Source organism: Pleurodeles waltl, chromosome 2_1 (assembly GCF_031143425.1).
Source record: "Pleurodeles waltl isolate 20211129_DDA chromosome 2_1, aPleWal1.hap1.20221129, whole genome shotgun sequence".
Classification (NCBI taxonomy): domain Eukaryota; kingdom Metazoa; phylum Chordata; class Amphibia; order Caudata; family Salamandridae; genus Pleurodeles; species Pleurodeles waltl.
In genome coordinates, this window is record NC_090438.1 from 323,588,221 (window position 1) to 323,732,399 (window position 144,179).

Sequence of the window (144,179 nt, forward strand, 5' to 3'; positions counted from 1 at the left end):
AGTACTGTTGAATGAGTGATCTTCTGTTGTCCACATCTTCTTCCTCTGCCTCCTCTTCCTCACTGTCCACAGGCTCCACCGCTGCCACAAGACCATCTCCAGGCTCATCTTCCTGCAGAAAAAGCACCTGGCTTCTCAAGGCCAGGTTGTGCACCATGCAACGATGATCTGGCACACCTTCTCGGGTGAGGAGCAAAGGGATCCACCTGTCAGATGGAGGCACCGGAACCTGGCCTTCAGGAGGCCAAAGGTTCTTTCAATGATCCTCCTTGTTCGCCCATGTGCCTAATTGTAATGTTCACCTGCCCTTGTCCTGGCATTCCTCACTGGGGTCAGTAGCCATGAGAGGTTGGGGTAACCAGAGTCACCTGCAAATATTTGAGGGATACCTGTTAAACATACACTCACCCATAGGGACAACCTCACACCCATATACCTACATCAACTGGGTGGGGACCTTGGGCTCACTTATTGTCCACACCCTGTGCCTCTGGAGTTGAGACATCACATATGGAATGCTGCTATCCCTCAAGATGAAGGCATCAGGCACAGAGAAAGTATACTTGGCATTCACATGGGAGATGTACTGGTCCACCAAACACACCATCTGCACATATCGAGAGTGATAGCTTTTTCTATTCCTGAACACTTGTTCATTTCTCCAGGGGGGACAAGTGCTACATGTGTACCATCAATTGCACCAAAGATGTTGGGGATATGTCCCAGGGCATAGAAGTCAGCTTTCACTGTGGCCAAAGCCTCCAGCTGGAGGAATACGATGTAGCTGCGCAAGTGTTTCAGCAGGGCAGACAGCATTCTAGTTAACACGTTGGAGAACATAGGCTGTGACATCCCTCATGCCATGGCCACTGTCACTTGGAAGGAACCACTTGCCAGGAAATGGAGCACTGACAGGACCTGCACTAGAGGGGGATACCTGTAGGCTGGCGGATAGCTGAAATCAGGTCTGGCTCCATTTGGGCACACAGTTCTTGGATTGTGGCCCTATCAAGCCTGTAGGTTAGGATAATGTGTCTGTCCTCCATTGTCGCCAGGTCCACCAGAGGTCTGTTCACGGGAGGATGTCTCCATCTCATATTCATCCTCAGTAGTTGAAGTCTAGGGAGAAAAACGCTGAGCAGAGGGTCATATTCACACATCTATTGAAATAATGATGCATCTCTTCCTTTACAGAAACAGTATGTGAATTAGAGAGTGAGTTGATGTGCCAATGTCTGCTGTGATGCAGTTAGGTGCCATGACCTGTTCCCCCCTGAAATGGTGGCTGCCTGACCTCTCAGAAGAGACAAGTGGAAATGAGGTAATTCTGCTGGCGCGGTGCGCCATAGCCGTTGGCGGTCGATGACCGCCGTGCAACTTTGCATTGGTTAACATTAGGCCCTATGGGTTCCAGGAGCCAATGGCGATGTACGCTGGTGGTGATGGTACGCACTGTTGTGGACGTGACCCCCATTTTCTACCTGTTCAATTACTTGCTACCTGACCTTCAACAGGAGAGAACCTACACTGCAAGTGCTGCTGTGACCTGTGTCTGGAAGTGACAATGGCTCATGTGTCTGGAGAAAGGGCCCCTGCCTTCACTTCGGGGAAGTTGGAGAGACTAGTGGATGGGGTCTTACCCCAGTACACTTTATTCTATGGTCCTCCAGACAAACAGGTGAGTACACTGTAAGCATGATGCATGGGCCATGAATGTATGGAGTGCTGTGTGTGTAAGCCACATGTAGGGGGGGTGCTGAGGGGTCCTGGGCAGAGTGCTGCATGTATGGTGGTCAATGTATGTGTGTAAGGACATGGGACGGATATGGTGGGACATGAGTATGACTCTCCGGACAGTATAACTAATCTCTTTTCTGCCGTCTTTTTCTTGCAGGTCAGTGCCCATCAGAAAAAAGGTATTTGGTGTGCCATCGCCAAGAAGGTGCGGACCCTGGGGATCTTTGACAGGCGGAGCACCCACTTCTGCAAACGGTGGGAGGACCTGCACCGCTGGGCAAGGAAGATGGCGGAGGCCCAGCTGGGACTGGCCTCCCAATGAGAAAGGGGTGCCCCTCGTACCCTGACCCCTCTGATGTTCCGCATCCTGGAGGTGGCCTATCTGGAGTTGGATGGGTGTTTGAGGGCATCACAGCAGCCACAAGGGGGTGCGTACAGATTCAGAATCATGACTTTGCGAGCGTTAAAGGTTTTACCTGGGTGGGGGATGTGGACTGTGGGTGCCCCTAGGCCAGGATGAACATGGTAGGGTAGGTCCCTTGTTGGTCAGGCTCTGAAGCACTCCAACTCCAATTGTGTTAGTAGGCATCAACTACTGGGCAGGGCCCTGTTTGTTTCAGGTGTGCAGCTGATGGTGTTATGCTATGTACCCCATGGGCTGGTGACTATCTTTGTAACTAGTAGTGCATAGGGCTGCTCCCTGTGTGTTGTGTATGCCAAAGGTAGTGTTGTTGCTGGCATTGACCAAGTGTATCTGCTGTCTCTTCCCCCCTTTTTGTTTTGTCACCCTGTCCTTTTGTGCATTAGCATCATCTGGCGGAGGAGTAGAGCCACCGGTGATGGAGGGAGATGCATCCCACATGGGTGTGGAGGCCGAATCCACAGATGGCGAGGGCACCAGTGGGACGAAGGGCGAGGGGAACACCATGACGGAGACAGGAGGGGACACTACAGACAGCGATTCCTCCTCCGATGGAAGCTCCCTGGTGGTGGCGGACACCTCTGTGCCCACCCCAACAACAGGTACAGCCGCCACCCCCCTACCAGCACCACCTTCTCAGCAGCCCCTCAGCGTGTTTCCCATGCCCGCTCACCCAGGAGGATGGGCATCTCCTTCGCCCCAGGCACCTCAGGCTCTGCCCCAGTCAGCCCTGCTGCCCTCAGTAAGGAGGTTATTGACCTCCTGAGATCCCTCACTGTTGGGCAGTCAACCATACTGAATGCCATCCAGGGTGTCGAGAGGCATTTGTAACAAACAAATGCATACCTGGAGGGCATTCACTCTGGCGTGGTGGCCCAACAGAGAGCATTTCAGGCTCCACCCTCCACACTGATGGCAGCCATTGTCCCTGTCTCCAGCTTCCCCCTCGAACTTCCTTTACCCAGTCCCAATCCTCTCAACCCCTGCCTATCCCAAACACACCTCCAGACCAGCGTTCACCCAACACACAGAAGTGGCTCAGGCAATCACAAGCATCGCACTTCATCTCACAGTCACTCACACAAGCACCATCCCCATTCAGACACGCCAACATCCACTGCCTCCACTGTGTCCCCCTCCTCCTCATCGTCCACCTCCCTCCCAGTAGCATCTCCACTCACACCTGCATGCACTGCATCCTCATCCACTACCTCCATCACAAGCACACCCATCACTACACACCCCTCACTGGCAGTCATCACCCCCACATCCATTCAAAGGTCCCCTGTGCCCTCTCCCACTGTATCTGTGACTCCTCCTCCCAAAGTACACAGACGCAAGCACACACCCACCAAACAGCCATCCACCTCAAAACAGCATCTGGCTCATGTACCTGCACCCAAACACAGCAGACTGACACAACCTACAACCACTACCTCTTCCTCCACTCCCAAACCTTCACCTCTTCCCGCCCCAATGTCCCTAAGAAGTTTTCCTAGCCAACATTGACCTCTTCCCTACCGCCCCCCGTCCTTCACCTCGGGCCAGGGTGTCCAGAACCCAGCCCAGCACCTCAACCACCAAGTCCACGTTTGCTGTGGTTTCTGAAGCTGTCAGAGGCTCGAAGGGGGCACCCGTCAGCCCAGCCAGTGTGCCACCAACCGCCGCCAAGGCCAAGAAGATTCCACCACCTGGCAAGGTCAAGAAGGGGACATCATCCAGCAAGGATAAGGATAAGGAGACACAACCACCCAGCAAGGCCACTTCAAAGACTCCAGCTGCCAGACCCAAGGTGACACCACCATCTGTCAAGGGCAGGAAGGGGCACAGAACATCAGCCAAGGCACTTCAGCCGTCTGAGCCTCCAGATGAAGGCCTGGTGGCTACCAGCACTACCGCCAGCACCGCCACCTGCACCGCGGCCAGCACCGCCGCAAGCACAGCCGCAAGCAACGCCACCTGCACCGCCACCTGCACCGCCGCAAGAACCACCACTGTCAGCAGCAGAAGCCCCAGTGGGCAGCCGTCCAAGGCTACAGGGGAAAGCAGGAGCCTCCCCCCACCACTGGCAGCACCAGCACCTGCACCGTGGGCAGCATTGCCACCTGCACCACCGCAAGCACCACCACCTGCACTGCTGAAAGTAGCACCACTGCCAGCAGCAGCAGCCCCAGTGGGCAGACGTCCGAGGCTGCAGGGGAAGAGCTGGAGCCTCCCCCCACCACTGGCAGCACATGTACCTGCACCGGCACTACCACCACTGTGCATCTGTAGCCACCGGCGGATGGACTGTAGCCCTGCCTTCATGGAGTATCATGCATCCTGGCAACTGCAAATCTCGTGGCTCTGACACCCAGGTGAGGGACTGTGACCTGGCACCCCCCCAAGTGTTGCATCACTGGGCACAAAACCCCCTCCAGAACAAGTGGAAGAAGGCATCCACCTACCCTATGCTTGGCAGGATGAAGCACACTGGGCACAAAGTCTCCTCCAGAACCAGTGGAAGAAGGCATCCACTCACCATATCCTTGGCAGGATGAAGCAACCTGGGCACAAAGCCCGCTACAGAACCAGTGGAAGAAGGCATCCACTCAGCACCTCCTTGCCAGGAAGAAGCACACTGGGCACAGGGCCCCCACCAGAACCAAAGGAGGAGCCACCCACGTGAGAGACTGTGGCATTGCACTCCCCAGGACCAAGCAGTGGGCAAACCCCCCCACTTGAGAGACTCTGGACTTACACTCCTTAGGACCAAGCAGTGGGCAAACAACCCACTTGAGAGACTGTGGCATTGCACTCCCCAGGACCAAGCAGTGGGCAAACCACCCAATTGAGAGACTGTGGCTTTGCACTCCCGAGGAGCAAGCAGTGAGCAAACCACCCACTTGAGAGACTGTGGCCTTGCACTCCCAAGGACCAAGCAGTGGGCAAACCACCCACTTGAGAGACTGTGGCCTTGCACTCCCCAGGACCAAGCAGTGGACAAACCACCCACTTGAGAGACTGTGGCTTTGCACTCCCCAGGACCAAGCAGTGGGCATTGAGCCCCCTCCAGGAGCAGTGGCGTACTACCATCTTCTGGATGAGGTGCCCCCCCTTCCCTGTCCCCCTGAGGTGCCTGTGTGTTTTTGTCCTGATGCCCCTGCAGTGTTCTCTCCATTTTGATGCAGGAATCAAGTGTGGGCTTGGCCTATGTGTTATGGCCCAGTGGGCCACAGACTATTTTTATGTGGACAGTTTCCCTCATTTTGTAAATATTGTATATATTGTACATACTGTTCATTTATTTATGTACGTATTTCTAAGTATTTCTAATATTACACTCATTTGATTCCATTCCTTTTGTCCTTGCGTTATTCCTGAGGGTTACAGGGTGTATATGTAATGTTGTTGCATGTGTTTTTGTGTATGGTGTTGGGGGTGAGGGTGAGGGTGGGGGTGTTGCGTGTTGTGTGTGTGTGTGTCACTCTCTTTTTCCTCCCCCCCTCCCTTGTGTGCTAGGTGCAGTACTCACCGTGGTCGTCATCGCCTGCGTTGGTGCTCCTGGTATATGAGCAGATACACCAGCATGGGACGGACCTGCAGCTCGGGCTCCATGGCGTCCTGGTTCTTCCTTGAGTGTTGAGAGGTGAGTGGTTTCCCTTGAAAGTACTGTTTCTGCTGTGCTTTTGATGGCGTTGGTACCGCCCTGGAAAAGCGGATGGGTGAGTTGTAGTTCTGTGGGCAGTAAATTGTCTTCTGTCTGGCTGTTGGCGGTTACCGCAGCCTGGCGGTCAAAGTGTTAAAGTGGCTGTCTGTGTTGGCAGTTTCTGCTGTGGTCATGATTCCATTTTTGTTATCCCGGGCCTGTTGGTTGTATTACTGCCGCTTTAACACCGACTGACTGGGTTGTAATGAGGGCCTAAATCTTTTTCGCCCTGAGACTTCGGAAAACAGGAGGTGAGCTCAATCCAAGCCGTTGGAGAGCACTTTTCAGCAGAGCCAGGGGGCAGCATGGCAGCAGGGCAAAAGCAAGGCAGCAGTCCTTCTCAGAAAAGCAGTAAAGGTGAGTCCTTTGGGCAGCCAGGCAGCTCCTCTTGGCAGGCTGCAGGTTTTGGTTCAGAGTTTCTTTCCCAGTAGGTATCTTGTCAAGAAGTGTCCGAGTTGGTAGGGTCAGAGGCCCTGTTTAAATACCCAAATGTACCTTTGAAGTGGGGGAGACTTCAAAGAGTGGCTTAGAAGGGCACAGAGTCCCCTTTCAGTTCCATCATGTCTGCCAGGGTCCCAGCAACGGGTTTGACAGTTCATTGTGTGAGGGAAGGCCACTATCCTTTGACATGTAAGTGTCAGGCCCTCCACCCTCCCAGCCCAGGAAGATCCATTCAGTATATAGATGGGTGCAGGTGTGACTGAGCATCCTGTGTTTGGGGTTATCTGAGTGAAATGCACAAGGGCGCTGTCAAGTAACCCAGCCAGACATGGATTGTGAGGCACAGAAGGATTTAAGTGCAGAGAAATGCTCACTTTCTAAATGTGGCATTTCTAAAATAGTAATATGAAATCCAACTTCACCAGTCAGCAGGATTTTGTATTACCATTCTGGTCATACTAAATATGACCTTGTTACTCCTTTCAGATCAGAATCTACCACTCAAACAGTATATGAGGGTAGCCCTAATGTTAGCCTATGAAAGGAGCAGGCCTCACAGCAGTGTAAAACTAATTTAGGAGTTTTACACTATCAGAACATATAAACTACACATGTACATGTCCTGCCTTTTCCGCTCATAGCACTCTGCCCTATGGGTTATCTAGGTCCTACCTTAGGGGTGACTTATATGTAGAAAAAGGGGAGTTTAAGGCTTGGCAAGTACCTTTAAATGCCAAGTCAAATTTGCAGTGAAACTGCACACAGGCCTTACAATGGCAGGCCTGTATCATGGTTAGGGGACTACTTATGTGGGTGGCACAATCAGTGTTAAAGGCCCACTAGTATCAGTTAATCTACAGGCCCTGGGCACATGTAGTGCACTTTTACTAGAGATTTATAAGTAAATTAAATAAGACAATTGGGTATGAGCCAATGTCACTACGTTTTAAGGGAGAGAGCATATGCACTTTAGCACTGGTTAGCAGTGGTAAAGTGCACAGAATCCTAAAACCAGCAAAAACACTGTCAAAAAGTGGGGTATTCAGGCAAAATGTTCAGGGTGACCACCTTAAGGCTGTCAGGTCTAACAAGTGTGAACTAGTGAGGGAGAGTGAGAGAGCGAGAACTCTGGAAGCCCAACAACAGAGTAGAGCAGTGCATTCTCCACCTGAGGAGAGCAGAGGTAGATATAGGGTCCCAGTTGTGGAAGAAACCGAGGTAGAATTGGAAGGGCGGCTTTTGACTTGGTCCGTGCTTCACCCAAGTGCTAACAAAGGAGCGGGGCTGATCAGGGAACAAGGTATTCTGGTGCAAATGCAGCTCAGACACAGGAAGACCAAGATAGCACCTTTGAGTGCACACAAAAAGAGCAGTGACAAGGACATCTTCTGCTCCTGAACAGGACAGATAAACTAACCCCCAGGGATATACTAGCTCGAGAAGAAGGCAAGATCTTTGCACAACCATTCTGCCACCTGTTAGTCTGCTGGACCAAAATAAGTGATTAGTATGATAGACCATGGCTGGAGGAAGGATCCTTTGAAACAGAGGAGATAGCTATTGCCGAAGACTGTACTGAGCACGGAGGAAGAAATCCCAAGTGGAACTTCCCTTACATGCAGGATTGTCTAAGGATATGGTAACGCTATGTCGAGGACAAACCAGTGGGACTGCCCAGAGTGAGAATATGCCTGCTACTGCAGGAAGGCACATTAGGGACCACCTATGTGTAATGAGCTCAGGCGGATAAGGAATGGGTAAGAGCCAAACTGCTACAATTTTTAGACAGGGCAGGGAAATGGATCACTTGCTTTAAGAGGAACACCATGGGAATAGCCCCAGTGATAGGTGATGTTAATAATCTGCTAAGCAGAATTATCGGGGAGCAGACTAACACAATGGCCCTCATTACAACCCTGGTGGTCTAAGACTGCCAGGGCTGTTTTGGTTTCTCACCACAATTGCCCCGACGGTGTTAATCTGCCAGGGCAGCGCTGCCCAGGGGATTACGAGTCCCCTACCTCCAGCCTTTTCCTAGCGGTTTGAACCGCCAGGAAAAGGCTGGCAGTATGGGGAGTCGCGGGGCCCCTGGGCAGTGCAGGTGAAAAGTGCGACGGGCCGCCTGAACTTCAGCCGCCTGCCAAGGTCGTAATGAGGGCCAATGTTTGCCCGAGCCTACATCCCAGCAATCACACTGACAAACACCGAACATGAAGGTCCTCATTCAATTCATACAGGCACCAAATATGGATGGCCCTAAGGGAAATGTTCCCTGACTGCCCAGATGTAGGAGGGCTGATGGCAGAAACCATGAAACCTAGAGAGACCATAACAGATTTTCCAGACAGGATTAGAGAATGATGGGGACAGGACACAGGACAGCCATGGACTGATATAGGCTCTCAGGTTGTCTTCTTTTACAATATCCTCAAGAAGGGGCGGCCCACCAAAATACAAAGCTGTTTGGACAGCGTAGTAGGGCTAGACACCAAACCCTGGTGGGAGATACAAGTGCACATACTGCATTTCCACAAAAGGAAAAAGGATAAGGAAAAACAGGAGAAGGCACAGAGAGACACCTCTAAGTTGGTCCAATGCAAGATGAGAAAGGCGGCCCTTTAGGGGGCCACGTTAGACTCAAGTGAGCATACAGCACCTTTTCTGAAGGGCGCCCAACCACCAAACCCCAGAGATTTTCAATATAGCCACAAGATAGAAACCAGGAAGGTTGGCAGCAGCCAAACACCATTCAGTGCTACTATTGCCACAGAATGGGCCACATGACCAACAGATGCTTACTAAAGGCACACCACAAGCAGAAGTCAATGAGCCACGGCCTGGCAAGCAAAATATCCATCCACAAAACCAAGCCCAGTGAAACCTGAATGCACCTCATATTCAGCTGCAGGGAAGTCAGCCCACTACTGCACCCCTGCAACAAGGGGCTAGACTAACACATGGCAACAGCAAGCAACCACAGACAGGGAACCCAGCCCAACAAGGACTGGGGACACAAGTGTGAAAGGGAGGGGTTACTGTTTGGGGAAGCAATGCCTTTGGAAAGATGCAGAACCCAAATGCGATGCAAAACGTAATACCCCCAATGCAAACCATGCATTTTTACACACATGTAAATATTCATTGTACTAAAGCTCAAAAGAAAGGCAAACAAGACAGCAATAGGGATTTAACCATTTACTTGCATTCTAGAAACTCAGGGTTTCTGTGCCACCACCGATCGGGTATTCTCACTGTATTCCACAATTCTGGGGTTTTTTCTGGCAGCTGATCGAGTATCCTCACCAGAACTTGCCATTCTGGGTTACTGTGTGGTTGTCGGTCATGTATCATCACTAGCCTTAGCCATTTAGGGTGCCTGCTGAAGTCTAGGCCCTACTCTGCTGCTGGTCCCCCAGTAAGGGGCTAGTCTGCCACACCCTGTGAAGGGGGAGTTTGACAAGTGGGGCAGTGTGGCTCCCTGGCAATTACCAAAAAGCAGGCCCGCTGGTCCCTGCATCCACAAGCAAATGGTTCAAATAAGGAGGTCAAAAAGTCCCCATTCCTGTGCACGCAGCCGGACCTGAAAGTTCATTTTGGTGTGTAGTCCAAGCCAGAGTAGTGCCCCCAAAAGATTAATGACATCCAGCCAAATGGAGGCCTCCTTTTAGTTTCAAAATGAAGCTGTCCTCCAGTATTGGGAGCCATGCTTCCCGTACGCTGAGGACAGTAAAAATACCATACTCTCCGCAGTACATGCATAAGTTCTGACAGACTGCAATGCACCCCACAGAGCAGAGTCACTAACGGGGGTCCATTAAAACATCCAACCATCCCAGTCCATTCCAATATCTCTGGTAAACTTTGATGAAGTTCTTAGCCTTGCTCCATACTCAAGCTGCAATGTTTTTGCTTCCTTCTTTCCCTTAAAGATTTCCAAGTAGCAGTCAGGAACTGCAGGTCCACTTAAGATGTGGACCAAGGGAGAAGGGGCTGCCAAAGAACGGGAGTCTGAGACGTCCATCATAGCCCTGAGCAGAATAGAGCACAAAGATATGCACATCTCCACATCAGGTCTAGCAATCAGACAACATGCAAGACCTCTCACACACCAGCTGAAGGGGACAACAATCCCAATGGCAAACTAGAGTCTTATGAGGCCACGGAACAACTGTCTGACCCCATTCGGTTCATGATAGGTAAGATTGAAGTTCTAGAGAAATGCCCAAAGCCCAAATAAAAGAAGCCCAGAGGCCTGAGGCTAGCCTAAAGGAAGCCTTTATAAAAGGGCGTAACCAAGATACCTGTCACCACTTGGGAGAGTCACGTTGCACACCACATGTTGGGACTAGAGGGGTACACAAAGTGACCTCGAGGCACTTTGTGATCACCGGCCAATGTTCAACGTGACATGCTTCCTCTTTTACATCCCAGTGTACATTTTGGTCAAAAACACTATCCACACTGATGGCACCCCATGCACACACAAGGGTACAGAGAGCCTGCGACTAATTAGAATTACCTACAAGCTCATGAGGATCACCCAGTAAAACATTCTTACAGGCACAGAGAGGGGCGGGACCCAACAGCCCATAAATATAAATATGTGCCTAAGCAATAACCAATTTTCTCCAAACCAGATATCCTGACTGGGCCACCCTCTGGTGCCTTGCTAAAAACACAGGAAAAAAATCAGGAATCCCTTTGAAATAATAGGTGACATGCAAGGATGTAATGTTTTTACACCCAAACCTAGCTCTTATCCAACAGGTCTGCAGCAGAGTCGTTAAGTGCACTACCTCCTCAGTGAACCATCACTTTCTTAGTGGCCACAACAGTACATCCAACAGGATCAAGAGCCACAAATTGTTCAAAGAAAGTTCTGCGCTAATACCCCCAACAGGATCAAGAGCTACAATCCACTCTAAAAACGTTCCACATCCATACCACCAAAGGGGTCCGGAACCACACCTTGTTCTAAAGACTTTTTCAAACTATTTAAAAGCATGGAACTCCCACCAAAGAACTTCAAAAAACTCTACTGGAACTACCCCAAGACTCACAATGACTCATAAGTTATGTGTTTTCATGCATTTATACATCATCTGTTTACTAGGGGTGCTACAACATCCATGCATTTCCAGAGAACAGTCTGGTTTAATGGAGAACGTCACTGCACATGTGTACGGACCTCCCCCATGTCACCTATAATTACACCACACCCAATGCTAGCCTTCCACAAGCAATATACAGCACCCTTTTACACAACAGGTGATATCAGCACATGACCGCCGTGGGCTCAAAGACATCAGCCAGGTCATGTTATGTCTGTTACCATATGCTGTAGGAGCAGATAGGTTTGCGCTCCTTAAAGGAGCAATTCTAGAATTCTACCGAAGGGACACTGTTATATATTGGATAAACTCTGACACTGATACTTTGCACACTTGAAGGTGCATGGTGGAGATACTCATTTAAGTGATATGATTTTAATTTGTGTGTTAATTTTTGCAGAGGTGCCAGTGCCCCCTGACAGTCCTGAAGAGGCTATGAATGTTGAGGCCGAAACGCGTTGACATCTTTCTAGTGGGATCAAGGGCTTTGAAGCAAAAAATTGATAAACAAAATTGGTGTAGCACTACATAATAGTTAGGTATTTTACAGCTGGGTGCAAGACCCTTGTTTACCTACAGAGCATGGGATCACATTGCTAATTGTGCTATAGTGACCATAATACAAAGTAATGTTGATGGGCATAACCCTTCTTTTGGTTATTTATGTCATTATTTATTTGTTGTGAGTACATGTGATAAATGTTTGAGATGTAAATATGATGTATATATATTTTTGTTATAATGATAGAATAAGTAATAGGTGTTGTTATGACGAGTTGTACGCTGTGTTTTGCAAATAAATCTAATAAATACGGGAAAGTAATTCACCCTTGAAACCAATAGTGAACATTGGGTTCTTAAAATAATGAGTAGATTTGTCCCTGCCTGCTAATTTGTGTGATTGTGTTCAGGTTAGTACCCTAAGCAGGTTTGGGTTACTGGGTACCCCCTTTTTGAATGACAATGTAGGATCAGATAGGCTTTACTTATCCCAGGAGCTAGCCCTTGAAAAAGTGATGTTAGACCACTCACCTGGAGAACTTATCCGCAGAGATGATATTGGACCCTAGTCTCTCCTAACACAACACCTGACCAAGGAATGATATCCTTAAAAAAGGCGCTGTCCTAAGAGGTATGGAGGTCAGGACCAAATAATAAAGGAGAAAGACTTGCACCTTCGTAGTGATATCTAGCTCGATATCCTGTTCGGAAATGCCCCAAGTGTCTTCCTCTTTCGGAATGTGCAGAAGAGTCAACTAAAGGGAAGGAGCACACACACTATATTAGCATTGGCATCTGTTAACATAGTTCAAATAACATTGGAGCAATGAAAGTACATATACTCAGATATGCTTCAGTTTTATGGAATGTATTAACTGTATTTATTCGAACAATGGACACAAGTTTTTAAAAAAAAATGTATTGCCATGTACGATTGTTTTATTGTATCCATAAATTGACTATGCTTCCGGTTGTAGTTTTAAGGAATGTACTAACGGTATTTATTCGAATGCCGGCCACAAGTTTTTATTACTGTTATGTATGATTGTCATACTGTAATTTAATGGTCTAAATTTTTAGACCAAATAAATAAATACTCAGAGATGCTTATAACAACACAGAAAATATGTACTCCTTTAGTTCTTGTGGGATAGAAATTCCCGCTCTTTTCGGATCACAGTTCGTAGTTTTTCCCTGGCAGCATATTACATCATATGCTCTTGATTTGTGACAGTTCTTTATTTTGAAATCTCTTTTTCTCTTTAGAAGTTCACAAATTGTCTCTTGAACTTCCAGGAGATAGAGTGGTAGTCTTATGCCTGGATTATTCACAAGTCTCAAAGTCCTTTTATTTTTGTAGAATTGTTGCAGATGAGAAAAAAATAATAGTGCACTAATCGTGTTTTCTCTGTCCTTCCTTTCATTGCAGGTTATGTCCTTCCTTTAATTGCAGGTTGCCCCCTCACATTTCGGAATGAACAATGGGCAAGTTCCTGAACAGCTGCAGCTGCAAAGAGAATTTCCTGCCAATGCTCATTGTAGGCATTTTCTGGAATACCGGGATCAGAGGAGTCCGATGAGCTGATCAGAGATGTCTGCAGGGGTAGAGGTGTCACCGGGTCAGGCTGGGAAGCTTGGATCAGGAGGCTGAGAGTGTGATGATCCAGGAGAGTGGGAGGGAGGATAAGGGTTCTTTATCGGAAATAAATCCAAGCACCAGCCGGGGTTTGACTGAGTGTTTATAGGTAGATAGTACTTTCCAAAAGGGCATGTGAATCACTCTGGAAAGTCCCTGAATGGAAAGTTCCAGTATTGGTGGCACATGAATCACTCTGGAAAGTACCTGACTGGAAAGTCCCTGCATGCAGTCACTCTGGAAAGTCCCTGACTGGAAAGTCCCTGTCTGCAGGCACATGGATAATTATGAATCACTCTGCAAAGTACCTGACTTGGAGAGTCCCCATCTGCAGGTACATGGATAATTATCAAGCATGTGAATATTCACAATAACAGAAAAAAGGGCATTGAAGCTAATGCGTAGGCTCTCATTATTCTAATGAGACTTCTGGATTTGAGCGGCAGAATCGCCTGCAGTGTGAGAGACTGAGGGCCTGATTCTAACTTTGGAGGACGGTGTTAAACCGTCCCAAAAGTGGCGGATATACCACCTACCGTATTACGAGTCCATTATATCCTATGGAACTCGTAATACGGTAGGTGGTATATCCGCCACTTTTGGGACGGTTTAACACCGTCCTCCAAAGTTAGAATCAGGCCCTGAGTCTTAACCTACTACAGGTGACACCTTTCACCCTAATCCGGGGTTTGCTCTGGCTAACTAGCAGTGCTTCATCTCCACCCAAGAGCAGGGATGATTGAGAAGCCGACCGCATGACACAATTGACTTCCCAAGGAAATTGTGGTTACTCAGGTCCCATCTGTTTCTCTCAGTTACATAAGTATCACATATACAAATTAGAAACAGAAGCAGTATATGTTTCAATAAGGTTTTACTGAAGTGACTGCATCTTATGCAATAAAGTATGTATTGCAATAACCAGGACGATAAATCTTGACAGAATTAGAATTGTGACAAGGAGAGTAAAGCATAAGAATAACGCTACCATGTTGTTACTAGAGTCAAGTAAACTAATTCCTACCTAGGATATATTAGAGCACAGCATGTTAAGCTCTAGTTCTGCCCTTCAGGTTCCCCTGGGAAGACATCATCCCCCATACCTGAGCAAAGGCCTGAAGTCTGCATAAGCAGCTTCAGCGAAGCCTTCATCAATCAGCATACAGTCGTGGTCCTCTGGCTTGAATCTTCTTCTAACGTGTAGGGGACAGGGAAGTGTTTTTATTAAAAAACAGCTGATGTTCTGAGAAAATGTCCCTACGTAAGGATGTGTTTTTTTCTATGAATACCAGAGACAAAACCTTTACCACATTCACCAGCAACCTATCTTACTGCAGCCTTGAAAGAAGCATAGAGTGAACAAGAATGTCTTGTTTGAGAATGTTGTGCAGGCCTAAACAAGAACAGCTAGATAGAAATAAAACAAGACAGAAAAAGTGGCTATTGTTAAGATAACATGCATGGAGCTAAAACTAAAATGGCTACACTACAAAGTGAGACTTGTACAAACATGTGGAACAAAACATGAGGCCTTTTAGTCAAACCTAGGGATAATTATAAGCAAATAGAACATTTCAAACACAGAGATAATTCAAAGATTTGGTATAGACATCAGAGATACCACACTTAGCTCAAATACTTAATCTAAAGTGTATGCGATTGAGGAGTGGCTACATGATTTGTGAAGCAATGGTTTGCAGAACATAAGGTACATGCTTGAGCATGAGAATTAGTGATTGTAACAAGCAAAATGCCTTCTCCATCTGTACCTATGTAGGATTAGGTCCAAAATACTACCTAATAGAGTAGACCCCAGTGTAGTAGTAAATCTGACCTGCTACGGGACCAGCCCTACAACGCTATACCTTCTCACCGAGTCTAGAAACATCCAAACTGAGCTAGTCAGGATGTGCAGAAAGGAAGCTACAAGGGAGGATACTGTTTGACCCCAAGAATTTTTAGAGAAGAAATTCTTGAAAGTAGCTAAACTATCTAACCAGTGCACAAACACATCTGCTCCTCCTTCCATCTGTGGTCCCAAGGTGGCCCTTAGCGTGTATGACAATAAATGAACCCCAGACATGGAGTTTCAGTGCCGGGCCATCCACCTCGATGAAATGAAGAGAAATAGGTCTTGTAGGGGAGGGTTAAATAAAAGCATAGATGGCCCGTGTCAAGAGATCTGGGACAATGAGATAGATAGGTACATGTTGATAGAAGGGAACGGATAACCCCTAATTGTATGGAAACTCACTCTGTATTCCTTATGTTTCAGAAGCAAAGGAACCATTCCGCTGGGTACAAACAAAAACTGTGGCACAATCCTGCACATTCTGGGCGTGCAATGGGGCACCTCCATGCTAATGGACACCCATTGGCAATACACCAAGCTTGCACATACTCAGATCATCCCTGGAGGCATGGCCTCTGCCTCTTATCACCATACACACCCTAACTCTGGTCATTCCCGGACAAGATCTGTCGGAACTGCACCAACACCCGCTGAGGAAGGAAAAACAACATTGCTGAATCAGGATCCTGAGAAAAGAACTGCTGCTTATTTTGGCTGGGCTCAGTACAGGAACATTCTTGAGGAGTTTAGACTGTTCACCAATGCCCAACTATCGACAGGAGGGTCCATACCCCATTCACCTTGCATACTAAAGCAAAAACCAGTTGGTTGCAAATAAACCAGTGAGAAATGCTCAAAATGATGAGCAGCACTGACCTCGGCCTTAATACAGTCAAGGAAGAACTGAGAGCCATTAGCCTCATGGTGATGCAATATCGGTACATGTTGGACTTGATGACCATGATAGAGAGTAGGGTTTCTTCTGTACTTTTATACCTGGCATTGACATGGACAATTGCACTATGACCCATTCAAGCATTGCTTTGAATGCAAAAAGACATGCTTGAGGAGAGAGATGCCCCTGGGCAGGAGTGGTGGAGGAACTGGTTCTCCTGGTTCGCCCAGTGGCTGACTGGTCTGCGCATGTTATTGTTGCCCGTTTTTGTTGTATTACTGTTTTTGTGTGGTTTCCTGCAAGTGGGGAGTTCCTGCTGTAAAAAAACAGTTGCCAAATTGGGGATAGGACAAGTAGCTAGGGAATTGGGACAATAATCCCCCGACAATGTGACTGTCATAACATGTGGGTTTGATGGTGTAGTTGAAAATTCAACTAGCAGGTGAAATATTATTATTGAAGTAATTGATGTTGATGCACACAGCAATACATTACTATACATGACCAAAATCGCATCATCATTATTAAGTTTCCCCGTTGTGAACTCTCCATCGACCCTGGCACAAAGGGATGTGGTCAGGCAGGCTCTGAGGCCCAGGCCTGAGGTTTGTAAGTGACAGGTCACATGTGGGGTAGCACTTAGCCGGCAGGCAAACACGCAAACAGGAAAACTTAGATTGGATCCCACAGATACGCACAGCAACACCACAATGGTTCCCAGAGATTGGTCCCAATAAAACGCAGATGGCCAGAGGGGTCCGTGCATTCCCTAACACAGCACAAATTTAGATGTCAAATGTAGTTAGGAACACTTAGCCAATCAGAACACAGCACACATAGCACATGCACCAACCACGCACCCCTTTGGGTTGGGCATTTGGACACATAGTCGCTGGCCCACATTTTGCCTCTGCAAAGTTGAGGCCCACCTGCATTTCTTATTTGGAATTGTTTCTATGACTCCATGAAAACTGTTCAGATTTCAACCAAGAAAATAATGTTTCTTATTGCTTTGCAGTGCTCAGAGAATTGTGTTAACAACTACTGCAAACTACTGTAAATTGAGAGATAGTCCTCAGACCCCAGTTCTGTATCTGGTCTCTTGGCCGTAATGTTTAATTAAACAAATGGTTCCTGTTTAGCCAGACGCCTCTTGTCTTTTGTTTTTTAGGGTAAATTTGTCTTGAACAACAGGTTCAGGTCGTACCTGGATCTATCACTTGTATGGAGTCCAGAAAGCATTAAATAATCTACCTAGATGTTCTTTGAGTGGCCAGACCCTCTTCAAGGTCCTTTTTGGCATCCAGATGGATGTTCCAGATCTCGTCAGTCCTGGTGCAGTGGCAACAGATACACCTTTTGACATAAATGAACATTTTGCTGTCTCACAGGAACTACATGACTTCTGGGATGAGTGTTCTAACAAGCAATTTAAACGTTCTGCAACTGAACAAATGATGGAGGCACCCGCACTTTCTGGCTATATTTCCAAAGTTGGGGATCTAGTTGAAGAGAAGATTGCCGTAAAAAAGGGGTTTGGCACATCATTCCGTACACTCGTGCCAGTCCTCGGCATTCAACGTAACAGAATTGTGATTTTGCCACCCAATGGTGATTGTAAAGGCACAAGATTTATTTAAGTTGATCAAGTAAAGTTACATCATGAACAAATATAACCACAGCACTCAACAACGTACAAATTGAAAGAAAGTAAAAGTGACAGTTTGCATGTAGCTGCTTTGTCAGTAAATTAGTCGGTATATTTCTTGATGTTCCAAAAGGTCGTTTATTTTGGTTGATTTTGTAAATCCAGAAATACAGTCAAAAACAGGCACAGCCTGTACTTCTGTTGAGTGCTGTGGTTATATTTGTTCATGATTTGCTGTGTATTTTCGCATACACCATACTGTGCCTGTAGGTAGGAGGGCACTTGACCGCACGCTCTTAAAACATACTTTATTGCTCTGTATACATACCATTGCGGACACCTTTTGGAAGTGCAATTTTCTGCCATTTACTACCTATTTGTTCTTTAAATACAAGTAAAATTACATCATGTGGCCCAGTCTGCACAGTAGGCCACAAAGACTACTGGGTTGTTCCCTAACTCTTCTCACTACCCTACAGGAAATACCTATACAAGTCTTGAATTATATCAATAGTGTTTCCCCACAGCTGGGAAGGGCAGAGACTGAACTTCAGTTGATTCCTGTTACCGCTGTAAAAGTAAGACATACACCAGATGTAAGTTTACAATTTTCTACTGCTAATCAAATCAACAGAGTCATTTCCGATGAACAACCTTTGGAGGGGCCTACCAGTTCTCTTTCACCAACGGTGGCTTCTATTTTCACACAGACTGCTCCCAGTTACTTTGTTGACAGTGATGTCTTTTCTGCTGAGTCTTCTCACATTTCACTAAACGGTCTACATGATTTTCCTCATGGTGTAAAACACACTTATCGGATCCCACTGTGGTCTTACATGTGGATTGCCATTTCATTGCTTTTCTTGCTTTTGTGGATTAGATTTGTGACCATTTTCTTCTTGCTTATAAATGAACATTATCTCCCAGAAGCTCTGCAGTGGAGCAGGTAGCTGAAGTGTTGAAACCTAATTAATTTTCACACAAAGTGTGAAGAGACCTGTCCCTTGTGAACATTTCTGCTTTTCCAGTCCTTGATGAAACTGTTTGGGATAAGGTCCCATATGATATTGTTGGTACCAGAGAAACTCTTCAGATTCCGTATGTTTTTAAAGTTGCATTGGATGACGTGATAACACCATGTCTTACTTCTGATGAATGGGATGTAGAAACAGTAACTTCCATGCTATCTGAGCTTGAAAATTATATTCTATTTCAAAGTAAGCATATGTACACAAATTCTGGTAATTTTGGGAAAATATTTTACTATCATCACTATTTACATAGAGCTAGTAGTCCACATACAGTTTTGAATTACACACAGTGGGAACATTGCCTGACTCCACCAGTGGGTAGCCCAAAAATATTTGGAAAATGTGCATATTTTTCTGGGCACGATACCTTACACCCGGTTTCTTCTTATTATAAAATGACCCTTATTAAAGCGAGGAAAACAAGATAATCCAGAAAGAAATTATGTATTCAAATGTATTACCAATTGGCAATTAAAGGCTGTGAATATTGGAAAACAAAATTGATATAAAAACATTATGGGGAATACAAAATTGGCAAATTCAGGGCATAAATGCTTTGTGTAAAGCCTATCTAATTCCAAAAAATATGATTTTTCTGAATGGCAAAGTGCAGCAAACTACTTGCTTGGGTCTAGCAAAAAAATTAAAAAATGAATGTGCCCAGTATTCCTTTGATTGCACGTTTTGAGAATTGACAACACATTGTAAATTACACTGAAGAACAACTAAATTGCATGGTACAGATAGGTGCATTTAATTCTACACTTTAAGGTCCAAATGGGTGGTTATTGTAGCCAGTAGACACAAATGGTTGTCATGCATGTCTTTTGAACTCATTACAGGTTTTTAATGCAAGCAGACGGGACCCTCATTACATCGAGTCCCTATACTCAAGTGTTGTCACTACTTATAGCATAGTGAAGTTATGTCAGCAATAGCTACAACATTCCACTTTGTCTGCAGGGAAAGAACAACTCACTCTCTTCTCTGATTACATGGATTTACAAGATTTCTTGTTAGTTCCTAGGTCACCATGTTCTGAAATGCTTCTTCATGATATCTATAAAAAAAATTGGAAACTTTCTCAAATGGAAGCCACTGCTCATTTACAGCAAATTGATCAGGCTAATTTGAAAAAAGCAGTGGGTTGTCAATGACTGAATGAATACGTTGTCAACTCGTATTTACACTTTGAATAACATTTCATCATCTGCAAAGAACATTGTAAAGAATTCCATTTTTTTTCACAGCATCAGCAAAGTCAGTTCAGATTGATTATGCAGTTGAGCTATGTACTACATGTTTTAAAATCAAACCGCGTGCCCTGAAAGCATGTTAAACCAACAGAATTGTTTTTGACTTTTCATTTAACATGCAAACAACAGATAATGTCAAAGAAATATGCTACTTATACAATGCTGAATATTGAGCCATACATGAGGTGTGAAATTTACCCTTCAATTACAAATGTGAGTAGGGAGAAGGAGGTCTCTCAGCAGAAACAAATGTGAAACCTCACTAAGCCACTCCATGACTTGTAAACAGGTGACATTGCAAGAGGCGTGAAATGCCTCCGTGGCCAATCAGGCATGTTACTTTAAGAGAGTATCAGTTTCCTTGATTCGCCCAGTATTTTAGCTACTTTTGAATGGAAGTTCTTTGATGTTGAACAATCAAGGGTGTTGTGGGATGAGAGCAGGTGTTCCTTGTGTGGCTTCAGTCTCTCAGTGACCTGTTGTAATAACGGTATGTTTCCTCCAATGCATGGGATTAGACTAGTCAGCTTGTGGCTTTCTATTCTGACTCATAATGCTACTTTTGACAACCTGAGTAGACTAAAGGCCTTATTTTTTCAGAAAGACATGGCTCTTGCATCTGCCAGTGAAATATCATAACCTCAAGGTACAGTGTCGTCCTCCGAAATACAATTGCTATTGAGTACAAACTTTCCCTGGCATTTTGGTGAACCTGTGCATGGCATATTTAATGCTTTCAACACCCCAGGTGTGGAACACTTTTTTATAGCAGTTGGGTCTGGCTTTGTCACCATGTTCCAAACTGTTTTCTGAGCAATACCACCTTTTCTACACTCTGAGTTCTCAAGTGTATTTGGGGACATACCATTTGTATTATGACAAATCAGTGGTATTTTGGTCCTATTTTTGGTGCTCTGCAATGGATGTCCTGCCTCGAGACAAAATGGTGATGAAACTACTACACGTCCAGCTGTGTCATATACACATGATACAGTACATTAGAGTGACTTGGCTTGAGGAACTAAATGAAAACTGGCTTCTGTCTTGTCAACCTTTGTGGTTCCATTGAGTGCAGCCAGTGTTCCGCTGTCTTTGGTGCCTTTTCGAGTGTGCATTCAACATCTATTTTGCAATGCAATTGGTATGGTCTATGGACATGGATGTACATGTGTGCCTTCTGAGGGCACATTTCTGGTGTTGTCTCATGAGACTGCCATTGCTTCAGTATGCCTTCTATGAACCATTCTTTACCTTGGCAATGGATGTTTGGGCTCCTGGATCCCTTATCACTGGCTCTTCTGCTGCGGGCACAGTACAGGATGCAACAACCTTGACATCAGCTGAGGGCACTGCCCATGATTGTTCCTTAGATTTGCTTGCCGAGGCCATAATGGTTATGTTGTCTACGGATGGGGATTCTATCTTGGATCTCATTGAAACTGATAACATGGAAGATATCTTGGAAGCCTCCTTTGATTTTTAAAGTTGGCACTTGTTTTAATCAACTTGTTTTTAAATTTTATGTTTTTAATTGGAATATTTTAATGGCTAGTTGTTTTTTTCTGGTTGAAGTGAACATTTTATTTAATTATTTTCTTTTAGTAGAGTTTTGTTAGGAAGTTTTGTCTTTTTACTGCCAAGGGAAAGGTATCGTGAGGCCTTCTTAGGCCCACTTTGGTTCGCATTTTGGCTTAGTTTTACATTTTACAAACTTTAGACTGACATCACATTTAACAATGACATTTTACACCGTTTATGCTGGTGCAATATTATTCTGAGAAGATGCAAAATGTTGCTTGTTTTCAGAAACCGTTTCTCACTATATAATCTGTTCACTCTGTTCAAGGCTGGGAACACAGAACAAGATATCCTAGTGCTTGACTGCCCATTCAGAGACAGCTTGTAACATCTAGGCATATCATTGCATCAGAGCTGCGCCTCTAACAAAGAGGATTTTGATTATATAAACAGTGCACTGCCCTATAGAGTTCACAGGAGCACTCCGGCCATTACTGTCCTGAAACTAATCCTGTGTTTGACATGCAGCTCTGCTGTCACTGTTCGTCCATCTTGCCAAGAAGGATTGCCAACGTCACTCTAGACTGGCTCCCTGGCTCGGCTCCCCAAGTATGGGGATCTCAGGCTATCTTCCTAGATCGAGCGGAGGCAGAGAGCAGACTTGTGATGCTCTCAGAGTATAGTTAGTGATAGGTAGGAAGATATAGATCTAGGATTACCATTGATGGACTGGTTGTTCCTTTCACCATGTTGGAACTGCTAGCTAGACTGCTTTGTCTCATCTGGCTAAAAATCACAGCTCATTCTCTCTATGCAAGAATATGATTGTTTCAATAAATGTTTAAAACCTTTATTCAAATATTTATTGTGTTTGCCATGGGCATGCATGAGTAAAACAATGAAAGGTTGAGATCTGTTTCTACAACTCCCTTTGGAGTCAGAGCATCACATTAGAGGTTGGAAAAATCATCTGTTACCTTGGAAGGTTGGGGGTTCAGGTGAGGCACTGTTCTTCGTCTCCTGTACCTTCTTCTGTGGTCTTCTGTTCTTCGTCTTCTGTCTTCTGTCTTCTCTTCTTCGTCTTCTGTCTTCTGCTCTTCATCTTCTGTCTTCTGTTCTTCTGCTTCTTTCTTCTGCTCTTCATCTTCTGTCTTCTGTTCTTCTGCTTCTTTGTCTTCCGTCTTCTGCTCTCCCCGCGCCTGCCCTCCTGCTCCTGTCTCATCTCTCTCCCTCACTCGCCTCCACCTCTGTATCACCCCTATCTACCCCGTTCGCTATCTGCCTCCCTCACTCCTCCTATCTACCAATCTACCTATCTCTCTATCTCACTATCTATGTACCTCACTCACCACCTCCTCCTATCTACCTATTTCTCTATCTTTCCCCCCCACTCGCCACCCCCTCCGTTACCACCCCTATCTTCCTATCCTTTCTCTCTACCTCTCACCCTCACCCACCTCTACAACCCCCCTCCCCTATCTTCCCAACCTTACTCCTATCTCTCTCCCTAAACTCCTAAACTTACTAAAACTCACCCCCCGCCACCCTTAATTCCCCCTCCCCCAGCTCTTCTCCCTCTAACTGTCCCCCCCTCCCTTCCGCTTTCCCGCCGCCACCTCCTGCATGCCCCCAGCTCCCATTCGCCCCCAGCTGACCCCTCCCCCTCTCCTCCCTCTTATGGCGCCCGCTGCGCGACTGCGCGACTGCGCGACTGCGCAGCGGGCGCGGCGCTGGCGTGCCAGAGGCACGCCAGAGGCAAGCCCATCTGCGCCCGTCCGCGCCTGGCCCGCGCCCAGCGCCACGACCTCACCCACCTCTACAACCCCCCCTCCCCTATCTTCACAACCCTACTCCTATCTTTCTCCCTAATCTCCTAAACCTCCTAACACTCACCCCCCTCCACCCTTAAACCCCCCTCCCCCAGCTCTCCTCACTCTAACTGTCCCCCCCTCCCTCGCGCTTTCCTGCCGCGACCTCCTGCACGCCCCCAGCTCCCATTCGCCCCCAGCTGACCCCTCCCCCCTCCTACCTCATATGGGGGCCGCTGCGCGACAGTGGTAGCGACCCTTGACCCAAGGGTAGGTCGCTCGCCCTGCCACTGCAGCTCCTCCAGCTCCTCCAGGTTCCTGAGTTCCTGAGACCCACCTCACAGTAAGTACCCCCCACCTCCCAGCCCCTCGCTCTGCCCCGCGCTACTCACCCTCTCTCCTGCTCCTGCTTCTTTTCTTCTTTTCTTCTTCTCTGTTCTTCCTCCTCGCTCCTCGTCTGTAATCTTCTTCTGTACTCTTCTTTTCCCCGTCTTTTCTCTTCTTCTCTTCTTCCTCATCTTCTTCTGTGGTCTTCTGCCTTCTGTTCTTCGTTTTCTGTTTCTTCTTCTGTGTTCTTCTGTGTTCTTCTGTGTTCTTCTGTTCTTCTGGTCTCCTGTTCTTCCGGTCTTCCTTTCTTCTGTTCTTCCGGTCTTCTGTTCTTCTGTTCTTCCGGTCTTCTGTTCTTCTGTTCTTCTGTTCTTCCGGTCTTCTGCTCTTTTGTCTTCTGTATTCTATCTTCTGCCTTCGGCTCTTCTGCCTCCTCCGTCTTCTTCTCCCCGCGCCTGCCCTCCTCCTCCTGCCTCATCCCCCTCCCTCACTCGCCTTCCCCCTCTCTATCACCCCTATCTAACCCGATCGCTATCTACCTCCCTCACTCCTCCTATCTACCTATCTCTCTATCCCACTATCTAACTCCCTCACTCTCCACCTCCTCCTATCTACCTATCTCTCTATCTATCTATTTCTCTATCTATCGATTTCTCTATCTATCTATTTTCTCTATCTATTTCTCTATCTCTCCCCCCTTCCCGCCACCCCCTCTATTACCTATCTTCCTATCCTCTCACTCTACCTCTCACCCTCACCCACCTCTACAACCCCCCCTCCCCTATCTTCACAACCCTACTCCTATCTTTCTCCCTAATCTCCTAAACCTCCTAACACTCACCCCCCTCCACCCTTAAACCCCTCTCCCCCAGCTCTTCTCACTCTACCTGTCCCCCCTCCCTCACGCTTTCCCGACGTGACCTCCTGCACACTCCCGCCCCCCAGCTCCCATTCGCCCCCAGCTGACCCCCCCCTCCTACCTCATATGGCGGCCGCTGCGCGACAGTGGTAGCGACCCTTGACCCAAGGGTAGGTCGCTCCCCCTGCCGCTGCAGCTCCTCCAGCTCCTCCAGGTTCCTGAGTTCCTGAGACCCACCTCACAGTAAGTACCCCCCACCTCCCAGCCCCTCGCTCTGCCCCGCGCTACTCACCCTCTCTCCTGCTCCTGCTTCTTTTCTTCTTTTCTTCTTCTCTGTTCTTCCTCCTCGCTCCTCGTCTGTAATCTTCTTCTGTACTCTTCTTTTCCCTGTCTTCTCTCTTCTTCTCTTCTTCCTCATCTTCTTCTGTGGTCTTCTGCCTTCTGTTCTTCGTTTTCTGTTTCTTCTTCTGTGTTCTTCTGTGTTCTTCTGTGTTCTTCTGTGTTCTTCTGTTCTTCTGGTCTTCTGTTCTTCTGTTCTTCCGGTCTTCTGTTCTTCTGTTCTTCTGTTCTTCCGGTCTTCTGCTCTTCTGTCTTCTGTCTTCTATCTTCTGCCTTCGGCTCTTCTGCCTCCTCCGTCTTCTTCTCCCCGCGCCTGCCCTCCTGCTCCTGCCTCATCCCCCTCCCTCACTCGCCTCCCCCCTCTCTATCACCCCTATCTAACCCGCTCGCTATCTACCTCCCTCACTCCTCCTATCTACCTATCTCTCTATCCCACTATCTAACTCCCTCACTCTCCACCTCCTCCTATCTACCAATCTCTCTATCTATCTATTTCTCTATCTATCGATTTCTCTATCTATCTATTTTCTCTATTTCTCTATCTCTCCCCCCTTCCCGCCACCCCCTCTATTACTATCTTCCTATCCTCTCACTCTTCCTCTCACCCTCACCCACCTCTACAACCCCCCCTCCCCTATCTTCACAACCCTACTCCTATCTTTCTCCCTAATCTCCTAAACCTCCTAACACTCACCCCCCTCCACCCTTAAGCCCCCCTCCCCCAGCTCTTCTCACTCTACCTGTCCCCCCCCTCGTGCTTTCCCGCCGCGACCTCCTGCACGCCCCCGCCCCCCAGCTCCCATTCGCCCACAGCTGACCCCTCCCCCCCTCCTACCTCATATAGCGGCCGCTGCGCGAATGCGCAGCGGGCGCGCGCAGCGGGCGTGCCAGAGGGAAGCCCGTCTGCGCCCGTCCGCGCCTGGCCCGCGCCCAGCGCCACGACCCCTGGTCCCCAGCTCTCCCAAGCCCCGCTGATCCGCTACGACCCCACCACCCTCCACGCCCTCAACCCAGGACGCTCCAACACCTGCTTCCAAGCTCACCCCAAATGCACCCATGGACCCTTCGCCTGCAACTCCTGCAAACGCATCTTCCATCACGCAACTACCATGACCACAAGCCCACGCGCCATCAACCACCTCAAGTGCATCCTGGTCAACGCTCGATCCATCCACAAGCACGCCGTTGAACTCTGGGACCTCCTGGACTCCACAGCACCGGACATCGCCTTCATCACGGAGACCTGGATGAACGCCTCTTCGGCCCCTGACATCGCCACTGCCATCCCCGAAGGCTACAAGATCTCCAGAAAAGACCGCACCAACCAAGTAGGAGGAGGTATCGCCATCGTCTTCAAAGACTCCATCAGCGTCACCACCTCCACCGAAGACACCCCTCTCGCCGCTGAACACCTGCATTTTCAGATTCGCACCGACCCCAGGACCACCCTCAGAGGATCCCTCGTCTACCGTCCTCCCGGACCGCGCGCCCCATTCAGCGACGCCATCTCCGACTTCATCTCCCCGCACGCCCTCGCCTCACCGGACTACATCCTCCTAGGCAACCTCAACTTTCATCTGGAACAAAACAACGACCCCAACACCACCACCATGCTCGACAACCTCGCCAACCTCGGCCTCAAACAACTGGTGAACACCGCCACCCACATCGCCGGACACACGCTCGACCCTATCTTCTCCGCCAGCAAACACATCTTCTTCAGCCACGCCTCTGCTCTACACTGGACCGACCACAGCTGTGTCCACTTCACATTCCGACGCGAGACCCGCCACCTCCGCACTCAACCATCCCTCGTCGACAGTGGAACAAGATCCCCGAAGAGCAACTCTTCTCCGCACTCGCCGCCAACCAACCCACCCTCACCACCGACCCCAACGACGCAGCCCTCAGCCTCACAAACTGGATCTCCAACTGCGCAGACAACCTTGCTCCCCTCAAACGCACGCATCGACAGACCAACACCAAAAATCCTCTCTGGTTCTCTGACACCCTCAAAGAATCAAAGAAAACTTGTCGCGCTCTCGAGAAGGCCTGGCGCAAGGACCACACCGCTGACAACATGACCGCCCTCAAGAATGCTACCCGCGAACACCACCGCCTGATCCGCGCTGCTAAAAGGAACTTTTTCACCGACAGACTGGACAAAAACAGCCACAACAGCAGAGAACTCTTCAGCATCGTCAAGGAGTTCTCCAACCCCAACGCCAACGCCGTCACGCCCTCACAGGATTTGTGCGAATCCCTCGCCACCTTCTTCCACCGCAAGATCAGCGACCTCCACGACAGCTTCGGACACCAGACCCAACCAAACACCACCGAACCCGCACCCCCGACCATCACCCTCAACAACTGGACCCACATCAACACTGAAGAAACCAAATCCACCATGAACTCTATCCACTCCGGCACCCCTTCGGACCCCTGCCCTCACTTTATCTTTAACAAAGCCGACGACATCATCGCCCCGCACCTCCAGGCCGTCATCAACTCTTCTTTTTCTTCTGCTACCTTCCCCGAATGCTGGAAATACGCCGAAGTCAATGCCCTACTAAAGAAACCTACGGCTGACCCGAGCGACCTGAAAAACTTCCGCACCATCTCTCTCCTGCCTTTCCCAGCCAAGGTAATAGAGAAGACCGTCAACAAACAGCTGACCACCTTCCTGGAAAACAACAACCTGCTCGACCCTTCACAAACCGGATTCCGAACTAACCACAGCACTGAAACCGCCCTCATCTCAGTCACAGACGACATCAGAACCCTGATGGACAACGGTGAAACAGTCGCCCTCATTCTCCTCGACCTTTCGGCTGCCTTCGACACCGTCTGTCACCGCACCCTAATCACCCGCCTCCGCTCCACCGGGATCCAAGGCCAGGCCCTGGACTGGATCGCCTCCTTCCTCTCAAACCGTTCCCAAAGAGTTTACCTCCCTCCGTTTCGCTCAGTACCCACCGAGATCATCTGCGGCGTACCCCAAGGCTCATCACTCAGCCCGACACTCTTCAATGTCTACATGAGCCCCCTCGCCAACATCGTACGCAAGCACGACATCATCATCACCTCCTACGCCGACGACACACAACTTATACTCTCCCTCACTAAGGACCCCGCCAGCGCCAAGACCAACCTACAAGAGGGTATGAAGGACGTCGCAGATTGGATGAGGCTCAGCCGCCTAAAGCTGAACTCTGAAAAAACGTAAGTCCTCATCCTCGGCAACACCCCGTCTGCCTGGGACGACTCCTGGTGGCCCACGGCCCTCGGCACTGCACCGGCCCCCGCAGACCACGCCCGCAACCTCGGCTTCATCTTGGACCCTCTTCTCACCATGGCCAAGCAAGTCAACGCCATGTCCTCCGCCTGCTTCCTCACCCTCCGCATGCTCCGCAAGATCTTCTGCTGGATCCCCGCCGACACTAGAAAAACCGTGACCCACGCCTTCGTCACGAGCCGCCTGGACTACGGCAACACCCTCTACGCTGGGACCACAGCCAAACTCCAAAATCGCCTGCAACGCATTCAAAACGCCTCGGCCCGCCTCATCCTCGACGTACCCCGCAACAGCCACATCTCCGCACACCTGAGACACCTGCATTGGCTCCCAGTCAGCAAAAGGATCACCTTTCGACTTCTCACCCACGCACACAAGCCCTCCACGACAAGGGACCGGAATACCTCAACCGACGCATCAGCTTCTACGTCCCCACCCGCCTCCTCCGTTCCTCTGGCCTCGCACTCGCTTCCGTCCCTCGCATCCGCCGCTCCACGGCGGGTGGGAGATCTTTCTCCTTCCTGGCGGCCAGGACCTGGAACTCCCTCCCCACCAGCCTCAGGACCACCCAGGACCACTCCGCTTTCCGAGACTCCTAAAGACCTGGCTTTTTTCGAGCAGCAGTAACCCCCTCTTTCCCCTAGCGCCTTGAGACCCGCACGGGTGAGTAGCACGCTTTATAAATGTTAATGATTTGATTTGATTTGATTTTATAATAAAATAAATAAATAAATAAAATCTACTCATTTTTTTCTAAATTTGTTTGGGAATATTCTTGTTTTGTTTTCACTTTATTACTCTTTGTGTGCTGCATAAATTGCCTCCAAGTTAAGCCTGCCTGTTTTATGCCAGTCTACCAGACGGCTAAGCACAGGTTAATTTAGTGACTTTTTTTTGGTTCACTATAACAAGGATTATGGTTCTTATATGAGGGATGCTTCCACTCACCACAACCAATAACACAATTTCTTACAGTTCTCTGTTAAGTATTTTTGACCTTTTAGTGTCACTTACCAAACACATTTGATATACGATTCCTGAATCTGTTAGCTTTTATCAGTTCTTATTGCTTTTAAATGTCTTTCGTTGTATGGTTGTTTTCTTAGTTCTTATCTAAACTTGTTGTCCACTTGTAAGGTCACAGATTTTGTTGCTGCTCAAACCAAATTATCGTTTTAATTGCACCCAGTTTCATTAATTTTCTCTGTGTGTCAGCTAAAAACAAACTGATTTGAATTGATGCAAATTTATCAGCTTTTATTGAAATATCTAAAGTGAACAACTAAACATAACACAATGACATGCACAAAGCAACACAGCATTACAAAACATAAGACACATCACAACAAAAGTCTAACAAGCATGTAACCCATAAACTGCAGTATAACAACATAAAAATCACACAGCAATTGTTGCAATTGGGTCCCGCTCATTTAGTGCGCTCAGAGTTTTTGCTTTATGATCACCCAGTTTTGGACTTTTTACTGTAGATGAGTCAGACTACTTGCGTCTTACCCATGGTAATCTGGCAATCACACTCTAAATGGACTGTGCAGATTTACCCCAGTGTTCGGCTCTTAAGAGAAGGCTACTGTAACGCAGCTGGTGTAAGGGGCACTTGACTAGTTACACGTGACCACATGTGCACATGCGAGTGCACATAAATGCAGTCTGCAAATGTAAGACTGCTGTGTGCAGCCCGGTAACTGTGCACATGTAGCCTGGCACAGAGGGGACTATGGAGTGTTAGATATTGACCTGGGGTAGGCATTAAAGTAGTAGTCGGAGCTCATAAGTAAAGTTAATATGAATTATACACATAGGGGACATCTGTCTTATGGTGTAGATTTTATCCCATTTGTCCTACAAAGTCCAGCAAGATATCAAAATTGGGTGAAACATGTGAACCAAGTTCAAAAATGCAAGTTCCAAGCAGATATATGTAAATCTTATGGATCATCCAGAATTTGTATATTTCTCTGGCTCAGCTCAGAGTGTGGGCCCAGCCCTTGTGTCACCCTGCTGGGCCATGTTAATTACTCAGCTAACCAGCAGAGATAGCGCAGGGCATATTTAAACTTTTTGGTGCAAAACTGCACCAACGCAGTTTTGACCCAAAAAATTTACCAATGGCTTGCGCCATTTCTGCGTGCCAGCCGGGCACATATTAATGGAATGGCGCAAGTTTGGGATAGATTCAACAAAAATAATGCTATCCAGGTGGGGGAGGCGGTATAGGGTTAGGAGGTTGTGCGTCAAAAAATGATGGTCGGCTGATTAGCAGCATAAAATGCTGCTAACCGCCTTGCGTCATTTCCAGGCGCACAATCATCCTAAAACATGACTCCTTTCTTAGAAAAGACAAGTGTCATGCCCACCACCCCAATGGCCAGCACAGGGGAACAGTGTCCCCTGGATATGGCCATTGCACCCAGTGCCATGGACGGGCCATGGCACTTTACACACAAACCGAAATGTGTTTGACCATGGAAATGGGTCCACAGGTCCCCTAACACCTGGTCTGACCCACCCCTGCATCATTTTTTGGATGGGAATGCCTACCTTGCATCTCATTAACGCAAAGTAGGTTCACACACACAAAAACGTCTCTAGCATCAAAATATATATATATAGAGTTGAGTTTGCACCACATTTGTGTAAAACAAATTATGCAAATGCGGTGCAAACAGAGTATAAATATGCCCCCACATGTCTTCCCATACAAAGGGAGTAATTAGTGGTGCTTCCCTCAGCTCCTGAGGAGGAAGGTGTGGAGAAGAACATCTTTATCTGTTAATGAACTGTCACACTATACCAGGTGTGGGATAATCCCAGACCCACTGAACAGAAGAGGAAGCCAAGACAACTGGAGCCAACCCAGGAGAGGGCAGCTAATAGCTATCCACAGCTTTGAAATGAACTAAACTTGTTCTACTACAAATTTTAGTTTAAGTGTGGTGTTAAGTAGCACTGACTACTATAGTTAAACAGATGTTTGTTTGCCAAGATGAAAACACTGGCATCTGTATAATAGTGCTTCTAATGATACAAGGATTAGTGTGGATTTCCTAAGCAAGGGATGATGGGAGTTCATTGGTACCTACTGGCCTCTTTATTTCTCTGAACTGGTGACTTCCTCATGTGTGGGATGCCCGGGCACACTGTTGTACTATTTGGTATCTGCATCAGAAAGGACAAGAGTGGAGCCTGGCTTAAAGGAGCTGATAATCGATGCTGCACACTTCTTACTGCTTAACGGCGTTAGAGAGGAATTTAAGAGCTCTTGTGGAAGTGGTGACTGTGCAACTGATGGATTGTTCTTTACTAAGCAGTTATGGCAAAATGGTGGGATTGGTTGTTAAGTGTGGGTGTGTGCAGCATGTGTCATATTGGAGACATGGCTGATAATCAATGAGTTGTGTAAATATAGGAGGTGTCCTTTGATTGGTCAATGCTTCAGAGCTCTGAATGGAGAATACAGGCCTGACGTAGAGGTGGGCAGTAATGGGAAGTCTGCAGTGAAGCCTCATTCACCATGAATACCAGCCAGTGGAAAAATCCCAGCCAAAAGTAATGCTTTCAAGATACAGTTCAGCACAGGTAATTCTACCTGTGGAGATTCCACCAGCAGTAATCTTGTTGATAATATATTTACCACATCTACTGGGAAATGGAGAGCTGTACATGAAAGGCAAAACTCTAAATTGAGTCCTAGGTTTAATGCATGACCAACTCTGTGACATGGAAGCAGTTGAGTTCACTCATTTATGAAGTAGTTTCATTGCTCATAACAGGAAGAAACATGGCTAAACAGCAGAAGCATATTTTACATTGAGAACTCTCTTGCAAATACAATAGGAAGGATTATAAAGTATGCTTTCCTTTTCAAAGTTGAAGTACTGAGTGGACATTGATTTATTAAATTTAATTTGGGCTTTGCTGAGTTCAGAGTTTCTTAATCAAAACACCTCTCTGATTGAGACTAGGGCTTCTCTGACTTACTATCAAAATAGTGACGAACTAAAGGAGCGTAGCTAGTGCTCATTTTGGCCTCAATAGTAATATGGCCCTCGGGATTTGGTTCTGCTCCTTCATTGCTCCTCTTTGCAGCATTTTATATGACAGCAGTTACAAAGCCAGCTGACTAGATAATCCCACACTAAAGGTTCCCTACTCATCAAAAAGGCTCAGTGCTTGACATAGTGATTTTTAAAATTACATCACTCAAAGAAGAACCTCTAATTGAGGTAGACTGGTTGGACCATTTGTAAGTTTTTTCCCTCTCACCTCATTGAGAGTAATAATAAAATGGCACCAAGGGAAATCCAACAATGGTTGAGAGATTAAAAAGAATATTACAACTATTAAATGACCCTATTAGATAATATATTCTCATCCCTATGTGACATATCCATGCACCAAACGGTTGATAAAATGACTATGTGATTATCGAAATAATGTCTTTGATCATGGATGACGCTTCCCTATACAAAACTGGAGCAGCAAAAACCCACATTATTTGCATGTTGGTTCTTGAAACAAATGAACCTAGACGGGTAAAGCCCTCAGAATGGCAGAATGTAGGTAGAGCCTAAACTATTTGGTGAAAAAGTTTCAGATTCTACAAAGTAAGAGAAAACCTGTGTTAATCATTAAAGAGATGAGTTCCGATTTAACACCATACTGGACTAATTAATTCATTCATTCATTGCTTAGCTTTATTTCGGTAATAAAAATACCATAAAAGCTCATACTACAATACACATTTAAGAATAAAAACCGTAATCTAAAACACGTTTGGCTAATAAAGAGATTCAAGAAAACAATAAAAAATATAAAATACAGATTCTAAAACAAAATCAAATGTAATAAGAGTCCACCAATAAAAAGGGACAGTATAAAAGCCTTCACCCATTAGACTTGGTAAACAGAAAGTAAAAGGCTTGATGTAACAATTTTTTTAATTCAAGTATTCCCTATAAGCACAACATGTCCAATTATCTTTACAAACTGGACTAATTCAATCAATTCATCTGCCCTGTTAGCTTAAAGATTTGGGTGGTCATTACAACCCTGGTGGATGGTGTTAAAGTGGCGGTAAGACCGCCAACAGGCCGTCAGAAAATCTTTGCAATAACGACGTGGCGGAAACCGCCAACAAAGACAGACACTTTAACACTCCGACCGCCACGGCGGTACAAACAAACAGAGCGGCAGTCACTGCCAACAGACAGGCGGAGGACAATGTACCGCCCACACTATTATGACAGGCCAATCTGCCATCTTTTCCGGGGCGGATTTACTGTGGATAAAAACACGGTGGAAACAGGAATTTCAAAGGGAAAACGCTCACCTCTGCACACCCCACGAGGAAGGAGGACACCATGGACCCGGAACTCCAAATTCTACCTGCGATAGTCTTCCTGCTGCTGTACCAGGAGCCCGAACGCCGGCGGCGAAGACCACGATGAGTACTGCACCTACGACACAGGGGAGGGGGAGGCAAAATGCAGGGACACGCACACGCAACACCCCCACCCCCACCCTCACCCACTACAACACACACACTAATACATATCTATACATTATAGTTACACCCCCCAAACTCTTGGAAGAATGCAAAGACAAAAGGAAATGAGTGTAACCATTGTAATCTATTAAAATGCAGTACGCAAAAATATACATATATACACTATTAACATAATATACACCAAGAATAGTAGTCCAGGTATTGCACCATTTATAGTCCGTGGACCACTGGGCCCAAAATGCATGGGCGAGGCCCACACTCGATACCAGATCAAAACAGAGAGAACACTGCAGGGGCATCAGATAGAAATACAACAGGCACCTCAGGGGGAAGGGAAGGGGGGGCACCTCAGCCGGATGAGTGCACAATGCCAGATCCACGAGGGGGCTCAATTCCCACTGTTCAATCCTGGGGAGTGCAAAGCCACAGTCTCTCAAGTCTCTACAGTGGGTGGCTTGCCCACTGTTCAATCGTGGGGAGTGCAAAGCCACAGTCTCTCAAGTCTTTACAGTGGGTGGCTTGCCCACTGTTCAATCCTGGGGAGTGCAAAGCCACAGTCTCTCAAGTCTCTCCAGTGGGTGGTTTGCCCACTGCATTATCCTGGGGAGTGCAAAGCCACAGTCTCTCAAGTCTCTCCAGTGGGTGGATTGCCCACTGCATTATCCTGGGGAGTGCAAAGCCACAGTCTCTCAAGTCTCTACAGTGGGTGGGTTGCCCACTGCATTATCCTGGGGAGTGCAAAGACACAGTCTCTCAAGTGGATAACAGTCTCCACTGGTTCTGGAGGGGGACTGGTGCCCAGAGTGCTTCATCCTGTGAAAGACAGAGGTAGTGGATGGATCTCTCCACTGGTTCTGGAGGAGGACTGGTGCCCAGAGTGCTTCATCATGTGAAGGACAGAGGTAGTGGATGGATCTCTCCACTGGTTCTGGAGGGAGACTGGTGCCCAGAGTGCTTCATCCTGTGAAGGACAGAGGTAGTGGATGGATCTCTCCACTGGTTCTGGAGGGGGACTGGTGCCCAGAGTGCTTCATCCTGTGAAGGACAGAGGTAGTGGATGCATGTCTCCACTGGTTCTGGAGGGGGACTAGTGCACAGAGTGCATTATCCTGTGAAGGACAGAGGTAGTGGATGCATGTCTCCACTGGTTCTGGAGGGGGACTGGTGCCCAGAGTGCATCACTCACCCCGTGACGGTCCCAGTTGCGTCATTGCCCCTGCCGCTCATGGGCTAGCGGTGCTTGATTTGGAGGTGCCCTGTTCAGCGGTGCTTGATTTGGCGGTGCCCTGTTCCGCGGTGCTTGCCCTGTTCAGCGGTGCTTGATTTGGTGGTGCCCTGTTCAGCGGTGCTTGATTTGGCGGTGCCCTGTTCAGCTGTGCTTGATTTGGCGGTGCCCTGTTCAGCGGTGCTTGCCCTGTTCAGCGGAGCTTGATTTGGTGGTGGCCTCCTGGGCAGCTGGGCCGGGGCTGGCGGTGGCCTCCTGGGCAGCTGGGCTGGGGCTGGAGGTGGCCTCCTGGGCAGCGGGGATGGGGCTGGCGGTGGTCTCCTGGGCAGCTGGGCTGGGGCTGGCAGTGGCCTCCTGGGCAGCAGGGATGGGGTGGCGGTGGCCTCCTTGGCAGCTGGGCTGGCGGTGGCCTCCTGGGCAGCGGGGATGGGGCTGGCGGTGGCCTCCTGGGCAGCTGGGTTGGGTCTGGCGGTGGCCTCCTGGTCAGCGGGGATGATGCCCGTCTTCTCCGCCGTGCTGCTCTTCCCAGACTTGCCGGGTTTCTTGTGGCCCTTCCCCACCTTGGGAGGTGTCACAGCTGAGTCCACACTCCCACCGGGACCCCTGGGAGCGGCGTTGGTGGCTGGAGTCTTCCCCCTCTCCCGCCAGGCACTGGCCAACTTCTGATGCTTCACGGGGGACTGGCTGTGCTGTGGCTCCGTGCCACAGTGGCTGTCCTGGTGGCCGGTGCACTCCAAAACCTGTGACTACAGGCACCACTGGTCCCGGAGATGTTGTGGCTGAGGTGCTAGTTCGGGACCTATGAGGTGGAAGAGGTGGGGGAGGTGTGGGATAAAGGTCAAGGCTGGACAGGAAAAGTTTTTTGGACACACTGGGACACGTAGCTGGAGGGGGTTTGGGAGTGGAGGAAGAGGTGGTGGTAGTAGGAGGTGTATGTTTGGTGACTTTGGGTGCAGGTGCATGCGCTGGAGGCTGTCGTGAGGTGGATGGCTGTTGGGTGGGCGTGTGTCTGCTTTTGTGTATCTTGGGAGGGGGCATCACAGACACACTGGGAGAGGACACAGGGGACGTGTGAATGGTAGTGGGGTGGTGACTGCACATGAGCGGGGTGTGCTGGTGGGTGTGCTGGTGAGGGACGTAGTGGCTGTAGAGGTAGTGCATGCAGGTGTGTGTGTAGATGAGACTGGGAGGGAGGAGGGAGACGACGAGGAGGAGGACACAGTGGAGGCAGTGGATGTTGATGTGTCTGCATGTGTGTGATGCTTGCGTGAGTGCCTGTGGGATGTGTGGTGCTTATGTTTACCTGAGCTTCCCTTGTGTGGTGAGGTGTGTGCAGGCTGGTCTGATGGTGTGCTTGGGATAGGCAGAGGTACAGGGGATTGGGTCTGGGTGGAGGAAGTTGGAGGGGGGAGGCTAGACACAGGGACAATGGCTGCCATCAGTGCTGAGGCCAAAGTTTGAAAGGCTCGGTGAAGGGCCGCCTGACCAGAATGAATGCCCTCCAGGAATGCATTTGTTTGTTGCTACTGCCTTTCTAAACCCTGGATGGCATTCAAAATGGTAGATTGCCCAACAGTGAGGGACCTGAGGAGGTCAATGGCCTCCTCACTGAGGGCAGCAGGGTTGACTGGAGCAGGGCCTGAGGTGCCTGGGGCGAAGGTAATGCCCACCCTCCTGGGTGAGCGGGCATGGGGCGAAGGCTGAGAGGCTGCTAGGAGGGCGGTGCTAGTAGGGGGGGTGGCGGCTGTACCTGTAGATGCGGGGGCACAGATGTTGCCGCCACCACAAGGGAGCTCTCATCAGAGGACGAGTCCGTATCGCTGGTGTCAGCTCCTGTCCCCGCCGTGGAGCTCCCCTCGCCCTCCGTCCCACTGGTGAATTCAGAGTCCGTAGTTTGGCCCTCCATGGCCATGTGGGATGCAGCTCCCTCGTGCTCCGGTGCCACTGCTCCTCCGCCTGATGATGCTAATGCACACAAGAACAGTGAAACCACAAAAAGGGGGGGGAACAGAATAAAGACATGTTGAGTGCATGGATTACCGCTACCGTTGGCGGACAAGACAGACACTGAAGCCCCCTGCACTATGCCGCGCTCTTGGGCTCTACAGTCCAATTCCTGGGAAATGGCCTACAAGGCTATGGATGACATCTGCACACATAGATCACACAGGGGCATGAATAGCTGTACTTGGCACTCTACAGAGGTGGGGTGGGGGGCCACAGGGCCATGCCTTACGGAGGGGCCTGGCCTACAGAACTCGCCCTGGCCTAGGGAAACCCACAGCCCTCCTCCCCCACCCAGACAACTCCACTGCGCACAAAGTCAGCTGAATGAGAGTGTACTCACCCCCTTGTGCCTGCTGTGATGTCCTCAAACACCCATCCAACTCCGGGTAGGCCACCGCCAGGATCCTGAACATCAGGGGGGTCATGGTTCGACGGGCACCCCTCCCACGTTGGGAGGCCATCCCCAGCTGAGCCTCCGCCGTCTTCTTGCTCCAGCTGCGAATGTCCTCCCATCTTTTCCGGCAGTGGGTGCTCCGTCTGTGGTAGACCCCCAGGGTCCGGACGTCCTTGGCGATGGCACGCCAAATATCTTTTTTCTGGTGGGCGCTGACCTACATGAAATGTACAGGGGAAGAAGAGAAGTCATTACCAACTGCACTGTCAAAGTGAGTGGCCCCCATCCATACGTCCGCGGCGGTGCGTACCATCACCGCCGGCATACATCGTCATTGGCTCCTGGGACCCATAGGGTCCAATGTTAACCAATGCAGCATTGCGCCGCTGTCTCCGACCGCCTACCGCGACAGTGTAGAACGCCAGCGCAGTTACCTCACATCCCATTGTCCCACTTTAGAGATCAGGCAGCCGCCATTTCAGGGGCCCAAATGGCCTAATTTCCAACTGCGTCACACATACCTAGGCCCAGTCTCAACACACATACAGGCCACCTTTTGTGTATGATTGGTGTTCTGGGTAAACTGTGGGTACGTACCTCTGAGTTGTTTGACTCTGTGGTCGCTGTTGTCCTTTATAGGCACCGTCCGCTGGGACATGTGAGGAGATGCCGAAATCCTCCAGTGTACCGACCAATGGTGGACCTGTCGACAATGGAGGAGCGACATTTGATCATCACCTACAGGTTTGACCATGCCACAATCCAGGAACTGTGTACCCAGTTGGAGCCAGACCTGATTTCAGCAATCTGCCATCCCACAGGAATCCCCCCTCAAGTGCAGGTGCTAGCAGTGCTCCATTTCCTTGCAAGTGGGTCTTTTCAAACAACTGTGGCCATGGCATCAGGGATGTCCCAGCCTATGTTTTCCAACGTATTGTCCAGAATGTTGTCTGCCCTGCTGAAACACATGCGGAGCTACATCGTTTTCCCTCAGGTGGAGGATTTGCCTACAGTGAAAGGTGACTTTTATGCCCTTGGACATATCCCCAACATCATAGGTGCCATTGATGGTACCCATGTGGCTTTGGTCCTCCCCCACAGCAGTGATCAGGTGTACAGAAACCAGAAGAGTTATCATTCCATGAATGTACAGATGGTATGTTTGGCAGACCAGTACATCTCCCATGTGAATGCCATGTTCCCTGGCTCAGTGCATGACGCCTACATCCTGCGGAATAGCAGCATCCCTTATGTGATGGGTCAACTCCAGAGGCACTGTGTGTGGCTATTAGGTGAGCCCCTGAAAGCAAGGCAGTGGGAATGGTTGTCTGGGGTTATCCCTACAAGTTAGTGTGTGTCTAACAGTTGTCCCTCGACATTTGCAGGTGACTCTGGGTACCCCAACTTGTCATGGCTACTGACCCCAGTGAGGAATCCCAGGACCAGGGCAGAGGAACGCTACAATGAGGCCCATGGGCGAACTAGGAGGGTGATCGAGCGGACCTTCGGCCTCCTGAAGGCCAGGTTCAGGTGCCTCCACATGACAGGTGGATCCCTATTCTACTCACCAAAGAAGGTCTGCCGGATCATCGTGGCCTGCTGTATGCTTCACAACTTGGCTTTGCGGCGACAGGTGCCTTTTCTGCAGGAGGATGGTCCAGATGGCGGTGTTGTGCCAGCTGTGGAGCCTGTGGAAAGTGATGAGGATGAAGCAGAGGAAGAAGACATGCAGAACAGGGACTCAGTGATCCAGCAATATTTCCAGTGAAACACAGGTGAGAATACATTCCTGCCTACTACATGTACTTTTACACTACTACCTCTCTACTGTCTGTCGTTTTCACCCAGTGTATGGTCACTGAGTTGTCACTTTCCCTTACGGTTTCACAGATGTGGGTCCCAACGTGTGTCATCTGCTTAGATTCCTCATGGATTAGAGCTGTGTGACATAGGTATGTTGACATTACTATTTCAAGAAAATTTTGTCACTGTAATTGCAAATACACTATTTCGAAATCACAGACAGACTCCAGATCATTTTTTGCTTTATGTGTGTTTATTTAAATGCTAAATATTGGAGGGGGAAGTTAAATGGTGAGGGGTGATGGCGGAGGAGTGTCCATGGCAGAGTCCAGTCTATTAGTCTCACAGGTGCATTGCCCATATGGGCATAAGAAGTAGAGCTGGGGCAGTTTAATTATGGACAGGGTGACAAAGTGGGACAGTGGGATGACAATCAGGGTGGTCTCATTTCTTGGCGGGGGTCTTGGTATCGTGCTCTGTCTTGTTCCTGGATCTCAGGGACCGTTTGCGGGGTGGTTCTCCCTCTGCAGGGGGTGGGGTGCTGGTGTGGTGGTCCTCTAGCGCCGGCGGAGGTGGTGGGCAGTTCATTGTCCATGCTAGTGTCAGGGGCCCCTTGGAGTGCGACAGTGTCCCTCGTGGTGTTAAGTACTTCCTTCAGCACCCCTACGAAGGTGCCCAGGGTGGAGCTGATGGTTCTGAGCTCCTCCCTGAAGCCCATATACTGTTCCTCCTGCATGCGCTGGGTCTCCTGAAACGTGGCCAGTACCGTTGCCATCGTCTCCTGGGAGTGGTGGTATGCTCCCATGATGGAGGAGAGGGCCTCGTGGAGAGTGGGTTCCCTTGGCCTGTCCGCCCTCTGTCGCACAGCAGCCCTCCCAGTTCCCCTGTGTTCCTGGGCCTCCGTCCCCTGGACCGTGTGCTTACGGCCACTGCCCCCAGGTACCTGTTGTTGTTGGGGTGGTGGGTTATCCTGGGTTCCCTGTAGTGGTGGACACACAGCTGATTGACATGTCCTGGGGACGGAGGTGTGGGCCCGCTGGGTGGTGTGCTGGTGTTTCCAGAGGGGGGAAGGTCTGTGGTGGCCTGTGCCTGTGTGAGGGGAACTAACTGTCCCGAGGCCCCCGATGGTCCGGGCTGGTCATCTAGATCCAGTTGGACAGAGGTGCTGTCATCACTGTGGGCCTCTTCTGTGGGTGGAGTGGACATGTCTTGATCCTCCGGTCTGGTGACGTTGGGCAGGGGTCCTGCAGGGGTGGAAAGGCATGATTATTGCATCTGTGTGTGGCATGGTGTGCAATGGGTGGGTGACCGTGTACCCCAGTGCTGGCATTCCTGTGTGGGAGCTTGTGTGATGATGGTTTAGGGGTGTGTATGGGTATGTGCAGTGGGCATGCTTTAGTGATGGGTGTCCATGCTTTGTTGTTGCATGCAGGGCGTGGTGTTGGGATGTGTGGTTTGTGATATTGGCACATTTGTGAGGAGTTGGAGTGATAGGGGTGAGGGCGAGGGTGGGGGTATGTGACAGCATGCAGGTAGGGTGGGGGATGTAATAGTTAAGATTTGACTTACCAGAGTCCATTCCTCCACCAACTCCTGCGAGGCCCTCAGGATGCAGAATTGCCAAGATCTGCTCCTCCCATGTTGTTAGTTGTGGGTGAGGAGGTGGGGGTCCGCCGCCAGTCTGCTGAACCGCCAGGTGGTGTCTTGAGACCAAGGAACGCACCTTCCCCCGTAGGTCGTTCCACCTTTTCCTGATGTCCTCCCAATTTCTTGGGTGTTGTCCCACTGCGTTGACCCTGTCCACTGTTCTTCGCCATAGCTCCATCTTCCTTGCAATTGAGGTGTGCTGCACCTGTGATTCAAATAGCTGTGGCTCTACCTGGACAATTTCCTCCACCATGAACCTGAGCTCCTCCTCCGAGAACCTGGGGTGTCTTTGCCGTGCCATGGGGTGGTGTAGGTGATGTGTGGGGTGGGGTGTGTGGTTATAAATGTGGTGATATGTAGTGGTGTGTTGTGTGAGGTGCATGGAAGTTGTGTGGGTGATGGTGTTATGTGCCTGTGGATGCTGTTGTATTTGCTGGTGGTGTCTTTCTCTGTGCTTCGTTCTAAATTTTTGGTAGTAGGGGTTTGTGGGTGATGTGGGTGTGTGTTTTATATTGTATTGGGTGTGTGGGAGTGGTGTGTGTATGTGTATCAGGTGTGTGTATTTTGAATTGTCCTATGTGGCTGTGTTTTGTAAGAGTGCATGTATTTTGGGCTCGGCGGTGTGTACCGCCAATGGAATACCGCAGTTGAAAGACCGCTGCGTGGATTCGTGTGTCGTGATAGTGTGGGTGTATTTCTGTTGGCGTGACAGTGGAGGTTTTGTTTTCGCCAGTTTATCACTGACCATTGGTGTGGCGGACTTGTGTGGGTGTCTGAATTTTGGCGGCTTCCGAGATGTTGGTCATAATAGCTGTGGCGGAATTCCGCAGCCGCTGCGGTGTGTTGGCGGTCTTCTGCACGGCGGTAAGCGGCTTTTACCGCCAATGTTGTAATGACCACTTTGGTCTTGTCACCCTCCTCTTTTGAAAGCCCCGGCAGACAAGATTTCAAAATCTATCAGGTGCTGAACCTTCTCTCTTGAGTAAAGCTCAGGAAAACTGTTCCTGAAGCCAACTAATACAACTGATCTCCAATAATAATCATCTTAGTGATTTTCAATCTGGTTGCTGACAGTTCTGAAAAACTGAGATTGCCATGTTTCAACTTGTTAATGTCACACTCCTTATCTTGGACAAAGGATACTCCGGCCTTTTCGTCCTCATCAATCTCTCTGCGGTGGTCAGTACTGTAGACCATCACGCGCTTCTTAAAATTATTATTGGGAGGGTGATACTAAAGTGGTTCACATCAAAACATGGCTGCCATTCCAAATATTTTTACAAATCTTGAATTGCAACTCCAGATGCAACCCAGTTCAACAAAGGGTTCCCCAAGGTTCTGTACTAGTACCTTCACTCTTCAAATTATAAATGGAACTGCTGGGACCATATTACCTATAGAGCCCTGGGGGCGCAACAGGTTTGTGATCCTATCTTTTGTACCCTCATTGCACTATAGTACTGCAGAAGAAATCACAGACACTTGTGCAGCCTCTTCTGTAATGCAGCACACATACAACATCAGTGCTATTTTGAGAGGGTGTTTCCTTCTTTACATGGGGACATAGTCCCATACAAGTGAGGGAAACATTTTGCATTTGTACCTGTGCCACATTATGGATGCAGATATAGAGACAAAGAGGCTGTCAAAGGAAGTACTGACACATAATCATTGCACCAAGGGCTGTTGGTATATTGGGCAATCTAGCAGTGCCCACAGGCCTGGTCTCACAGGTCAGTATGGTTTGATGCAGTTTTCACTGTTGATTTCTCTGATAATACCACAAACATTGTCTGCAGCAAGCACAAATACTTGTGTTTTTCTATGTCTTGCAAAACAGTTATGTAGCTTGTATTTATATGTTTAAAACTTTCCTGATTCACAAATATGGGACACTTTTTTTATCTGATTTTAATGGGCCTCATTGTTAGTAAAGTAAGATATAAGCAATATTATCTAGGTAATCTGAATCTCCCAACATTGAAAACCGTTGGATTTTGGCAGCAGTGTTTCAGACATTTCTTTACCATTTCTGTAAATGGGAGGATTCAGATTTGTCAGTGAGTGTGCCTGTTTCATTTCCTGAAAAACCTCCTTTTTTCAAAATTTCCAGGAGATGATACAGGCTTTTGTTATGGAATTGTTAAAACAGTTAGGCCAAACCTCAGTCACATTTTTGCTTTAGTACCTCCTTCTCATCAGGTCGAGTAGCAGTTCTACCATTCATTTGGAAATTGTGGTTTTCTCGGGTGACCGAACCTGTTTAGGTAGCCAATCCGAGTTACTTCAAAATAATTTAGAATGGAAACACTTTTTTTTCATTTTCCAAAAATAATATCATTGTACAATTGTTGTCTAGGATTAAACAACACACATTCAGAACATTCAGAACTTCTAAACACAAAGGCGCTGATTTAAGAAAAGTGGCACTGCACCCAGTGCAGAGGCACTTTCCTTGCACCCCTTAGCGCTCCCTACCGCCACCATGTGTGCGGCGTATTTAAAATAGGGCGCCATGGCACAGGGTACGGGGCAATAACTTCAGAATTCCTGGTGCTATTGATGTATTTTGCAGAAGTAGTGGCAAAAGTTTGGCGCTACTCTTGTAGGGTACACAGGGGCCCATTTTCTTCAATGATGTTAAAAGTGCCGAAGACAATGGCGCATGGAAATAGCTTAGATTTCCTTGTGCCATTTGTTTGGCCCGCCCCCCAAAGGCCCCCCTTGCATATATTATGCCTGGCATAATGTGGCGCAAAGGTTTACAAGGTGGCAGAACGCATACAATAGGAAAGGGCTATGTATTGTATAACTCTGGGACTATGACAGTATGAAGAGACATTTTATTGTGTAATTTCTTACAAGTGCAATCAAAATGGGGTTCTTTATTGAGAACTCCCTGGCAAAAGATTAAAGAGTGCCCTTAGGAAAGGTGCTAGAATAGGGAATTTGATCTGGGCCAGAGACCTTGCCTTCAGCCAAGGAATCAGTGGCCATATCAACGTCATAAAGAGTGATAGGTGGTTCCAGCCTCAAACTTTCGGTCTGGCTCATTTTATGCCAGAGATAGCATTACGTAAAATGAGGAATTTCCTACATAGTTCAGATACTGTCATTGTGATATAGAGCTTGATAAAACCAGCAGAAGACACTTCTAATAGCAGCTGGATCAGCCACAAGCACACTATTTACATCCCTAATTGTATAGATAGCATTGGTATTAAAGTATCCGCCCCATATGTTTGCTATTTTTAAAGCTGGCCATCTGCCGAACATGGCAATTTTTAACTACCCGATCCCAGATTGGCTGCTTAAGGAATGCCCGAAGAGCAATGGCCTGCTCCATGATGACTCTGACTGAGGCCCATCCACTAAGACAATGCTACGTCTCAGGTCGGTCTCTAGCTTGCTCAGAGTAACGCAGGCTGCCACCTCAGCAGCCATAACTGCCTTGCATTGTGGGGCAGCAATCTGATATGTTTGACCCCTTCAAGAGGCCTCACATGCATCCCAGGCAATGGAAGATGAGTGAGAGCTGATGTTTAGCTCCAAGAACTCATGTAGGTGGTAGGCCATAGCCTTAACATAGTCTGCATCTAAGAGAAGTTTATGCTTGAATCTCCAACCCCATGGGCCATAACATCTTTGCAAGCCCTGTAAATTGTATAAAGAAAAATAAAGTATTATGATCCGATATGACCCTGGGAATAAGAGACACCTTAGAAGGTGAGACCACCGTATTGCTAACCAGAAACATATCCAGACGCAACACTGATTTATGAGTGGCCAAACAGAACAAAAAACCCAACTCATAAGGCCACTCAGCATGCTGAAGGTCAGCCAATGTATATGAGGATATAACCTGACATTGTGCAACCCTAAGTCACCATTTACCCCTGAGGACTCTTCTGGGGCTGACCCTGTACGAAGTCAGGTTTTGGTTGAGAAACCTATAAAGGGGGATAATGTCACATTGAAGTCACCTCAGACAATAAAAGGTGGCATCCAAAGATAGAGCTCTGACAACAGAAAATCAAACATCTGCAGAACGTCCGTATTTAGGCCCTGATTTATACTTTTTGGTGCAAAACTGCACCAACGCAGTTTTGTACTAAAAGGTTTAGCACTGGCTTTCACCATTTCTGTGCACCAGTCGGGCACCATATTTATGGAATGGTGCAAGCCGGTCCAAAGGGTATGCTAGCGTAAAAAAAATATGTTAGCCGGGTGGGGTGGCGTTATGGAAGAAGGTGGTTTTCAACCAAAAAATGACGTTAGGCAGGTTAGAGTGAAAAAAAAAACATGACTCTAACCTGCCTAGCATCATTTTCTGACGCAAAAGCATCCATACCACATGACCAGAGACCACTGGGCATGGCCATTGCACCCAGTGCGAAGTAGGGGGTCCCGTTTCATTTCCCCCAATGACACTTTAAAAAATAATAACATACTTAACTGTACTTGCCTATACTTACCTGGGATGGGGTACCCCATCCTCCGCTGTCCCTCTGGTGTGGATCGGGGTGTCCCTGGGGCCTGAGGAGGGCACCTGTGGGCTTATTCCATGATGTTCCACTATGGAAATAGGTCCACAGGTCCCCTAACACCTGGCCTCACCCTGACCCCTCCTCCCCGTGTGTGATTTTTGCACTGGAGGATAAATAAGTCGCTAGGGCCTAAGAGTCATTTTTTGCCTGGTAGCACCTACCTTGTTTCTCCTTGACGCAATGTAGTTTTCCGCAGGCAAAAAATGACTTGAACTCCAATATTTTGGCGCTAGACATGTCTAGCCCCAAAATAATAATATGGAGTTAAGTTTGGGCTGAATTTGCATAAAAAAGAATGATGCAAATCTGGTGCAAACAGAGTATAAATATGCCCCTTAGATCATAAACTACACATATAGCAAGGCAGCCACTATCCTTCTGGATGGTTGCCAAGAGCCATAGCACCCCGTCCCCCGTATCCACCTTCTGCCGTTGCACTCCCCACTTCCCATCACGAATCAATAATGCAGCACCCCTTCTGTGACAAGGTAAAGAAAGAAGCAGACAAAACTCTACAGCAGTGACCCTTCAGCCTGGGCTAAATGTATCTCCTGTAGGCAAATGATTTGGGGTTTGAGGGTATTCAGCTCTGCCCATACGTTTCCGCTTGTGTGGTGCCTTAATCCCATTAATATTCCACAACAGAACGTGCAGTTGCTGGCTAGGACACCTACTCTCATGAGCTACTGCCATTGAAAATTGGACATCACGGGCTACCCCTCAGGAATATCCCTTGCAATGAACATTGTATAATACAAATATGAAAGAATACCATTGTTCCCCCATTTGCAAAGTTTCTCAACCGAATGGGTCCCAGGCTCCCTTCATCAGCAATAATTTTTTTGTAAAACAACCCATACCAATACCCCCAAAACCACCTACCCTACCCTCTCTACACCCCTCACTACCTAAGTGGCAAGCCACCCCACCCACTTAAACAATTCCCTAGAAACAAAGGGCCCAAACACCCCATCCCCTGAGGGTTACCATCAGCTCAGGCACCCAGCCAGAGTTGGCCCCTGGTCTGACTCCTTGGATGGATACTAATATATTACTACTGAGCAAAGAGAAAAGAATTAGAAGAATCAAGAGAAAGAAAAGAAAGAAAAAGCTAGAAGATAAGAATAACAAGATAAGAAAGCAAAAGACCTCTCACCAGACTCGAAAACAGGAAAAAGACAGCCTAAGGACAGAATGAGAACAGAAGTAAGGGGGAAAAATCCATCTCTATACCTCAACCCCTCCCTTCCTCCCTCCCTCAATGCTTCAGCCTCATCATAGAATTAAAAGAGAGAGAAAACAGAGAAAGTAATCAAAGATAAACAACCCAAGCAGTCCCATGACAGACTCAAGTTGCCTAAAACAGTGAGCTATCACTTTGCTAACAGTTCCAGGACTTTTGGACCCTCATAACAGTAAAAAGTCTGATCCTCTCTGTGAATTCACAAGGTAGGGGGTTCCATGGGAGAGACAGTTGCTTCCAACTTCTAAAGTGCCTGAAAATGGTCATGAAGCTGTACTACCGCCTGGTCACAAAAATCAGAACAAAGAATAAAGTCTACCTCACAGGTATTAACCGGGCCCTTTCGAGTAGCTGCTCAGTAGATCTCCTGATGAAGGATAAAATTCCCAATGAAGATGAGAATATCTTGAGGATAACCAGTGGGCTTGTTAGGAGGTCTATATGGAAAGTGCTGTGCTTTCTGAATTATGGCGTTGAGATATCAGTCACTTAGAGCAGGAAATGTCTCTCTGAAAAGATGGAACACACATCTCCTGGGGTCATCACCCTCTATCCTTTCCCGGATCTCCAAGACCCTCAAATTGTCTAGATGAAAGAGTGGTCAGCTGGGTGTCATGTTGGGCAATCACTGAGCTATTTTCTTACACCTCTGTCCAAGAGCCTTCTGCGATTCCTCCACTCCCCCAGCGAGATTATACAAGTTTGATGTTTTCTGACATCTTAAGTAGAACAGCTTGAGTGTTCATGTAGGCAGTCTTTAAAGCTGATGCATCTCTTCGATAGTCCTCCCTATGCTGCAGAAGAAATTGGTGGACAAGGCAGAGAGAAGTGGCGTCCTGGGTGTCCTGAGATGATGAAGCTGGCGGAGATCATGGGGGTGGGATGGGCAACCCTAAAGCATTACTGCTACCAAGTGGCTGATCCTTCATTGGTAGAGTAGTAGAGGGCACTGAGACAAGTGGGAAGTGATTAGTCAGTGTCAATTCTGTCCCACGGGGCTGCCAGACAAGCTCTTCCATTTCATCCAATGAGGACTTAGAATTGTCTATTTCTTTGTCAACCACTGCTAGAGTAGAGCCTTCACCTTGAATTAAAGAGAACAATGCAGACGTTACATGGTCTGAACTCGATACAGCTGATACGATCTCTAATATCCTTTGCGTCTAGGACCAATTTATCCATTCAATCAATCAATCATTAAATTTCTAAAGCGCACTATGTACCTGTTAGGGTTTCAAGGCGCTGGGGGGGGGGAAGGGTGGGGGCAGCTGCTATCGGTCGAAGAGCCATGTCTTGAGGAGTCTCCTGAAGGTGAGGAGGTCCTGGGTCTGGCGCAGGGAGGTCGGGAGTGAGTTCCAGGTCTTGGCGGCGAGGTAGGAGAAGGATCTGCCGCCGGCGGTCTTGCGTTGAATTCGGGGAACGATGGCGAGGGAGAGGTTGGCAGAGCGGAGTTGGCGGGAAGGGGCGTAGAAGTTGAGTCTGTTGTTCAGGTAGGCGGGTCCGGCGTTGTGTAGTGCTTTGTGCGCGTGGGTGAGAAGTTTAAAGGTGATCCTCTTGTCCACGGGGAGCCAGTGGAGGTCCTTCAGGTGGTGGGAGATGTGGCATCGGCGGTGTTAGAAATGGGGTCTTTGGTTGACAGTCAGGTTACCCCCTGTTCAAGCAAGGACCCTCACTCTAGTCAGGGTAAAAGAGAATCACCCTCAGTTAACCCCTGCTTACCCCCTTGGTAGCTTGGCAGAGCAGTAGGCTTAACTTCAGAGTGCTAGGTGTAAAGTATTTGTACCAACACACACAGTAACTTAATGAAAACACTACAAAATGACACAACACCAGTTTAGAAAAATAGGAAATATTTATCTAAACAAAACAAGACCAAAACGACAAAAATCCACCATACACAAGTCAAGTTATTAATTAAAAATCAAAAAGAGTCTTTAAGTAGTTTTAAAAACACACTAGCGCTGCTAGAGTGAAAATGTACCTGGTGCACGTAAAAAATAACCCCGCACGGGTGGGTGTGCGTCAAAAATAACTCTGCACGGCGGTACGTGAGTCGAAAATCCAGCCGCGCGATGATCCGAAAATCCCGCCGCGCAGGTTGCGATCTCCCAGCCTCCGTCAGCGATGCTGTGCGTCGTTTCTCCTGCTCCATGCGTCGATTTTTCGGTCGCGTTTCCAGCGAGCGTCGTTTCTCAGCTGAGGAGCCGGCGGCGCGTCGTTTTTTCAGCCGCAGATCGGATTCGCGTCAATCTTTTCCCCGCACGGCGCTCTGTGCGTGGATTTTCTTGTCTTTAGGCTGCCAGCTTCTCCTTTCAGGGTCCCAGGAACTGGATGGGCACCACAGGGCAGAGTAGGAGTCTCTCCAGAGACTCCAGGTGCTGGCAGAGAGAAGTCTTTGCTGTCCCTGAGACTTCAAACAACAGGAGGCAAGCTCTAGATCAAGCCCTTGAAGATTTCTTCTCAAGATGGAAGGCACACAAAGACCAGTCTTTGCCCTCTTACTCTGGCAGAAGCAGCAACTGCAGGATAGCTCCACAAAGCACAGTCACAGGCAGGGCAGCTCTTCTTCCTCAGCTATTCAGCTCTTCCCCAGGCAGAGGTTCCTCTTGGTTCCAGAAGTGTTTCTCAAGTCTGTAGATTTGGGTGCCCTTCTTATACCCATTTTAGTCTTTGAAGTCAGCTTTCTTCAAAGGGGACTCACACCTACTTGTGAAATCCTGCCTTGCCCAGGCAAGGCCTCAGACACACACCAGGGGGTTGGAGCCGGCATTGTTAGAGGCAGGCACAGTCCTTTCAGATGAGAGTGACCACTCCACCCCTCCCTCCTAGCAGAGATGGCTAATCAGGAAATGCAGGTTACACCCCAGCTCCCTTTGTGTCACTGTCTGGTGTGAGGTGAAAAACAACCCAACTGTCAAACTGACCCAGACAGGGAATCCACAAACAAGGCAGAGTCACAGAATGGTTTAAGCAAGAAAATGCTCACTTTCTAAAAGTGGCATTTTCAAACGCACAATCTTAAAATCAACTTTACTAAAAGATGTATTTTTAAATTGTGAGTTCAGGGACCCCAAACTCCACATGTCCATCTACTCTCTAGGGGAATCTACACTTTAATCATATTTAAAGGTAGCCCCCATATTATCCTATGAGAGAGACAGTCCTTGCAACAGTGAAAAACGAATTTAGCAGTATTTCACTGTCAGGACATATAAACCACATTACTATGGGGGTCATTCTGACCCTGGCGGTAATTACCGCCATGGCGGAGGTCGGCGGTAGCACCGCCAACAGGCTGGCGGTGCACCGCTGGGCATTCTGACCGCGGCGGTTCAGCCGCGGGCAGAAACGGAAAGTCGGCGGTGTCCCGCCGACTTTCCGCTGCCCTTGAGAATCCTCCATGGTGGCGGAGCGCGCTCCGCCGCCATGGGGATTCTGACACCCCCTACCGCCATCCAGTTCCTGTTGGTTCCCCTGCCGGGAACAGGATGGCGGTAGGGGGTGCCGCGGGGCCCCTGTGGGCCCCTGCAGTGCCCATGCCAATGGCATGGGCACTGCAGGGGCCCCCGTAAGAGGGCCCCAAAAAGAATTTCAGTGTCTGCCTAGCAGACACTGAAATTCGCGACGGGTGCAACTGCACCCGTCGCACCTTCCCACACCGCCGGGTCAATTCTGAGCCGCCGTCCTCGTGGGAAGGGTGTTTCCCGCTGGGCTGGCGGGCGGACTTTCGGCGGTCGCCCGCCAGCCCAGTGGGAAAGCCAGAATGACCGCCGCGGTCTATTGACCGCGGAGCGGTCTTTCGGCGGGAACCGCGTGGCGGGCGGCGACCGCCGTCCGCCGCGGTCAGAATGACCCCCTATATGTCCTACCTTATCCATACACTGAAACCCTGCCCTTGGGGCTACCTAGGGCCTACCTTAGGGGTGCTTTACATGTAAGAAAAGGGAAGGTTTAGGCCTGGCAAGTGGGTACACTTGCAAAGTCGAATTTACAGTGTAAAAATACACACACAGACACTGCAGTGGCAGGTCTGAGACATGATTACAGAGCTACTTATGTGGGTGGCACAACCAGTGCTGCAGGCCCACTAGTAGCATTTGATTTACAGGCCCTGGGCACCTCTAGTTCACTTTACTAGGGACTTAACAGTAAAACAAATATGCCAATCATGGAGAATCAATTACGTACACATTTTAAACAGGAGCACTTGCACTTTAGCACTGGTTAGCAGTGGTAAAGTGCCCAGAGTAACAAAAACAGTAAAATCAGAGTCCAGCACACATCAACAACCTGGGGAACAGAGACAAAAAGTTAAGGGAGACCACGCCAAGGATGAAAAGTCTAACAGGCGGGGTATGTCGAGGATCAGATGGGCGGATGCGTTCTGGATGCGTTGGAGTCGTTGGATGTCTTTTGCTGGGATGCCTGTGTAGAGTGCGTTGCCGTAGTCTAGTCTGCTACTGACGAGGGCCTGGGTCACCGTTTTTCTGGTTTCCGTCGGGATCCACTTGTAGATTCTACGGAGCATGCGGAGGGTGTTGAAGCAGGAGGAGGAGACTGCGTTGACCTGTTTGGACATGGTGAGGGCGGAGTCGAGGATGAAGCCGAGGTTGCGTGCGTGGTTGGCTGGAGTAGGTGGGGGTCCCAGTGCGGTGGGCCACCAGGAATCGTCCCAGGCCGAGGGGGAGCGTCCGAGGATGAGGACTTCCGTCTTATCTGAGTTTAGCTTCAGGCGGCTGTTTCTCATCCATTCGGTGATGGATTTTAGTCCCTCGTGGAGGCTGGCTTTGGCTGTGTATGGATCTTTAGTAAGGGAGAGGATGAGCTGGGTGTCGTCGGCGTAGGAGAGGATACTGAGGTTGTGCTGCCGGGCCAGTTGAGCGAGGGGTGCCATGTAGACGTTGAATAGCGTTGGGCTTAGCGAGAAGCCTTGGGGGACTCCGCAGATGAGGTTGGTGGCTTAGGAGCGGGAGGATGAGAGTCGGACTCTCTGGGTTCTGCCGGAGAGAAAAGAGGAGATCCAGTTGAGGGCTTTGTCTTGTATTCCGGCTTCGTGGAGACGAGTTAGTAGGGTGCGGTGGCAGACCGTATCGAAGGCGGCGGATAGGTCTAGGAGGATGAGGGCTGAAGTTTCGGCGTTGTCCATTTGCTGTCTGATGTCGTCTGTGGCGGCGAGGAGTGCAGTCTCAGTGCTGTGATTGCGTCTGAATCCGGATTGGGCGGGGTCTAGGATGGAGTTGTCTTCGAGGTAGTGGGTGAGCTGGGCGTTGACGATCTTCTCGATGACCTTCGCTGGGAAGGGGAGGAGGGAGATCGGGCGGAAGTTTTTGAGGTCGTTGAGGTCAGCCTTTGGTTTCTTGAGGAGGGCATGGATGTCCGCGTGCTTCCAGCTGTCCGGGACGGCGGTGTCGAAGGAAAGGTTGATGATTTTACGAAGTTGGGGGGCGATGGTGGAGTCGGCTTTGTTGTAGACGTGGTGTGGGCAGGGGTCTGATGGGGATCCTGAGTGGATGGAGTTCATGGTCTTTCGGGTTTCGGCGTCATCTACGTGGGTCCAGGTGGTGAGGCGGTTGGCGTAGGAGGAGTTGTCGGGGGTGGGGTCTGGCGGAGGTGTGGAATTGAGGCTGTCGTAGATGGCGGCGATTTTCTGGTAGAAAAAAGTAGAGAGTGCGTTGCAGAGTTTCTGGGATGGTGGGATGTCGTTGACGTTGGCGCTGGGGTTGGAGAGCTCCTTCACGATGCAGAAGAGTTCCTTGCTGTCGTGCGCGTTGTTGTTAAGGCGTTCTGTGAAGTGGGAGCGTTTGGCGAGTCGGATAAGTTGGTGGTGCTTGCGGGTGGCTTCCTTGTGGGCTGCTAGGCTGTCGGGTGTGCGTTCGAGCAGCCATTTTTTCTTGAGTTTCTGGCAGGAGTGTTTGGAGGTGATGAGTTCGTCTGTGAACCATGCTGCTTTTTTCTTTTCTTGGTTGACGGTGGGCCTCTTGAGTGGTGCGAGGGTGTTGGCGCAGTTGAGGAGCCACTGTTGGAGGTTGATGGCGGCGGAGTCCGGGTTGGTGGGGTCGGTCGGCGGGTTCTTGGAGAGGGTGCTGGTTAGTTGGTCTGCGGTGACTTTTTCCCAGCGGCGGTGTGGTGGTAGTGGGGTGCGGTGATGTTCAGTGTTTTTCTTGAATGTGAAATGGACGCAGTGGTGGTCGTTCCAGTGGAGTTCGGTGGTGTGGTTGAAAGAGATGTGGTTGCTTGCAGTGAAGAGTGGGTCTAGGGTGTGACCGGCGATGTGGGTGGGTGTGTTGACCAGTTGTCTGAGTCCGAGGTTGGTGAGGTTGGTGGTCAGTGATGCGGTGTTGGCGTCGTTGTTGTTCTCCAGGTAGAAGTTGAGGTCTACAAGGAGGATGTAGTCCGTTGAGGCGAGGGCGTGGATGCTGGCGAGGTCGGAAATGGTGTCACTGAAGGGGGGTCTTGGTCCTGGTGGTCGGTATATGAGAGTTCCTCTGAGGGTAGTGTTGGGGTCCGTGTGGATCTGGAAGTGAAGGTGTTCAGCTGTCTTGAGGGTGTCGTCCGTGTGGGTGTGGATCTTGAGGGTGGATTTGTGGACGATGGCTATTCCTCCACCGGTTCCGTTGGTGCGATCTCTTCTGGTGATCTTGTAGCCGTCAGGGATGGCGATGGCGATGTCTGGGGCCGAGGAGTCGTTCCACCAGGTTTCGGTAAGGAAGGCTACGTCTGGGGCGGCAGGTCCCAGAGCTCGATTGCGTGCTTTCGTGCGGAGCGTGTATTGAGGAGGATGCAGTGCAGGTGGTTGGTGTCGGTTGTTGTAGGCTTCGTTGTTCTGTTGCAGGTGAAATTGCAGGTGTGGCAGGAGAAGGGTCCTTTGGTGTGCTTCGGGGTGGCCTGGAAGCAAGTTGTGGAGGAGCCAGGGTTAAGGGCGAGTAGTTCGCTGGCAGAGTAGCGAAGGCTGGTTGTGCGGGGGGCGTGCGGTCCGGGGGGGAACGCTGGGTGCGGTCCAGGAGCGGACGGGCGCATACAGGCTTGCCTCTGGCGCGCCAGCAGCGCGCCCGCCGTGCGTACGCGCAGCGCCAGCCATTAAGAAGGGAGAGGGGAGGGAGGAGCAGCTGGGAGGCGGGAGGCAGGAGAGAGCGGCGAATGGGGGCACGAGGGGGGCGGGGCCGCAGGGAGGCAGCGGCAGGGAGAGAACTGCAAGGGGGAGCGCACGAGAGGCGAAAACCAGGAAAACAAGGCACAGAAAAGTGGCGCACAATTTAAAAACAGTCACAAAATACAGTAATGGCACAAAATACAATCGGAGTACAGCAATCAGAAGGGGCACAAATGGGGGCAAGAGCGCAAGGAGGCAATGCGCTGAAAAGTTGAAAAACACTTACAAATACGGCGAAAAGCGGCAGAGAGCACACGGGTCTAGCGAAGCTTAGCAGAGCCCACTAGACACGCTCTGGGGGCTCGAACACGCTAGCAGCAGCGTGGGCAGGGGTCAGGGGCACGAGACAGCAAGGTGGTGCTGCGGACGAGGAGGGCGAGCTCTAGACCTAAAACAGGTCAGAGGTCTCTCCCTCGCGACGCGCAGCGCCAGCCATTAAGAAGGGAGGGGGAGGGAGGAGCAGCTGGGAGGCGGGATGCGAGAGGGAGCGGCGAATGGGGGCGCGAGGGGGGCGGGCCGCAGGGAGGCAGCGGCAGGGAGAGAACTGCAAGGGGGAGCGCACAAGGGGCGAAAACCAGGAAAACAAGGCACAGAAAAGTCGGGCACAATTTAAAAACAGTCACAAAATACAGAAATGGCACAAAATAACATCGGAGTACAGCAATCAGAAGGGGCACAAATGGGGGCAAGAGCGCAAGGAGGCAATGCGCTGAAAAGTTGAAAAACACTTACAAATATGGCGAAAAGCGGCAGAGAGCACACGGGTCTAGCGAAGCTTAGCAGAGCCCACTAGACACACTCTGGGGGCTCGAACACGCTAGCAGCAGTGTGGGCGGGGGTCAGGGGCACGAGACAGCAAGGTGGTGCTGCGGACGTGGGGGGCGAGCTCTAGACCTAAAACAGGTCAGAGGTCGCTCACTCGTGACGCGCAGCGCCAGCCATTAAGAAGGGAGGGGGAGGGAGGAGCAGCTGGGAGGCGCTAGGCGGGACGAAGCGGCGAATGGGGGAGCGAGGGGGGCGGGCCGCAGGGAGGCAGCGGCAGGGAGAGAACTGCAAGGGGGAGCGCACAAGAGGCGAAAACCAGGAAAACAAGGCACAGAAAAGTGGCGCACAATTTAAAAACAGTCACAAAATACAGTAATGGCACAAAATACAATCGGAGTACAGCAATCAGAAGGGGCACAAATGGGGGCAAGAGCGCAAGGAGGCAATGTGCTGAAAAGTTGAAAAACACTTACAAATACGGCGAAAAGCGGCAGAGAGCACACAGGTCTAGCGAAGCTTAGCAGAGCCCACTAGACACGCTCTGGGGGCTCGAACACGCTAGCAACAGCGTGTGCGGGGGTCAGGGGCACGAGACAGCAAGGTGGTGCTGCGGACGTGAAGGGCGAGCTCTAGACCTAAAACAGGTCAGAGGTCGCTCACTCGCGACGCGCAGCGCCAGCCATTAAGAAGGGAGGGGGGAGGGAGGAGCAGCTAGGAGGCGGGAGGCGGGAGGGAGCTGCGAATGGGGGCGTGAGGGGGCGGGGCCGCAGGGAGGCAGCGGCAGGGAGAGACCTGCAAGGGGGAGCGCACAAGGGGCGAAAACCAGGAAAAAAAGGCACAGAAAAGTCGGGCACAATTTAAAAACAGTCACAAAATACAGTAATGGCACAAAATACAATCGGAGTACAGCAATCAGAAGGGGCACAAATGGGGGCAAGAGCGCAAGGAGGCAATGCGCTGAAAAGTTGAAAAACACTTACAAATACGGCGAAAAGCGGCAGAGAGCACACAGGTCTAGCGAAGCTTAGCAGAGCCCACTAGACACGCTCTGGGGGCTCGAACACGCTAGCAGCAGCGTGGGCGGGGGTCAGGGGCACGAGACAGCAAGGTGGTGCAGCGGACGTGGAGGGCGAGCTCTAGACCTAAAACAGGTCAGAGGTCGCTCACTCGCGACGCACAGCGCCAGCCATTAAGAAGGGAGGGGGGAGGGAGGAGCAGCTGGGAGGCAGGAGGCGGGAGGGAGCGGCGAATGGGGGCGCGAGGGGGGCGGGCCGCAGGGAGGCAGCGACAGGGAGAGAACTGCAAGGGGGAGCGCACAAGGGGCGAAAACCAGGAAAACAAGGCACAGAAAAGTTGCGCACAATTTAAAAACAGTCACAAAATACAGTAATGGCACAAAATACAATCGGAGTACAGCAATCAGAAGGGGCACAAATGGGGGCAAAAGCGCAAGGAGGCAATGCACTGAAAAGTTGAAAAACACTTACAAATACGGCGAAAAGCGGCAGAGAGCACACAGGTCTGGCGAAGCTTAGCAGAGCCCACTAGACACGCTCTGGGGGCTAGAACACGCTAGCAGCAGCGTGGGCGGGGGTCAGGGGCACGAGACAGCAAGGTGGTGCTGCGGACGTGGGGGGCGAGCTCAAGACCTAAAACAGGTCAGAGGTCGCTCCCTCGCGACGCGCAGCGCCAGACATTAAGAAGGGAGGGGGGAGGGAGGAGCAGCTGGGAGGCGAGATGCAAGAGGGAGCGGCAAATGGGGGCGCGAGGGGGGCGGGCCGCAGGGAGGCAGCGGCAGGGAGAGAACTGCAAGGGGGAGCGCACAAGGGGCGAAAACCAGGAAAACAAGGCACAGAAAAGTCGGGCACAATTTAAAAACAGTCACAAAATACAGTAATGGCACAAAATACAATCGGAGTACAGCAATCAGAAGGGGCACAAATGGGGGCAAGAGCGCAAGGAGGCAATGCGCTGAAAAGTTGAAAAACACTTACAAATACGTCGAAAAGCGGCAGAGAGCACACGGGTCTAGCGAAGCTTAGCAGAGCCCACTAGACACACTCTGGGGGCTCGAACACGCTAGCAGCAGTGTGGGCGGGGGTCAGGGGCACGAGACAGCAAGGTGGTGCTGCGGACGTGGGGGGCGAGCTCTAGACCTAAAACAGGTCAGAGGTCGCTCACTCGCGACGCGCAGCGCCAGCCATTAAGAACGGAGGGGGGAGGGAGGAGCAGCTGGGAGGCGCTAGGCGGGAGGGAGCGGCGAATGGGGGCGCGAGGGGGGCAGGCCGCAGGGAGGCAGCGGCAGGGAGAGAACTGCAAGGGGGAGCGCACGAGAGGCGAAAACCAGGAAAACAAGGCACAGAAAAGTGGCGCACAATTTAAAAACAGTCACAAAATACAGTAATGGCACAAAATACAATCGGAGTACAGCAATCAGAAGGGGCACAAATGGGGGCAAGAGCGCAAGGAGGCAATGCACTGAAAAGTTGAAAAACACTTACAAATACGGCGAAAAGCAGCAGAGAGCACACGGGTCTAGCGAAGCTTAGCAGAGCCCACTAGACACGCTCTGGGGGCTCAAACACGCTAGCAGCAGCATGGGCGGGGGTCAGGGGCTCGAGACAGCAAGGTGGTGCTGCGGACGTGGGGGGGCGAGCTCTAGACCTAAAACAGGTCAGAGGTCGCTCACTCGCGACGCGCAGCGCCAGCCATTAAGAAGGGAGGGGGGAGGGAGGAGCAGCTGGGAGGCGGGAGGGAGCGGCGAATGGGGGTGCGAGGGGGGCGGGCCGCAGGGAGGCAGCAGCAGGGAGAGAACTGCAAGGGGGAGCGCACAAGGGCCGAAAACCAGGAAAAAAAGGCACAGAAAAGTCGGGCACAATTTAAAAACAGTCACAAAATACAGTAATGGCACAAAATACAATCGGAGTACAGCAATCAGAAGGGGCACAAATGGGGGCAAGAGCGCAAGGAGGCAAGGCGCTGAAAAGTTGAAAAACACTTACAAATACGGCCAAAAGCGGCAGAGAGCACACAGGTTTAGCGAAGCTTAGCAGAGCCCACTAGACACGCTCTGGGTGCTCGAACACGCTAGCAGCAGCGTGGGCGGGGGTCAGGGGCACGAGACAGCAAGGTGGTGCAGCGGACGTGGAGGGCGAGCTCTAGACCTAAAACAGGTCAGAGGTCGCTCACTCGCGACGCACAGCGCCAGCCATTAAGAAGGGAGGGGGAGGGAGGAGCAGCTGGGAGGCAGGAGGCGGGAGGGAGCGGCGAATGGGGGCGCGAGGGGGGCGGGCCGCAGGGATGCAGCGGCAGGGAGAGAACTGCAAGGGGGAGCGCACAAGGGGCGAAAACCAGGAAAACAAGGCACAGAAAAGTCGGGCACAATTTAAAAACAGTCACAAAATACGGTAATGGCACAAAATACAATCGGAGTACAGCAATCAGAAGGGGCACAAATGGGGGCAAGAGCGCAAGGAGGCAATGCGCTGAAAAGTTGAAAAACACTTACAAATAAGGCGAAAAGCGGCAGAGAGCACACGGGTCTAGCGAAGCTTAGCAGAGCCCACTAGACACGCTCTGGGGGCTCGAACACGCTAGCAGCAGCGTGGGCGGGGGTCAGGGGTACGAGACAGCAAGGTGGTGCAGCGGACGTGGAGGGCGAGCTCTAGACCTAAAACAGGTCAGAGGTTGCTCACTCGTGACGCACAGCGCCAGCCATTAAGAAGGGAGGGGGAGGGAGGAGCAGCTGGGAGGCAGGAGGCGGGAGGGAGCGGCGAATGGGGGCGCGAGGGGGGCGGGGCCGCAGGGATGCAGCGGCAGGGAGAGAACTGCAAGGGGGAGCGCACAAGGGGCGAAAACCAGGAAAACAAGCACAGAAAAGTCGGGCACAATTTAAAAACAGTCACAAAATACGGTAATGGCACAAAATACAATCGGAGTACAGCAATCAGAAGGGGCACAAATGGGGGCAAGAGCGCAAGGAGGCAATGCGCTGAAAAGTTGAAAAAAACTTACAAATAAGGCGAAAAGCGGCAGAGAGCACACGGGTCTAGCGAAGCTTAGCAGAGCCCACTAGACACGCTCTGGGGGCTCGAACACGCTAGCAGCAGCGTGGGCGGGGGTCAGGGGCACGAGACAGCAAGGTGGTGCTGCGGACGTGGGGGGCGAGCTCTAGACCTAAAACAGGTCAGAGGTCGCTCACTCGCGACGCGCAGCACCAGCCATTAAGAAGGGAGGGGGGAGGGAGGAGCAGCTGGGAGGCGGGAGGGAGCGGCGAATGGGGGCGCGAGGGGGGCGGGCCGCAGGGAGGCAGCGGCAGGGAGAGAACTGCAAGGGGGAGCGCACAAGGGGCGAAAACCAGGAAAACAAGGCACAGAAAAGTCGGGCACAATTTAAAAACAGCCACAAAATACAGTAATGGCACAAAATACAATCGTAGTACACCAATCAGAAGGGGCACAAATGGGGGCAAGAGCGCAAGGAGGCAATGCGCTGAAAAGTTGAAAAACACTTACAAATACGGCGAAAAGCGGCAGAGAGCACACGGGTCTAGCGAAGCTTAGCAGAGCCCACTAGACACGCTCTGGGGGCTCGAACACGCTAGCAGCAGCGTGGGCGGGGGTCAGGGGCACGAGACAGCAAGGTGGTGCTGCGGACATGGGAGGCGAGCTCTAGACCTAAAACAGGTCAGAGGTCGCTCACTCGCGACGCGCAGCGCCAGCCATTAAGAAGGGAGGGGGGAGGGAGGAGCAGCTGGGAGGCGGGAGGGAGCGGCGAATGGGGGTGCGAGGGGGGTGGGCCGCAGGGAGGCAGAGGCAGGGAGAGAACTGCAAGGGGGAGCGCACAAGGGGCGAAAACCAGGAAAACAAGGCACAGAAATGTCACGCACAATTTAAAAACAGTCACAAAATACAGTAATGGCACAAAATACAATCGGAGTACAGCAATCAGAAGGGGCACAAATGGGGGCAAGAGCGCAAGGAGGCAATGTGCTGAAAAGTTGAAAAACACTTACAAATATGGCGAAAAGCGGCAGAGAGCACACGGGTCTAGCGAAGCTTAGCAGTGCCCACTAGACACGCTCTGGGGGCTCGAACACGCTAGCAGCAGCGTGGGCGGGGGTCAGGGGCACGAGACAGCAAGGTGGTGCTGCAGACGTGGGGGGCGAGCTCTAGACCTAAAAAAGGTCAGAGGTCGCTCACTCGCGATGCGCAGCGCCAGCCATTAAGAAGGGAGGGGGGAGGGAGGAGCAGCTGGGAGGCGGGAGGCGGGAGGGAGCGGCGAATGGGGGCGCAAGGGGGGCGGGCCGCAGGGAGGCAGCGGCAGGGAGAGAACTGCAAGGGGGAGCGCACAAGGGGCGAAAACCAGGAAAACAAGGCACAGAAAAGTCGGGCACAATTTAAAAACAGTCACAAAATACAGTAATGGCACAAAATACAATCGGAGTACAGCAATCAGAAGGGGCATAAATGGGGGCAAGAGCGCAAGGAGGCAATGCGCTGAAAAGTTGAAAAACACTTACAAATACGTCGAAAAGCGGCAGAGAGCACACGGGTCTAGCGAAGCTTAGCAGAGCCCACTAGACACACTCTGGGGGCTCGAACACGCTAGCAGCAGTGTGGGCGGGGGTCAGGGGCACGAGACAGCAAGGTGGTGCTGCGGACGTGGGGGGCGAGCTCTAGACCTAAAACAGGTCAGAGGTCGCTCACTCGCGACGCGCAGCGCCAGCCATTAAGAACGGAGGGGGGAGGGAGGAGCAGCTGGGAGGCGCTAGGCGGGAGGGAGCGGCGAATGGGGGCGCGAGGGGGGCAGGCCGCAGGGAGGCAGCGGCAGGGAGAGAACTGCAAGGGGGAGCGCACGAGAGGCGAAAACCAGGAATACAAGGCACAGAAAAGTGGCGCACAATTTAAAAACAGTCACAAAATACAGTAATGGCACAAAATACAATCGGAGTACAGCAATCAGAAGGGGCACAAATGGGGGCAAGAGCGCAAGGAGGCAATGCGCTGAAAAGTTGAAAAACACTTACAAATACGGCGAAAAGCAGCAGAGAGCACACGGGTCTAGCAAAGCTTAGCAGAGCCCACTAGACACGCTCTGGGGGCTCAAACACACTAGCAGCAGCATGGGCGGGGGTCAGGGGCTCGAGACAGCAAGGTGGTGCTGCGGACGTGGGGGGGCGAGCTCTAGACCTAAAACAGGTCAGAGGTCGCTCACTCGCGACGCGCAGCGCCAGCCATTAAGAAGGGAGGGGGGAGGGAGGAGCAGCTGGGAGGCGGGAGGCGGGAGGGAGCGGCGAATGGGAGTGCGAGGGGGGCGGGCCGCAGGGAGGCAGCGGCAGGGAGAGAACTGCAAGGGGGAGCGCACAAGGGGCGAAAACCAGGAAAAAAAGGCACAGAAAAGTCGGGCACAATTTTAAAACAGTCACAAAATACAGTAATGGCACAAAATACAATCGGAGTACAGCAATCAGAAGGAGCACAAATGGGGGCAAGAGCGCAAGGAGGCAAGGCGCTGAAAAGTTGAAAAACACTTACAAATACGGCCAAAAGCGGCAGAGAGCACACAGGTTTAGCGAAGCTTAGCAGAGCCCACTAGACACGCTCTGGGTGCTCGAACACGCTAGCAGCAGCGTGGGCGGGGGTCAGGGGCACAAGACAGCAAGGTGGTGCAGCGGACGTGGAGGGCGAGCTCTAGACCTAAAACAGGTCAGAGGTCGCTCACTCGCGACGCACAGCGCCAGCCATTAAGAAGGGAGGGGGAGGGAGGAGCAGCTGGGAGGCAGGAGGCGGGAGGGAGCGGCGAATGGGGGCGCGAGGGGGTCGGGCCGCAGGGATGCAGCGGCAGGGAGAGAACTGCAAGGGGGAGCGCACAAGGGGCGAAAACCAGGAAAACAAGGCACAGAAAAGTCGGGCACAATTTAAAAACAGTCACAAAATACGGTAATGGCACAAAATACAATCGGAGTACAGCAATCAGAAGGGGCACAAATGGGGGCAAGAGCGCAAGGAGGCAATGCGCTGAAAAGTTGAAAAACACTTACAAATAAGGCGAAAAGCGGCAGAGAGCACACGGGTCTAGCGAAGCTTAGCAGAGCCCACTAGACACGCTCTGGGGGCTCGAACACGCTAGCAGCAGCGTGGGCGGGGGTCAGGGGTACGAGACAGCAAGGTGGTGCAGCGGACGTGGAGGGCGAGCTCTAGACCTAAAACAGGTCAGAGGTTGCTCACTCGTGACGCACAGCGCCAGCCATTAAGAAGGGAGGGGGAGGGAGGAGCAGCTGGGAGGCAGGAGGCGGGAGGGAGCGGCGAATGGGGGCGCGAGGGGGGCGGGGCCGCAGGGATGCAGCGGCAGGGAGAGAACTGCAAGGGGGAGCGCACAAGGGGCGAAAACCAGGAAAACAAGGCACAGAAAAGTCGGGCACAATTTAAAAACAGTCACAAAATACGGTAATGGCACAAAATACAATCGGAGTACAGCAATCAGAAGGGGCACAAATGGGGGCAAGAGCGCAAGGAGGCAATGCGCTGAAAAGTTGAAAAAAACTTACAAATAAGGCGAAAAGCGGCAGAGAGCACACGGGTCTAGCGAAGCTTAGCAGAGCCCACTAGACACGCTCTGGGGGCTCGAACACGCTAGCAGCAGCGTGGGCGGGGGTCAGGGGCACGAGACAGCAAGGTGGTGCTGCGGACGTGGGGGGCGAGCTCTAGACCTAAAACAGGTCAGAGGTCGCTCACTCGCGACGCGCAGCGCCAGCCATTAAGAAGGGAGGGGGGAGGGAGGAGCAGCTGGGAGGCGGGAGGGAGCGGCGAATGGGGGCGCGAGGGGGGCGGGCCGCAGGGAGGCAGCGGCAGGGAGAGAACTGCAAGGGGGAGCGCACAAGGGGCGAAAACCAGGAAAACAAGGCACAGAAAAGTCGGGCACAATTTAAAAACAGCCACAAAATACAGTAATGGCACAAAATACAATCGTAGTACACCAATCAGAAGGGGCACAAATGGGGGCAAGAGCGCAAGGAGGCAATGCGCTGAAAAGTTGAAAAACACTTACAAATACGGCGAAAAGCGGCAGAGAGCACACGGGTCTAGCGAAGCTTAGCAGAGCCCACTAGACACGCTCTGGGGGCTCGAACACGCTAGCAGTAGCGTGGGCGGGGGTCAGGGGCACGAGACAGCAAGGTGGTGCTGCGGACGTGGGAGGCGAGCTCTAGACCTAAAACAGGTCAGAGGTCGCTCACTCGCGACGCGCAGCGCCAGCCATTAAGAAGGGAGGGGGGAGGGAGGAGCAGCTGGGAGGCGGGAGGCGGGAGGGAGCGGCGAATGGGGGCGCGAGGGGGGTGGGCCGCAGGGAGGCAGCGGCAGGGAGAGAACTGCAAGGGGGAGCGCACAAGGGGCGAAAACCAGGAAAATAAGGCACAGAAATGTCACGCACAATTTAAAAACAGTCACAAAATACAGTAATGGCACAAAATACAATCGGAGTACAGCAATCAGAAGGGGCACAAATGGGGGCAAGAGCGCAAGGAGGCAATGTGCTGAAAAGTTGAAAAACACTTACAAATATGGCGAAAAGCGGCAGAGAGCACACGGGTCTAGCGAAGCTTAGCAGAGCCCACTAGACACGCTCTGGGGGCTCGAACACGCTAGCAGCAGCGTGGGCGGGGGTCAGGGGCACGAGACAGCAAGGTGGTGCTGCAGACGTGGGGGGCGAGCTCTAGACCTAAAAAAGGTCAGAGGTCGCTCACTCGCGATGCGCAGCGCCAGCCATTAAGAAGGGAGGGGGGAGGGAGGAGCAGCCGGGAGGCGGGAGGGAGCGGCGAATGGGGGCGCAAGGGGGGCGGTCCGCAGGGAGGCAGCGGCAGGGAGAGAACTGCAAGGGGGAGCGCACAAGGGGCGAAAACCAGGAAAACAAGGCACAGAAAAGTCGGGCACAATTTAAAAACAGTCACAAAATACAGTAATGGCACAAAATACAATCTGAGTACAGCAATCAGAAGGGGCACAAATGGGGGCAAGAGCGCAAGGAGGCAATGCGCTGAAAAGTTGAAAAACACTTACAAATACTGCGAAAAGCGGCAGAGAGCACACAGGTCTAGCGAAGCTTAGCAGAGCCCACTAGACACGCTCTGGGGGCTCGAACACGCTAGCAGCAGCGTGGGCGGGGGTCAGGGGCATGAGACAGCAAGGTGGTGCTGCGGACGTGGGGGGCGAGCTCTAGACCCCCACGTCCATTAGATCCTCTTTCTCCCTTTTGTCATTATCGGACCAGTTTGAGAGGGAGAAGAAAGCCTCCCCACCATCACCTAACAAAGCAACCAGGTCTCCCCATGTCACAAACGTCGGATGAGAGTGGTTATTCAGTTGTACCCCTTGATTCTAACCGCCAATGGAGAGCTGGCTGGCAGTCCCAACTGAACTAGCCAGCCTAATCAAATCTGCCCGGGCTAAGGGGGTCTACATCGGGGCAGTAAACCTCTTGTTGTCAATTGCAGAAACTGATAAAGCCAGAGGAAAGGAGGCTGGAGTCACTGACCATATACTTACTGCAGAGGCTGGAGATGTCACCAGGGACTGCCAATGCAACAGGAGGGAGTGATGAGACAAAAGAGTCTAGAGTTCACTGAGAGCGCCCAAGCAAGATTCCCCTACCCCAGAAGGACCAGAGGGGCCAGAAGATGAGACTGGGATTGTTGAAATATCTGACTTTCCCAGCATTGTTGCTGAGTCCTGGGTAGTCAAAGAGAGGCTGACACCCCACTGCTTCAGGGCTAAGCATTCCAGGTGCCGATGGATGCCCTTAAAGTTTGGTCACCCTAAGACCACTACAGTTACCATGAGGCAATGAGGACTGTCTGGGAAAGGGCTGCTTTCTCTCTCCTTTTGGGGAGACGTGAATGCTTTTATGGTCTAATTGCCCTCCCTTCCATTGATCTGCCTTTAACTGGCATGCTGGCTAGGGAGAGATCACAGCTCAGGCCACAACTATTCACAATATCCTGCAGGATAAACAGGACCCACTCAGTCAGCCCTATGGGCACAGCCTCAGCCTCCTGACACCAGAGAAATTGTATTGGAAGTGGTATTGTAGCGTGCAACAAAAACTCCGGCAGAGAAAACAAAATACTACAGCCCGGGAGTTGTGAGGTGGATGGCTGTTGGGTGGGTGGGTGCTTACGTTTGTGTACTTTGGGAGGAGGGGTCACAGACACACTAGGAGAGGACATAGGGGATGGGTGCATGGATGTGGGGGTGGAAGATTGCCAGTGAGGGGTGAGTAGTGATGGGCGTGCTGGTGATGAAAGTAGCGGATGAGGATGTAGTGCATGCAGGTGTGAGTGGAGACGATACTGGGAGGGAGGTGGAAAACTTGGAGGAGGGGGACACAGTGGAGGCAGTGGATGTTGGTGTGTCTGCATGGGGAAGGTGCTTGTGTGAGCGCCTGTGAGATGATGTGTGGTGTTTGTGTTTGCTTGAGCCACTTCTGTGTGTTGATTTGGGTGAATGCTGGTCTGAAGGTGTGCTTGGGATAGGCTGGGGTTGAGAGGATTGGGACTGGGCAGAGGAAGTTAGAGACAGGGAGAATGGCTGTCATCAGTGCGGAGGCCAGAGCCTGAAATGCTGTCTGTTGGACCGCCACACCAGAGTGAATGCCCTCCAGGTATACATTTGTTTGTTGCAAATGCCTCTCGACACCCTGGCTGGCATTCAGAATGGTTGACTGCCCAACAGTGAGGGATCTCAGGAGGTCAATAGCCTCTTCACTGAGGGCAGCAGAGCTGACTGGGGCAGGGCCTGAGGTTCCGGGGGCGAAGGAGATGCCCACCCTCCAGGGTGAGCAGGCACGGGAAACATGCTGAGGGGCTGCTGGGAGGGTGGTGCTGGTAGGGGTTGGGGGCTGTACCTGTTGTTGGGGTGGGCACAGAAGTGTCCGCCACTGCCAGGGAGCTTCCATCAGAGGAGGAGTTGCTGCCTGTGGTCTCCCCTCCTGTCCCTGTCATGGTGCTCCCCTCGTCCTCTGTCCCACTGGTGCCCTCACCGTCGGTGGATTCGGCCTCTATGCCCATGTGGGATGCGTCTCCCTCCGTCACTGGTGCCTCTGCTCCACCGCCAGATGATTCTAATGCACACAAGGACAGGGTGACAAAACAAAAAGGGGGGAGAGACAGAGGATACACTTGGTCAATGCCAGCAACATCACTACTGTTGGCGTACACAACACACAGGGAGCAGCCCAATGCACTAGGACATGCCCAACCATTTACTAAGATAGTCACCAGCTGATGGGGTACAATGCCTAACGCCATTAGCGGCACACCTGAAACCCACAGGACCCTGCCTAGAGGTAGATGCCCACTAACACTATTGGGTAGCAGTGCTTCAGAGCCTGCCCAACAAGGGACCTACCCTGCCATCTTTGCCCTGGCCTTGGGGCACCCATAGCCCACATCCCCCACCCAGGTACCTCTTGTCGTATGCAAAGTCAGGATTCAGAATCTGTACTCACCCCCTTGTGGCTGTTATGATGCCTTCAAGCGCCCATCCAATCCGGATAGGCCACCTCCAGGATGCAGAACATCAGGGGGGTCATGGTGCGATGGGCACCCCTTCCTCGTTGGGAGGCCAGCCCCAGCTGGGCCTCCGCCACCTTCTTTGCCCAGCGGCGCAGGTCCTCCCACCTCCTGCAGCAGTTGGTGCTCCGCCTGTCAAGGACCCCCATGGTCCGCACCTCCTTGGCGATGGCACCCCAAATACAGTTTTTCTGGTGGGCGCTGACCTGCATGGAAAAGACAGCAGAAAAGGGGATTAGTCAATCATCCGGACTGTCACACTCATGGCCTACCATATCCTTCCCATCCCCTGACGCACATACATTGACCACCTTACATGCAGCACTCTGGCCAGGACACCTCGGCCCCCCCCCCTGCATGTGGCTTACATACACAGCACTTCATACATTCATGGCCCATGCATCTACTCACAGTGTACTCACCTGTTTGTTTGGAGGACCGTAGAGTAACATGTACTGGGGTAGGACCCCATCCACCAGTTTCTCCAACTCCTCCGCAGTGAAGGCAGGGGCCTTTCCCCAGACACATTAGCCATTGTCGCTTCCACACACAGGTCACAGCAGCACTTGCAGTGTAGGTCCTCTCCTGTTGAAGGTCAGGTAGCAAGTGAGTGAACAGATAGAAAATGGTGGTGAGGTCCGCGGCGGTGCGTACAGTCACCACTGACATACATCGCCATTGGCTCCTGGAACCCATAGGGCCCAATGATAACCAATGTGAAGTTGTGCGGTGGTCTTCGAGCGCCTACCGCGACAGCATACAACGCCAGCTCAATTACCTCATTTCAACTTGTCCCTCCTTACAGGTCAGACAGCCTCCATTTCAGGGGGCACAGGGCATTGCACCTAACTGCGTCACAGCAGACATTGGCACAGCAACTGATTGTCGGATTGACATCTTGTTATTGTTATGCCGCGGGCTCAGGTTGCCGCGGCGCGGCACGTTGATTCTGCCGCGGCCGGCGCCCGGTTCGCGGAGAGCGCCGCGGCCGACGCTCAGGTCGCGGGGATTGCCGCGGCTCGAGCGAGAGCCATGGAGGCTCCAAGGAGCCGGTCTAGGTGTCGCAGCACTCGCCGCTTCCCTTATTTCACGTACTGCCATAAAGGCAGACGCGGCAGAGCCTGAGACCCCGAGGGGGTTTCAGGCATGGCCGCATACAGCACATTATGCGCTTAACATTTATTTTTCTTGCATGTCCATTACCTGCCCACCACTTACCGATGTTCCTAGAAACAAACCGAACCCTTGCACTTGGGATACTTTATACTTGCCTTTTTCTCTTCCCAGCATGCTGACTGCTTCCTCTCTGCCCAGCATGCATTGTTTAACGCACATACCTAATTCACTATTGTTTTCTTTTCCCCAATCCAAGATGGTGGTGTTCTACTTCCTGTTTCCTATTTCCTGTCCAGGGATATATAAGGGGATTCCAACTGCTTGTCCATTGCGTTGCAACACTCCTTGGTGGTAGTCACGCTCTGATTGATTTCCTTCTGCGAATCTTGTGTGTTCCTGACCTGTCCTGTTTTCCAGCCTTCCTGATCTTCGGTCCTAACGCCCTGGTGTTCTCCTTTCGTTTCAGGGAGTTCCTGTGGAGGTTTTTTACCCTACTGGGGTTTTTCCTCTGGGACTCCTTCTGGAGGGCACGGACTGTAGTGGTTCGCTCATACCAAACAGCACCGTGACTACCGGAAGGGGTCGCCCCTACCTCAGCCAGAGCAGAACCCGCCGGAACAAGGGCAGTTCCCCTACGCCTCTCAGCTGCGACGGTAAGACCATTGAAAACCGTGACAGATTGCAACGCCCAAAATTCCAGTTGCAGTCCGGTACTATGGATAACCCAGTGGCAAACACGGAACCTACTAACCAGGACCTGCTGGCGACGATACAACAACAGGCTCAAGAACTCCAGCAGTTACGTACTGAGAATACTGTTTATCGACAAGCCTTTGCCTCTAGGACCACCGATGTCCCCGCAGTAGCCGCCACTACACCCCGTTTTTCCAGAGATCCTACCAAATTAAAAGAATTCCTGGATGCCTTGACGGTGTACTTTGCCTTTCGCCCCTCGCAATTTGTACAAGAGAAGACCAAGGTGGGGTATTTGATTAGTGCCTTATCAGGGCCAGCCTTGGCTTGGGCCACACCTCTAGTAACCAGAAACGATCCCTGTCTATCTAATTATTCCACCTTTATCACTACTTTTAAACAGATGTTTGAACGCCCTGGACTCGAGGCGTCAGCAGAAGAGACTCTTTGCGAAGTCCAACAAGGGAGTCAAGATGTATTACAATACATCACCCGTTTCAGACAATTAGCTGCAGAAACAACCTGGGTGGAACGAACCTTGGTGACACTCTTCCGTAGAGGTCTCAGAGAGGACATTAAAGATGAATTAGTGCACTCTGCTAGAATAGAAAACCTCAAAGGATTGATGGACCAGGCACTAACGATAGAATATCGGTTGAATGAACGAAGAATGGAGAAAAAGAAGAGTCGTTTGCCATCTTACTCAGTACCATCTCGCTCCTTCGCCCATCGTACCGAGGAAATCCGTCCTGAACCCAAAGGGAATACCGAGGAAGAGCCCATGCAGATTGACACGGCTCGAGGACCTTTATCCGCCAGTGAAAGGGAACATAGACGAAGGAAGGGGCTTTGTCTATATTGTGGTGCAGCTGGTCACCTAATTCGCGCTTGCCCCATTCGTCCAACCAAGCCCTTGGGAAACGCCAACTCCTGTCCTCAGTAAGAAGGGTGAGGACGGGATATCGTGATATACCTTCTATTTGCTCTTCCAGGGAGGAAGGAACTGCTCTTTTTCTCTTACCAGTTACCCTCCATTTAACTGATGGTCAGGAAGAAAGAACTTTGGCCTTATTGGACTGCGGAGCCAGTGGCCTCTATTTAGATGAAACCTGGGCCAAAGAACGACAGATAACACAAATACCCAAGGAAGTACCAGAACAGGTACATACTGTTGATGGGTCGCTCTTGGCCTCTGGACCTGTACAATATACCACCCCTACCTTCTGTTTACAGTTTGGAAAACACCAGGAAATTCTTTCATTTGACTTAATTTCATCACCACACCACGTCATGATCCTGGGAATTCCATGGCTTACACGGCACAATCCTTACATCAACTGGGAAACAAAAACCATTTCGTTGTCCTCCCATTTTTGTCAACACCACTGCTATCCCGCCGGGGATTATTGGTCCCCAAAAAGCCTCTCAACAGCACCTTCTCAGGTGGGAGGATCCATTAATGTCCTACAGGGAGTTCCCAGACATTACCAGGACTATGTCGATGTATTCCAGAAGCCAGAAAAGCCTGAACTGCCACCCCACAGAGAATACGACTGTGCCATCCCTTTAGAACCAGACACAGTGGTTCCTTTTGGGCGGATGTACTCTCTCACAGAACCAGAGAAACAAATTTTGAAGGAGTACCTAGATGAGAACCTACAAAGTGGGTTGATTACTCCCTCCTCTTCACCCGCCGGGGCTCCTCTTTTCTTTGTACCAAAGAAAACCAAAGATTTGCGTCCCTGTATCGATTTCAGAGGGTTAAACAGGATCACTATTAAAGACCGGTATCCGTTACCCCTCATAAAGGACATCTTAGAAGCAGTCAGAGGAGCCAAGAGATTCACCAAGCTGGATCTCCGAGGAGCCTATCATCTACTAAGAATAAGAGAAGGTGATGAGTGAAAGACCGCCTTTAGAACACCTTTTGGTCACTACGAATTTAGAGTAATGCCATTCGGACTCACTAATGCCCCGTCCATCTTTCAAAGATTCATGGACTCTATCTTCTCTGATCTTTTGCAACAAACAGTGGTGGTGTATCTTGACGATATCCTAATCTATTCGGTTCATCCAGAGGAACATTCCAAGCACGTTCGCCAAGTCTTAGAGAGACTCCGACAACATCATTTGTTCTGCAAGCCTGAAAAATGCGAGTTTGATCAGACAGAGGTAAAATACTTTGGATACTGTATAAACCAAACCGGAGTTGCCATGGACTCAGACAAAGTACAGGCTATATTGAATTGGCCATCTCCTTCTTCCATCAAGGAGACTCAATGTTTTCTGGGACTAGCCAACTTCTACCGACAGTTCATAGCAGACTTTGCCCAGAGAACCAGCTTCATTACTCAAACCCTCAAAAAGGAACATCTAAAGAAAGGTTTTTGTTGGACACCAGGCGCAGAGTCAGCCTTTCAGGATTTAAAGAAAGCCTTTATTCAAGCCCCTATTCTTCGACACCCAGACACCAGCAAACAATTCATTGTTGTCACAGACGCCTCAGAAAGAGCCATTGGGGCTGCCTTGTTACAAAAACAAGACGATGATGACCTAGAACACCCTGTATTTTATCTATCACACATTCTATCTGATTCTGAGCGAAACTATTCCGTGCTAGAACGCGAATTACTCGCCTTAAAAGTCGCGTGCACCGAATGGAGACACTTTTTGATGGGATCAAAGGAACCCTTTGAAGCCCGGACCGATCACAGAAACCTACAGTGCTTAAGAAACTTTCAGTGCCAAAATAGCCGGCAGGCTCGATGGGCCTTCTTCTTCAGCCAATATGACTTCTATATCACCTACATCCCTGGTTCTCAGAACATCCTGGCGGATTCCCTGTCCGACGTTATCCTGGGTGCGGTGATTCCGCTGTTCAAAACTTATTTGACAACAATAAAATTATAGGGGTAGCACAGACTTTTTTAGATCAAGTCAAATCCGAATATGCCCGTCTACACGAAACAGAACTAAAAAAGTTACGCCCGCAGCTGCACACAGATCATGACTATTATTATCATGATAAGGCCCTGTTTTTACCCACTAAAGCAGTGCAAATCGAAGCTTTACGCATGTGCCATGATTCCCCCATCGCAGGTCATCGAGGAATGAAAGCTACTCAAGATCTTTTGCTTCGCTCTTTCTGGTGGCCAATTCTCAAGGCTGACACTGAGGCATATGTGTTATCCTGTCCTACATGTGCTCAAGCCAAGACACCCCGAACCAGACCTGTGGGGTTACTTCGCCCATTACCTGTTCCCCCAGGCCCATGGCATACCATATCCACCGATTTTATGTGCGCATTACCTTCTCAATGGGAAACCACGTCATAATGGTAACTGTGGACTCCTTCACCAAGATGGCCCACTTCACGGCCTTAAGAAAGTTACCAACGGCAAAGGAGTTAAGTCAGATCTTTACTCAAGAAATCTTCAGGCTACATGGGTTACCCCAAGTCATCATATCGGACAGGGATCCTCAATATATCTCCCGATTCTGGAATCAATTCTGTAAGACCTTGGGAATCAAGGTGGCCTTATCATCCGGGTTCCACCCTCAAACCAATGGACAAACGGAACGACTCAATCAGGGTCTTGAACAGTACTTACGTACCTTCTGTAATGCTACACAAAGTAATTGGGCTTCCTACTTACCGCTTGCAGAATTCTCCTATAACAATTCCCTACACAGTGCCTCTAAGGTCTCTCCTTTCTATGGCTCCTACGGTTTCTATCCCAGGGCTTTCCCAACTCCCCTGAGAGATAACTCCAATCTTCCTGCCATCTCCTCCTACATTCGACAGCTACGGGGTATACAACGAATTATTCATTCCAACCTTGTATCCACCAAGTCCCGCATGAAGAAAATAGGAGATAGGAGACGCTGTGCGGCTCCTCCATATCAGGTCCATGATAAGGTCTGGCTCTCCTCTAGATTCCTACCTCTCCGACTCACCCAAAACAAATTTAAACCCCGCTTTTATGGTCCCTTTCTGATTCTCAAGAAAATCAACCCAGTGTCTGTGCGTCTTCGCCTACCTCGGACGTGGAAGATCCACCCGGTATTCCATGTCTCGCAACTGAAACCTTACCGTCCTGATCTTTTTCATAGGCAGTTGCCCTGTCCCCCTCCTCTGTTGGTTGACAATGTGCCTGAGTACGAAGTTCAGGAGGTCTGTGACTCTCGGATTTTCCATGGGCACCTCCAATACCTTATTCATTGGAAGGGATACCCTTTGAGTGAGTGTTCCTGGGAGGATGCCTCTTCGGTCCATGCTCCTCTTTTGATCCGCCGCTTTTTTCGGCTCTTCCCTCACAAACCCGGGGCCTCGGGGGGGCATACTGTTATGCCGCGGCACTCGCCGCGGCGCTCGACGCGGGCTCAGGTTGCCGCGGCGCGGCAAGTTGATTCTGCCGCGGCCGGCGCCCGGGTCGCGGAGAGCGCCGCGGCCGGCACCCGGGTCGCGGTAAGCGCCGCGGCCGACGCTCAGGTCGCGGGGGTTGCCGCGGCTCGAGCGAGAGCCATGGAGGCTCCAAGGAGCCGGTCTAGGGGTCGCGGCACTCGCCGCTTCCCTTATTTCACGTACTGCCATAAAGGCAGACGCGGCAGAGCCTGAGACCCCGAGGGGGTTTCAGGCATGGCCGCATACAGCGCATTATGCGCTTAACATTTATTTTTCTTGCATGTCCATTACCTGCCCACCACTTACCGATGTTCCTAGAAACAAACCGAACCCTTGCACTTGGGATACTTTATACTTGCCTTTTTCTCTTCCCAGCATGCTGACTGCTTCCTCTCTGCCCAGCATGCATTGTTTAACGCACATACCTAATTCACTATTGTTTTCTTTTCCCCAATCCAAGATGGTGGTGTTCTACTTCCTGTTTCCTATTTCCTGTCCAGGGGTATATAAGGGGATTCCAACTGCTTGTCCATTGCGTTGCAACACTCCTTGGTGGTAGTCACGCTCTGATTGATTTCCTTCTGCGAATCTTGTGTGTTCCTGACCTGTCCTGTTTTCCAGCCTTCCTGATCTTCGGTCCTAACGCCCTGGTGTTCTACTTTCGTTTCAGGGAGTTCCTGTGGAGGTTTTTTACCCTACTGGGGTTTTTCCTCTGGGACTCCTTCTGGAGGGCACGGACTGTAGTGGTTCGCTCATGCCAAACAGCACCGTGGCTACCGGAAGGGGTCGCCCCTACCTCGGCCAGAGCAGAACCCGCCGGAACAAGGGCCGTTCCCCTACGCCTCTCAGCTGCGACGGTAAGACCATTGAAAACCGTGACAGTTATGGTAAAGTAAACAAATCATCATTAGTGCAATAGATGTGTGAATATGACCCTCTGCTCACCATTTTCTTCAATAGACTTCAACCGCTGCGGCTGAATATGAGATGGTGGGATCCTCCCGTGTATAGACCCCTGATGGACCTTGCAACAATGGAGAACAGACACATTATCATAACCTACAAACTTGATTGTGCCACAATCATAGAACTGTGTGCACAATTGGAACCAGACCTGAGGTCAACTATCTGCCAGCCCACAGGTATCCCCCATCTAGTGCAGGTCCTGTCAGTGCTCCATTTCCTGACTAGTGGTTCCTTCCAAACAACAGCGGCCATGGCATCAGGGATGTCCCAGCCAATGTTCTCCGTGTTGTCCAGAGTGTTGTCAGCTCTGCTAAAACACATGCGCAGCTACATCGTGTTCCCCGGGTGGAGGATTTGGCCACAGTGAAAGCTGACTTATATGCCGTGGGACATATCCCCAACATCATTGGTGCCATTGATGGTACACATGAGGCGTTTGTCCCCCTCCGGAGAAATTAACAAGTTTTCAGGAATAGAAAATGCTATCAATCTATTAATGTGCAGATGGTGTGTTTGGTGGACCAGTACATCTCCCATGTGAATGCCAAATATCCTGGCTCTGAGCATGACGCCTTTATCTTGAGGAATAGCAGCATCCCATATGTGATAGGCTAACTCCAGAGTCACCGGGTGTGGCTAATAGGTGATCCCAAGGTCCCCACACACTATGAGTAGGTGTCTGGGTATGGTATTGTCCCTAAGGGTTAGTGTGTGTCTAATATTTGTCCCTCGATATTTGCAGGTGACTCTGGTTACCCCAACCTCTCATGGCTACTGACCCCAGTGAGGAATGCCAGGACAAGGGCAGAGGAACATTACAATGAGGCACATGGGTGTACAAGGAGGATTATTGAAAGGACCTTCGGCCTCCTGAAGGCCAGGTTCCGGTGCCTCCGGTACTACTCACCCAAGAAGGTGTGTCAGATCATTGTGCATGTTGCATGTTGAGACGCCAGGTGCCTTTTCTGCAGGAGGATGTGCCTGGAGATGGTCTTGTGGCAGTGGTGGAGCCTGTGGACAGTGAGGAAGAGGAGGCAAAGGAAGAAGATGTTGACAACAAAAGCAATATAATTCAGCAGTACTTCCAGTGACACACAGGTATGACACTGTAAGTTCACTTTACATTTCAGTTTTCTGTTGGACATTGTACATGGCAGCCTGTTTCCCTATGTCTATGGCCACTTACTGTACCCCTTGGCATCTCTATTTTCAGATCTCTGGGCCCCAGTCTGGCTCCTGCTATGTGCACTGCTTCCCACCAAAGGCCATTCCACTGTATATTTGAGTTGCAATGCTTTGATAATGTTGTACTAATACATATGTGAATCATTTGACAGACTCCAGATTAGTATTTGTTCCTGTGGTGTTTATTTAAGTGCTCATAAGTGGAGGGGAATGTGCAATGGGCTGCGCTAATGGTGGAGGAAAGTCCATGGTAGAGTCCAGTCTCTTGGTATCACAGGTGCATTGTCCAATGGGGTATAGGAAGGGGAGTAATGGCAGTTCAAGGTGGACAGGGTGACAGAGTGGAACAGAAGGGTGACAATCAGGAGAGTCTTATTTCCTGGCTGGGGTCCTGGCAATGTTCTCTGGCTCCTGACTGGATCACAGGGACCACTTGCGGGGTGGTTCTTCTTCTGCAGGGGGTGGGGTGCTGGTGGCCTGTTGTTCCTGTGACCAGGCCTCCTGTCCACTAGCGCCGTCGGAGGTGGAAGGCTGTTCATCAATTTGGCTAGTGTAAGGCACCCATTATTGTGCCACTGCCTCCCTCATGGTCTTGTCCATGTTAGCAAGCACCCCTACAATGGTGACCAGGATGGTGTAGATGTTGTTTAGGTCCTCCCTGATCCCCAGGTACTCCTGCAGCCACTGGGTCTCCTGCAACTTGGCCAGTATCTGGCCCATGGTCTCCTGGGAATGGTGGTATGCTCCCAGGATGTTGGAGAGTGCCTCGTGGACAGTGGGTTCCCTGGGTCTGTCCTCCCCCTGTCACACAGCAGTCCTCCCAGCTTCCCTGTTGTCCTGTGCCTCCGTCCCCTGAACCGTGTGCCCACTGCCACTGACCCAAGGTCCCTGATCGTCCTGGGTTTGTGGGGTTGCCTGGGGTCCCTGTAGTGGTGGACACACTACTGATTGACATGTCCTGGGGCCAGTGGCATGGGCCCGCTGGGTGGGTGCTGTGCTGGTGTTTCCTGATGGGGGAGGCTCTGTGGTGGGTTGGGACTGTGACAGGGGCCAGGTTGGTCATCCTGATCCAGGCGTGCAGAGCTGCTGTCATCACTGTGGACCTCTTCAGAGGGGGACTGGATGTAGCTGGCACCTCCTCTCCGGTGACGTTGAGTATGGGTCCTGTGGGGATGCAAATGCAGTGTTATTGTATCTGCGTGTGCCATCTTGTGCATGGGTGTGTTTCCCTGTATGATTGTGATTTCCCTGTCAGCTTGGCCTTGTGTGAGTGGTGATTTTGTGGGCTGGATGAGTCTCTCTACTGGGCATGCTGTGGTGATGGGTGTCCATGCGGGTCTGTGTTGGGGGTCCATGCATTGTTGTTACATGCAGGGCTTGGTATTGGATGGGTGGGTTGTAATGGAGTGAGGGGGGTGAGGGTAGGGGTAGGAGATTGTGATGGCATGCAGGTAGGGTGGGGGGATAAAGTAGCAAATATTTGACTTACCACAGTCCAGTCCTCCTGCTACTCCTGCGAGACCCTCGGGATGCATTATTGCCAAGACTTGCTCCTCCCATGTTGTTAGTTGTGGGGGAGGAGGTGGTGGTCCACCGCCAGTCCTCTGTACTGCTACCTGGTGTCTTGCAACCATGGAACACGCCTTCCCCCGTAGGTCGTTCCACCTCTTCCTGATGTCATCCCTTGTTCTTGGGTGCTGTCCCACAGCGTTGACCCTGTCCACGATTCTCCGCCATAGCTCCATCTTCCTAGCAATGGACGTCTGCTGCGCCTGTGATCCGAATAGTTGTGGCTCTACCCAGATGATTTCCTCAACCAAGATCCTTAGCTCCTCCTCTGAAAACCTGGGGAGTCTTTGGGGTGCCATGGATGTGGTGTGAGTGATATGTGTGAGGATGTGTGGGGTGATGTGTGGGGTGATGTGTTGGGGTGTATGCTGTGATGTGCCTGGATGGTGTATGGGTGATGGTGTTCTGTGCCTCTGATTGAGTGGGTGTTCCTGGCTTGTGTCTCTCTGTGTTGGCAATCCTGTTTTTCGTTGAAAGGGTTGTGGGCAATGTGGGTGTGTGTTTTATAGTGGTGTGAGTGTGTGGGGTGTGTGTATATGTGTCAGGTGTGTGTAGTTTGAATTGTCCAATGTGGTGGTGTTTTGTAAATGTGTGTGTATTTTGAGGGTGGCGGTATGTTCTGCCAATGGTTTACCGCATTTGAAAGACCGCTGCGGTTATTCGTGGGTCATGATACTGTGGGCGTATTCCTGTTGGCATAACAGTGTGGGTTTTGCTATCGCCAATTTATCACTGATCTTTGGGCTGGCGGGCTTGTGTGGGTGTCTGTATAGTGGCGGAATTCTAAGTGTGGGTCATAATACCCGTAGCGGAATACTACCGCGGGCACGGTATGTTGTGAGCCCTCAGCACAGCAGTAGGCGGTATTTACCTCCAGAGTTGTAATGAGGGCAAATGTATTTTAAGGGGACTCGGTTTAAGACCCTAAAAGTTTTCTACCTTATATGGTGCTGTAAAACCAGTTTTCCCTGATCTTTTCCTTCTCAATCAGTTAACCTATTTCTGTTATAATGCCAATCTACTTTCTTGTGTGCATGATTGCTTTCATGGACATTGTAAACAGGCTGGACTCTTCACCCTCAGTCAATTATTTGAGGTTGGAGCCCTTATTTCTTTTGATACATTGCACCAGGTGTATTCTCTGCCCCACACATTTTTTTTATACCTTCAAGTATGTCATTTTATATCTAGTCTCTCTTAAGATGACATCCGGAATGTGGATAACTCTTTGCTAGAGTTGGTTGCTAAGGCACCTGCAAAAAGGAATTATGGCCTACTACATAACTTCATCTATCAGCACTCTGGGTGTCATGGCATGATTTTTTTCAGGCAACGGCTAATAAAGGGGCCCAACATCTTAACAGCACTGTCACTGCTGGCAAGCTGAGACGTAGTAATATCCTGGCACAGTCAGTTCTTAACGTGTCACATGTTAAGGTGCATCATCTGAGACGTATGAATGAGTTTTACTATACACCACACTGTCTCTTTCTCATGGAGCTTTGGGTGGATGATTGCTGTTTTCGTTGTGGATGCAAAATGGAACTTATGGAGAACGCACCACTCAGATGGAGGACTGAGGCATATATGGGACCTTGTTTGGACCTGCTTATCGACTGCATTTACTGGTCAGGACATGTAAGCTTTGCTTTGTTTTCATAATTTGTCTTTAACTGAGATACATTTTTACACAGTTCTGGGGGGGAGTAGAGGAGTATACTTTCTATAATGTACTTCTTAATTTTAAGTTTAGCATTCAGTGGTGTGTGAGTTAAAGTGCTTGTTCTTTTTAAAAGTAAAAGCATTGGTTGAATATATAATAAATGTCATTGTGACCTTTTCAGATTTCAGAAGGTTTAAACCATGTCAACGAACTGAGGAGTACTTGGACTGCTCCCACTCACTCCCCTGAGGGTAAATGGTAGAAGGATATTTCTGGTGCTCAGTTTGGGTTCAACTGTGAGGTGTCCCCATTGTCATAACTAATGTTCAGAAAACTACAATTGTTCTGGGATTCCACAAACCAATTCCAGCATTCCAACTTGAATTGTAATAGAGGCACATTGCTTTGTTCACTACACTAAAAGAAAACAACAGTGGTACTGTCTAGATCCCTGTAAGTCCCCTCCTCTGGCACTACAACCTCTAACAGCTGTAAAGCAGATTACTCCTGAGAAAATAGAAGCACCCAAATGTGCTGACACTAGTTGAGCAGTGCCCTGTGGATTGTGTACCCCTAAGATGGCTACCATGTCTGAATGTAATGATGGAGTGACCTAGAGAGTCAGCTGGTGCGTGACGCATGTGGCAGTAAACAAGCAAACGACAGAGGCACTCTGCTATGTTCCCTACCGCTCCTTCAATGGTGATCATATAATGGTTTGACTTCAGCAAGTCTTCTTTAAGTTATTGCCCCTCCATTCCAGGGACATTGCAACTCATGGGTGGTAGTGTATCTAGCGCACACATATATGCCCTTTATTACATGCATGCTTAAACACTGTTCCGAATGCCCATAATGAAATGATAATTCCTGATGGCTAACTATACAGACATTGTACAATATATGCATGCTGTGAATATGTACTATGTGTGTGTGTGCTTGCAAGAATGCAGAAGTGGATTCTGGTTTGGTGCACTAGGACTCAATGATACAATACCTTCTCTGTATTTTAGTGGAGCTCTGACCACCATATCATCGCAATACAAGGGTATTGGGAAAAAAAAAAAATTCAACCCACAAACCTAAAACAATGATTGAAGTGTGCAATCATAGTCAATAGAGAAACAAACACAGAGTTGGCAAACCTTGCCTTAGAGGTCTACTACTCTTTTCAACGTAGTACCTATCACTGCTTGTCAACCTCTAACTATGAACTCATGCAGTGGTTCATCAATATCTAGCTAAGCCGTCTCTGCTGTCTTGATTAATTTGCTTGTCCAAGATTTTGTTCAAAAGCTTGTTCTTTTTAATCAAGGGTGTGCTGTAAAAACTAATAAATTATGTTACTACTATGGTCTATTTTTCCTAAGATTTACTTCTGTTTGCACCCCACCAGGATTGTTTGTTCTGCTGTTAATATTTCTGAAAATGCATTCAGTTCTCCACAAAGCATTAATGTCACTTGGTATTTAATCATCAGTCAATCTGGTGTAATTGCTCACATTCACAGCAAGTCACAACATTTCAATTTGTATGCATGCAAGTGGAATTTAAATCACTTTTCTGGTTGATGATGTACAAAGTTCAGATGCATTGATACTATATGGATGACTTCACGTATGCTGGCTTCTGGCAGAGAGGTGCTTCAGCTTTGCTGAGTTGTCAGCTGTTGATCTGCTCACACCAAGGTTATTTAATGTGACTCACTGAGTGGTGCGGTTTAAATTAATAGGGATCACCCATGATGGCTACCCAGAAGTCCAAAATCTTGAGAGACTCCTAGACAGTGGCAGCTGCCGCAAATCTCAAGGGGGGTGGGGTGTGAGGGACGATGGGGGCAGGGGAAATAATAAAAACATTTTTTTTTTAAACGTACCTGTCCCACCTCTGCTTCCGGCTGCCTGGCAATTCTTCATTCCTGATGGTGTCCCAGCAGCCCCTGGGACACCAGCAAAGGCTCCCAGTGCAATCCTGGTGCTGCTCTTATGCTATACTTAGCATGAGAGCAGCACCAGGATTGGTCTGAGGGCTACGTCTGCCAGTCACACAGTGCATGGGAGCCTGTGCTGTTTCTCCAACCTGGCTGCGCAACACAGCCGGGCTAGAAAAACCTAAGTACGCATTTCAATTTGGCCAGCAGAAGATGGCTGGCCAAACTGACATGCACACTTAAGTGCACTCCACTCCTCCTCCTCCCCCTCCCACGGCCCAGCCCCACCCTCCTCATGCACATGCTAGCACAGCTAGCAGCTGAAAAACAAATTAGTAATAAAATATTGCTTTATTTTTCAGCTGCTAGCTGGCTCAATAAAAGAGCACAAAGTGCTCTTCATCGGGACTCCTTCAGCAATAACCATTAAAGCAAAGGAAGTAAAACAATTGCAGATACTGGAAAGAAGGAGGGAAACTGGAGTAATAATAGACACTGGCATCAATCTGCGGATGGGGGCCAAAACTCCTTCATTCCACATAATGAGGACCCTACCCTCCCCATCCCCCTCATATGTACTTATGATACAGGCTGGTCCAAGATGGATTGAATGAAGAATGAATGCCATAATCTTGTTTAAAGATCTGTATGCTATGTCTTCTCATGTTATTGCAGGAACTTTTGTGGTCCCTTATAAGGTGTGATTCCAGATACTTCAACAGTGAAAGGATATATCTTTTGAATATCTCTTTTGAATATTTCTGTGTAACCAACACTCTGTCGTTTAATATGAAGAAGACATTTGCTGAAACAGAATAACAAATCCATGAATAAAGGGGTTCTGACTGTAGCAACATATCAACTCAATTGCACAGCAAGAATGGCATTAAACACAAGGAACTTTACCCAGTAAGCCAAAAGTAATATCACCATTTGCAAACAATCTGAGAGTTTGGGTTTTCTGGAACTTGTATCTCATGGACAAGACTACATCACACAACAAGTCTTTTGCCAGGTAGCACCAACACTGCGCACGTATCACCAGCCATTCCTTAACTGTAGAAACCTCAGAAGAGATGATGACCACTGGAAGATGAACATCAGTCCTGTACCGTGAACTGCTTCTTGACAGTGCCGCCCCAAAAGGCTGTGATGTTGTTGGCAAAGTTCTGGGTTTGTCATGATATGTTGCAGGACATTCAAATAACTTTTGTGGAGCATGAAGATTAGAAGTCCATGAACATTTCTCAGGACCACATTCATTTCCATTAACCAAATGTTGCAATTGTTTTCTGACAATTCTAAAATTGTATGCACCTCATAATACAACTGGCATTCACATGAAACGGCACAGGATTTGGAGAAAGATGTGTCTTTGCAGACTCCATTTCAGTACAAATACATGAAATACTGGTTGGATTGTCATAATATGCGGCAAGTTGAACCTAATGACAACTGGATTAAAAATATTTATTTTAGTACAGGCCTCATATATCTGGTTTGCAACTTAAAAGATGTCTTTGTATCTAAATTGTCAGTTATCATACATTTTCACCAACAACAAATAAGGAGCTGTATTTCTCTTGAAATCAGCATTGCATATATAACTTGCATTATCATTTGCCTACCTCTGTACTTCTGTTAACGCTCTTAAGTATCCTTGCATAGATGATTAAGGGATTGTTGGAAAATGGGTTATTGGTAGGGCAGGTAGGTACCTACACCTAGCAACAAGCCACTAACCTCCACATAGGTACAGTTAGGTCTCAGTAAATTAATCCCAGCTCAACCCTTGGTAGCTTGGCAACGAGCGTCAAGGCTTAACTTAGGAGACAAAGTGTAAAGCATTCAAATATCACAAAACAGTAATTAAATAAAACACAGGAAACAGTTTAAAAATCCAAAACCAATTTATAAAAATAGCTTATATTTTTATCTTTAAAATGACACAAAAACGATTAAAATCGGTTCAGGGGAACCGGAGATATGAATTTTTAAAGTATTATTATTTTCTAGCGCTTAGAAACAAAAAGCGGCAATCGGGTCATCTGGTTGCACCAGGACCGGGACAAAGTCAAACTTTCAGGCCGACCGCGATGGAGCCCTGCTCGGCTACAAGTCGCGGGAGGCCTCGGTTAAAAAGTTACCTTCTGACTTAGGTGGTCATTCTGACCCTGGCGGTCTTTGACCGCCAGGGCGGAGGACCGCGGGAGCACCGCCGACAGGCCGGCGGTGCTCCAATGGGGATTCCGACCGCGGCGGTAAAGCCGCGGTCGGACCGGCACCACTGGCGGGGTCCCGCCAGTGTACCGCGGCCCCATTGAATCCTCCGCGGCGGCGCAGCTTGCTGCACCGCCGCGGGGATTCCGACCCCCCCTACCGCCATCCAGATCCCGGTGGTCGGACCGCCGAGATCCGGATGGCGGTAGGGGGGGTCGCGGGGCCCCTGGGGGCCCCTGCAGTGCCCATGCCACTGGCATGGGCATTGCAGGGGCCCCCGTAAGAGGGCCCCTACATGTATTTCACTGTCTGCTGCGCAGACAGTGAAATACGCGACGGGTGCAACTGCACCCGTCGCACAGCTTCCACTCCGCCGGCTCGATTCCGAGCCGGCTTCATCGTGGAAGCCTCTTTCCCGCTGGGCTGGCTGGCGGTCTGAAGGCGACCGCCCGCCAGCCCAGCGGGAAAGTCAGAATTACCGCTGCGGTCTTTCGACCGCGGAACGGTAACCTGACGGCGGGACTTTGGCGGGCGGCCTCCGCCGCCCGCCAAGGTCAGAATGAGGGCCTTAGTCTCTTTTTTGATGTTTTTCTTCCCCGGGACGAACCTGCCAGTTGAATCCGACCTCCTGGAGCCCTTGTCCGGATACACGAAGTCGGTTTCCTCGGTGGTGATTTTTACCTTCGGACTTAGTAGTTTTTTCGAGATGAAAATCCTTCGACCGGGGTAAACCTGGATCTTGATCCGACGTCCGTGGAGCCCTTCTCGGATACGATGGCTGGGAGGTCCCGGTCAACTTTTTACCTTCGGACTTAGGGCCTGATTCTAACTTTGGAGGACGGTGTTAAACCGTCCCAAAAGTGGCGGATATACCACTTACCGTATTACGAGTCCATTATATCCTATGGAACTCGTAATACGGTAGGTGGTATATCCGCCACTTTTGGGACGGTTTAACACCGTCCTCCAAAGTTAGAATCAGGCCCTCAGTCTCTTTTTTGGATGTTTTTCTTTACCGGGACGAACCACGAAGTCAGGCTGGGTCGCGGTTGAGGCAAGCCGGCTAGAATTTCCACGTCGGGTCGGTCACTTTATGGAGCTTTTTTTCAAAAATTCTCCAATCTTTTCCAAACTTCTGGGGCTTCACCCAGATGTTCTTTTAAGGTTCTTTTGGGGTCCACAGCTCACCCCAAGGGTCCAGAAGTTCTGTGATGGTCCTTGGGAAGTGCGGACTTCAACTCCCAGAATGCACCTGGCGCAAACTCCTTTTTGGCCACTGGACAGTGGTCAGCTGGTCACTTTTTCAGGAGTTGGTGCAGGGGACTCTGGATAGCAATTTTTCACCTGTAGCAAACAGGGAGTCCCTCCTTGAACCAGTTGAAGCCAGGCAAAGTCCTTCTTGTGGTGAAGCCCAAGTGTGCAGCTGGTGCAGTCTTTATGAGTGCAGGGTCCAGGTGCAGGCCAGGGGTCCAGCAGGGCAGTCCTTCTTCTCCTTGTAGTTCCTTCTTCTTAAAATTTGGTGGGGATCTGAGGTGTGGGGGCAGGTCTGCCAGTTTTATTCTTGCTCCTGGGTGAAAAGCAGGGGGGCCCTGGTTCTCCAATCAGGTACAGGGTCGTCCCCCTGTGATGACCACTTCCTGGGAAGTGTGGCAAAAATCCATCCCAAAAGGCAACAGTCTCTAAAAATCCAACATGGCTGAATCTGACTTTTGGAGGTTACATCTGGCTGAGCCCACCCACTGGTGTGGCTAAAAATCATAAACACACCCCTCTCCTGCCCTCTCCTAATCTAATCAAGGGGGCACCTAGCTGTCTGGGGTTGCAGGATGTGGGGGTGTTGCTGGGTGCTCCAGATGTCCTTCTCTGCCTTTGAAGACCAGTTTGGCAGCCCTCCCCCTTCCTGCCTCACCATCTGCTGAGTGGAGATTCTCTCCCCCAAGCACATTCCTTTGTGTGAAGTCAGGCCACTTCACACCTAATCAAGGCAGCCTGGCAGAAGCTGCTGCAGGCTGGCCAATCAGAGCACAGCAGCAAAAACAATGCAGAGCTGAAATTGGCAACTTTTTAGGTAAAGTCTAAACTTTTTACCTGGACAAGTTATATTAAATCCCACAACTGGAAGTTGTGGGATTTATTACAACAATCAATTTGATACCAAATTCTTGGTATGTAACATTTAAGGATACTTTAAAATTTAAAATAAAGTCTGCCCATTCTAGCCTATGAAGGCCATTTACTTCAATGAGGGAAAAACAAATTTGGCTGTTTTTACCTCACCAGGGCTTATAAATCTATTTTTATAAAGTCCCTGCTTATAGTTACATGGCACCCAGCCCTAGGGGCACATAGGGCACACCTTAGGGGTGACTTATATGTAAAAAATAAGGTAGTTTAAGACTTTGGAAGTACCTTTAATTCCAAAGTCGAATTTGCATATAACTTTAATTTAAAAGCAGCCAGCAAGGCAGGCTTGCTTTTAAAATGACACTGGGCACCTCAGCAGTGCACCTAGGTGTGCACCACCTATGCTGTGGTCCCTAAACCTACATGCCCTACCATATACTAGGGACTTATAGGTAGGTTAACTTAGCCAATTATAATTAGCCTAATTTGCATATCCATTTTACACAGAGCACAGGCCCTGGGACTGTTTAGCAGTACCCAGGGCACCATCAGAGTCAGGAAAACACCAGCAAAAAGTGGAAAATGGGGGCAAAAAGTTATGGGGCCTCTGCAATCAGCCCTGTTTTCTCACAGGGATGTTGGCTATACTTATAAAATAATTGCCATATTCAATAGATAAGTGTAAAGGATTGTGATATTTTAGTTCTGTCAGCCATAGCTTATTACGCAGCAGTTCTTCCATGGCAGAAAACCATTGTCAGTGCAAACTGCAGCGGTGTCAACTCACATCACCCTGAACACAACACCACACTGGATAGCTTGAATACCTCACACCTGTCACATATCCACCACCCGACACACCTTCACACTGCACTATAAAACATACCCCTAAACAGCCCACAATCCTTTGCAAACCAAACGACACACACAGCCACAGACAACCAACGTTTTAGAGAGCTACATAAAGCAAGAATAGGCACCAATTTACATTTCACTGTGTACACATCACATACCTGCACAACATACACAACACACATTTTACTACCACACACATTACACAACCCACATTGTACTATTGCACATAATTCACAACATCCATCACCCACTCACATCACAGAACCTATACCTCACCATTTAGCTTTTTCTGCAGCGTTTTTCATTGAACACTACCACACTGTCTTCACCACCACTGCCATGTCTCCACTTTTTATGGATGAGGAGTTGAGGGTCATGGTGGACAAAATTGTCAGAGTAAAGCCACACCTGTTCGGAGCACAGTTCCAGCAAACATCAATTACCAGGAAAATGGAGTTGTGGCAAAGAATAGTCAATAGGGTCAATTCTGTAGGCAGCTATCCACACACAAGGGAGGAAATCAGGAAGAGGTGGAATGACCTTAGGTGGAAGGTACATTGCATGGCATCCAGGACCAGCTGGCGGTAATGAAGATAGGCAGTGGGCCTCCAACTCCTCCCCCTACTTTTGCATCTTGGGAGTAGAAGGTCTTGGACATACTGCACACTGAGGGCCTGACAGCAATACCTGAAGGAGTGAAGTCGAGTAAGTCCCCACAGAACCCATGTCACCCAATTGTCGTGTCCTGCATGCTCCCTCACCACCTTAACCCACCCCAATTAACATACCACCCACTACTCCTCTGTCCAAATGTTCTAATACCCCTCTCTGGCACGCCACATGTCCACTAAACTCACCTGGTTCCATAGCCACGAGAAATGGCACATGAAGTACTGGCAACTCATAGAATTACTACTCCCAGAATGTTATATCCCACCATCGTGAAAACTCAAACAGTGCACCAAATGTGAGATGGCATGCATGTGAAACTAAAGACCAATCTTGCCCATCTTGTATGTACAAGTATGAAACAGTTAATGGCAATGATAGCAAGACAATGGCCCACTCCTGCTATTACAAGCAAAACACAGCTATAGCTGAGTGCTCAATTCTAATGCCCTTAGACTAAAGGTTCCTAAGATTGAAATGTACTAAGCTAGATGCCAAAGTGGATATACATGTCTATTGATTACTCCCATACTGTGTCCTTACTCTGTCACTATTGTGCATTGTACAGCTCTTTTTTGTGCCATGTATTATGTCAGACACTTCACTAGGTAACAAAGATGAACATCCATGTCAATAATCAATCAACATAAGATGGTACCAGCAGTCCAATCACTGCCAATATTGCTTAACAGCTTCAAACATTGCATATGGTATTGGAATTACAGAGTCTCATGTTATACAAAGTAAGACTGTGAAGCAGCTGTCATTGTCATTTCTTGGGATCATTTTAAGGCACTGTTTGCATCTCACACAACATCAATAAAACCCTAAATGTAACAGCAACTCTGTGTTCCACTTCTACCAAAGGTAACCTTTCCATTGTCACCATTGACTGAATACCAGAGACTGTCACTACCTCTCTGGATGAACGCATCAGTGGGGACAACACCCCTGGATGTGTGGTCACTGAAGACGAAGCTGGCCCATCAGGGACACCTGGTCAGTCAACAACTGTCAGCATCACCCTGTCCACATCGACTCCTCCCAGACCTGTTGCATCAACATCACAGGCAACAATTTGTCCCTAAAACCTGTGTCCCAAAGACTCATCCATTGTGTGTCCCAAAGTATCGGTATCTGCATCTCCTCTTGTCATCCCTAACAATGATGGTCCTGCCACCACTGGCAGTAGGCACGCTGCCAGGGGCACAGGCATGTGGGGGTAAGGTGCATGGGAGGGATGCTGTGGGCCAGAGGATGGGGGTTCAAAGGGACAATATTGACCCAGAAACCATCTCCCAAGTGTTGGGAGCATACCAAAACTCCCAAGGCATGATGGGCCAGGTAATCACCATGATGGGGGAAATCCAAGAACTGCAGAGGGACAACTACTGGGAAGTCAAGCAGTAGTGGCAGGCACAAAATGCCATCCTGGCTTCCTTTGCTGGGGTGCTGAGGGACACCAACACTAACCTGAGTAGGTCTGCCATACAACATAAGGCCTCTTTCACTAGTATTGAGTCATCAGGCCCTTCAACATCTGCAGCTCTGCTAGTGGAACAGAAACCCTGCCAGGGGAAGGGCATGCTTCAGACACCCCACCCTCTGTAGCAGAAGAACCCCCACAAACGTGGATGTCCACCTAGACATCCAGGAGGAGCAGATGCCAAGACCAAGCCCACTGCCAGGAAGTGAACCTCTCCTGACTGGTTGCCCTTGTGTGCCACAGATATACCCTGTTGACTCTTCTGAAGCCTGTCTCTATTTCCTTATGGTGCAAGGACACTGAACTTATCTTTCCCAATGATGTAACAGCTACCCTTATGATTTCAGCCACAATTACTGAACCCTTTGCTGTTTACTTTGTGTTTTTTAGTTACTAATCACACATATTGTTTTACTGTCCACAATAAATCACACTTAAACACAGGTCCTGTGTAATTGTCATTTATCAACCATGTACAACTGTTATGCATGCCAACTCCAGTATCAATATGTCCCTCTTTATTGAACAACTTTTGTTATGGACATCACACATGGACTCAATCAGCAGAGGACTCATTACATTGGGATTGTAAGATGGACACATTAGAAAACAGGTGTACACTACATCTACACACATTTATTGCTAGATATGCAAATAGCATATAGAGTCTAACAGACAGTAACATCAGGATGTTGGCTAATGTCTCATACACTACTGAACCACACGATACAGAAGTTAGAGGCATGTCAGTCTTCCTACAAGCCAGAAGACATACATATTGGTCCTTTGTATTAACTGGTAAAGCCTTATCATATACCCACACCTTAGCTTCCTAAGAATCATACCCCATGGTACAGACAGAGATCAGTATTGATGTCCATGGATCATTCACTTACACTGGTCACATACCTGTAAGCTTGCCACTCACCTATGTCAGCCCACAGAGACATGCACATTAGTCTGCAAAGTAGGAACACACTGACAACTATGTACAAGGTAGATTACATCCAACAGAAACCATTGTGATGGTAGAAGTTATGGTTCTGCATCTTCACACGTGTCAGACACAAATGGACACACAAATGACAACATTTGACCATCTCCAGTAACCTACAGGTCATCTTGATGGGAAAACACATTTCCACCCCAGTGTCCTGACGGTCTTGCCATGTTAGTCACATGCCACAGACTAATGTCAATTAGTACCTGGTTTCAGCCATGTCCACATCTCATATCTGCCTGCAATTCCCATCTGCTTCTGACACTGTCTGTCACTTGCAAAGAATGAAGAGCCAAACTGGAGCTCAGCAAATCTATGACTGACAGAGATAAAAGATAGTACATAGCAGAAAACATTTATCAATTCAGGCAAGTCATGTTCACAAGTGTGACCTTGCATGTGCACTAACAAATCATGACACTGTACACCACTCTGTTCGGTACACAATACCAAATTAAAATCTGCATGTACAACTCACTCATTGGCATAGGAGCTATCTAAAACCTCATAGATGATGGTAAAAGTTGAGGTGACATGCTACCCATCAACTCTAGGTTACAAACTGAAATCTCTGCATTAAGAAGACATCATCTCCCTTGAGTCTGTTGAAGTACTGATTGATGAGATCTACCCTGAAGGCTCCAGTTTCATCTTCATCTGGCTCATCATCACTTGGCAAATCTGCATTTCTACCCACAGGTTCTGCTGCCTTCCCCTCATCTAGTATGAATGGTATCTGATGTCTCAGGGCAAGGTTGTGGGTCATGCAGCAGGTAACAATTATTTGACATACTTTGTTGAGTGAGTAGAGGAGGGCTCCCCTTGATCTGTCTCGGAAGCAAAATGTTGCCTTCAGGAGCCAAAATGTCTGCTCCACAACACGCCTTGTCCTTCCATGGGCCTCATTGTGGCAGACTTCCCCTGGTGTGGTTGGGTACCTCACTGGTTTCAACAAATAAAGATGGTTTGGATGGGTAGAATCCCCTATATGGACAAAGTTAGAACAATACATACATATAAAGGACATGTACAATTGTGATAGCAGGAGGCAAACTTTGCAAACAGACATGTCAAATCTGACTTACCAACCAGCCAGGCCCTCGCTGTGTGAAGTTGTGTCATCAGGAGTGGGATATTTGTTCTGCATGATGAAGGAATCATGGACTGATCCTGGATACTTCGCACTGACTTGTGAAATATACTGGTCTGTCAAACACACCACCTTAAAAGTTTACAGAGTGGTATTTCTTCTGGTTCCTCTATACCTGTTCATTGGCACTGGGTGCCATCTATGGCTCCAACCACATGTGGAATGTGTCCCATGGCATAAAACTCTGCCTTCACATGGGCCAAATCCTCACGTTGAAGAAACCTGTTGTAGCTTTCCAGATGATTCAACAATGCACACAGTACATCCCAGATTGAACATGGGCTGGGACATCCCTGCAGTTAGGACCACTGCATTCTGGAAGGACCCAGTGGCCAGGAAGTGAAGCACTGACATGACTCAAATGATGGGAGGTATGCTACAAGGATTGCGAATGGCAGTCATCAGATCTGGCTTCAGCTGATCACAACGATTTGATTGTATGCCTATTCAGGTGATATCTCTGTATGGTATGTCTCTCCTCCATGGTGTGCAGGTCTACTAGTGGGTACAATGGAGGTTGTCTTCCTCTCCTGATGCCAGGGTAACTATGTGAAAATATGAAAATATTGTAGGTGACACGAACAATGCACAGATAATGAATATATTCATATACAAGTCACCCATACCTGCAGTCGAGGTCAGTTACGACATCTGACACCTACAGTACAGCATATTGCTATGCATACTATGACACTCCCCTTGATGCACATTCCCTGAATTATCTAATATACTATACATGCATATTTAACTGTGAGCAACAGTGTTTGATAGTCCAACCGAGTTTACATGTGAAACTCATTTTGTAGCACCCATTCTACATTAACGCAACACATAGGATGTTGAGGATATGTGTACATTTTTATCACCACAAATCCCTCTGTTACGCAGCTTTAACTACTCACATACTCAATTAGACTACTGAACCCGAAGACAGTACTAACTAATATTTAGCGCAATGTAGGAAATCATGCATGGCACAGATTCCAAAACTTTTCCATACATGAAATGTGGTCAAAATGGCAGCCGCCTGATCTGCTGTACTGGATAAGTAAAAGTGATCTAACTCCACTGGCAGATGTTGTCATGACGGTAGGCGGTCACAACCGCAGTGGAAATTGCTATTGAAACACACTGCTGCCTTTGCCTGACTTGGGCCAATGGCGATGTCTGCTGATGGTGACGGTCCTGTAAGTGCCAGACATGACTGCCATCTTCTGCAGTATTGCTCACTTGACTCCTGACACTGCTGCCAGCAAGACCTCCACTACCTGAGCTGTTATGTACTGCCTCTGGGAGCTATCATGCCACGTCCTGCAGGTGATAGAGCCCCAGCCTTCATCCCAGAAGAGCTGAATAAGCTTGTGGAGGAGCTCCAAACCCTGTATGAACAGCTATATGGTGTTATAGTGGAGCGAGTGAGTCCAATGATATACCAATATTTGATAGGTATGGGTGTATGATGGTGTACCTGAAATGTTGGGTAGTGCCGATTTTGCTGCCTGCAGATGCTGAATTGTTCATGAGCGTGAACTGAGAGGGACAGGAATATTTTATTATTTGTAACTGAAGTGTTCTGTCCACTTGTGTTGGTATTGTGCATGTGGATATATCTTTTTCCTTTGACCTGTGTCATCCATGCAGGTCAACGCCCATCAAAAAAAGAGAGTCTGGCGTGCCATCGCCGAACACTTATGGACACTGGGGGTCCACAGCCAGCAGAGCACCCATTGTAGGAAGCGGTGGGAGGAACTAAGGTGCTGGGCCTGAAGACCGCAGAGTCCCAGCTGGGGATGTCCTCCCAATGAGGGGGGGTGCCGTTCAGACCTTGACCCCCCCTAATGGCCCACATTTTGGCGGTGACCTACCCTGAGTTAGATGGGAGTTTAAGGGCAGCACAGCAACCACATGGAGGTAAGTACTGACTACACACATGTACATGCCTCCGTCAGTTAAGTGCATGATGTCTAAGTATCTTAGCTGTGACAATGTAGTAAGTGCTCAGGTAAAAGGTCTCCTAGGAAGACATGGTAATACAGTTGCCAACACTGATACACAGTTGTGAACATTGTATTGTGTATAGGGACATATTACTCACCTTTGGTGACCAAATTGTATAACAGGATGTGGTGATGCACGTGAATGTGTCCTATGTGTACCTCTACACTGCTATACATATGTGTAACCTGCTGTGTCATCCTTCCCAGCTACTGATCCACAGTCTGTATACCCAATTGGTAAGTTGTCCAGCTCTTTGGTCTCTGACCATTCCTATTCCCCTAGATCTAGCTCTATGTGCAACATAGGGTCTGACAGATGAGTAACAGGGCAAAATATTCTTGTGTTTTGAAACTGATGGAAACTTTATGTGAGGGTGTTATCCCAATCAGGATGGCATACTTACTACACTCCCTCTGAGGTGTGAGGAGGTATCCCCATTGTTATGTCTAAACTACATATGTGCAAATGTGATGTATCATCAGGGGGACATCCTACATGATAAAAATCATGAAGATAGTAATACATTGACAGTACAAGACGTAAGTGGCTAGCCTGCTGGTCCCTTAGGCCATGTATTTTGTGCATGCTACATAGGGCAGGACCATACCTACATGGATGCATACATCATGTGCCAATTTGTACTTTGTGCCTTTTTTGTATGTTGAGGGCTCTACTTTGCCATACTTACCTTTGCTAATCTGGGGCTGTTGTGACACATTTTGTAATGGATCAGCTAATTTCAGCCTAACTTCAAAGTGTAGCAGGTGTCCTAGTTGATGTTCACAAGTTGGTGGAATGAGATATGTTGTCAGTCAATTTGCGGGACTCTAGGTGTATGTATCAAACATAATTACATTAGAAGTGGCTTATGTCAGTGTTACTTTAGTCCTAGGATGTTAAGTTACACATGTCTGGACAGCTGTTAATGATGTAGGTTTTTTATGTTGTCATGTAGGAGTTTCTACTCAGCATGATTAGTGGAATAGTATGTGGCCTTTATGCACAGGATTAGTGTCCATTTTATTGAACGTGTTGGTATGCTCACTGTGGTTGTCTGTGGGTGTATCCTGTGTGCTAAGTTGGCCCCTATTGCAGGACATAATTTTTTTGTCTATGTGTCAATGAGTAAGATAAGTGGGTCCAGAAGCACAATCTAAATGTTTTTTTAAAGACCTTTGATAGATGTCTTACTGACATTGTATGTAATTTTATGAGCCTCACTATTTGAGGATGCCATATGTAGTAATTTCATCTGAGGTATGTGCCATTGTGAATGTTATGGACAGAGTCACATGATAGTTATGTGATTGCAAAGCAACATGCTGTGTTGTAGTTGAAGTGTTATGAGTTGACTTTCATGAAACATGACTACTGGTGATGGACTGGGCAAGTGTGGATTAGGTGTAGGCATGAGATTGTGATGTCAGTTAACAGCATTTGCTAAGGATGATTTATGGATACACAGTGATGATCTGTATAGGGAGAGACGTTTGATGTTGCCAAATCATCTTGTGCATGAATTGTTTGTGTTACAGCTGAACTGATGTGATGGTGATGTAGTGATCAGATGGTTGGCTTATGTTGCTGGTGAGACTATTATCACATAGGATTGTTGGAAGTATTTAGTTATGACATGATGTATGCTCTAAATGGTTCCTACCTGGGGCTTTCTTATACATAGATGTGATGTTACTGTTGTGAATGGTGTAATATATGTGTATGTTAAGATTGTGATGACCCTTTTTCTCTGTTACTCTGCATCGGCAGACGAAGGAGACAGGACACAGCCAAATGGGGAAGTTGCTGGCCATGGGACCTGGAGTGCTGATACCACCGAAACCAAGGGACCCAGTGGCCCGGAGGGCGAGGGGAGTGCCACGGGGGACACAGGATCCAGTTCATCATCTTCACAATTCTCCTCCAGTGGACACTCCCTGATGGTTGCGTACCCATGTGGGACCACCCCATCACCATCTCCGTCTGCCACCCCCTTTCTATCACCACCCTCCCTGTAGCTCCCCTCCCACTTGGCCGTGCCCACTCACCCAAAAGGATCGGCATCTCCTTTGCCACAGGCACCACTGCCCCTGTCCCTGGCAGCCCTGCTGCCCTCAATGAGAAGGCTATTGACCTCCTGAGGTCCATCTCTCTGGGTCAGTCGACCATCATGAATGCCATCCAGTGACCTGCAACTCAGATACAACTGATTAATGTGTTCCTGGAGGGCATTCACGGTGCACTGGCTGGCCTACAGAAATCCTTTCAGGCACTGGCCTCCACATTGATGGCAGCCAGTCATCCTTTTTCTCCTGTCCTTTCTCCACCTTCCTCTTCCCAATACTAAACGCTCTTCCCCAACCCAGCCAAAGCGGAACAGACAAACAAGCATGCATCCACCTCAACATCCAAGGGAACCTCAGACAAACATAAGCACCACCGGCAGGCACACAAGCCACATACACCTGCACACACAGCAACAGTGCCATGACACCCCCACCACCTCCATCTTTACTGACAGAACATCTGACACACCTGCAGATACCACACCAACATTCACAGATCCAGCCACTACACCTATCCTACTCACAGGCAGCACCACAGCAGACCCTCAGACATCCACCCCAGTCACCACACCCACACACAGCCACAGACACAGACACTCCTACATGCAGCACATCCACCATACCTGCAGTCTCCACCCCAACAGACAGTCACAAACCCACCAGGGCATCCCCCAGCATCTCCACTCCACCTCCTCCCAAGACACATCAATTCCATCATTCACCCACCCAACAGACACCCACCACACACAAACATACCTTGCACAAATATGCACCCAAGACATCCACAACAACACCTCAGACAACTACTACCTCTCCCTCCAAACCCAAACCATTTTGCTATGACTGTCCCTATGTGTCTAAAAAAGCTTTCCTTTTAGAGTTTGCCCTTTTCCTTACTCCTCTCCCACCCCGTCTGAATGTTATTGTGCTCTTACGTGTGAGTGTCACCCTTGTACATCCTTTCCCAATGTGTATTGTGTGAGTGTACAAAAATCTACAATATAGAACAGTAACAGGTTGTGTGTACTCATGGTTGCTGTTGTCATCGCAGATTTTGAAGTCTTTGGGTGAACAGGAGCAGCGGGAAGACAGCTAGTACTGGTTCCATTGAGGCTCCGGACAAGTATGGCTTCCTGAAGGTGTGGCTCTTTTTCTGCAGTTGGTTCCTGCCTGGGTTTCCACGGTGGTGCAAACACAGAGGAAACCTTGACGGTGTGTAACCTTGTAATCTGTCTGGCAAAAATCTGGTCTCCACTGGCCTGCAGTTGGCTACTGTAATCTGTAGTGGTGCCAGCGGTGCTTTGGGTGTATTCTATTGGGAATACTGCCATGGTCATAATTTGGCGGTCTTCTCTGCCAGCCTGTTGGTGGTATGACTGCCACCACCAACATTGCAGTCCTGAGACCACCAAACTCGTAATGAGGCCAATGTGTTTGGTTTACAGCCATTCTCAAGTTTAGGTTCAATTGACCGTAAAAAAGAAATAGTGAAACCCAGTCACCAACTAAAAAACTTAGACCACAGACTAAGCCAACAAAAATGAACCAACAATGGCACTGATTGCATTTCTCAATACAAGATCTTTGGCACTGTGAAATATATATGAAAACCGCATTTTGAATCTCAAAAATGTTTTCATGAATGAAGATAAAATTAATCTACCAAACAAGCATAGCTTCCTGATTCAATGACATACATGTATTTTACATTATCAAAAACATCATTACCAACCAATGACATATTTATGTAAAGCTTTTACTATTAACGTTTCACACATAGACGGTGGTCTCCACCAAAGGAGTGTAAATCGTTCTATGGTATTAAATAGGAACATTTGAAAAGATTATTCAACTTTAAAAAATAGAAAAAATATTTTTATGTTAAACATTGATGTAATATATTTATGTTTAATATAGAACAAAATACAAAATGCTATAGCACTGTAATTGTGAATTAAATATTTAATTAATTTAAATATATTACATTAAACATATTTTATTTATTTATTGTAAAAAGCCTACAGTAAAATGTTTACGCATATTAAACGTTACTAAACGTTATACAGTCACTCTAAATTCATAATTTTTTAGAATGTTAGTGTTTTAAATTAATGAAGGGTATATATCATAATTTCTTTTTTATTCATTAGTAAATTAAAGCATTACATTACGAGTTTTAAAATTTGTACAATGTCAAAAACATCAAATAATTTTAACAATATTTCCTATTGGATGGTGTTCCAGTACCACTATTTCTGGTGCTGAATTTACCCTTTTAGGGAGCAAGGTTTTTGTTGGGTCTTTAACCAATTGACTCTTCTCCTGGGAAAGTCCTAGGGACGTATCAGCATTAGCATTCTAACAATCATAACCAGAAAAGAAAATGGTCTATTTGCATTATCAAGGAGTTAGTGCTGTAGCAGAGTTTCCGAACTTAATGTTCGAAGCTACATGTGTTACTGTGATACATAAATACTTCTATAGTGTAGTTTGTCCCTAAGAAATACTGTTTCCACTCTTCAAAATACTTCTTAATTGCTAATCTTATCAGTGTAGTTTAGCTCCGCTAGTGAAAAAATGTTTATAGCCATACTGTTAGCAATGGAATCTTTGGTTGGGAGTCAGGTTACCCCCTGCCCCAGCAAGGACCTTCACTCTAGTCAGGGTAAGTCACACACAATCCAAATTATCCTGTGCCCACCCTCTTGTAGCTTGGCACTGAGCAGTCAGGCTTAACTTAGAAGGCACATTTCTGTCACACAGCAGGTGTTGCGTCGATTCTTCTGGCAGGAAGTTAGGCTGCATCATTCCGGATTGGTTATGTGTCGATCCAGTGGGTCGTGCATAGGAATTCCGGTCGCAACTCTGGCGCTGCGTCGATCTCCTCTTAGGGTGCCGGGCTGCGTCGTTCCGGTTCGGTGTACAGTGGATTTCTCACCGCAATGCAGGCTGTGGGTCGAATTTTCGCTGCACCGCAAGTTCTTTTCAGGATGAAGTATTTTTGGTCCTCAGACTTCCAGGAACAGGAGGCAGTCCATAGTGTGAGGACAGAACAGACCACTGTCCTTTCAAATATGTCAGGCCCTCCACCCTCTTAGCCCAGGAAGACCCATTCAGTATGCAGATGTGTGCAGGTGTGACTGAGCATCCTGTGTGTGGGGTTGTCTGAGTGAAATGCACAAGGGAGCTGTTAACTAACCTAGCCAGATGTGGATTGTAAGGCACAGGATTTAAGTGCCGAGAAATGCTCACTTTCTAAAAGTGGCATTACTAAAATAGTAATTTTGAATCCAACTTCACCAGTCAGCAGGATTTTGTAATACCGTTCTGGCCATACTAAATATGACCTTGTTACTCTTTTCAGAATCTACCACTCAAGCAGTATATGAGGGTAGCCCTAATGTTAGCCTATGAAAGGAGCAGGCTTCACAGCAGTGTAAAACGAATTTAGGAGTTCTAAACTACCAGGACGTATAAATTACACAGGTATATGTCCTGCCTTATATCCACATAGCACTCCACCCTATGGGCTACCTAGGGCATTCCTCAGGGGTGACTTATATGTAGAAAAATGGGAGTTTAAGGCTTGGCAAGTGCTTTTAAATGCCAAGTCGAATTGGCACTGAAACTGCACACACAGGCCTTGCAATAGCAGGCCTGATGCATGGTTAAGGGACTATTTCTGTGGGTGGCACAATCAATGCTGCAGGCCCACTAGTAGCATTTAATCTACAGGCCCTGGGCACATGTAGTGGGGACATACAAGTAGATTAAATAAGCAAATTGGGTAGGAATCATGTTCACCATGTTTTCAGGGAGAGAGGATATGCACTTTAGCACTGGTTAGCAGTGGTAAAGTGAGCAGAGTCCTAAAACCAGCAAAAACAGTGTCCAAAAAGTGGAAGGAGGCAGGCAAAAAGTTAGGGGTGACCACCCTAAGGCTGTCAGATCTAACACACACGCTAGTGGGTAAAGTTCTCCAGCAGTCAGATGTCTCTGAGAGAAAGCACTCACATATGATAGGAAATATTGGTGCCACAATAAAAAGGCATTCCACGTTGTAAATTAAAGTGCTACAAAAGAGGTGAACTAAAAGTGAACTTCCACATGAACTATTTTCTTGATGAATGTTTTTTTTAATATTACATAAATTGTCCAATCATCAAGTCCCCTGAAACTTCAGAATCTAAAAGTCCTGAAATGTCTTTACTTATCCATCAAACAAAATAAACTTCATAGGAATTATTATATGATTGCCAAGAGCCCCGCCCTCTCTCAGCTGTATGGGGCAAGTTAACACAGAGATGTTGCGTCTTCCAAACTCCTGACAGGGTGGCCGCCGCATATGTGGTGACCTCTCCACTCGAGTTATTAAAGGTTTCCCACTAGGTCAGCGGGTGGAAACCTAAGTTTTTACCATCCAGACTAGCAGGAAACAGGCTACAGCATTGTCTATTGCTCGTAATTGAGCCGGCAGCAATGCTTTAGCCAGCAGGGTGCACAAGCACTCTCGCAATGTTCACTGTCTGCAAAACAGACAGTGAACATTATTGCGATGGTGCTGGGAAAGGGAGGTCCGTGCACCTGATCTCTGCCAGCCTGGCACCTGTAGTGCACTGTACTAGGGAATTACCAGTAAATAAAAAATGCCTATCAGGGAAATCCAATTACACATACATTTTACATAGAAGCACTTGTACTTTAGCACTGGATAGAAGTGGTAAAGTGCCCAGATTAACAAAACAGCAAAAACAGCGTCCTGCACACATCAACAACCCGGTAAACAAAGGCAAAACGTTAGGGGAGACCACACCAAGGATGCTAAGTCTAACATGTGTCCCCCCCAGCTGAAAGTGGGGAGCAACTACCCAACCTCATGGGAGTTCTCATCACTAAAGAGGAAGAATCTGGAAAGACCATCAGCATTGGTGTGTTCTCTACCATGGCGGTGTTCCACCGTGAAGTCCATCCACTCTAGGGAAATGGACCTCTTCAACAGTTTTGGATTCTCAACCCTCATCTGCATTAACCATCTGAGGGGCCTGTGGTCGGTCTGAACCCGGAAGTGAGTTCCAAATAATTAGGGTCTTAGCTTTTTCAGCACCCAAACCACAGCAAAAGCTTCACGCTCTATGGCACTTAACCTACGTTCCCTGGGGAGTAACCTCCTGCTAATGAAGGCTATAGGTTGATCTAAGACCTCTTCATTAAGCTGTGATAGTACTGCTCCAATACCATGCTCTGAGGCATCTGTTTGAACTACAAACTCCTTTTAATAGTCAGGTGCCTTCAGCACAGGTGCTGTGCACATGGCAGCCTTCAGGACATCAAAAGCCGTCTGGCAAGACTCAGTCCAGATCACCTTTCTGGGCTGCTTTTTGGAAGTCAACTCAATCAAGGGAGCAACAATTGTGCCGTACCCCTTGACAAACCTCCTATAGTATCCTGTGAGACCTAAAAAGGCTCTCATTTCAGTGTGGGTCTTGGGAGGCTCCCAAGCCAGAATGGTATCAATCCTTGGCTGTGGGTGTACCAGCTGGCCACTCCCCACCTGATGTCCCAAGTACATCACAGAACCCTGCCCTATTTGGCACTTGCCTGCCCTAATAGTGAGGCCTGTCTTTTGTAGGGCCTCCAACACTTTGCAGAGGTGTTGCACATGTTCATCCCATGTGGAACTGAAGACAGCAATGTCATCCAGGTAGGCGGCACTGAACTCATCCAGCCAAGCCAACACCTGGTTGACCAACCTCTGAAAGGTGGCAGGGGCATTTTTCATCCCAATAGGCATCATCTTAAACTGAAAGTGCCCATCTGGTGTAAAAAATGCAGACCTCTCCTTGGCCCCCTCAGTCAAGGCAATCTGCCAATCCCCAGACGTTAAATAAAATGTGCTGAGGTATTTTGCAGCTCCCAACCCATCTATGAGCTCATCAGCTCGGGGGATGGGGTGCGCATCAGTTTTAGGGACCGCATCGAGACCCCGGTAGTCCACACAGAACCGGAGTTCTGTGGTGGCAGCAGGAGCAGCAGCTTTTGGGACCAAAACCACAGGACTGGCCCAAGGACTGCTGGAAGGCTCAATAACCCCTAGGGTTAACATCTTGGATACCTCATCCTTGATGCTAGCCCTGACCTTGTCAGTCACCCTGTGAACCTTTTGTTTAATGGGTGTACATCATGTGTGCACAAGTGTTTGACCCCTGGGATCAAGGAGAACAGTGAGGTGAACTGTCCCAGCACCTGGCAACACTCCCTCTGCTGCTCAGCAGTCAGGGAGGGGGAGAGGTTCTCTCCCTCCACAGACCCATCTTTCTCTCCTGCAGACAGGAGGTCAGGAAGAGGCTTACTCTCCTCCTTGACCCCGTCATCTGTCGCTAGGAGCATGGACAATTAGTCAGCTCAAAGCGGCTTGAGCTAGTTCACGTGCAGGACCCTCAAAGGGTTCCTGGGAGTCTGCAAGTCCACCAGGTAGGTGAATGCCGCTCCATCACCTCAAATGGCCCAGTTCATTTGTCCTGGAGTGCTCTAGGCTCTACTGGTGCCATCACCCACATTTTCTGACCAGGTTGAAACAGCGATTCATATCCTCCTGGCTTGCTTCTAGGTAATCCTGTGCGAGACTCCTAAAGCAGGCAGTCTGGTTTCTCAGAGCCAACATGCAACTGAATACATCCTGGGGGGATTTACTAGGAGCTTTTTCCAAAGCCTCCTTTACCAGACTTAAAGGTCCCCTCACATGATGGCCATAGATCAGCTCAAAAGGACTTAAGCCAAGTCCCTTTTGAGGCACCTCCCTGTAAGCGAACAGAAGGCATGGCAAGAGGACATCCCACTTCCGCCTCAAGGGCTCTGACAGGCCCATGATCATGCCTATCAAGGTACGGTTGAATCCCTCAACCAGGCCATTGCTTTGGGGGTGGTAAGGTGTGGTGAACTTGTAAGTTACCCCAACACTTTCCACAGAGACTTCATATGTGTTGTACCCCTATCGGACACCACTTCCTTGGGGAACACCATGTGGGTAAAACGCCCATCAAGGCACAGCCCACCACAGATGCAGTGATTCATCTTAAAGGAATGGCTTATGGGTACCGGGTGGCATGGTCCACCAAGACCAGGATAAACCTGTTGCCCATTGCTGTCTTGGGATCCAGAGGCCCCACAATGTCAATACCAACCCTTTGAAAGGGGGTACTAACAAAAGAAAAAAGGTTGGAGGGGTGCCTTACATTTCCCCCAACTCTTGCCACTTGACTGACAAGTTTGGCAAGACCTAAAGTGTGCATCAGAGTGCTTACACATTTGAGGCCAATAGAAGAGGGTGACCAGCCGCTCAAAGGTCTTATCCTGCCCCAAATGACCAGCTAGAGGCACGTCATAACCCAGACCCAGTAGAAAGGCTCTGAAGCACTAGGGTACCACCAGCACACGGGCTGACCCAGGCTCAGGAACCTTAGGCTCGCTATATAAGAGGCCATCCTCCCAGTAACTGAAATGTAATCCACACTCTTTGCCAGGTGCCTGGTCTGTAGCCTGCTGCCGCAAACAATCCAGATTAGGCCATGACTTCTGTGCCTCACAGAATGCTTCCCTGGTGGGCCCCCTTCCTGCTGCCACTATCACAACTCAGGACCTCACCCCGTTCAGCCACCTATTCCACTGTAGGCTCCAGGGCCTCCCCCTCAGGTTAAGCCTCCTCCTGGACAGTGGTAACCTCTGGGGCCGGTTTCCCACTCCTCTTGCACTTCATCCTTCTGGCAGACACATAAGCCACTCTTTCAGGCTCCAGGGTCTCTTGATCACCCTGATGGGCTGCCATAGAGCGGGTGGATAAGCATACCCACCCAGGTAGACCCAATATCTCCAACTTTGACCTGTGTTCCACCTCCTTTCAAGAGGAATCCTCCAGGCCATTGCCAAGCCAACAATCTACAGGCATGGTTGGACTCACAGCTACCTTCAAGGAACCTGAGACCCCCCCATTCAAAGGGAACCTGCACCACTCTGCACATGCGCTCTGAGTTGTCACCCTCAACTACTTAGTGAAGTACCCGGGTCTATCTGCTCTTCAGACACAAGGTGACTCCTCACTGTAGTCACACTGGTTCCTGTGTCTCTCAGAGCCTCCACCCACTGCCCGTACTTCTTAGTGTTCTCAGGCACTAGGGTTCTCTGGACCATCTCACTGTCCCCTAGTGAGACAAGGGTCATCTCAGCTGGCTCCAACCCACCTGAAACCAACACCTTCCCTAGAGCTACACTAGCCAAACCCTGGGACTGCGCACTAGTGGGTGCCGGTGTACTCTTGGGGCATTTGGGGTCCCCCCTTACATGACCCACTTAGTCACATGCATAGCACTTACGTTGGAGACCCCCTGCCATAGATTTCCCTTTGGAGAACCATGGTTTCTTCTCACTGGGGGGCTGGGAATCCTTACCCTGGGAATCAGATTGGGGCCCTTTAGAGAACTCCCCCTGTTTACACTTACCCACCCCTTTCTTCTGAGAGGGACCCTTCCCACCCTTGGTGTGGTCTCCCCCATACCTCTTCTGGACCCTGGTACTGTCCCAGTGGTCCGTTTCCTGCGCAAGCTTCCTGGGGGTCAGTCAGATTGCTGTCAATTAGGGGCTGGCACAGCTCTGGAAAACATAAAGTGCACAAGAGCTCCCAAGCAATCAGATTGTAAAGCACCTCATACAATGTCACCTTAATGTCTGTCACCCAGCCATCCAGTGACCTGCAGAATGAATCAACAAATTCCAACCATGTTTGGGATTTCTTCTTCTTATAGGACCTAAACTTGTCCTTATACTAATCAGGGGTGAGACCATACCTAGTGATCAGGGCGTCCTTCGTAATAGGGTAAGTGAGCCCCTGGGGATCCCCTAAGGATGTCGGATTATCTCTTCCCTCTACCTCAAAGTGCTTCCACAGACCCACCCCCCAATGAGCTTCAGGGACCAGATTCACATGGACAGCAGACTCATACCCATTAAGCCACAGTAGTATGTTATCCTTCCTCTTGTAATCCTTCACAAGGTCCTTAGGCTGCACTGTGATGTTGCTGCCACCATCCTTACTAGACTGGCTCCTCTGATCTAGCTCCCTCAAGCTGATCTCATGAGCCAACAATAACTTGTACTCCTCTATGGCCATCCTCATTTTCTCCAACTCCAACTGGTGAGCCCTCTCTCCCTGTCTGTTCTGCAACTCTTCAGAAGTCAGACCCTTAGATGAGACACTGCAACCCGCCCTGGAGACCCTCCACTTGGACAGAACAGGCCCACCCACAATACAATTGTGAATATTCTGCACCTCCTTCTCCTCCTCGGCCTCATCCTCATCTTCTGTGTGCCCCAAAGCTTCCTTGGCTGCCACCCAAGCCCTCAGTGCCTTTTGCAGCTCCTCCTTCCTGGTGGAGCTCTTAATTGGGCAGGCAAGAGCCTTACAGAACTGTTTCAATTGGGACAATGTGTAACTCTCCAGTTTCCCTAAATCAAAAGCAGCTCCAGCTGATGCATCTCCAGACTGAGACATGATGAAAAGTCAACAGAAATGCAAAGTTACAAAGATAGAAAACAAGTTCCCAATGAAGTTCCAAAGTCAATCAAGTATTACCACAAAATGGAAATAGGAAAAAATTCCAAAAAAGAGAAAAAGGAACAAAATCAAAAGACAAGTAGTATGTGGTCACATAGTGGTCTGCACTGAAAACAGTAGCGTACACTTAATCACTCTATGTCAAGTACAAATACAAGTACAATCCCACTGCTGCCATCAATGTTAGAAATGGGGTCTTTGGTTGGCAGTCAGGTTACCCCCTGTGAAAACAAGGACCCTCACTCTAGTCAGGGTTCAGGAGAATCACCCTTAGATAACCCCCGCTCACCCCTTTGGTAGCTTGGCACAAGCAGGCAGGCTTAACTTCAGAGTCTAGGTGTAAAGTATTTGAACCAATACACACAGTAACTCAACACTATAAAATGACACAACACAGTTTTAGAAAAATAGGAAATATTTATCTAAACAAAACAAGACCAAAATGACAAAAATCCACCATACACAAGTCAAGTTAGGAATTAAAAAGCAAAAATAGTCTTAAATCCTTGAGAAAACAGCAAAAACAATGTTAGCGTTGAAAAGTACCAGGGTAGCATCAAAGTAACACGCACAGGTGTGTGTGCATCAGAAAAGGCAAGTGATGCGTTGATTTCTCACCCGCACGCAAGACCGTGCATTGTTTCTCCTCTTCCAGTCACGTCGGCATGCGTCGTTTCTTCTCTCCACAAAAGAGCGATGCATGTGTTTTCCGCGCCCATCGATGTTGCATTGAAAATCCGGACGCACGGTACCAGGAAAACCACGCTGTGTGGGTTGCAACGTTATCAGCCTCCGTCAGTGGGTGTTGCCCGTCATTTCTCCAGCTGCGTGTGTTCATCTTCCAGCCGCGATGCTGGTGGAGTGTCAATTTCAGCCACGAAGCTGGCTGCGCTGTGTTTCTCAGTCGCGACTCAGAAGGTGCGTCAAAACTTTCGCTGCACGGCAGTCTGTGCGTGGATTTTTAGTCTTGGTCTGCCAGCTTCACCTTCCTAGGCCCCTGGAACTGGATAGGTCACCACTTGGCAGGGTAAGAGTCTCAGCAGAGAGACCAGGTGCTGGCAGGACAAGTCTTTGATTGCCCTGAGACTTCAACAACAGGAGGCAAGCTCAGGACAAGCCCCTGAAGATTTCTTCACAAGCAGAAGCAGCAACTGCGGATAGCTCCACAAAGCAGAGTCACAAGCAGGGCAGCACTTCTCCTTAGCTCTTCAGCTCTTCTCCAGGCAGAGGTTCCTCTTGATGTCCAGAAGTGATCTAATTTTTCAGGTGTTTGGGTGCCCTTCTTATACCTGTTCTGCCTTTGAAGTAGGCCTACTTCAAGGGAAAGTCTCTCTTGTTTGTGAAATCCTGCCTTGCCCAGGCCAGGCCCCAGACGCACACCAGGGGGTTGGAGAATGCATTGTGTGAGGGCAGGCACAGCCCTTTCAGATATAAGTGACCACTCCTCCCCTCCCTCCTAGCACAGATGGCTCATGGTGTAGGATATGCAGGCTACACTCCAGCTCCCTTTGTGTCACTGTCTAGAGAGAGGTGCAAACAGCCCAGCTGTCAAACTGACCCAGACAGGAGTCCACAAACAGGCAAAGTCACTGAATGGTTTAAGCAAGAAAATGCCTACTTTCTAAAAGTGGCATTTTCAAACACACAATCTCAAAACCAACTTTACTAAAAGATGTATTTTTAAATTGTGAGCTCAGAGATCCCAAACTCCACATGTCTATCTGCTCCCAAAGGGAATCTATGCTTTTACCATTTTTAAAGACGGCCCCCATGTTAACCTATGGGAAAGATAGGCCTTGCAACAGTGAAAACCGAACTTGGCACTATTTCACTGTCAGGACATATAAACCACATTAGTATATGTCCTACCTTAAACATATCTGCACCCTGCCCATGGGGCTACCTAGGACCTACCTTAGGGGTGTCTTACATGTAAGAAAAAGGAAGGTTTAGGCCTGGCAAGTGGGTACACTTGCAAAGTCAAATTGAAAGTTTAAAACTGCACACACAGACACTGCTGTGTCAGGTCTGAGTCATGTTTACAGGGCTGCTAATGTAGGTGGCACAACCAGTGCTGCAGACCCACCAGTAGTATTTGATTTACAGCCCCTGGGCACCTCTAGTGCACTGTACCAGGGACTTACCAGTAAATCAAATATGCCAATCAGGGAAATCCAATTACACATACATTTTACATAAGATCCCTTGCACTTTAGCACTTGATAGCAGTGGTAAAGTGCCCAGAGTAACAAAAACAGCAAAAACAGAGTCCAGCACACATCAACGACCTGGGAACGTTAGGGGAGACCACACCAAGGGTGCCATGTCTAACAACAACCGACGCACATCAGCAATACTGAGGTTGTCACAAGGAATATCTTTTGACATATTAGAAATTGTGGAATGCAAATGATGAAAGAGTAAAATCGTTTTTGAAGTTATCAATACATCGCCAGCTGTAAGGGCAGGCAGAATATCTCTGTTTCTCTGTCATTTGTCCCATTCCCTTTCCCCAATACTGGTGACCACCATACCTATAACTTGTATGGTTGTTAGTGGGTTCAGGAAGATGTGGCTATTAGCTTATGTCCTGCCTGATCCAGTTTTTTCTACTCCATTATATGATATATGTGGTCATGTTTTTGAAACAATGTCCTTTATTGCAGAAGTGATAATGGGTACTGTATACTGATGGAAATGTCTGTTGGTTTGTAATGTCATAGGTGCTGGGACTTTGCTGAATGCACAATAAAAAACACCATCATTTGAAGAACATCATCAAACCATGGACCTCATTTACTACAAAGTGGCACATCACTCATGATGCACCAGTTTGCATGCACTGCCCTGCGTCCACCTAACAACATCATGGTAATGCTGTATTTACAATACAATGCACCATGGCACTTGTTTGCACTGCTGCGTCAGAATTTACGACACAGTTGTGGCACTTTGCTGGACTAGCATCAGTAATTTTGCAGCTAGTCCAGCAAAGCACGGCATCACTTTAATGCCTGCCCTGAGCACGGGTTAACAAATGATGCTAGTATGATGCAGTGAAAACTTGTATTCAATTTCATTGCGCCATTCCTAAGGGCCTCCTTGCAGGGGAATGCCTCCTTGCATATATTATACCTGGTGCATGTATAATGTGGTGCAAGGGTTTACAAACTGGCACAATGGTACCATTGCACCCGTTTGCAAATACGATGCAGGGTGGGAGACTGTTCTGGACCACTGTAGCAACAGAAAAAATGACACTACAGTGGCGCAAGGGGCTTGTAAATGAGCCCCCATGTATTTTAAAATTGGCTATTGAGACTCTGCAGTTATGGCTCATACTTCCATATTAAATTAATTTTTTGATTTTCTAGAACATGAATGGAGGACATGTGCTGTGCTTAGAACTTGTTGCACATGGCTGAAGGTGGGGGTATGACTCCAGGTTGTTTTGCAAAATCCCTAGGCCCCACTTTGTTTACATATCTGGCTATGCAAAGCTGTTGAACAGACACATTTTATCTTCTGGGAATTGAATATGTGTGGACTTGTATTTTGGAAAGATGCCACAGTACAAACCCAAAAAGTGAAATTGAAAAAAAACTTTGTTAAAGTGAAGTTATGATTCTTTATGCCCTGTCCATAGCTTATTATATAAGGATGTACAGTTGTTTTTGCGGTTATGAGAGCTGGATGTTTGGCATGTCAATAAGCCACACGATGTGTACAAATATAGATATGCTTGATTGCAGACAATTCACAGTTTGTTTCATGGGCTTTGAAGATACATAGGGGGTGATTCTAAGCTTGGCGGGCGGCGCTAGCCGCCCGCCAAGCGGGAACCACCAGAAGACCGTACCACGGTCAAAAGACCGCGGCGGTCATTCTGGGTTTCCCACTGGGCTGGCGGGCGACCGCCGAAAGTATGCCTGCCAGCCCAGCGGGAAACACCCTTCCCACGAGGACGCCGGCTCAGAATGGAGCCGGCGGAGTGGGAAGGTGCGACGGGTGCAGTTGCACCCGTCGCGAATTTCAGTGTCTGCAAAGCAGACACTGAAATTCTTCGTGGGGCCCTCTTACGGGGGCCCCGCGGCACCCCCTACCGCCATCCTGTTCCTGGCGGGAGACCCGCCAGGAACAGGATGGCGGTAGGGGGTGTCAGAATCCCCACTCCGCCGCCATGGAGGATTCTCAAGGGCAGCGGGAAGTCGGCCGTACACCGCCGACTTTCCGTTTCTGGCCGCGGCTGAACCGCTGCGGTCAGAATGCCCAGCGGTGCACCGCCAGCCTGTTGGCGGTGCTACCGCCGACCTCCGCCATGGCGGTAATTACCGCCAGGGTCAGAATGACCCCCATAGATTCTTATTTTGGAAAGAGCCAAGGTGCAACATTCAAAACTAAGACATATTTGTAGCTTGGGTACCCGCAAATGACTAGGCCACACTCAGAGCTGTAAATCACACACCTTTATGCCTCTGTGTGTACCTGTGAACTCCTACATTGTAAATCAAACTTTTATTCCATTCAATTCCAATGATTACATCACACTGATATGGATCTGCTGGGAGGCAGAAAGGTTCTGTTCTTAATCATGCAAGATACTACATCTCCCCCTCTGTTAAATTAATAATTTCAATTTGTTTAAGAAAATCATTAGTCATACACAATATGAGAAATATTTACGATCATATCTCTCCAGTCAATATTTTTGGTGCTTTGATCATCCGACCAAATCTGGTTACTGGAAGCTGTAGACTGTCATTTTCAGGGTCAGATGGGAGGCATCAGAAACAGTCACTGAGTTTTTAGGATCATTCTTACTTTCACTATCTCAAGTTGAAGACTGATGAAACAAAGGCCTTAACTGAAAAGTGTCTCTGGTATTAGACTTCCCAGGGCACTGGGCAGTAACCATGTGTCCTGTGGTAGACACCACTTGGAAAGGTTCAGCATTATAAGAAGCATCACATTTTCTTTTGCGTATCTGTTAAACAATCACCACATCTCCTTACCTGAACAAGAGGTCTTCTACCCGTTGCCTCTTGTCTGCATAAACTTTCATTTTCTGTTTGTTAACCAAGTCCCCTTTAGTAATCAAGTTTTAATTTTTATCTCTTAGATTTGGGTAACTTTTTTGTCTTTTCCCTCCAAAATATCAATTGCAGGACTTTCACCTGCGGTTGAGTGAGGTGTTGAAACAAAAGCTCATAGAGTTGAATTCAATACTGATTTCAAATTGAGAAGTTAAACTATCAACAAGTCCATTGGCCTATGGCTATAAAGGTGTGATATTTTGATGCTTTATGTTCAGATGTTTCCTAATATTCTTTAAATGATTTACTGTTAAAGGGGGGGACCATTATTAGACTTTACAATGGTTGGTATACCACATGTTGCAAAGATGCCATCAAGTTTTTAGATTACTCATTCATTTTGAGTGAATTTGGTTGACTGACAATTTCCTACGTGACAGGCCTTGAGTTCTGTTTCAACTTTTGCATCTAAGTATGGAAGCTAAACTCTCTCTCTGAGACCTCTTTTTGTAGCAACAATACCTCAATGTCCTTTGTGAGCCACGTCAATCACTTGTTTCCTTGATTTTTGAAATGTAACTCCTTCCTGAGTTATGGACAATTAATCTTTGAAATGTTTGTATTTTTGATATTCACTATCATTACTAAGAGGACAAATGTGGTTGCTCCATGATTGATGAGTAATTATGACATTTAACTTTAGCAGGTCACTATCATCGCTTGTGGCAGTGACAATCTTGGCTAACAATAGAGCAGCTTCTGTACTTGGTTATGAAGTTCATTCAGGCCTCAGCCGTCTTCTATGGAGTACCATAACCTTGTATGGGTACTTTTTAAAAGTAGCCTGCAGGATTCTGATACATTTCTGGATGATGCACAATTGTGTAATCACAATCTTGCAATCTCCATAACCTTCAATTTGAGGAGGCATCTTGGCTTTTGGAGTGCTAAAGATGGTCAGCATGATGATCAGTCACCAGTGTAAACAGCTTCCATACAGGAATACATGGAAATGTTCATAAGCCCAGACCACAGCCAAACTTTCTTTCTCAGGCTGTGAGTAAGCACGTTCTGTTTGAGACAAACTTCTACCAGCATATGCCACAGTATGCCATCTAGTATTTGTACGTCCACTATGCTGTGAAAGTATAGCTGCTAACCCGACCAGGCTAGCATTGACTACAATCACTGTATGAAGCTTTGGGTTAAAGTACACCATTTCTGTAGCATTTTCAATGGCAGGTTTGATTTTCTTGAAACTTTTCTCACATTCCGTTGACCACTGAAACAAAATGAAACGCAGCACTAACAGTGGCAACGTTTTGTTTGTATCTTGCACAGTGACTGGCCATTCCATGAAAATAATGTACCATTTAAACATCTTGTGTAGGTTCAGCATTTGTCAAAGCTTGTGCTTTTGCAGGGTCAAATGTCATACCCCCATCGGAAATATATGACCAAATAATTTCAATTTCATCTAATTGAACTTACACTTGTTGGCATTCAAAGTCAAACTGGCATACTGAGTAATTGAGATACTTGTGTGAGAGCTTTATTGTGCTCCTTTTGTGTAGCTCCACAAACAAGTATGTCATTGCTATAATTGAAAGCATTCACAACAGGTTGTATGACATGCCAAATGACATCTTGGAAGAACTCTGCAGCCAATGACACAACAAAACTAAGCCTTATGTCTAAACAAACCAACATGGGTAGAAAACGTTGTAATATACCTGCACTTTTCTTCCAACTGCTAATAACTTTATTTCAAATCAAGATGAGATGAGACCGTGGCACCACTGAATTGTGTTATCATGTCAGCAATGTGTGGACCTGGATGTCGTTCTCGTTCAAATGTATAGTTTGCCTGGCACATGTTAATGCATATATGCACAGCTCCTTTATGATCCTTTTTAGGCAGTATTATTGTGGGAGAAACTTGTTGTGTTCGACCAGTGGAAGATTCAATAATACCATGCTTAATAAATTATTCAAGTTTTTTTTCTCTGAGCAGTAGGATGGACAGCCTCATTAAAATGCAGCTTTTGTTTTATAGTCTTTACCTTTCTTAAACTTTAAAACAATTAAGGGAACTGACTTTTTCATGATAAACATTTAAGTTGTAATTCACAGAATTCAGTCCCATGTCAGAAGCCATGTTGAAACTGAGCAAGCAGGCACTTGTTGCTGTACCCTGAAGCACATGAATCAGTGCGTGTACCTTTTTCTCTTATGTTTCACTGTTGCTACAAAAGAACCTTTACTCTTTGTGTGTGTCAGTGCAGCCCAGGTATAAACGTTGGTCTTTGACAGCATTCACCATGGTAACTGAGACAGTTTGTTGTATTTCCCTTAAGGCACTATATTTATCGATGCACTGCTGTCGATAATGAAACGGATTGAACATCCAATTATTTTCAATGTAATCTTTGGACAGTGTTCGTATGATTTTTTTGCTTTCACATGCTGACTTTTCTTAGGCTGACTTTTTTCTTCACATGCGATTCGTCCAACATATGCACATTTTTCCTAAATAAGCATTGACTGGGCACTGATGGAAGAACTTTTTGACGATGATTTATATGACGGTCAACCTGATCTGGTGTCCATTTGCCTGAACTGAACCGTTTGGCCTTCTGGGTGTGCATCAAGCATTGCTTCTGGAATGTTCAGGTGGCCATTTTGTCTTCACATCGTGATGCACTTAGTTTTTCCTTCGCTTTACACAATGTCACAAAATGGTTCTCTTTACCAAAGCCATTGAATATTTGTGCAATAGTGGGCCACTTTTCTTTGTGTGGAAACACACATCCATATATGAAACACAACTTATTTTTTTGATTAGACATCACTTTGTGTCGTTCAGTCTTTTGTTTCAAATTGCTTCTCACACTCATGACTGACTTGCTCTGTGAACCTCTGGCCTCAATGTTAGTGGCCTGTTTCTTAGCACGTTCCTCAGCTGTGACTCCTATTAACACTCGCTCCAGACTGAGGGACTGATTCAGATGTTCACAGGCTAGTTACTCTGTCATAACAGTGTTTGGAAACCCTATCCACCGAAATCTAGATGCCATAGGACATAATGGGATTTAGATTTTGGTGGACTGAATATCTGTCATCGTCGTGACAGAGTAACTCATTCGCCAGTATCTTAAACAAACCCTAAAAGTTTCTCTCAGCATTTATTATCTGAATGAATCGGACAAGCATCTATTGATAACTCTCACTCAGTGAACTATATAGCAAAGGTGTTAAGCACATTGCTGCTACTCTTTCACAGACATTAAAAGGCTATTTTCCCTTTGACCGTTGAGCAACTGTTGATTGAGAAGTTCCATGTGTGTGGTGGACCCAGAAGTAAAAGACGCAGTGCCTGATTTAAATCTTGACTTTATTACTGCCAAGCCAACGCATTGCCGGGCCTGAGCACTCCATCAAGTACATGGAAGTCTGCCCGCAGTATACAGATGCATTGCGGCTGAGCTGCCAACCACCACAATAGAGTTCTATTCCCAGCCATCAGACTGGTGGGTTCCTGCCACCCATATTTAGATGTTACAGTTCTACAGGTGGTGTAATGGTGGCGGACTGCTGATGGAGGGAGGATGTTGTGGGTCCCAATGGAATTAAACAATGGGAGAGGCTGTGGAATAGAGGTAAGTCACACACACACACATTATACCATAGCCATATGTATCCCCTTGCACAACACACAACATATTCTCTATCCATTGCTGTTCCACCACAACATAACACATACATGCCAAAGACACACAGTGCCATACATACATGACACAACATACACACACATACACTACACCCACACACACACATGACACAACCACCACAATCAACACAACTACACACACACAATATCACAACTACACACATCATGACAATGACCACCACACAACAACACTCACCTGAATGTTACACACAGCAACACAACACACAACCAAACATACAAAACAACAGCAGACCCACATGCAAGTGCCACAGAATGTGACAGAACCACATCACCCACTACACCTCCCTCCACTTCACCCAGCCAATCAAATTGCACACAGACCTACATGTACTGACTCACATACACAACTGGTAGCACAACAGTGCAGGTACATGTCCCCTTGCAATGTGCACACATGAACATAGTTGACAAGTGTGAGTGTAACATTATTGTGGTGTCAGGATTAATTTGGCAAAGAATACTGATACCATAATGACAGTTGTGTATGTGTTCGGTATGTGTATTGTACCAGTGTGTCCCCATCCATGTCTGAAGCAATTGTGTTTTCTAGATATGCATGTCACTGTAATTTTAGAAAAATTACGGTGACATGTATTTGACTGCAGTGGTCCGAAGCACCTGTGCAGTGACCCCACAATGTACATGGTAATGCAGGTTCCTTACCTCTGAGTCCTGTGAGGAGGGGTCATGTTTTCTCTGTGTTCCAGTGGCACCAGCAATGGAAGGCCTTATCCATTCGTGTCCAGTCAAGCACGGAAGTGGATTTGGGAAAAAAGGTACTTTTTACTTAATTCCCCTCCCCCCCTCAATCCGCCAACACTGATGGGGAGGTCAGACATATTGCCTATGGGACCACCAACATCTAAACCCTGCAAGTGGACCGCCATGCTAGCGGATGGATTTTCTGTCAAAAAACTACGGCTGGACCATTACCGCCAAGATCTAAAACAGGCCCACAGTTATTTAATGTGCCATGAGATTCCAAATCGTTTTCATTTAAAAAAGTTCAAATAATTTCTTTGTTGCTGTTCATTTCATGCGTTTTAATGGTTTCCAAAATAATTTCCTAGGACTAAAACAGCCTTGGATCACCTTGCTTTGCAACATATTTGCAAGCAGGATAAATCAGTGTCTAAAGGCCAGCCCTAAATAAGGTATACAGTCTAACACTGTGAAACTAGAAATTCTCAAGTAGCTAGCCCTCTAATGTCCTAAGGAACGCAATGTGACTGCCATCATAGGCTTAGCAATTCCCTTCCTCATAATGATGTGGATGATGCACAAGAAAGGAGGCTGGGACATTGCTTGAATTTTGTCAGATGTCCTAATATATAGGGGGTCATTACAACCTTGGCGGTCTTTTAACAAGACCGCAGAGGGACCGCCGTGCGGAAGACCGCCAGTAGTGGCGGTTTGCCGCTTGGCATATTATGACCGTTGGCTGCCCTCCATCGTTTTTCTGACGGGGAGCCGCCAACAGCCATACTTGCGGGCAGCGGGGAAGTGGAGGTTGCTCCACCTCCACCGCCACGTCAACAGAACACCGCACAGCTAATCACATCCTGTGATTCTGCGCGGCGATGTTCTGTTGGCAGTGTGGTGTCGGCGGAGCTTCCCCCATGGCTCCCGTCCCCTCCCAGCGGATCGACGGAACAGGTAAGTCGATCGTCCATTAGGGGAGAGGGGTGCGGGGGTGTTGTGTGTTGTGTGGGTGCATGGGGGTGTGCGTCCGTGTATGTAGGGGGGTGTGTGAGTGCGTGTATGCTTGCAGGGGTGTTGTGTGTTTTGGGAATGAGTGCGTGTATGCCTGTAGGTATGTCTGTATGGATGTGTGCGTGAATGTGTGAATGTGGTGTGCGTGTCTGACTGTGTGTGTGGATGTTGGCATGTATGTCGGTGTGTGTGTGCGTATATGTGTGTTGGTGGTGCCTGCGTGCTTGTCGGGTGTGTATGTGTAACGTAATGTTGGGGGTCAGAGTGGGGAGGGGGGCCCTGCCACCTTTGGGGGGTGGCAGGGGTGGTGGGAGGTGTAGGGGAGGGAGTCGGGTGGGGAAGACCCCTATCAGTGCCAGGGAAGGAATTCCCTGGCACTGATAGTGCCTACCGCCATGGATTTCATGGCGGTTCCTAACGCTGGAAATCCACAGCGGTAAGCCGGGTCAAAATACCGGCGGCGGTATTGTGGCGGCCGCCGGGCTGGAGACCCAGGTCTCCAGCCCAGCGGTCGTCTCCGCCCTGGCGAGTGGCACTGAGAAGCACGGATGAAGACCGCCAGCCTGTTGGCGGTCTTACCGCCGCTTTAACACCGTCCGCCAGGGTTGTAATGACCCCCAGTGTATCACAAGAAGAGCAAAAAAAGAAGGAAAAAACAATAGAAGTATCAACTTAGTTGCATTAACTAAACTTTTCAATGTGATATATTTTTAGGACCATATGCATGAGATCTTTCAAGCTAGTGTTTTGCATGTGTCATCTCTATGGCCCTGAGTATATCACCAGAAAAAAGAGACATCAGGTGCTCTAGTAGTCAGAGCGCCATGTAATGCACACAGATGCTCCTGTCATGAATGCGTGGATGAGACAGCGACATTTTCCTCAATGGGCACACAAGCGTTATTGCAGCACACTGTGGTCTATGTCTCCGTGGCATTTTCCAGGTACTCTGCAAGACTGCCAAATTCATGTCAGAAGATACAATAAGTTTAGTTCAGTATAAGTAGTATGTATTTAAGCATTAATAGTCATTTAATAGTTCACCTGCATTTCTGCATTTATTTTTCCTATAAACACGTTGGTATATGTCTGTAAAATATGTGATTGGAATTTAATGGAAGATTTAGCCCTGTAAATACATTTGTACCGTGTTTATATTACTATGTAATTTTAGCTATCCAGTTGAATATATTTAGTATTCCGCGTGGGTGTGCGTGATTCTACATAGGATGTGGTAATGTTGTTAAAGATACTGATTTTTTATCAAAGAGCTAAAGCCACTTTCGGATGGTGCCAGGCAGAAAGGTAGAATAGAGAGATTATTTCACTGATGAAAGCAAGTTAAAAAAAAGTGGAAGTGGGAGGATGCACAGGAATGACAGGCTGAATAAAGAAGGTAATGTGGTGAATAAAAGGTACTCGTAGGAGGAGCATACAGGGATAATACAAATCGAATCTTGAAATTGTGATAATGGCCTACATTTACAAAGCAAGTGCAAAGGAATTTCATTAGTCACTACTTTATGCCTCCTTTACTGTACAATTTGTGCTCTTATCTCGTATCAGAAATTCACATGCTCCTATTTTTTCAAATACATCAGTGTTAGAATGACTTTAATTGTTATATTTATTCTGTTAACATGTACATGTGTATTAATCCATGTTTATTTTAAAGTCTGATTCCAGACAGATGCAAGATCTCATGTGAACAACCCAAGCTAGTACACAAAGATGTGCTGTGCGTCAGCCTCCTTTACCATTGCTTGGTTTGGGACAGCCCCACTTCAGCCACTGCTTTGAAATAGTCACATCTTAGATCAAGTCAGAGGAGTATTTTTTCTTTTATTATCACCCTGTTATCTATCAAAAGTATTATTCAGCCTTCTAGTTAGTGTTTGAATTGCAATGCATCGGTACATTGTTTTCATAAGCAAAAGCAGTTGTGAACGGCTGCTTGTTGAATCAAGAGGCCGTTTCCGAAAGAAGTGTTCCTCCACAAAAAGCAAAAAATTCTGTATGATTAACAAATGTTTACTTGCAAAGCGATGCAAATCTGTATATGCACTATTCTAAGTCAGGTATTCTATAAACGCAGATACCATATCCACCAACCTCATAGTTCCATCTCCACATATAGAGGTGGAGAACTGGTAGTGTCCAGCAGAGGAGCTTCAGATAAATCCACTTTTGGAAACCATTGATGCCACAGTTGGTCTGCCGCAGAATCACTGGTGTTAGAGGATGTTTCTGCAGCCTCTTTAGGGTGGGTGACTATCATAGACATTTCTTTCACAGGACCGGTCATAGGAAGGCAAATGGAACAAAGAAACAAAAAGATTGGTTTCGCTTTTTTCTAAAGCAAGTTCCTGCTTTGGGAATTTGATTCAGAAAAATGGAATACAGAGCCGGGCTCACAAAATATTGCACTTGTGCAATTGCTTTACCTTCAGTGCATCTGCTACAGTATTAGATGTAGTAAAGCAACAGAAATCCTCAATAGACCTTGATGTTCTCTAAGTATGGTGGGCAGTTGCCACTAGAGGGCCACATGCCGCCCGCCAGGTTGTAATGAGGGCCTATGTATGCAACAATTTTCTTACCTGAAGAGCCGGATGATGTTCTCATCACAAGAAGGACCAATCAAATTTATGGGGCTTGAAGCCTATGCAGAAATAGAGATTTGGTAAATAAAAACTAAAGGTTAGAGTCATAATTTCTGACAAGACTGACCAATTAGCAATTAGTGGGATGGACTGGGAGATCCTAATAAAAAGGCATGACAAGGGGAACGAAATCAAAACTGCGAGGAGAAAGTTGATGACGTCAGGAGATGCTGTCCGAAGCACTGATAATTAGGCTTATACTCTGTGAGCCTGATACATAGCTGACCACTGATGACCTGGGGATGAAGACTGACTCATTGCTTATCCATCTTGGATAGGTAGCTATGAAAATGTGACTGACAAATTATTGTGCCTTTTCTTCTAGGTGCAAACTGCGCTATGTCTGAATAGATTTTCTTTTTTTGGCTAGATTTTTCCAGATTAATGTTTTATCTAAATTGTTTTCGCATGTACACCCACATGCTGATGCTAATCTTGGTGAGCTGGGTTGACAGGGGAGATGTTGACGGTGACAATTGACTGACGAATTGTATTGCTGAATTACTCCATTAAAGCTGATAATCATTGACTTGTGACTTGCATTGTTACTTATGATTTATTGGTGAGGAATGTTTCATTAATAAATTAATAAAGGTTGATTAATAAAGGCAAGATTAACATTTGATTAGAATTGTAATCAATAGGGAATGCAAATTATTAATCTTTTCCATGAGTGATGGTTATTTCTGATTAATATGGTTTTCGTTTTGGTTCTTTTAGTGGTTGATCTATTGATGTTGATTATTGGTTCAGTAAGCACTGCATGATTAGGATACTCCATGCGATTCAAAAGGTTAATCGACCTATACGTGTCCCCTTGTAAGTTTACTTACTAAGGATCAGGCGCGCTAGCAGTTTTTGGGAGCAGCTTGATAGTTAGTTTCCTTGGAGAACTAGTTATGTGGTGAGTATTGGTAATGGTTCTAGTTTAAGTTAAGGATTAGTTGTTTGTATTTCATGAGATTTGAATTAAATTTTTCTGAAATGGCAATTGTAGCAAAGATTATGTCCCCTTAAACCCAGAAATGACTTTCCCAGATCCTTTTAGTAAAGTTGTGAATGTTCTTGGCGTCTCTTGAGATAGTGTGAGAGTGGTAGGTCACGCTTGCACAGGCTTAAGCAAATCGCAGGTGAATTGTGAGGTATGTAAGGTATAGTAGGGAGTCTAAGAGCTCCAATTGAGGTTAGTAGGAGGGTGCGTACTCCATAGTATGAGAGTAGGGAAATCGTCGAACTTCACATGTGTCTGACGCTTTGTGCTAAAAAATTATCCACATGGGTGTTGGTGATGTACAGACCCTGCGTGGTCTAAGACTCCGGAGTATCTTGACAAGTGTAGGAGACACTCGGTTATATGTTGTAATCTGTCTGGTTTAGTAGGTTGATCGGGCGTGGTCAACAAGTTAGTGAGTATGATAATTTTGGTGAGAGAAAAATTTCGACTGAGATTTGGCGAGTTCTATGTGCACCAGAACAGACCCATTGATCAGTTGAGAGTAAAATTTATGGGTCGAATTTTCCTTGCGAATGTGGGGGACTGAGAAAGAGGAATAGCTATATGAGCCAAAGGAGCTGTTAGTGAAACTCTGTAAGGTCTCTGAAGTGATTGTGTCCCTTTCTGTAGTAAACTAGCAGGTTTGTTTTTATTTATTGGGTTTTTGGTAAATGCTTGCAATAATTTGCATTAGTTGAGTGAATCGAGTTGAGGAGGACGAGCCGCAAGACTTTGTCAGCCGCTGTGTGTGAGTGTGACATCAGAGTGTGCCGCGCTGGGAAAGGTTGGTTGGTGAAGGAGAGCCGTGACCGGATCTGCAGCAGCCCGTAAAAGGCAATTGGTTGAGTAAGCAGGTGAAGGGAATCTTGGGAGTAAAAGTCATTTCATTATTGAATCAAAAGTAAACAGAATAGACAAAATGAAGTTTTTCAAGGCATTTAGGAGTGCGATGAAGGGTGATACTTATATTAAGGCGTCAGTGGGGGAGCTGACCCCACTGGAAAATACTCCGGCTTACATTGTGATGGAGGAGCAAGGTGTAGCACCGTGTTTGTGGTTGAAATAATGGTGCAAGTTAACTTAAAACCAAGGGTCTTAAGCGTTTCCGGACCATGGAAGCATTTTGAGAATTTTGGATCCGTCACGGATGTCATTGTATAACATGAAGCCATTACTGAGACCAGCACAGTTTGAAGCCTTAGCAGTTTGGGAGCTAGTGGCTAGACAGCAACAAGAGATGAAGTTCAGAAGGAGGATGAAGGATTTAGAGAAATCATCAGCTGAAGCTAGATGGGATTGGGAGCAAAAGAGATGGAGAGCAGAGACATTGCAGGATATCAAATTGTTCCCCGCAATTTCAGAAGGAGATGAGGTAGAGAAGGAAGATAGTGCTAAAGAGGATGAGAGTGGAGGAAGAAAGAAAAAGAGAAAGTCCTATGTAGATTATGATGATTCTGATGTTGAGGATGTCATTACACAGTTGTTGAGAGATAGACCTCCACCTTCAACAACCTACGTGGGGGGTCCAGGCACTAATGCTACTGCCCCTGCAGCTGCTCCGGCACAAGCAAAGGGAGCCAAGGGAGCTGAACAGGCAGAAGACGGACAATTACCAGGGGAAGTACAGAGTACACCTAATGCAGGAACTAGTTCAGGCGCAGATACATCCACCTTCGGTGCAGAGAATGTATCCAGATGTGCCAGTTCTTGAGACAGTCTCAAACATCATGGTGTCGAGGGAGCAGGTGCTTCCGAAGCCAATGCTGATTCAGACAGATCCAACACCAATGTTGTTGCCTTCAGTTCAAGCACAGGGTCTACCGACGTTTACAGCACTGACAGGAATGCAGTCAGATCTCACACCAGTCATGAATCAGGCAATGGGGGTAGCATTTACACAAAGTGCAGGTGCTAGAGCAGCTCCAAATGCAATATCGCTACCAATTACTGTTGGTCCAGCGGTACCCTTATTTGCAAAAAAGAAGTCAGATGCAGGATAGCAGAATGAAGTATCACAGAGTCTCGTAAGGAGGGGAGTGAGTGATCCTGTGCAGCTATAGTCATCTGCAGGACAAACTTTCAATGGATCTAGACCTCTAATGGATCTTAGTCCACTTGTTGCACTTCCATATGCAGTGAATGGCCCGAATGCGAGTCAGAGTTTGAGACTTCTGACACCGCAAACTTCAGGTGCATTAGTACAACAGCTACCAGTACTGAATGCAAATAACATTTCATTGCAGGGATTTTCAGCTCAGCAATTGAGTGAATGGTTAAACAGTTTAAACACTCCTTAGAATGCATCCAAGGGTGAGGATCAGATAAATCGTGATGGACTGAACATTGAAGCTATGAAGTAGTTACACAGAAAAAGAGCTGAGGTATTTATGCCCAAAGATTACAAGAGAAGTGAGTAAAATACATCAGAAGGTAGCAGAATTAGCAGAAAAACATGACATTGACATTGAGAAGATGAAGCATTTGAAACGCAGCTACAGATTAGATTTTGAAGCAAAGGATTGCGAACACATGAGATCAGCAGGAATGAAAGCACACTTGAGAGAACTGTTGCAGAGTGCCCAGATTTGGGGAGCATTAGAGAATGGGAAGGAAGATGGACAAAGAAAAAACATAAACGAAAGCGGGATTCCCAAGAAGGGGCGGAAGGTGTTGATAAAGGGGAATCAGTCAAGATGCTTCCAATGAGAGAAATTCCAGGAGGGCAGTTTGTTCATGTCCCGTGGCACAGGAGTGACATATTGTCATTCACAAATGATTATCCAAAATTGAGAGAAAAGCCAGTTGAATTGTATCAATAGACAGAGAGATTTGTGAAACGTTCCAAATGTCTGTAGGAAGACTTGAACATATTATTGGAAATAGTGGTATCAGCAGGCTTGTGGGTTGAGTGTAAGGGGGCAGTAGACTGGCCAACAAGTGAACCGGAAAGGGATAAGGTAACAGGTGCGCCTTCACCCGAGGTAATGAATAATTATTTTAAGGTGGGTGAGTTTCTGAAGACGAGGATTTCTCCCAAAAACTTTGATTGGCAGCGGTCCAACAGTCTAAAGAATCAATGCACACTTACTATGAGAGACTGTTGAAAGCATTCAAAGAGTACAGTGGTAAGGAAGCAATCGAGCTGAAAGACATGTTGCATTTTGTGTTCAGATTTGTCGAAGGTCTAAGACAGAGGATTAAGAATCATTTGATTTGCTGGCAAGCAAAACCAATTGATGAAGTGTTGTAATATGCAAAATACTGTAGTGATGAGATTGAGTTGAAGCAAAATAAATTGAAAGAAAAGGCGATGGTAATGCAAATCAAGGCAGCTTAAACAGGAGCACAGGGAGCTCTAGTACCGCCTATGCTGCCGCAACAGAGAGCTATTATGTTCCAACCTCAAGTGAGGGGTACAGGGTGTGGAATGGACATAATGCATGGTCCGGACTTAGGAACTGTGGTTGTTTAGAATGACATGCAAGGTATGAAAAGGATGTTACTGTGTCATTTGTGCGGAAACGTGGGACACTGGAAGCGGGAGTGTCCGTTGATGGTGCAGGATGGTGTGGTTCAGCAATGTGACATCAGTACATTTCAAACTATGAAAGTCCCGAGAGTGAAGGGGTTTGTTCCTAATGCTCAGAATCGAGGACAGAATTGCAGCAAATGCAGGTGTCGCGTGCCCAATTTGCTCCATTACGTCCAGTACAGCAGCAGGTTCCCATGTTACCTAGAAAGCAAATGCAAATACATCAATCCCTGATGGAACAGCAACAGGTGATGCTTTCTCAGCAGGTCCCAGGTCAAAGACAAGATAATGGTAATAACACAGTGCACCAGTTTCCACTTTACAATGAGGATGAAATAAACGAAGAATGGATGAGTGATAGTTTGGATGAAGGAGCCTGTATGCTTGCTGCATCCCTAGAAGTAGATCAGAGAGGGCCTTTTGTGAAGGCAAAAGTGATGGGCTACAAGGTCTAATTTTTGGTTGATACGGGAGCTACGCGTTCTACAGCAAGAAGCATAGAAGTCCCAAATTTACCTCTTTCAGGCAGGACAGTTCAAGTTGTGGGAGTGGAAAACAGACAGTTGGCAAATCCAATTACAGAACCGGTGCAGGTTGAAATTGGAAATTATTTGGGAATGCATAGATTTGTGGTGTGTTATTCGAGTCCCGTATCCTTACTGGGTAGAGACTTATTGTGCAAGACCAAATGTTCCATCAACTGTTCAGACACGGGGATATAAGTCCCTACAAATAGTGATGATGAAGAATAGCAGGAATCTGCAATGATAGTTGGCAATGCCTACGAAGAATACCCATTGATTGAATTTTTCCCAATGTTTACTGTGAAAGAATTGCATGCAGATTTACAGGGAATTGTGAAGGAGGAAGTCTGGGATTTGACAGGAAAGGAAGTAGGTCTGATTAAGGGAGTGGATCCAACTAAAATCACTTTAAAGCCGAATACAGTATTCCCGCAGCTTCCACAGTATAACATGCCACAAGATGTTTTGATGAAAGTCGCACAAATAATCGGAGACTTTTTAAAACAAGGAGTGTTGAAAGAAGTGCTGAGCAGCCCATGTAATTCACTGATAATGAGTTTGAAAAAGCCATGTGGGAAAGTACGGGTTGTACAGGATTTGCGGAAAGTGAATAACATGGTGGTTAAATGCTGTCCGATTGTGCCCAATCCAGCAGTGATACTGTTTCAGATTCCTTGCGATGTGGAGTGGTTCTGCACTAGAGGTGGTATTCATGTGGCATGGTGGATAGCTGACATCAGGTCAGGCACCAACTGTGCACACAGTTCCTGGATTGTTGCACGATCAAGTCTGTAAGTGATAATGATGTGTATGTCTTCCATTGTCGACAGGTCCACCAGGGGTCTGTACACCGGAGGATGCCACCATCTCATCACCTGTCCCAGCGGACGTTCCCTATGGAGGAGAACGGTGATCAGAGGGTCATACAACATTTAGGTATCACAAGACTGTTTAGCAAAAACGTTAAATTTTCTCTATGTGCCTTTGTCTGTCCGTATTCCTGGCCTAAATAGATGTGACACAGTTATTTGGCCTGCCATGTGGCCCCCTGAAATGGCGGCTGCCTGATCTGTAAGGTGGGACAAGGGGAAATGAGGTAACTACACTGGCGTTGTACACCGTCGCAGTAGGCGGTCGAAGACTGCAGTGCAATTCAGCATTGGTTATCATTGGGCCCTATGGGTTCCAGGAGCCAATGACGAAGTACGCTGCGGACGTGACCGCCATTTTCTATCAGTTCCCTCACTTGATACCTGACCTTCAACAGGAGAGGACCTACACTGCAAGTGCTGCTGTGACCTGTGTCTGGAAGTGACAATGGTTACAGTGTCTGGGGAAATGGCTCCTGCCTTCACTTCGGAGGAGTTGGAGAAACTGGTGGATGGGGTCCTGCCCCAGTACACGCAACTGTACGGTCCTCCAGACAAACAGGTGAGTACACTGTGAGCATGGTGGATGGCACATGATTGTATGGAGTGTCGTGGATGGAAGGGGGGGCAGGCCAACATGTGAGGATGGTGTGTGTATGTATGTCTGGGCCAGGGTGGGAGGTTTGTTGGCAATGTGTGAGAAGAACTGTACGGAGAGTAACATCCATTCTAACTTCACTTTTCCTCTAGGTCAGTGCCCACCAGAAGAAGGGTATTTGCCGTGCCATTACCAATAGAGTGCGGACCCTGGGGGTCCACCATAGACGGAGCACCCACTGCTGGAAAAGATGGGAGGACCTATGCCGCTGGAGCAAGAAGACGGCGGAGGCCCAGCTGGGGATGGCCACTCAACGTGGAAAGGGTGCCTGTCGCACCATGACCCCCCTGATGTACCGGATCCTGGTGGTGGCATATCCGGAGTTGGATGGGCGCTTGAGGGCATCACAGCAGTACACTCTCATTCTGCTGACTCTGCGCGCTTGACGAGGTGTCTCTGTGGGGGTGGTGGGCTGTGGGTTCTCCTAGGCCAGGGCAGACGCGCAAAGGTAGATCCATTGATTTGCAGGCTCATTCCCACTCCAACCCCAAAGGTGGTATTTGCCCTCTACACCTAGTCAGGCTCCCATGGGTTCTAGCTGTGCATGAAATGGGTCTAGACAGAGTCCCCCTTGGGCATGTGCCTTTCCCCTGCAGTGTTAGTGCATGGCTTAGTGCATAGGGCTGCTCCCTGTGTGTTGTGTCCGCCAATGGTAGTGGTGTTGCATGCATTGACCATATGTCTCTTCTGTCTTTCCCCCCTTTTTGTTTTGTCACCCTGTTCTTGCGTGCACTAGCATCATCTGGTGGAGGAGCAGTGGCACCGGAGCAGGAGGGAGCTGCATTCCACATGTCCCTGGAAGGTGAAGTAACGGAGTCTGAAGGCACCAGTGGGACGGAGGGCGGGGGGAACTCCACTACGGGGACAGGAGCATACACCAGCGACAGTGACTCCTCCTCTGATGGGATCTCTCTTGCGGTGGCGGGCACCTCTGTGTCCACCGCATTAACAGGTAAAGCTGCCACCCCCTCCAACCAGCACTGCCCTCCCAGCAGCCGCTCAGCGTGTTTCCCATGCCCGCTCACCCAGGAGGGGGGGCATCTCCTTCACCCCAGGCACCTCAGGCCCTGCCCCAGTCAGCCCTGCTGCCCTCAGTGAATAGGCTATTTACCTCCTGCGATGCCTCACTGTTAGGCAATCTACCATTTTGAATGCCATCCAGGGTGTTGAGAGGCATTTGCAGCAAACAAATGCATACCTGGAGGGCATTCATTCTGGCCAGGCTGCCCAACAGAGAGCATTTCAGGCTCTGGTCTCAGAACTGACGGCAGCCATTGTCCCTGTGTCCAGCCTCCACCCTCCAAATTCCTCCACCCAGACCCAATCCCCTGTACCTCAGCCTATCCCAAGCACACCATCAGACCAGCATGCACACTCAAGAGTGGACATGGCAAACATAAGTACCACACATCCCAAAAGCACTCACACAAGCACCATACTCATGCAGACACATCAACATCCACTGCCTCCACTGTGCCCCCCTCCTACACGTCCTTCTCCTCCCTCCCAGTCTTGTCTCCACTCACACCTGCATGCACTACATCCTCAGCCACTACCTCCATCACCAGCACACCCATCACCACACATGCTCTCGTGCAATCACCACCCCCACTACCATTCACACATCCCCTATTGTCCTCTCCCAGTGTGTCTGTGAGCCCTCCTCCCAAACTTCACAAATGCAGGCACACACCCACCCAACAGCCATCCACCTCACAACAGCCTCCGGCCCATGCACCTGCACCCAAATTCAGCAAACGTACACCTCCTACAACCACTACCTCTTCCTCCACTCCCAAACCCCCTCCATCTTCCCGTCCCAGTGTGTCCCAGTGTGTCTAAGAAACTCTTCCTCGCAAACTTTGACCTCTTCCCTACACCTCCCCCGTCCTTCCCCTAGGGCCAGGCTGTCTAGGTCCTAGCCCAGCACCTCAGCTACCAAATACTCAAGCACAGTGGTCCCAGCAACTCCGGTCTCATCGCGGGCACCACCCATTAGGGCTGCCAGTGTGCCACCTAGCGAGGCCAAGGAGCAGGCCATTCCACCACCTGCCAAGGTGAAGAAGGTGCCCACATGCCGGAGGGAGAAGCCACACCTACCAGCAAGCAAGGGCTCCTCCAAGCGAAAAGGGGACAGTGGCAAGGCACCAGCAGCGACATAAAAGGTGGGGAAGGTACACAAGCCGAAGAGCAGGTCAGGACAGGGCACAGTAGCTCCGGATGAGGGACCAGAGTCACCCCTTCTGTCAACCACAACATCAACTTATACGACGGTGGACAATGCCACCTGCACCGCCACTAGCACAGCCACCAGCACCGCCACCTCCACGTCTGCTGCCTCACCAACAGTCCCCAGCATCATCCCCAGTGGGCAGCCATCCGAGGCTGCAGGAGAAGTCCTGCTGTGTCCCTCAATAGGTGCAGACACATGCACCACAGCCAGTACCTCTGCCACAGACACCACCGCAAGCCCCGCCACCAGCCCCGCAACGTGCTCAGACAGGGCCACCACAGCTGACATGGCAATCATCCCCAGTGGGCAGCCGTCCGAGGCTGCAGGAGCCGTCCTGGACCCTGCCCAGCGTACATGAGGCATGACTACCAGCACTGTTTGTACCTGCAGGTGTCAGGCGATGTCGCAGCAGGGTGGAGTGTGTCTCTGCCTCCATGGAGTATCATGCTACCTGTTCACACACACCCAGGTGAGGGAATGGGACCTGCCACACTGCATGTGAAGCACTCTGGGCACAAAGCCCCCTCCAGAACCAGTGGAGAATCACATCCACTACCTCAGTCCTTGGCAGGATGAAGCACTCTGGGCACAATGTCCCCTCCGGAACCAGTAGAGAATCACATCCACTACCTCAGTCCTTGGGAGGATGAAGCACTCTGGGCACAATGCCCCCGCCAGAACCAGTGGAGAATCACATCCACTACCTCAGTCCTTGGCAGGATGAAGCAGTCTGGGCACAATGCCCACTCCAGAACCAGTGGAGACTGTTATCCACTTAAGAGGTTGTGGCTTTGCACTCCCCAGGATACAGCAGTGGGCAAACCACCCACTGCAAAGACTTGAGAGACTGTGGCTTTGCTGTCCCTAGGATAGAGCAGTGGGCAAACCACCCACTGGAAAGACTTGAGAGACTGTGGCTTTGCACTCCCCAGGATACAGCAGTGGGCAAACCACCCACTGGAAAGACTTGAGAGACTGTGGCTTTGCACTCCCCAGGATACAGCAGTGGGCATAGAGCCCCCTCGTGGAGCAGTGGCGTGGTCTGTTCATCCAGCTGAGGTGCCCCCCCCGAGGAGCCTGTTTATTTTCCATCTGATGCCCCTGTAGTGTTCTCTCCGTTTCGAGTCAGGTATCTTGTGTGGGCTTCGCCCATGCATTTTGGGACACTGATCCACGGACAATGATTTCATTTATATCCGGACTTGTACAGTTGGTGTACATATTTGTAGATACTCATTTTTGAATTTGCCCTATCTGATATCTAATAGATTACACTCGTTACAATCATTTCCTTCTGTCCTTGCGTTCTTCCAGGCGGTGACGAGGTGTATATGTAATTTTGCGGCATGTATTTGTGTGTATGGTGTTGTGGGTGAGGGTGGGGGTGTTGCATGTGTGTGTCACTCTCTTTTCCCACCCCCCTCCCCAGTGTGCTAGGTGCAGTACTCACCATGGTCGTCGCCAGCGTCTTTCCTGCTCCTGATAAAAGAGGAGGTAGACCATCATGGGCAGGACCTGTAGTTCGGGTTCCATGGCGTCCTGGTTCCTCTTTGGGTGTCGAGAGGTGAGTAGTTTCCATTCCAAGTCCTGTTTCTGCCGTGCTTTTGGTAGCGTTGGTACTGCCCCGGAAAAGGTGGTGGATAGGTGTGCTGTAATACAGTGGGCGGAACCTTGTGTTACGCCTGTCTGTCGGCGGTTACTGCCGCGGTATTTGTTTCTAGCGCTGTGGTGGTTGGAGTGTTAAAGTGGCTGACTATGTTGGCGGTTTCCACCAGGGGTGTGATTCCATTTTGTTTCCGCCGGCCTGTTGGCGGTATTACCGCTGCTTTAATACCGACCGCCAGGGTTGTAATGAGGCCCTATGTCTGCAACAATTTTGTTACCTGAAGTGCCGGATGATGTTCTCATCACAAGAAGGACCAATCAAATTTATGGGGCGTGAAGCCTATGCATAAATAGAGATTTGGTAAATAAAAACTATAGGTTAGAGTCATAACTTCCGACAAGACTGAGCAATTAGCAATTAGTGGGACCGACTGGGAGATCCTAATAAAAAGTAATGACAAGGAGAGTGAAATCAGAACTGCGAGGAAAAAGTTGATGCCTTCAGGAGATGCTGTCCGAAGTACTGATAATTAGGCTTATACTCTGTGAGCCTGATACGTAGCTGACCACTGATGACCTGGGGACGAAGACTGACTCGTTGCTGAACCATCCTGGACAGGTAGCTATGAAAATGTGACTGACAAATTATTGTGCCTTTTCTTCTAGGTGCCAACTGCTCTGTGTCTGAATAGATTTTCTCTCTTTGGCTAGATTTTTCCAAATTAAGGTCTTAGCTAAAATGTTTTTGCATGAAGACCCACATGCTGATGCTAATCTTGGTTAGCTAGGCTGACAGGGGAGATGCTGACGGTGAGAATTGACTGACAAATTGAATTGCTGAATTACTCCATTAATGCTGATAATCATTGACTTATGATTTACATTGTTGCTTATGATTTCTTGGTGAGAAATGTTTCCTTAATAAATTAATAAAGGTTGATTAATAAAGGCAAGATTAACATTTGATTAGAATTGTAATCAATAGGGAATAACAATTATTAACCTTTTCAATGAGTGATGGTTATTTCTGATTAATATGGTTTTCTTTTTGGTTCTTTGAGTGGTTGACATTATCTATTGATGTTGATTATTTGTTCAGTACTCCATGCGATTCAAAAGGTTCATCGACCTATACGCGTCCCCTTGTAAGTTTACTTACTAAGGATCAAGCGCGCTAGCATCTACATGACCCCAAATGTCTACTACTTTTTCAGGGTCTCTCTTTAACATTTGCTTGGAGAACACAAACACCTCCACCACGTTTTGCCCTTAAAGTTACATTTACTGTTACTCAGGGTCAGCTTGCATTCTGAGATACACTGATTGGTTTTCCTCAGCATGATGTGATGCTTCTATTCAGTTGGATAGATTATATGTCATTGGTGACATTGATGACCCAGGGGAGTCAAGCTAGTGCCTATTGGAAGGAATTAAGGAACAGTTCCACTGCTGAAGAAATGCCTAAGTTTATGGCTCAGATGTGACGGAGTACCCTGTTCACCTAACTGTTGGCCCACCAGTCCTATTTAGTGGAAGTAGACCATCTGATTTCCTTCAGCAATTTTCTTTTCCTTCAGGAGTTACCCTGTTTGCTCAATCCGTGGAAAGCTTCATCCAAATGCCTGCCTGCCTAGTTAGGGCTCATGATCTTATGTCCATTTTTTCCTGTTGTTCAGGACCGGTCATGGGAAGGCAAATTAAACCAAAATCAAAGATTGGTTTTCCTTTTTTCTAAAGCAAACTCATGCTTTGGGAATTTGATTCAGAAAAACGGAATACAGAGCCGGGCTCACAAAATATGGCACTTATGCAATTCCTTTACCTTCAGTGAATCTGCTACAGTATTAGATGCAGTAAAGCAACAGATATCCTCATTAGACCTTGATGTTCTCAAAGTATGGCGGGCAGTTGCCACTGGAGGGACAACCCCAGACCTCTGCACACCCAGTGGGCTTGTGGCACCCTCCTATATGTCTACATGACCCTAAATGTCCACTACTTTTTCAGAGTCTCTCTTTAACATATGCTTGGAGAACACAAACACCTCCTCCAGTTGTTGTCCTTAAAAGTACATTTACTATTACTCAGGGTCAGCGTGCATTCTGAAATGCACTGGTGGGCTTTCCTCAGCATGATGTGATGCTTCTAGACAGTGGGATAGATTATATATCATTGGTGACATTGATGACCAAGGGGAGCCAAACTAGTGCCTATTGGAAGGAATTAAGGAACACTTCCACTGCTGAAGAAATGCCTAAGCTTAGGGCTCAGATGTGACGGAGTACCCTGTTCACAAAACTGTTGTCCCATTAGTCCTATTTAGAGGAAGTAGACCATCTGATTTCCTTCAGCAATTTCCTTTTCCTTCAGGAGTTAACTTGTTTGCTCAAACAGTGGAAAGCTTAATCCAAATGCCTGCCTGCCTAGTTAGGGCTCATGGTCTGATGTCCCTTTTTTCCTGTTGCTCACCGCCAGGCAAAACTTGACAGTGACAAGTAGAAAACTAAAATTAATGACCCTCAGATCCAGGAAAAAATTCTGGGGTGTGGGGGTCATTACCACTTTTTTGAGTCGATGGCTGTCAAAAGTGACAGTGGCCATGTGTTGGACTTTTGCTTATGCAGGGTCATCCCCAGACTTTTTTGCCTCCTGCCTCCTATTTTTTTCTGACATGTTGCTGTTGGCTTTTCAACTCTGAGCACTTTACCACTGCTAACCAGTGCTAAAGTGCATATGCTCTCCTGTTTAAATTGTATGTAAGTGGTTTATCCATGATTGGCATATTTGATTTACTAGTAAGTCCCTAGTAAGGTGCACTAGAGGTGCCAGGGCCTGTAAATCAAATGCTACTAGTGGGCCTGCAGCACTGGTTGTGCCACCCACATAAGTAGCTCTGTAATCATGTCTCAGACCTGCCACTGCAGTGTCTGTGTGTGTATTTTTACACTGTAAATTCGACTTGGCAAGTGTACCCACTTGCCAGGCCTAAACCTTCCCTTTCCTTACATGTAAGGCACCCCTAAGGTATGCCCTAGGTAGCCCCAAGGGCAGGGTGCAGTGTATGGATAAGGTAGGACATATAGTAATGTGGTTTATATGTCCTGACAGTGAAATACTGCCAATTTCGTTTTCACTGTTGCAAGGTCTGTCTCTCTCTCATAGGATAATATGGGGGCTACCTTTAAATATGATTAAAGTGTAGATTCCCCTAGAGAAGAGATGGACAGGTGGAGTTTGGGATCCCTGAACTCACAATTTAAAAATGCATCTTTTAGTAAAGTTGATTTTGAGATTGTGCGTTTGAAAATGCCACTTTTAGAAAGTGAGCATTTTCTTGCTTAAACCATTCTGTGACTCTGCCTTGTTTGTGGATTCCCTGTCTGGGTCAGTTGACAGTTGGGTTGTTTTTCACCTCACACCAGACAGTGACACAAAGGGAGCTGGGGTGTGATCTGCATTCCTGATTAGCCATCTCTGCTAGGAGGGAGGGGTGGAGTGGTCACTCTCATCTGAAAGGACTGTGCCTGCCTCTGACAATGCTGTCTCCAGCCCCCTGGTGTGTGTCTGAGGCCTTGCCTGGGCAAGGCAGGATCTCACAAGAAGGTGTGAGTCCCCTTTGAAGAAAGGTGACTTCAAAGACTAAAATGGGTATAAGAAGGGCACCCAAACTTACAAACTTTAGAAACACTTCTGGAATCAAGGGGAACCTCTGCCTGGAGAAGAGCTGATCGCTGAGGAACAAGTGCTGCCCTGCCTGTGACTGTGCTTTGTGGAGCTTTCCTGCAGTGCTGCTTCTGCCTGAGTAAGAGGGCAAAGACTGGACTTTGTGTGCCTTCCATCTTGAAGAAGAAATCTCCAAGGGCTTGATGTAGAGCTTGCCTCCTGTTATTGAAGTCTCAGGGATAGCAAAGACTTCTTCCTGCCAGCACCTGGAGTCTCTGGAGAGACCCCTACTCTGCTCTGTGGTGCCCTTCCAGTTCCTGGGACCCTGAAAGGAGAGGCTGGCAGTCTAAGGACAAAAATACACGCACCGCGCACCGTGCGGAGAAAAGATCGACGCGAATCCGATCGCGGCTGAGAAAACGACGCGACGCCGGCTCCGCAGCTGAGAAACGACGCCGCTGGAAACGCGACCGGAGAATCGACGCCCGGAGCAGGAGAAACGACGCGCAGCATCGCTGACGAAGGCTGAGAGATCGCAACCAGCGCCGCGGGACTTCGGACCGTCGCGTGGCTGGCTTTTTCGACGCGCCTCGCCGAGCCGAGCTGTTTTCGACGCATATACCCGTGCCGGGTTATTTTCGACGCACACCGCCCGTGCGGGGTTATTTTTGCCGCAAACCAGGTACATTTACACGCTAGCAGCGCTAGTGTGTTGTTACAACTACCTAAAGACTCTTTTTATTTTAAACCTTTTAAAAATCATAACTTGACTTGTGTATGTTGGATTTTTGTCGTTTTGGTCTTGTTTTGTTTAGATAAATATTTCCTATTTTTCTAAACTGGTGTTGTGTCATTTTGTAGTGTTTTCATTAAGTTACTGTGTGTGTTGGTACAAATACTTTACGCCCAGCACTCTGAGGTTAAGCCTACTGCTCTGCCAAGCTACCAAGGGGGTAAGCAGGGGTTAGCTGAGGGTGATTCTCTTTTATCCTAACTAGAGTGAGGGTCCTTGCTTGAACAGGGGGTAACCTGACTGTCAACCAAAGACCCCATTTCTAACATTGGTGACCAGCGGTCGGGATTGGACTTGTATTTGTACTTGACATACAGTAATTAAGTGTACACTACTGTTTTGATCTCAGACCACTACGTGACCACATACTACTTGTCTTGTGATTCTGCTTTTTGTTCTCTGATGTCCTCCTGGAAGTATTGATAATATTTTTGGACTTTGTTTTTGGGTTGTGAAGCCTTTGCAGAATGGAAGTCAATTTCTGGCACCTATTTATGTATAAAAAGTGGCAGCTTAAAGCATTCTGCATGGAAAGGGGACTGGCTGTGAACAGGAAATCCAGAAGGGAGGATCTTGAGTCAGCCCTGTTTCAGTATGAATTGAAACGTTGTCAGGCAACACCACCAAATGAGTCTGAGGAGGATAACTACTCTGAGGAGGAGGATAACTACTCTGAGGAGGAGGAAACAGAAAGAGATGAGTGGCTCCTAGCTCGAATCCGGAGTCTGGAAGAGCTAGATGCAGAGCTTGAGAGGGCTGAGGAGGAGAGAGCCTTAGTCCTAGAAAAAGAAAGGATTGCAGCTCAAGAGCTGAGCTGTGAAGAGCTGAAGCTGGAGGCCATGAGGGCTGAGTCCAGTTCAGATGGTGGCAGCAAAAATCTTGTATCCAGTACTGCTGAAGAAGTGCACATGCCCAGAGATGTGGTGCCCTACTTGAAGGAGGGAGTTAACACACGCCAGGAGGTTCAGGGGTATGAGGTAGCTCCAGTGATGCACAGGGTCCCTGAGGTGGATTGGGGAACTGGCATGGGGAGTCATATTCCTACTGGTGGGAGGGACACTCTACTGACTCTAAGTGAGAGTGACAGGGAGAGGGGTTCCCCCCAGGTAGAAATCCTGGTTATGGAGTGTGAAAACATCCCAGAAGAGTGTGGGTTGAGTGTCAGGGACAGTCAGGTACTGTCTCACCAGTCTCAGGAGGGTGATGTGGGGTGCTTTTTCAAAGCAGAGTCACTGGATGGTTGGGTGAAGGGTACTTTGGTTAATTCATGTGAGGGGCTGAGTGATGTAATTGCTGGAGAGCATATGTCTAGTCCTTATTTTCCAGAGCTATGCCAACACCAGGTGGAGTGTGAGTTCTCTGACCCCAGGGAGCTTACAATGGAGGCAGACTTCTGGGTGAGTACCAGAGAGTCTGAAGAGGCATTTGGGGGTGCTCCTGAGAGGAGTGGTTTAGGTAGTTCCCAACCAGGTGAGGTAGGGAAGGATTGTAGTGTCCCAGGTAGGTCCCAGTGTAGTGGGATGGGTGAGGGACCCCATGTCCAGTCTCAGAGGAGAGGGAATGGGGATGGGTTGAGGCCCAAGGTGCCCGAGATCCGGTCCCAGGTCCTGGAGGGTTCCCTGCGGGAACCCCAGGAGGGGAGCCTAGCCTGTACCATAGGGCCATCTGTTGAGGGAGACCCCACAGTGTCAGGAGAACTTGGGGGGGCGGCTGTAGCCAGCGTCCCACCAGTTCTGGTGTCTGGCAGTACCACTCCTAGTGAGGGGTTGCAGAAGTCCAGACAGAGGGTTGAGAGGGGGTTGCGGACCCCAGTGGAGAACCTGGAGGGTCAGGGGTCAGCTCTGAGTGCAGAGCCCCCCAGGAATGACCTTGGTGAGACCATTTCTGGGCTGGGGGGAATCCAGACTCTGTCAGATGGGCAGAGGTCAGGAGACCTGCGCCAGCCAGACTCTTGTATGGCCCTTGGGGAAAGTGTTTCCCTTGTGGGGGGTAGGTGCGCCCCCCAGGAAGTCCTGGTGTGCCAGGCAATGGTTCAACCGCAGGGTGGTGACTCTGGGTTGAATGATCAGGTTCAGGGGGTAAACTCTGACCTGATGGGGGGTAAGTGTGCTCCCAAGGAAGTCCTGGTGTGCCAGGCAATGGTTCAACCGCAGGGTGGTGACTCTGGGTTGAATGATCAGGTTCAGGGGGTAAACTCTGACCTGATGGGGGGTAAGTGTGCTCCCAAGGAAGTCCTGGTGTGCCAGGCAGTGGTTCAACCGCAGGGTGGTGACCCTGGGTTGGATGACCAGGTTCAGAGGGTAAACTCTGACCTGGTAGGGGGTAGGTATGCCCCCCAGGAAGTCCTGGTTTGCCAGGCAGTGATCCAGTCTGTGGGTACAGACCCTGGATTGGGAGGCCAGGTTAAGGGTGTCCCCCCTGACCTGGAGGAAGGGGCTACTGCTAACAGTACCCCTACCATGTTGTCTTCTGGGGGGGCCGCTCCTAGTTGGGTGGTTCAGGACCCCAGAAGAGAGGGCAGGGGGAGGGAAGCCTCACCCCTGGCCCTGGTCCAACCTGAAGGTACAGACCCCAGGTTGGAGGATCAGTTGCAGGTTAACATCCCTGCACTGATGGAAGAATTGTGCAGGACTGCTTCTACAAGCACCCTGACAGTTTTGGACTCTGGGGGTGCCGCTTCTGCAGGGAGGGTACAGAGCCCCAGAGGGGAGGACCAGGGTCAGGTTGTCATCCCTGACCTGGTGGAAGAGAGAGTGGTCAAAGGGTGCCAGGCACCTGGGGCTACCACCCCCCACTCTCCACAGTCACAGTGGTTAGAGAGGCCTGAGGTCGGGCTCTCATCCCTGACAGTTGTCTGGGGCCACTGTGGCTTGCTGTCCTGGTGGACAGAGTTGCCCCTGGGGGGGGGAGGACGAGAGTCACACCCCGGGGGTGGAGTGGGCAACACCACTGTGTTGGCCCTGGTGGTACTATCTGCCCATTGCAATACATCTGTGAGCAAAGTAAAGTTAGGTGTTGCACAGATGGTGTCTGTAGATGTGGAGAAGGGTTCCCCATGGGTTAGCTTAGTGGGCCCTGAGAGTATGGACAGAGGGATCCAACTGGAGTCAGGAAGGCGTAGAACTGGAACATGCCCCTGCTGTTGTGGGCCTGGGTCCCTGTTCTATCGCCCCAATCAGGGAAGTACATCAAGGTATTGATTGTTCTCCCCTGGCTTTAGGCTGGTAGGGGGTCGTGTTGGACTTTTGCTTATGCAGGGTCATCCCCAGACTTTTTTGCCTCCTGCCTCCTATTTTTTTCTGACATGTTGCTGTTGGCTTTTCAACTCTGAGCACTTTACCACTGCTAACCAGTGCTAAAGTGCATATGCTCTCCTGTTTAAATTGTATGTAAGTGGTTTATCCATGATTGGCATATTTGATTTACTAGTAAGTCCCTAGTAAGGTGCACTAGAGGTGCCAGGGCCTGTAAATCAAATGCTACTAGTGGGCCTGCAGCACTGGTTGTGCCACCCACATAAGTAGCTCTGTAATCATGTCTCAGACCTGCCACTGCAGTGTCTGTGTGTGTATTTTTACACTGTAAATTCGACTTGGCAAGTGTACCCACTTGCCAGGCCTAAACCTTCCCTTTCCTTACATGTAAGGCACCCCTAAGGTATGCCCTAGGTAGCCCCAAGGGCAGGGTGCAGTGTATGGATAAGGTAGGACATATAGTAATGTGGTTTATATGTCCTGACAGTGAAATACTGCCAATTTCGTTTTCACTGTTGCAAGGTCTGTCTCTCTCTCATAGGATAATATGGGGGCTACCTTTAAATATGATTAAAGTGTAGATTCCCCTAGAGAAGAGATGGACAGGTGGAGTTTGGGATCCCTGAACTCACAATTTAAAAATGCATCTTTTAGTAAAGTTGATTTTGAGATTGTGCGTTTGAAAATGCCACTTTTAGAAAGTGAGCATTTTCTTGCTTAAACCATTCTGTGACTCTGCCTTGTTTGTGGATTCCCTGTCTGGGTCAGTTGACAGTTGGGTTGTTTTTCACCTCACACCAGACAGTGACACAAAGGGAGCTGGGGTGTGATCTGCATTCCTGATTAGCCATCTCTGCTAGGAGGGAGGGGTGGAGTGGTCACTCTCATCTGAAAGGACTGTGCCTGCCTCTGACAATGCTGTCTCCAGCCCCCTGGTGTGTGTCTGAGGCCTTGCCTGGGCAAGGCAGGATCTCACAAGAAGGTGTGAGTCCCCTTTGAAGAAAGGTGACTTCAAAGACTAAAATGGGTATAAGAAGGGCACCCAAACTTACAAACTTTAGAAACACTTCTGGAATCAAGGGGAACCTCTGCCTGGAGAAGAGCTGATCGCTGAGGAACAAGTGCTGCCCTGCCTGTGACTGTGCTTTGTGGAGCTTTCCTGCAGTGCTGCTTCTGCCTGAGTAAGAGGGCAAAGACTGGACTTTGTGTGCCTTCCATCTTGAAGAAGAAATCTCCAAGGGCTTGATGTAGAGCTTGCCTCCTGTTATTGAAGTCTCAGGGATAGCAAAGACTTCTTCCTGCCAGCACCTGGAGTCTCTGGAGAGACCCCTACTCTGCTCTGTGGTGCCCTTCCAGTTCCTGGGACCCTGAAAGGAGAGGCTGGCAGTCTAAGGACAAAAATACACGCACCGCGCACCGTGCGGAGAAAAGATCGACGCGAATCCGATCGCGGCTGAGAAAACGACGCGACGCCGGCTCCGCAGCTGAGAAACGACGCCGCTGGAAACGCGACCGGAGAATCGACGCCCGGAGCAGGAGAAACGACGCGCAGCATCGCTGACGAAGGCTGAGAGATCGCAACCAGCGCCGCGGGACTTCGGACCGTCGCGTGGCTGGCTTTTTCGACGCGCCTCGCCGAGCCGAGCTGTTTTCGACGCATATACCCGTGCCGGGTTATTTTCGACGCACACCGCCCGTGCGGGGTTATTTTTGCCGCAAACCAGGTACATTTACACGCTAGCAGCGCTAGTGTGTTGTTACAACTACCTAAAGACTCTTTTTATTTTAAACCTTTTAAAAATCATAACTTGACTTGTGTATGTTGGATTTTTGTCGTTTTGGTCTTGTTTTGTCTAGATAAATATTTCCTATTTTTCTAAACTGGTGTTGTGTCATTTTGTAGTGTTTTCATTAAGTTACTGTGTGTGTTGGTACAAATACTTTACGCCCAGCACTCTGAGGTTAAGCCTACTGCTCTGCCAAGCTACCAAGGGGGTAAGCAGGGGTTAGCTGAGGGTGATTCTCTTTTATCCTAACTAGAGTGAGGGTCCTTGCTTGAACAGGGGGTAACCTGACTGTCAACCAAAGACCCCATTTCTAACACCATACAAGATCATTTGGACATGCAGATGAAGTGCTGTGACAGCGGTTCTTCTCAGGGTACAGAAACCACAGTTGGGCAAAAGCTCATCTCTAAATATGATGGCCTCTTTATCTGTCAGGGTGGCAGACATGATGTTCTCCACCACCCTGATGAACAGAGTACGTGCTACTAAATATATAAATCAGGCCCTCAGTCTAAAATATTTGCGGAGCCAAATGTGCTTTGAGAAGGTGGTGATCAACTTCATCCAATCACCAAGACTGGCGTTATCCAGTATTCAGATACAACTCTTAAAAGCACCTTGGTCTATTAAGGCCAGTCACAGCAGTATAAATTGTTACTGTTCACTGTCTCTGTCACTCGAGTGCTTTGTTTGCTAACCTTATGTCAATACATATCCATAGTGCACCTACCTTTGTAGGCTTTGATGTTATGACGACCAGAATACCCTTAAAGTGGGTCCCATCTTCCAGATTTTGCAGCTCCATGTTTAATTGTTTCTGTATGCAACAATCGGAGACTTTTTAAAACAAGGAGTGTTGAAAGAAGTGCTGAGCAGCCCATGTAATTCACCGATAATGGGTTTGAAAAAGCCATGTGGGAAAGTACGGGTTGTACAGGATTTGCGGAAAGTGAATAACATGGTGGTTAAATGCTGTCCGATTGTGCCCAATCCAGAAGTGATACTGTTTCAGATTCCTTGCGATGTGGAGTGGTTCTGCACTAGAGGTGGTATTCCTGTGGCATGGTGGATAGCTGACATCAGGTCAGGCTCCAACTGGGCACACAGTTCCTGGATTGTTGCACGATCAAGTCTGTAAGTGATAATGATGTGTATGTCTTCCATTGTCGACAGGTCCACCAGGGGTCTGTACACCGGAGGATGCCACCATCTCATCACCTGCCCCAGCGGACGTTCCCTATGGAGGAGAACGGTGATCAGAGGGTCATACAACATTTAGGTATCACAAGGCTGTTTAGCAAAAACGTAAAATTTTCTCTATGTGCCTTTGTCTGTCCGTATTCCTGGCCTAAATAGATGTGACACAGTTATTTAGCCTGCCATGTGGCCCCCTGAAATGGCGGCTGCCTGATCTGTAAGGTGGGACAAGGGGAAATGAGGTAACTGCGCTGGCGTTGTACACCGTCGCAGTAGGCGGTCGAAGACCGCAGCGCAATTCAGCATTGGTTATCATTGGGCCCTATGGGTTCCAGGAGCCAAAGACGAAGTACGCTGCGGACGTGACCGCCATTTTCTATCAGTTCCCTCACTTGATACCTGACCTTCAACAGGAGAGGACCTACACTGCAAGTGCTGCTGTGACCTGTGTCTGGAAGTGACAATGGTTACAGTGTCTGGGGAAATGGCTCCTGCCTTCACTTCGGAGGAGTTGGAGAAACTGGTGGATGGGGTCCTCCCCCAGTACACGCAACTGTACGGTCCTCCAGACAAACAGGTGAGTACACTGTGAGCATGGTGGATGGCACATGATTGTATGGAGTGTCGTGGATGGAAGGGGGGGCAGGCCAACATGTGAGGATGGTGTGTGTATGTATGTCTGGGCCAGGGTGGGAGGTTTGTTGGCAATGTGTGAGAAGAACTGTACGGAGAGTAACATCTATTCTAACTTCACTTTTCCTCTAGGTCAGTGCCCACCAGAAGAAGGGTATTTGCCGTGCCATTACCAATAGAGTGCGGACCCTGGGGGTCCACCATAGACGGAGCACCCACTGCTGGAAAAGATGGGAGGACCTGTGCCGCTGGAGCAAGAAGACGGCGGAGGCCCAGCTAGGGATGGCCACCCAACATGGAAAGGGTGCCCGTCGCACCATGACCCCCCTGATGTACTGGATCCTGGTGGTGGCATATCCGGAGTTGGATGGGCTCTTGAGGGCATCACAGCAGCCACAAGGGGGTGAGTACACTCTCATTCTGCTGACTCTGCGCGCTTGACGAGGTGTCTCTGTGGGGGTGGTGGGCTGTGGGTTCTCCTAGGCCAGGGCAGACGCGCAAAGGTAGATCCATTGATTTGCAGGCTCATTCCCACTCCAACCCCAAAGGTGGTATTTGCCCTCTACACCTAGTCAGGCTCCCATGGGTTCTAGCTGTGCATGAAATGGGTCTAGACAGAGTCCCCCTTGGGCATGTGCCTTTCCCCTGCAGTGTTAGTGCATGGCTTAGTGCATAGGGCTGCTCCCTGTGTGTTGTGTCCGCCAATGGTAGTGGTGTTGCATGCATTGACCATATGTCTCTTCTGTCTTTCCCCCCTTTTTGTTTTGTCACCCTGTTCTTTCGTGCACTAGCATCATCTGGTGGAGGAGCAGTGGCACGGAGCAGGAGGGAGCTGCATTCCACATGTCCCTGGAGGGTGAAGTAACGGAGTCTGAAGGCACCAGTGGGACGGAGGGTGGGGGGAACTCCACTACGGGGACAGGAGCATACACCAGCGACAGTGACTCCTCCTCTGATGGGAGCTCCCTTGCGGTGGCGGGCACCTCTGTGCCCACCGCATTAACAGGTAAAGCTGCCACCCCCTCCAACCAGCACCGCCCTCCCAGCAGCCCCTCAGCGTGTTTCCCATGCCCTCTCACCCAGGAGGGTGGGCATCTCCTTCACCCCAGGCACCTCAGGCCCTGCACCAGTCAGCCCTGCTGTCCTCAGTGAATAGGCTATTGACCTCCTGAGATGCCTCACTGTTGGGCAATCTACCATTTTGAATGTCATCCAGGGTGTTGAGAGGCATTTGCAGCAAACAAATGCATACCTGGAGGGCATTCATTCTGGCCAGGCTGCCCAACAGAGAGCATTTCAGGCTCTGGCCTCAGAACTGACGGCAGCCATTGTCCCTGTGTCCAGCCTCCACCCTCCAAATTCCTCCACCCAGACCCAATCCCCTGTACCTCAGCCTATCCCAAGCACACCATCAGACCAGCATGCACACTCAAGAGTGGACATGGCAAACATAAGTACCACACATCCCACAAGCACTCACACAAGCACCATACTCATGCAGACACACCAACATCCACTGCCTCCACTGTGCCCCCCTCCTACACGTCCTTCTCCTCCCTCCCAGTCTTGTCTCCACTCACACCTGCATGCACTACATCCTCAGCCACTACCTCCATCACCAGCACACCCATCACCACACACGCTCTCGTGCAATCACCACCCCCACTACCATTCACACATCCCCTATTGTCCTCTCCCAGTGTGTCTGTGAGCCCTCCTCCCAAACTTCACAAACGCAGGCACACACCCACCCAACAGCCATCCACCTCACAACAGCCTCCGGCCCATGCACCTGCACCCAAATTCAGCAAACGTACACCTCCTACAACCACTACCTCTTCCTCCACTCCCAAACCCCCTCCATCTTCCCGTCCCAGTGTGTCTAAGAAACTCTTCCTCGCAAACTTTGACCTCTTCCCTACACCTTCCCCCCATCCTTCCCCTAGGGCCAGGCTGTCTAGGTCCTAGCCCAGCACCTCAGCTACCAAATACTCAAGCACAGTGGTCCCAGCAACTCCGGTCTCATCGCGGGCACCACCCATCAGGGCTGCCAGTGTGCCACCTAGCGAGGCCAAGGAGCAGCCCATTCCGCCACCTGCCAAGGTGAAGAAGGTGCCCACATGCCGGAGGGAGAAGCCACACCCACCAGCAAGCAAGGGCTCCTCCAAGCGAAAAGGGGACAGTGGCAAGGCACCAGCAGCGACATAAAAGGTGGGGAAGGGACACAAGCCGAAGAGCAGGTCAGGACGGGGCACGGTGGCTCCGGATGAGGGACCAGAGTCACCCCTTCTGTCAACCACAACATCAACTTATACGACGGTGGACAACGCCACCTGCACTGCCACTAGCACCGCCACCTCCACGTCTGCTGCCTCACCAACAGTCCCCAGCATCATCCCCAGTGGGCAGCCATCCGAGGCTGCAGGAGAAGTCCTGCTGTGTCCCTCAATAGGTGCAGACACATGCACCACCGCCAGTACCTCTACCACAGACACCACCGCAAGCCCCGCCACCAGCCCCGCAACGTGCTCAGACAGTGCCACCACAGCTGACATGGCAATCATCCCCAGTGGGCAGCCATCCGAGGCTGCAGGAGCCGTCCTGGACCCTGCCCAGCGTACATGAGGCATGACTACCAGCACTGTTTGTACCTGCAGGTGGCAGGCAATGTCGCAGCAGGGTGGAGTGTGTCTCTGCCTCCATGGAGTATCATGCTACCTGTTCACACACACCCAGGTGAGGGAATGGGACCTGCCACACTGCATGTGAAGCACTCTGGGCACAAAGCCCCCTCCAGAACCAGTGGAGAATCACATCCACTACCTCAGTCCTTGGCAGGATGAAGCACTCTGGGCACAATGTCCCCTCCGGAACCAGTAGAGAATCACATCCACTACCTCAGTCCTTGGCAGGATGAAGCACTCTGGGCACAATGCCCCCTCCAGAACCAGTGGAGAATCACATCCACTACCTCAGTCCTTGGCAGGATGAAGCAGTCTGGGCACAATACCCACTCCAGAACCAGTGGAGACTGGTATCCACTTGAGAGGTTGTGGCTTTGCACTCCCCAGGATACAGCAGTGGGCAAACCACCCACTGCAAAGACTTGAGAGACTGTGGCTTTGCAGTCCGCAGGATAGAGCAGTGGGCAAACCACCCACTGGAAAGACTTGAGAGACTGTGGCTTTGCACTCCCCAGGATACAGCAGTGGGCAAACCACCCACTGGAAAGACTTGAGAGACTGTGGCTTTGCACTCCCCAGGATACAGCAGTGGGCATAGAGCCCCCTCGTGGAGCAGTGGCGTGGTCTGTTCATCCAGCTGAGGTGCCCCCCCCGAGGAGCCTGTTTATTTTCCATCTGATGCCCCTGTAGTGTTCTCTCCGTTTCGAGTCAGGTATCTTGTGTGGGCTTCGCCCATGCATTTTGGGACACTGATCCACGGACAATGATTTCATTTATATCCGGACTTGTACAGTTGGTGTACATATTTGTATATACTCATTTTTTAATTTGCCCTATCTGATATTTAATAGATTACGCTTGTTACAATCATTTCCTTCTGTCCTTGCGTTCTTCCGGGTGGTGACGAGGTGTATATGTAATGTTGCTGCATGTATTTGTGTGTATGGTGTTGTGGGTGAGGGTGGGGGTGTTGCGTGTGTGTGTCACTCTCTTTTCCCACCCCCCTCCCAGTGTGCTAGGTGCAGTACTCACCATGGTCGTCGCCAGCGTCTTTCCTGCTCCTGATAAAAGAGGAGGTAGACCAGCATGGGCAGGACCTGTAGTTCGGGTTCCATGGCTTCCTGGTTCCTCTTTGGGTGTCGAGAGGTGAGTGGTTTCCATTCCAAGTCCTGTTTCTGCCGTGCTTTTGGTAGCGTTGGTACTGCCCCGGAAAAGGTGGTGGATAGTCGTGCTGTAATACAGTGGGCGGAACCTTGTGTTCCGCCTGTCTGTTGGCGGTTACCACCGCGGTATTTGTTTCTAGCGCTGTGGCGGTTGGAGTGTTAAAGTGGCTGACTATGTTGGCGGTGTTCGCCAGGGGTGTGATTCCATTTTGTTGCCGCCGGCCTGTTGGCGGTATTACCGCTGCTTTAATACCGACCGCCGGGGTTGTAATGAGGCCCTATGTCTGCAACAATTTTGTTACCTGAAGTGCCGGATGATGTTCTCATCACAAGAAGGACCAATCAAATTTATGGGGCGTGAAGCCTATGCATAAATAGAGATTTGGTAAATAAAAACTATAGGTTAGAGTCATAACTTCCGACAAGACTGAGCAATTAGCAATTAGTGGGACCGACTGGGAGATCCTAATAAAAATTAATGACAAGGAGAGTGAAATCAGAACTGCGAGGAAAAAGTTGATGACGTCAGGAGATGCTGTCCGAAGTACTGATAATTAGGCTTATAATCTGTGAGCCTGATACGTAGCTGACCACTGATGACCTGGGGACTGACTCGTTGCTGAACCATCCTGGACAGGTAGCTATGAAAATGTGACTGACAAATTATTGTGCCTTTTCTTCTAGGTGCCAACTGCTCTGTGTCTGAATAGATTTTCTCTCCTTGGCTAGATTTTTCCAAATTAAGGTTTAGGTAAAATGTTTTCGCATGAAGACCCACATGCTGATGCTAATCTTGGTTAGCTAGGCTGACAGGGGAGATGCTGACGGTGAGAATTGACTGACGAATTGAATTGCTGAATTACTCCATTAATGCTGATAGTCATTGACTTATGATTTACATTGTTGCTTATGATTTCTTGGTGAGAAATGTTTCCTTAATAAATTAATAAAGGTTGATTAATAAAGGCAAGATTAACATTTGATTAGTATTGTAATCAATAGGGAATAACAATTATTAACCTTTTCAATGAGTGATGGTTATTTCTGATCAATATAGTTTTCTTTTAGGTTCTTTAAGTGGTTGACATTATCTATTGATGTTGATTATTTGTTCAGTACTCCATGCGATTCAAAAGGTTCATCGACCTATACGCGTCCCCTTGTAAGTTTACTTACTAAGGATCAAGCGCGCTAGCATCTACATGACCCCAAATGTCTACTACTTTTTCAGGGTCTCTCTTTAACATTTGCTTGGAGAACACAAACACCTCCACCACGTTTTGCCCTTAAAGTTACATTTACTGTTACTCAGGGTCAGCTTGCATTCTGAGATACACTGATTGGTTTTCCTCAGCATGATGTGATGCTTCTATTCAGTTGGATAGATTATATGTCATTGGTGACATTGATGACCCAGGGGAGTCAAGCTAGTGCCTATTGGAAGGAATTAAGGAACAGTTCCACTGCTGAAGAAATGCCTAAGTTTATGGCTCAGATGTGACGGAGTACCCTGTTCACCTAACTGTTGGCCCACCAGTCCTATTTAGTGGAAGTAGACCATCTGATTTCCTTCAGCAATTTTCTTTTCCTTCAGGAGTTACCCTGTTTGCTCAATCCGTGGAAAGCTTAATCCAAATGCCTGCCTGCCTGCCTAGTTAGGGCTCATGATCTAATGTCCATTTTTTCCTGTTGTTCAGGACCGGTCATGGGAAGGCAAATTAAACCAAAATCAAAGATTGGTTTTGCTTTTTTCTAAAGCAAACTCATGCTTTGGGAATTTGATTCAGAAAAACGGAATACAGAGCCGGGCTCACAAAATATGGTACTTATGCAATTCCTTTACCTTCAGTGCATCTGCTACAGTATTAGATGCAGTAAAGCAACAGATATCCTCATTAGACCTTGATGTACTCAAAGTATGGCGGGCAGTTGCCACTGGAAGGACAACCCCAGGCCTCTGCACACCCTGTGGGCTTGTGGCACCCTCCTATATGTCTACTTGACCCTAAATGTCCACTACTTTTTCAGAGTGTCTCTTTAACATATGCTTGGAGAACACAAACACCTCCTCCAGTTGTTGTCCTTAAAAGTACATTTACTATTACTCAGGGTCAGCGTGCATTCTGAAATGCACTGGTGGGCTTTCCTCAGCATGATGTGATGCTTCTAGACAGTGGGATAGATTATATATCATTGGTGACATTGATGACCAAGGGGAGCCAAACTAGTGCCTATTGGAAGGAATTAAGGAACACTTCCACTGCTGAAGAAATGCCTAAGCTTAGGGCTCAGATGTGACGGAGTACCCTGTTCACAAAACTGTTGTCCCATTAGTCCTATTTAGAGGAAGTAGACCATCTGATTTCCTTCAGCAATTTCCTTTTCCTTCAGGAGTAAACTTGTTTGCTAAATCAGTGGAAAGCTTAATCCAAATGCCTGTCTGCCTAGTTAGGGCTCATGGTCTGATGTCCCTTTTTTCCTGTTGCTCACCGCC